The sequence below is a fragment of the Gorilla gorilla genome, chromosome 2 (genome assembly GCF_029281585.2).
Source record: "Gorilla gorilla gorilla isolate KB3781 chromosome 2, NHGRI_mGorGor1-v2.1_pri, whole genome shotgun sequence".
Taxonomy (NCBI): Eukaryota; Metazoa; Chordata; class Mammalia; order Primates; family Hominidae; genus Gorilla; species Gorilla gorilla.
Genome location: NC_086017.1, coordinates 149,207,952 through 149,309,080, shown reverse-complemented (window position 1 = coordinate 149,309,080; position 101,129 = coordinate 149,207,952). Strand labels below are relative to the sequence as shown.

At 43.8% G+C, this 101,129-nt stretch overlaps 2 protein-coding genes and 1 pseudogene across 10 annotated transcripts; all 3 read left to right on the top strand.

Moving 5' to 3' along the window:
* Nucleotides 1–7,771: 7,771 nt before the first annotated feature.
* On the top strand, nucleotides 7,772–16,456 carry A4GNT (alpha-1,4-N-acetylglucosaminyltransferase). The gene is made up of 3 exons (XM_004037719.5): nucleotides 7,772–7,950; nucleotides 8,878–9,311; nucleotides 15,290–16,456. The coding sequence occupies exons 2-3, from the start codon at nucleotides 8,904–8,906 to the stop codon at nucleotides 15,902–15,904; spliced, it is 1,023 nt and encodes a 340-aa protein (XP_004037767.1). The 5' UTR covers nucleotides 7,772–7,950; nucleotides 8,878–8,903; the 3' UTR covers nucleotides 15,905–16,456.
* Nucleotides 16,457–24,311: 7,855 nt separating this feature from the next.
* DZIP1L (DAZ interacting zinc finger protein 1 like) lies at nucleotides 24,312–78,125 on the top strand. Of its 9 annotated transcripts, none has more exons than XM_055381212.2 (17): nucleotides 24,334–24,731; nucleotides 27,632–27,766; nucleotides 36,051–36,632; nucleotides 42,273–42,357; nucleotides 45,136–45,257; nucleotides 47,573–47,734; nucleotides 51,638–51,766; nucleotides 53,122–53,184; nucleotides 55,876–56,016; nucleotides 58,359–58,389; nucleotides 59,483–59,536; nucleotides 62,472–62,605; nucleotides 68,289–68,481; nucleotides 71,754–71,970; nucleotides 72,418–72,587; nucleotides 75,348–75,487; nucleotides 77,136–78,125. In XM_055381212.2, the coding sequence occupies exons 3-17, from the start codon at nucleotides 36,132–36,134 to the stop codon at nucleotides 77,295–77,297; spliced, it is 2,304 nt and encodes a 767-aa protein (XP_055237187.2). In that variant the 5' UTR covers nucleotides 24,334–24,731; nucleotides 27,632–27,766; nucleotides 36,051–36,131; the 3' UTR covers nucleotides 77,298–78,125. The 9 variants fall into 9 exon arrangements, with proteins under 9 accessions (XP_055237184.2, XP_055237187.2, XP_055237188.2 ...); XM_055381213.2 differs by having other exon boundaries at nucleotides 24,348–24,634; XM_019022904.4 differs by lacking the exon at nucleotides 24,334–24,731 and adding an exon at nucleotides 24,842–25,193.
* LOC101144305 (keratin, type II cytoskeletal 8-like) lies at nucleotides 37,179–39,395 on the top strand (annotated as a pseudogene).
* Nucleotides 78,126–101,129: the final 23,004 nt, after the last annotated feature.

Here is a 101,129-nt window from a genome sequence, read left to right as displayed (position 1 = left end):
GGTCTTTTTCAAAAAGATCTCCAAGACACAAGTTATTCAACAAAATAACTCCTGTATTTATTACATCAAAATAAGAATATCTGTTAAATAGAAAGACAAACCAGGCGACATGTTGGGAGAAAATAGCTGCAATATTTAAAACCAACACTAGACTAATATCTATATTTTATAAGGAAGTTGTAGATTTACAATAAAAAGGAAGAGAATCGAACAGAAAGATGAGCAAATTGCATGAAAAGGCAATTTACACAAGAGGAAACCAAAAAGCTAACTTTTTGTGAAGTGATACTTCAACTCATGAATTATCAGAGAAATGCCAATAGAACAACAGTGAGACGTCTCACAGGAACACTGGGGTACTGCTGACAATCTAGCAATTTGTCACCACCCCAAAATTTGCATGATGGGAACATAAATGGAAGGGCTATCATGGCAAAGACAGAGGCCATGTATTGGCCTAACAGCACAGACTCCCACTTTCCAGGACCAAACTAACTACTGCTGTCTCTGAATGCCCAACTTGTCAGCAACAGAGATCAACATTAAGTCTCTGCTATGGCATTATTTACTGAAGGGACCAAGTGGCTACTTGGTGCCAGATTGGTTGACCACATCACACCCCTTCTATTGTGTATTAATCAAGATTCTCCAGAGAAACAGAACCAATGGGATAGATGTGGATATATAAGAGGAGGTTTATTATGGGAATTGGCTTACCCAGTTACGGAGACCAAAAAGTGCCATGATCTGCCATCTGCATGCTGAAGACCAGGAAAGCTTGTGGTGTAATTCAGTCCAAGTCTGAAGGCCTGAGAACTGTGTGTTTATGGGGCTGTTGGGGCAGCATTGGGGAATGGTTAGGGGAGAGCCTGGAGTAAGTCCTAGAGTCTGAAGGCCCAAAACCAGGAGCTCCAATGTCTGAGAGCAGGAGAAGATGGATGTCCCAGTTCACAAACAGAGAGAGAAAGAGAGAGAGAGAAAGGGAAGTCACCCTTCCTTAGCCTTTTTGTTCTGTTTAGGCTCTTAACAGATTGGATGATGCCCACCCACATTGGTGAGGGTGGATCTTCTTTACTCAGTCTACTGATTCAAATGCTAATTTCTTCTGGAATCACTCTCACAGACACACCTGGAAATAATGTTTTACCAGCTATCTGGGCATCCTTTAGCCTAGTCAAGTTGGCACATAAAATTAACCATCACACCTTGAAAGAGCCAATGGTTCATCCCCACAGGAATGAAAATTCCTGATATGAATTTTCCTTTCCTTCCTGTAACACCTCAGCTACAGCACTATCTGAGGGTTATGAAATGCTTGGTACACAGGCATGGAATCTCATATAACATAGAATTTGACCACCATTTTACAGTGAGGAGTGGGCCCATGACCAGGGGATCCACTGGTTGTATCACATATCATACCACCCAGAGGCAACTTTCTGGAATGGCTTTCTAAAAGTGCAACTAAAGTGCTTGCTTGGAGGAAACACTCTGAAAGAGTGGGGTGCCATCCTTCAGGACACAACATATTTATGTCTATCCAGAGATGTGTATTGGGTGCTTTGTTCCCAGTAGGAAGGATACAGGCATTAAGGAGGTGTAAATAGGAGTGGCCCCACTAATCCTCACTCCTAATGATCTACTAGGAGATTTTGTGTTTTTTTGTTCCTGAAACTCTGAGCTCTTCAGTGTTGGAGGTTCTTGTCCCAAATAGAGAAGATTCTTGCCAGGTGATACGGCAAGAGTCCCCCTGTATTACAAACTACTGCAGGGCATCTTGGACTCCTTGTGCTTTGGCACCAGCAAGTAAAAAATAGTTACACTGGTAGAAGTAATTAACCCTGATTGGCAAGAGGAGGTAAGGCTGCTCTCACACAATAGCAGCAGGGAGGAATAGATATGGTACCTATGAGATTCACTTTGGGCCTCCTGGTACTCCCTTGCCCCACTGTAACTGTGAACAGACATGTGCAGCAACCCTGAACTGAGAAAGTTATGACAATCAAGCATTTAGCACCTCAGGGAGGTGAGTTGCACAACCAGCTGAGCCACCAACCTCTGATGAGGAACCTTCTGAGGATGAAGGGAATTTAGAATGAATATTGAGAAGGGACAAGATGAGTTGCTGCTCGAGATCAACTACAGTGACAGGGGCTGTAGTTCACATCAGTAACCTCCTTCTTGTTAGTTCCTCCCAGGAAGAAAGGCTTCTGGAACCTATGTGCAGATGTAAATCTGTGAAGCTCAAGGGGTGCACTGTGGCAGTTGTGAGAATGTGCCTCACAGACCTCCAGCTAGAAAGAGCACAACAGACCAGGGGTCCTAGCTGCTGCTGCTGCATTATAAAATAGATCACTGATTTTATGCTGAGGCCACTCCTTCCACAGGCATCCAGTGACTGGATGTGGCAAGAGTATTAAGGTAGACCCACTTTTGGGTGACGCAGAACTACTCTATGACTGACTGTTTTTTTTTTTTTTTTTTAGATGAAGTCTCACTCTGCCTCCCAGGCTGGAGTACAATGGCGTGGTCTCGGCCCACTGCAACCTCCACCTCCTGGGTTCAAGCCATTCTCCTGCCTCAGCCTCCCGAGTAGCTGGGATTACAAGTGCCCACCACCACTCCTGGCTAATTTTTGTATTTTTAGTAGAGACGGGGTTTCACCATGTTAGCCAGGCTGGTCTTGAACTTCTGATCTCAGGTGATCCATCTGTCTCGGCCTCCCAAAGTGCTGGGATTACAGGTGTGAGCCACCGCGCCCAGCCTATATGACTGACTTTGGCTTGAGAACTCCCCAGTGATTGTGCTGAACCTTCTTTAGACAAGGACAGCCTTAGACAAGCCAGCCTAGAATGCTTCCCTCAACTTTTCTCCGACCTTCATTGTGGCTTCACAACTGTCCCAGCCATACAAGGCTTTCTTCCTCTTTTTCTAAAATATGCATTTCCCCAATAAAACCTTGCACAGTTAATTTCATCATAGTGTCTGCTTCTCAGAGGACCTGAACTTCATAGCTTAGATGTGAGGGGTAAGAAGAAAGAAGAGTTAAGAAACAGCCTCTGGTTTCTGGCTTGGGCAACTGAGTGCATGGTGATTGTCGGTCACTGAGATAAGGAAGACCAGGGATCTCCATTTAAAGAGAAAAGACATAGCAAGAGGACAGAGTAGGGGTGTGTGGAAGGACAAAAGGAAGGAAAGGCAGAGAGGCCTCAGGTTAGGAGGACAGTTCCATTTGCTACAGGTTTCTGTTGCAGATGAAGTTACTTGTTCCCCACTGAAGCCTGGTCCCAGTTCTGTATATCTTAAGAGCAGCTCTAATTTCACTCATGGCTCAAAAACAGATTCTCATAAAAACGTGTAAGGGGATTGGACAGAAGAAACCTACCCTGGGGTTTCTGTCTTAGCATGGGCTGCTATAACAAAATACCACAGTTTGGGTGGCTTAAACAACAGACATTTATTGTAGCCACCTTCTCTCTATGTTGCTCACGTAGCCTTTCCATGGTGTATATGAAGAGAGAGAGAGAGAGAGAGAGAGAGAGAGAGAGAGAGAGATCTATCTTCCCCTTCTTCTCAGGGACCTATTCTAAACCTACTTACCTCCAAAGGCCCTGCCTCCAAACACCATCACATTGTGGGTTAGGGCTTCAACATACAGAGGGGCACAAACATTCAATCCATAACAGTTTCTTTCAGCCATATTGGCAAGTGCTGATTCTCAGACACTCAGGCTTTATAAAGTCCTGTGCCATGTGGACACTTAGCATAGATGACCCTAAGCTGATTTCTGTTCCTTACAGGAAAAAGGAACTAAACTCCGGCTTACAGAACTTAGCAAGGTCTCTTCAAATAGCCCCTCGCTCTCAGAAAGGTGCCACTCTTTTCTATAGGCTTCTTGCAGACCCTGTTCTTCAGTCTTTGAAAGTGGTGTCTGGGGCACAACTGGTTTATAGGGAACATTTATTAACTTTGTTCCCCTTATCTCCCTGACCTTATCCCCCACCTACTCTTTTATCTGCAAGTAAATTTAAAAAAGGGGGGAAACCACATGTGTGAACACAATAATTTCCAGAACAAACCCGGAAATCAATTATTGATAGCTATGTAAAGTGTTGCAAACAGGGGCATGTTTGACTGCTGTGGCTGAGTGGAGAACAAAGAGCATTATCACCAGATACACAAGGCTAGATTCATTTCCTTGGAAATGCAGAACAGTTTAAAATATTGCTAAGGGACAAAGAGATTTTACTCTGGTGCTAACTCATTGATTTTTAGTGAAAAATACTTTTTAACAATTACTTTTTTCAGGATTTAATGTTGATAATGTCAGTCCTTAATGCATGTCAATTATTTTATTATTCCTCTATGGGTTTCCTAGTGTTATGCTATGGATTGTTCTTAGTCTGCAGTGAAATGCCTCTGTCCAGCCATCTCCTCTCCATTCATATAAACCCAGCATTCCAGTCTTTGTTCCAACTTCAGAACAGTGGTGAAGGGAATTGGCATTGTTGATAAGATATCACTTTGTGTATTGGTTTTTCCCTGTTAATAACTGAATGCTTTAACAAGTTTATCAGCCCCGCTTGCTTAACAAATATGTTAAAACCGGAACTGTGGTTCCAAAGGCTCCAAAGTAAAGAGGACAAATATTGCTGGGTTGAAAATTTCCTTCTTGCAATAAATCTGAGTTCAAAGAAGCTATAGAATTAAGCATTGTGCTTTTCATGTGAAACTCAATTCGACAAACATTTATTGTTAAATAAAATTATTTTAACTTCCCCTTCTTAATACAGTGGGTCCTGTAGAAGGAGGAAGTTTAGTGCCAAACATTGAACTATTTTCAACTGAGGTTATCAGAGGTCATCCATAGGGCTGAAGAGTTGGGGAAATGTCTCCTCTTCTCCTCCAGTTCTATGGTTTTTCTCCCTCGTCTGCTCTTTTTTTTTTTTTTTTTTTAAACACTAGTTCCAAACATCCAAGTATAATAGAAAAACGCTGAATTCAGAGGTTTTGTCTTATCCTGTTAATTTATTTGGGGCCACATCAATTCACATTTCCTAAGTTCTCATCAGTCAGCAACAATTGCCCAGGCTCCATAGTCTGTTGGATTGACCAAGTCTGGCTTACATTATAATGGAGGAAGCAAGAACTCTTCACACGACTCAGAAATTCCTAGGAAAGTAGACAACACCTGAATGCATATGTGACTGCCATCGGTGTATTCAGACACATCCATTGCTCAAAGACAAGTAGTTCTTTGTACATCTCTACTCAGATATCTACATTGGGGTTCCTAGGGGTTGCTTGGCTAGTTGGAGAAGGCCTGAGATTGTGTAGTGAAGAAATCCAGAAGAATTTTGAGCAGAGTTAGTGTCAAGGAGGGTCAGGGAGCAGGGACATTTCTTAGGGAAGGTGATATGTAGGAAAAGGTATGGACAAGTGACATCCTGGGTTAAGGTACTGATGTAAAATATGGTGCCAGGGTTCAGGGTCTCCTGAAGCCCATCCTTGGAGCTTCTAGGGATCTGTAAATTCCAGGTTAAGAGCTGCTGCTGTGACACCTGCCTGAACAGACAGAAGTTAGTGTGGTATAGGCCAGGAAAGGCAGAAAGGGGTGCAGAAGGAAGGGAAAGTAGTTCTGTTTCTCAAACCAAAGGGAATGCTGAAGGATGGATGTGGGGGGCCCTGAGAAGTTCCAGGTAGAGTGGCTTAGATGACAGGAGGCCTTCTCAGAAAGACACAGGAAGGACTTTGGGCTATGAACCTACAGAGGCTCCAAGTACCAGTGACCTGGCTTCTGAACGCATCTCATCAACTCTTATACAGGGTTGAAGATTTCCCTCTTAAAAGTTCACTGGGGACCAGGCGCGGTGGCTCATGCCTGTAATCCCAGCACTTTGGGAGGCCAAAGTGGGCAGATCACTTGAGGTCAGGAGTTCGAGACCAGCCTGGCCAATATGGTGAAACCCTGTCTCTACTAAAAATACAAAGATTATCCAGGAATGGTGGCACATGCCTGTAGTCCCAGCTACTTGGGAGGCCAAGGAAGGAGAATCACTTGAACCAGGGAGGCAGAGGTTGCAGTGAGCCAAGATCACACCACAGCACTCCAGCCTGCACAACAGAGGGAGACTCTGTCTCAAAAAAAACAAAAAACAAAAAACAAAAAACAAGGTTAGCATAGGGAATAGATTTCACTCATCTGAACAAAACAAAACAACTTAATGTTTGTTATCAGGGAGTACAAATACCACCCATATTGATATAATTCTATTTTTCTCTTCTATTTTCCTTGGTAGAAAGTGACAATAACTTCTTTGGTTTAAAGAGAACTTTCATTCTCACAGTGAGCCTGAGGTCGGTCATTTTTTGCACTTTTCAAGGGAGTTGAGGCTCTGGGCAGTTTAGGGGCTTGTCTAGTGCCCTCAGCCTGTGGTGGCTGGAGGCATAACTCCAAGCTCAGTGCTACTCCCATCATACTTTCTACTTGGTTCTTGGTCAGATAGGTCCTACTTTTGGGCTTGGGATTTCACTGCATTGCTGATGCTCACATTCATCCTCACCTGACAAAGGCCATTAACTACATCACTGATCTCTGCCTTGACCACTTGTTCAATAGTTTTAGCCACTGGGCTAGCAGTTGGGAGGCACTAAGATATGTGACCCACCTGAGGCCCAGGAACGTGTTATCACTCCCACAGATGGGGTCCTCTAGTTACCCCTGGGCAAGGAGCAGGAGCACTAATCTCCACTCCCCTTCATAGGAAAGAACAACCAATCTGTCCAATTACAGAGAACTTTGGAAAGATGCCAAGGCACTCTGAGCCCAGAATTGATGAGGTCCAGAGAAGAAATTCAGCTCCAAAAGGAAGAGGTTTGTGGAGACCTACAAGCTGTTTCTGGGGTCCTTGGACACATAGAAAACCAGAAGCCATCAATGAGTGGGGCAGCTTTAACTCCCTTCATGTAGGACCTGCTATGTTAGAATCCAAAGTCTGCTCAGGAGCAGGCCTACCTGCTCACACTAGAGAATCCAGGGGGAACTGTGGATACCTGCTCATGGCCAAGACAGGTGACTCTCAGCAGAGGATGGCTCCAAAGAAGATTGCTAAGAGCTCATTTCAGGGGCAGTGGAGAATAGGCCACAGGTGAGTGCTAACACCTTGGGAAATGTGGGGACTGCCACATCAGTGGAGGACAACAAAGCTGGCTTCCTGAGACTGGGAGGAGGCTTATACCCCATAAGGGGGACCTTGGGGAAAAAGGAGCCTTCCTGCAGCCACTGTGACTGACACTGGGGAATCACTTCTCATTCTAGATCACTGGGCCTTTGGACTGCAGGGCTTTGTTCATTGCTTATTTGTGGTGATGGGCTTTCTTTCCTTTTAATCAAACTTTGTGCTTGCAAAGGGGAGTTTATACCACCTTACAGGGTCTCTGTCCATAATTTTGATTCAAGCTAAACTGATCAAGTGCAGGACATGTTGGCTCCAAGGTTATGCCAGGATACAGTTTTCTCCAGGTGAAATAATCCCTTTATAACCCCCATAATAGATCCACAAACAGGCAGGATTAGTGTGTGGGTCACCTTAAAAATCTGGTAAACCCCTCTTGTTCTCAAGTGTCTGTGTTTGGGAGAACTTAGTAAACGGAGGAGCTTCCTGGGAACTTTTTGTGTTTAGTCTCAATCTGCCAATGATTTACTTACCCCTGTGTTGTTGAGTTGGAAGATTGGGTGGTGATTTATCAGAAAGTGTAGCAGGAAGAACTTGTCATTTCTAAGACCTCAAATACTGGTTAACTGCGTTTGCAGCTAGAAGTTAGGCTCTGATTCACTGTTTTGTATTTTCTAAAAGGGTTATATGTAATTTGAAAGATAGACCTGCCAGGACGTGAGATCTGTGTTCTCCTTGGTTAGAGCTAACATTTATGGTGAGGAAAGCACTGCAGGTAACGGTTCAGAGCCTGGACTTTGGTGGCAGGTGGATGCAAGTTACAGTCACAGCTCTGCTACTTGCTAATCGTGTGATCTTGGCAATTTATTTAACTCTTTAGCCTTCAGTTTGCTTCCTTTGTTAATTTTTTTTCTTAGTTCTATTAGTTTTTCAATTATGTTTTCTGAACCTAGAGATACTTTTGCCTCTTTTAATATTCGTAGTAGAAATTCATTTCTCTTGTTTTATTGCATTGGTTACAATGATCAGATTGTAACCAATGATGTCAGTGACAATGACAATGGACATTCATATCATATTCCTGATCTTAATGGGATGTTTCAAATGTTTCATATTAAGTATGATAATTGCTATATGTTCTGGTAGACATTGTTTAAAATCAGCTTAAGAAAGTTTCCTTGTACTTTAAAAAAATTGTGAATGGATCTTAAAGTTAGTCACATTCTTGGCATCTCTTGAGCCAAAATGATCATATGGCTTTTCTTCTTTAGTCTGTTAAGATAATGCATTTTATCAATAGTTTTCCCTATTCATTAATTATTTTTAATGTCAAATCATTTTAAAATCTAAGATAAATCCTGATTGGTTATGATGCATTTTTCTTTCTCACATATTTCTTGTCTTTTTCTTTTTCTTTTTTTTAAAATTTTTGTGATGATTTTCACCATGCTGCCCAAGCTAGTCTTGAACCCTTGGACTCAGGGGATACTCCTGCCTCAGCCTCCTTAGTAGCTGGGACTACAGGCATGTGCCACCATGCCTGGTTGCATTTTTTTTAATATTGCTGGACTTGATTTCATCATATTTTATTGAGGATATTTAAAATTTAAGTTTTTAAATGATATTCATGTATCATTTTCTTGTGTGCTATCTTTATCAGGTTTTGCAGCTGCGATTTTTAATTAATTGTGTTGATTTAAAGGAACAGGCTGGCACAGAGAAGAGGACATGCGGAAGGAGCTCCAGCTCTCCCTGTCAGTCACCTTGCTGCTTGTCTGTGGCTTCCTCTACCAGTTCACCCTGAAGTCCAGCTGCCTCTTCTGCTTGCCTTCTTTCAAGTCCCACCAGGGGCTAGAAGCCCTCCTGAGCCACAGACGTGGCATTGTGTTTCTAGAGACCTCAGAGAGAATGGAGCCACCTCACTTGGTCTCCTGTTCTGTAGAGTCTGCTGCCAAGATTTATCCTGAGTGGCCTGTGGTGTTCTTTATGAAGGGTCTTACTGATTCCACACCGATGCCCTCAAACTCCACATACCCAGCTTTTTCCTTCCTCTCAGCAATAGACAACGTTTTCCTCTTCCCTTTGGACATGAAAAGGCTGCTTGAAGACACACCATTGTTTTCATGGTACAATCAAGTAAGTGTTTAGGGAAACTTAAAATGTCAACGAATTGTATATATGGGTAAACTGAGGGTAAGGACTCAGGTCGGAGATGGGACTAGAACCCACATTTGGGTTGACTCTCATTTGGCCCTCTTTTTACCATGTTGAGAACTGATTCAAATAAAGAGGGAAGACTTATATTAGGTGCATCTTTATTCTGCTGTCTTTTGCTTCTAGCCTTATTTCTTTTAGGATCTTGGTTACTTTGGAGACTATTCTCAACTGAATGAGTTTTTATATCTTTTCTAGGTGTATAGGACACTTATTTTTCACTACAGTTTTAAATCCACTTACGTTAAACTTTTTTTTTTTTGCACATAAAGTGGAAACCAGGCAATATTTAACATGAAAATGATGTAAGCAGAAAATTCATGAAGGATGGGTGAAATGCTGAGATATGAGATTGGGTTGTATTAAGATATGATTGAGAAACTCCTGGAGCTTAGAGGAATTTTGTAATCCCCAAGTTTGTAGTGAACCATAATAAGGGAATAATGTGCCAATCTAATATTTCTCTTATAGAGGAGCTGAAATCAGGTTGCTTAAAGAAATTATAGTACAAAAACTCAATGATTCCATTATGCAGGCTTTAACTATAATTTTTTAAAACCGACATCCTATGAAGACTATAACACAATATGGAATTAAAACCACCTTATGTCATAATGTAATTATATATAATGTAATCATAATAGTTATAATGATTTAAGTTATGCAAAAACCCACACACATCTATTGAAAAAAAAAGACCTGAAAGAACTATACAACACACAATAATAGTAGGTGTTTTCGTATAATTGGATTAAGAGTGAATTTAGTGATGAGAATGTGTTGATTTTACAAATAACATTATTTTAGAAAACAAAAAGTAATTTAAAAATTGACATAAAAATAATACTATTCACATTGGGTGTGCTGGCATGCACCTGTAGTCTCAGCTACTCCAGAGGCCAACGCAGGAGGATCGCTGGAGCCCAGGAGTTCAAAGGCCAGCCTGGGCAACATAGTGAGACTCTGCCTCAAACAAACACACAAGCAAAAATAATACTATTTGCTTGCCACATAAAGTTCTGTCTAAATTCTAATCATAGGCTATAGCAAATATTACCAAACTTTTTTTTCTGTATAGGGCCAGATAGTAAATATTTTCGGCCTTGTGGGCTAAGGTGGTAAAATTGAGGATATTATGAAGGTACTTGTGGTAGTTTCTTCCGTCTGTTGTAACAAATTACCACCAACCTGGTGGCATAAAACAACAGAAATTCGTTCTCTCACAGTTCTGGAGGCCAGAAGTCCCAGATTATTTTCACTGGGCCAATATCAAACTGCTGGCAGGGCTGCATTTCCTCCTGAGTTCCTAGGGAAGGATGATCCCTTGCCTCTGACAAGCTTCTGTGGCTGCTGGCATTCCTTGGCCAATAGCCCCTCACTCCAGTCTCTGTCTCCATCTTCAAATCTCTTTTCCTCTGTTTGTGTAAAATCTCCCTCTGTCTCTCTCTTTAAATGACACTTGTGATTGCATTTAGGGCCCATCCAGGATACTCTCCCCATCTTAAGGTTCCTAATGACACCTGCAAAGATACTTTTCCCATATAAGGTAACATTAACAGGTTCCAGGAATTAGGACCTGAGGTCTTTGGGTAGCCATTATTTAGCCTACTCCCTGCCCCACCTCATTTGCCTGGGAACTGGGTGGACTGTCCTGGGTGGAGAGCATGCTTGTACCTAGTTGCTGTCAGCTGGAGACATTTTTTGGACTAAGTGACAGACATGATGGGGAGGGATCTGGTGGGCCAGAAAGGTAGGGGCTGGGGCTGGGAATGGCTCCTGGGGTCAGTTTATTCTTGGCCCCAGTGACTTCTACATCCCAAAGTGCGTATCTTTCCTTCTGAAGAAACTTGAAGTCCTCCAATTGGGACCCATCAGGAGGAGGTGGGGCAGTTCATGGATTGAGTTTCCACTGTGTTGGCAGCTGCCAACAGCAGAGTTCCCAACAAGCAGGTGGCACTGCCCTGCACAGTGGCAGGGCGGGCAGAGGGGTAGGGAGGCAGTTTCTGGGAGTGGAGGGGACACCCCAGCTTGGTCTTTGTGGCTCTCAGTGCTAACTTGCTAGAGGGTGCTCTGGGACTCTACAAGTTTCCTGATGCCTGGGCTAGACTAACACTACCTGATATAGTTTGAATATATGTCCTCACCAAATCTCATGTAGAATTGTAATTCCACTGTTGGAGGTGGGGCCTGGTAGGAGGTAATTGGGTCATGGGGGTGGATCACTCACGACTTGGTGCTGTCCTCAGGATAGTGAGTGGGTTCTCGTGAGATCTGGTTGTTTAAAAGTGTGTGGCACCTACCCCCCCACCCCCACTCTCTCTCTTGCTCCTGCTCTCGCCATGTGATGCGCCTACTCCTGCTTCACCTTCAGCTGTGAGTAAAAGCTCCCTGAGGCCTCCCCAGAAGCCAAGCAAATGCTGTTGCTTTGCTTGCTGTACAGCCTGCAGAACCGTGAGCCAATCAAACCTCTTTTCTTTATAAATTACCCAGTCTCAGGTATTTCCTTATAGGAATGCAAGAACAGCCTAACACACTGCCTAAATTGTATTTTGCTCCTTGAAAAAAATCTGTAATTAAATTATTTTGGGAGAAGCTGCATACCACATCCTTTTCTTACAGATGAATCATGCACATGAGGATATTAAAGCCTCTTTATCGTTCTGAACTGAAGAAATCTAACTGGATTCAACCCATCACTTCCTAAACTTATTTGAGCATGGAACCCTCTTTCAGTGTGACAAATAATCTCTTGGCACTGATGTTCCATGGAACACAGTTTAGATTGCTCTGAGCTGCACCTTAATTTTACTATGTTGGATTTTAGGAGCAAGATGGGCTCTGAGCTAGAGAGCTCCTAAGTGTTTGCTCCATCTGAGCCTGCAGAATACTACAGTAGGCTGTACATCTATAGGGATCATACCACAATACCCTAGGGATACTGAGCTGTGGCATGTGCTTCCCCAGTTAGGCCACCACAGGATAGCTGGGAACCACCTGTTAGGAAAGACCCAAGGTGCCATCACTTCCTTGTGACCACTGGGTTTTCTGCACTGATCTGGGCTATTGTAGCCCTTGATGATGCCCAGGAATGAGAATTATGGGCATACGGTGGGGATGGGCAACTGTTCTCTGAGCAGCTAGAACCTTAAACCTCTTTCTGCTGGTCATCCTTATTGGAGCGCTTATGTTTTTTTGTTTTTTTTTGTTTTTTTTGTTTTTGAGACAGAGTCTTGCTCTGTTGCGCAGGCTGGAGTGCAGTGGCATGATCTTGGCTCACTACAACCTCCGCTTCCCGGGTTCAAGCGATTCTCCTGCCTCAGCCTCCCAAGTAGCTGGGACTACAAGCACGCACCACCATGCCCAGCTAATTTTTGTATTTTTAGTAGAGATGGGGTTTCACCATGTTGGCCAGGATGGTCTCGATCTTTTGACCTCGTGATCTGCCCACCTCGGTCTCCCAAAGTGCTGGGATTACAGGTGTAAGCCACTGTGCCCCGCCCCGGTCATAATTTTTAACTTAAAAAATAGGAATGATCATAGTACGTATTTGTGAGGACTCGTGTAGATTAAAAAGAGCTTAGAACAATTATTGATAAATGTTAGCTATTATTATTAGGTTTTTGGCAATTGTATACAATGTCACAATTATTGTTTTTTTATTTTGAGATGGAGTCTTGCTCTCTCGCCAGTGGTGCAATCTCAGCTCACTGCATCCTCCGCCTCCCAGGTTCAAGTGATTCTCCTGCCTCAGCCTCCGGAGTAGCTGGGATTACAGGTGCCCACTACCACGCCTGGCTATTTTTTTTGTATTTTTAGTAGAGATAGGGTTTCACTATGTTGGCCAGGCTGGTCTCCAACTCCTGACCTCGTGATCTGCCCACCTTGGCCTCCCAAAGTGCTGGGATTACAGGCATGAGCCACCCACGCCCGGCTTATTTTTATTTTTATTTTTTTTTGAGATGGAGTTTCACTCTTGTGGCCCAGGCTGGAGTGCAATGGCACAATCTTTCCTCGCTGCAACCTCCGCCTCCCAGGTTCAAATGATTCTCCTGTCTCAGCCTCCCTAGTAGCTGGGATTACAGGCGCCTGTCACCACGCCTGGCTAATTTTTGTATTTGTAGTGGAGACGGGGCTTCACCACGTTGGCCAGGCTGGTCTCGAACTCCTGACTTCAGATAATCCACTCACTTCAGCCTCCCGAAGTGCTGGGATTACAGGTGTGAGCCACCATGCCCAGCACAATGTGACAATTTTTAACAACTTGTGAAGATTTCTGCAAGTTTTAGTTGACCTGCTTTCATTTGACTCGATAGCAGAATTTTAAAGACTGTTTATTTTGTCAAAAGCCAGGGGTGGTTGTTTAACCTTTTAACCAATGTATTTAAAATTAAAAAACAAACAAACAAAACATTTTGCTTTCTATTTCTCTTCAAAATCTTAGCATTCCATATGAGAACATTGACATTTATGCTGATTTATTTTTATTCTTTTTAAAGTCATTTTCTGTTTTACCCACATTTTAGCCTTTGCAGTCATCTGTGACTCCTCTCTCTCCCACCCACACCCAGCCCATTAACAAATCCTGACCAGCTTCATCTTCATTATGTGCCCTTCCCTCACCCCCACTGTTAGCACCATCATCTCTTGTCTGGATTATGTCAACCAACTCCTAACTTGCCTTTGCTTCTGCCCTTGTCATCTACCAACCCTACCCCAGACTGATTTCCACACAGCCAGAGTGACCCTTTGAAGAGTAATTGAGATCACTTCCCTCCTTTCTTCTAAACCTTTCAAATAACTTCAGTCTTGGCCCCAGCCTACGTGATCTGGCCTCCCTCCCCACCCCTCTCCAATTCTGATCTCATTGCCTACCGCACTCCCTTCTCAGCTCTGCTTCAGCCCACTGCCTCCTCCTTGTTCCCAGACATGGCACGTGTGCTTTTGCCTCAGGGCTCTTGTATTCACTGGGATACAGACCTGAGCTTCAGTGACTTTTATGCCCTGCATTTGTGGAACTATATGAACCAGGAAGGGAGGTTTGTGGTTAGAGGACGCAACACACTGGTGGACAATCTCTACTGCAAGAGAAGAGAGTTCTAGGAGTTCCCTCCTCCTGGAACTCTCTTTTCTCAGCTATGGGCATGGTTCACCCACCCACTTCATTCCAGTTTCTGGGGGAACTAATGTAATACAGCGCTCCACCCTGGCCCCTTCACAGTCCCTTCACCCAGCTTTTTTTCTTCATAGTTGTTGTCAGCATCCAACACAGAATGTTTATTTATTATCTGTCTCCTCCCAGTAGGGATTTCTGTTTGTTTGTTCACTGCTGTATCCTTAGCAGTTTTAATAGAATTAGGCACATAGTAAATAGGCCCTCAATAAATTAATTCCTTTAATAATAAAGGAATTAATACATGAGCAAAGGTATGCATTTTAAGATTTTTTTATCAATTTTTCAAATAGCAGACATACTCATTTTTTTCATTGTCAGTTGTTAGCATTTTAAGGGCTTTATTTGGTTCCTCCTCTACAGTTACATATTTGTAGTTTATGTACACCCACGTTGAAGAATGACTCATACAGTGCATTGTGAAATCTTTTCTGGATTTCTTCTTTATCTTTCCAATGCTTTAATGTTTTTTTAAAAAACCATTTCATGAAATCTTTAAAAGCTGCTAAAACCTTCCCATTGATACTGATTGCTGCAAACTTTTTACTTAAATGGAAAATTTTAGAGTGAGGTAAGTTTGGTAAACTTGCAAAATCGGGCTGTGGCAAATAGGATTTTGGGAAGCTGGCTTCTTTAACCCCTCCCCAGCCTCTCTGGGCCTGGCCTCCTGCTGTGATACCCCTCCCTCTTCTCCTGGCTACTTGGGGCTGATTTGCACCTGCTCCTGCAGATCAACGCCAGCGCAGAGAGAAACTGGCTCCACATCAGCTCGGATGCATCCCGCCTGGCCATCATCTGGAAATACGGTGGCATCTACATGGACACCGATGTCATCTCCATCAGGCCCATCCCTGAGGAGAACTTTTTGGCTGCGCAGGCTTCTCGGTACTCCAGTAATGGAATATTTGGGTTCCTCCCCCACCACCCCTTTTTGTGGGAATGCATGGAAAACTTTGTTGAACACTATAATTCAGACATTTGGGGCAACCAAGGCCCTGAGTTGATGACAAGGATGTTGAGGGTATGGTGTAAACTTGAAGACTTCCAGGAGGTGAGCGACCTCAGGTGTCTGAACATATCCTTCTTACACCCCCAAAGATTTTACCCCATCTCCTATCAAGAGTGGAGGCGCTACTATGAAGTGTGGGATACAGACCCAAGCTTCAATGACTCTTACGCCCTGCATTTATGGAACCACATGAACCAGGAGGGGCGGGCTGTGATTAGAGGAAGCAACACATTGGTGGAAAATCTCTATCGCAAGCACTGTCCCAGGACTTACAGGGACCTGATTAAAGGCCCAGAGGGGTCAGCGACTGGGGAGCTGGGTGCAGGTAACAAATAGAGCTAACACTCGCTTGCTGCTTCTGCAGTGTGGAAATGGACATTTCCTGGAGTGCCACATTTTCACTTGATCTCCACTGTCTCTTGGGGGGGATGGGCAGAGGGTTGCCTCTCAAATGTCAGTTAGGATTAGCTTTCTCTGTCTATAATAGAACAATCCCAAATAATACTGGCTATAAAACATACACCCATGGTCCATGTGACTGCTTGACCTCCAATCCACCATGTTTGCATTTCAGGCAGTAGGATGAAGAAAAGAGGAAAGGTGCACTTGCTTTATTTTGTGAAGACTTCCTGCAAGTACCGTATAACACTTTCTCTTACATCGCACTGACTGAGATGTAGCTGCAAGAGAGGCTGGGAAGTTTAAGGAGGAAGAAAAAATGGGTACTGGGATAGGCAGCTAACGGTTTTGCTACATGTTCTATTTAATACAGTAAGATTAATTCCAGGACCTGTTAGAGCATTGACTGAGGTAAAAAGAGACTTGATTTCTAGTCCTGATTTTGACATTCATTAATGCATTCAGTCAATAAATATTAACTGAGCCTGGTCTATGTGCCAAACATTGATTTAGATGCTGCAGATACAGCTGGATCAAGCAGATGAGGTCCTCAGCACTTACATCCTAATCCCTGGCCTCATGATCCTGGGACAGTCTCCTCCCCTCCCCAGGGTGTCTGCTGTTCTCTATCCTACCTCTTTCCAATATACACGTTAACCCTGTCATAACTGGCCCATAGAAGCAACTTACCAACTCAGACTATTTAAAACTGCTGCCCTTTTTAGATTCACATAAAAATTTACCTCCTGCATTTCAAAATGTCATGTTCAAAGCACCATAAATATATACAATTTTTATTTGTCAATTATAAATAAATAAATAATTTATTATTTCTTTTCAGGAGGTATGAGGATTAATATTTCTTCAGCGAACACTTATCAGCCAAGATTTTCTAGAACTTTCCTTTTGATAGTTTGCTTTATGGAAAAAAGTTTATATTTGCCCCCAAATGTAAAATTATGATACCCTTTCAAACTATATCCATCTATCCCTCTTTTATTTTAATATTTCCCCCTTTAGGAGTCACTGCTGGCCAGGCACAGTGGTTCACACCTGTAATCCTGGCACTTTAGGAGGCTGAAGCAGGTGGATTGCTTGAGCCCAGGAGTTCAAGACCAGCCTGGGCAAGATGGTGAGACCCTGTCTCTACAGAAAATACAAGAATTAGCTGGGTGTGGTGATGCGTGCCTGTAGTCCAAGCTAGCTGGGAGACTGAGTTAGGAGGATCACCTGAACATGGGAGGTTCAGGGTACAGTGAGCCAAGATCGTGCCACTGCACTCAGTCTGGGTGACAAAGCCAGATCAAAAAAAAAAAAATCACTGCTTTGACAATCTTATTAAAAAATATTTACAAGTCATGTCTTATGCCCCAGCTTTATTTATTCACAGCTACTTGCTTTGGACTTGTAGATGTCTGATACCATCGTCAGGCTCTGAGGCCTGCTGCCATACCCCATGGCTGTCTTTTGGGTTGTGTCCTAGGAACCACTACTGGTTTTCAGCTCTCCTGACTGTCTCTACAGGTGAGGATTTCTAGGGCTAGCTGTCTTAGAGACAAGCAGGGACACATACATTGTCTCTCCCTTCTACATTTGGAGAATGCATGACAAATGGTTCTTCAACTATTCCTGACCAACAGGGTTTTGAGGGGTTTGATTAGAAATATTTTCGATATTTCAAAAATATGTGAATTGGCCACGCACATTGGCTCACGCCTATAACACCAGCACTTTCGGAGGCCATGGTGGGAGAACTGCTTGAGCCCAGGAGTTTGAGATCAGACTGGGCAACACAGCAAGACCCTGTCCCTACAAAAAACAAATAGCTAGGCAAGGTGGCTCACCTGTAGTCCTAGCTACTTGGCAGGCTAAGGAAGGAGGATCACTTGAGCCCATGGGTTCTAGGTTATGGTGAACTATGATCACACCACTGCACTCCAGCCTGGGCAAGACAGTGAGACCCTATCTCAAATACATAAATAAGTAAATAAATGTACACACACACACACGCACGCACACACACATACACAAATTCATTTTGACATTAATGATAATTCGATGTTTATAGGGAGCTTTACCTGGCAGTAAATTATGTTTTTGATTAATAAAAAATGTAGCAAATAAAATAATAATGTATTACTTAATGAATCCAGTTTGCTTAGTGAAAAAGAACATTTCAAAACATGGTGGTGGTGATGATGGCAAGAGCAGTAAGTGGTAAGAAATGTGAGGTTCCTGGGACCCCAGAAAACCCTGGATTCCTTCTGGCCTTTTGTGAATCTATGCCATGAATTTATATCAGGCTACATTTTGCAAATAGGCTCATGCTGGTGTTTTTCCCTGTATTAATTTTTTTTCAAATCCTATTCATTCTTAGAATTTCAAATAGGATTGTGTGGGGCAAAAAGTGAAAGTGCGTGTTGTGTACTACTGTCATGTTTGTAGGTACCTCTCGCTCTTTCTCTGCATATATATTCACGCTTATTGGTAAGAAGTCTCTTCCAAGTACCCTGCACTGCCACGTTGTCTGCCCTTGCTTTTTCCCCAGGACTCCCACCCACAATTCAACAGGGCTGTCTCTTTCCTTCTCTAGGGTAAGAGCCAGCATCAGTGCTGATTGGTTGGTATCTGTGCCAGACTCGTTAAATATTTTGAATACCATTCCTGAGTTTCTCATATAAATAGTTAAAAAAATACAGATGGAATCATAAGATACATGTTATGGCCAGCCGTGGTGGCCTATGCCTGTAATCCCAGCACTTTGGGAGGCTGAGGGGGGCAGATCACTTGAGGTCAGGAGTTCGAGACCACCACCCTGGCCAACACGATGAAACCCTGTCTCTACTAAAAATACAAACATTAGCCAGGAGTGGTGGCGGGTACCTGTAATCCCAGCTACTTGGGAGGCTGAGGCAGGAGAATCGCTTGAACCCGGGAGGTGGAGGTTGCAGTGAGCTGAGACTGTACCACTGCACTCCAGCCTGGACAACAAGAGCCAAATTCTGTCTTTAAAAAAAAAAAAGATACATGTTATTTGTATGTTGTTTTTCACTTTAAAAATGTGTATGTCGTAGGTACCTTTTTTCACTAGCACATCAAGATATAATATACTTTTTTCTTTATAATGGTTGCATAGTGTTTCATTGTAGGATACATGATACATAATCTACTCAATCATTATTCGATTGGTGGATACTTACATTATTCTAATTTTAATAGTACATATAATACTATAGCAAAAAATACTGATTACTGAATTTTTGAGGACTTTAAATTTGATAATTATTTTTCAAGAAGGCTGTTTGAAACTGCCCATTTTTCCACTTTTCACCAATTTAAAACATCTATTTAATTTTGGCCAGTATAATAGTTTAAAACGTGTAATTTTTATGTTCATTTTGGTAAGGTTGTTTACATGTTTAACTGGCAATGTTTTTTATTCTATGAATCATCTCATCTTTTGTCTACTCTTCTTTTGAGTTGTTCTATTTCTTGTTGATTTGTAAGCACTTTTTATAAATTAATGTCACTAATACTGTATCATTACACTGCATTTTTTTTAGTTCTTTGTTTTTTAACCTCATTTAGGATGTTTTCACCATATATGTTTCAAAATTTTTATGTAATCCAATCTGTCTTTTTTTTTGTTTTTTGGGTTTCATGCCATGCTTCCCTACCCTTCTGTCACCCTGCTCCCCTTCAAGAAATAAAGGCAGAGCTGTCTCACTCAAGGGAATTGTCAGGATCCTGAATCTCAGATGTATCTTCTAAACTAAGTTACAAGGTTAATGCACTCTCCTTGGTGGTATTGGGGCAGGGATTCTTAATTTAGGGGGCTGTGAAGAGATTTTGGGGGTCTGGGAACTTACTCTTTATTTTTACTAGCTGTTAATCAAAATGTATCATTCCTTTCAATTATGAATGTAGGCCACAAACCACAGTAGTATTAGTAGAACCTGTGACTTTGTCATTAAATATTAGTTTTTTCCTATCACGTTAAAGTTATTACGGGTGTCTTGAAATAATTGTTTATACTCTTACTACTTTTAGGTCAGATGCTAGATCTTGCCATTTAATGCATTAATAAACAAAAATGCTATGATTTTACACATTTTCTTATGTTTTCATAGCTATATTTTCAATATTTTGATGTCCTCTGTAATTCTATGTTTTGCTTGGTGCATTTAAAACCATTCTTAGGCCGGGCGTGGTGGCTCACACCTGTAATCTCAGCACTTTGGGAGGCTGTGGCGGGCGGATCACAAGGTCAAGAGATCGAGACCATCCTAACCAACAAGGTGAAACCCCGTCTCTACTAAAAATACAAAAATTAGCTGGGCGTGGTGGCAGGCGCCTGTAGTCCCAGCTACTTGGGAGGCTGAGGCAGGAGAATCGCTTGAACCCCGGAGGCGGAGGTTGCAGTGAGCCGAGATCATGCCACTGCACTCCAGCCTGGAGACAGAGCGAGACTCTGTCTCAATAAATAAATAAATAAATAAATAAATAAATAAATAAAAATAAAAATAAAAACCATTCTGAGGAAAGGGTGTGGGCTTCATCAAACTCCCAAAGAGGAATCCCTCCTCCAAAAGGCAAAAGCCCAGGCAGGAGGCAGCTGGGGCAGCTCCTTCTAGATTCCACCCGCCCATCACTGCCAGCCAATGTGGGGCCATATCACAGCCACGCCCTAGGCCAGGCTTATCCAGCTCTGCATTTTCATTTTTGCAGAAGGGACGTTTTCCTGAGAAAGGAGGTCTTTTCGGTAAGTGCTCAGACTTCCTTCAAAGTGATCTTTTCAGGGATTTGGCTAGAATGTACGATCTGCCTAAGAAAGTTTCCTCTCAGATCCTGCCAGTTCTAGACATGTCAGAGTGCAGGCCTTTCTTTTGTTGCTAGATTCTTAGATTTTTCAGAAACCAGCAAACTAGATTTTATGTAAAATCCCCCTCTGACTATATGCCTGCCTATCTATACATCAACACAGAAAACCCAACAATACACTTTTGGCCTAAAATCACCTCAGGGCTCATTAGTGGCCGGCATCCCAGCGCAGGGAGACCTGTCCCATACACCTCAGACACATTTCCCTTCAGGAGAGTGGGATCCAGAGCAGGTTTCTAAGGTGTGATGCCAGCATTTGGCAGCAGAGGGCACTCCTATTATAGGCTGCCTAGGCTGTGTCCTATTTCCTGAGGTGTAGGAGGGAGACCGTCTGTGAAAGGGGCTGAGCCGGGTCAGAGGGCGGGTGCCTAGTACTGGGCTGAGGAGGGAGTGAGGGGCCATTGGGGTATTGAAAATCCATCCTCCTGTCCTCCCACCCAGCAGTTATGGGCCAGCTGCTTGGGGTGACAGGAATGTCTCCTGGACTAGCCAGCTAGGGCCAGTCTCCCTTGGTCTATGCACCTGTCCCCACGGCTGATGCCAGAGCTTGTGTGTGCTACAGTAGAGGTGGGCAGCAGAAATGACAGCTTTCCAGTGCCAAGTGATCTAGTCCTCTAGAGGCTGTTGGTATCCTTGGGACTAAGAAAATAACTTGGCACATGATAGGCATGCAGTAACTCCTCCCTGTGTTGAGTGTTGAACTAAGGCCCAGTAAGGGAAGAGTGTGAGGGTTCCATGCATGAGGTCTTTGTCAGCTCAAGATTCAGGATTTGGTTTTTCGCTAAGGTAGATCTGGGTGCATGTCAAGTCTACTTTCTTACACCAGCCCTGCAAAGGAGGGCACCCTATTTACACATGGGGAAATTGAGGCTGGTGGAAATAACACGCACAAAGGTATCCTCAGAACTACTTTCTGCAAATTTCAGGGATACAGTGGGAAGAGAGCTGAGAAGCAAATGTCCTTGGCGATTTCACAGTGTCAAGTCAGGAGGGCACACCACTGACTTGTAGGCCCAGGGCAGAGCCTACATATAATTTAGCTAATTTGATTCTAACAACTCTTCAAGGTAGAGTTTACTTTTCCCATTTTACAGAGGAGAAAAATGAAAGGTCAGAGAGGCTACGTGACTTTTCCAGGGTTATGTAGCTTGGGAATGTGGAATGTAGATGTGTCTTTGACTCCGAAGGCCTGGACTCTTCTCTTTGCTCTTGTGGGTGGCAGAAAATCCTGGGGTGAAAAAAGTGCCCTGACTAGGAGAAGACGGCAGGAACAAGATCCCCCATCCGAATAGATGGTGCACAGATATCCCAACTTTGTCCTGGTCCCTGCTCCATCCACTATTTTTTTTAATGTTTAAAAAATTGTGATAAACTGTACATAATGTAAAATTTGCCATCGTAACCATTTTCAAGTGTACAATTCAGTGGCATTAAGTACATTCACATTATTGTGCAACCATCACTACCATTTATCTCTGGAACTTTTTCATGATTCCCAAACTGAGAATCTGTACTCATGAATCAATAACTACTCATTCCCCCTCCTCCAGCCACTGGTAACCACTATTCTACTTTCTGTCTCTGTGAATGGACTATTCTAGGTACAAGTGGAATCTTACAATATTTCCAGGTATAAGTGGAATAATACAATATTTGTCCTTTTGTGTCCAGCTTATTTCATTTAGCATAATGCTTTTGCCTTGATCTGAATGTTTGTGTCCCTGCAAAATGGGGTTGAAATCTTGACCCCCAAGGTGACGGTATTGGGAGGTGGGGCCTTTGGGGGGTGGTTAGGTCATGAAGGTAGAGTCCTCATAATTGGGATTAGTGCCCTTATGAAAGAAACCCCAGAGAGCTAGCCAGCCCCCTTCTACTAAGTGAGGGTGCAGTGAGAAGACGACAGCCTATCAACCAGGAAAGAGGCCCTCACCAGGCACCGAATCTGCCAATGTCTCGATTTTGGACTTCCCAGCCTCCAGAACTGTAAGAAAAAAACTTCTATTGTTTATATGCTACCCACTCAATGGTATTTTGTTATAGCAGCCTGAATAGACTAAGACAGTTTTCAAGGTTCATTCATGTGTCAGAATTTCCTTCCCTTTTAAAGTTAATATTACATTGTATGGATATACCACATTTTGCTTATCCATTAATCTGTCGATAGACATTTGAATTGTTTCCACTTTTTGGCTATTGTGAATAATGCTATTATGAACATGAGTATACGAATATCTGTTTGAATCCCTGCTTTCAGTTCTTTGGGGTATATACCCAGAAATGGAATTGTTGGATCTTTTGACAATTCGTGTTTAATTTTTTGAGGAACTACCATTCTGTATCCACAGTAATGGTACCATTTTACATTCCCACCAGCAATGCACAGGAGTTCCAGTTTCCCTGCAACTCTTTGACAACGCTTGTTCCCATACACATTTGCTTTGGCTGCCTCAAAATGTAGAGCTTGGCAGATTGAGATTGTGGTGGGAAGAAAGCCTTTGAAATGGGAAAAAGAGAAAGAGGGAGGGAGGGAGAAGAGTTGCGGAGTGGAGAGAAAGAGAGAGTGTGTGTGAAAAGGAGCTTTTTTCCCACTCTTCCCTGACCCTCATGGGGGCTGCAGCGACTCCTAAAACCTTCAAGCAGCGAGACAGAGGTTCCCTCCACCAGGCGCAGAGCTCTCCTTACACCTGGCCTCCTATTCCCAGCAACTTTAAGGAGATATTTTTAAGTGGCCATGGTTTTATCAAATGCCTATTAAGTTTTTGCCACAAAAGGATTTTATTTAAAATAAAAATAGGGGTAGGTATTTGACTGATGTCCCTTGTGAGTGCTCTAGAGAAGAGGAATGAATACTGACATGTCCTATCTTCCCAGATGCAGAATTGTAAAACAAACATAATTGCTTTTCACATGTAAAAGAAAATTGGCTTAGAACATACTAGCGTTTTCTTTGCCATGAAGGAGTTCACCTTCAGTGACTAAGCCAGAACTACTAGAGTTGCCAGGCCTAGGGACAGGAGACATTGCCAGTGCTTAGCCAGGCTGGCCAGGACTAACCATCTCTGCAAGGAGTCCACAAGAAGCCTCAGGGCAGCCTTTCCCTGCTCCTATCAATTTGAGTTGAGCAACAAACATTTTGACCAAATATCAGCTCCATGGCACAACTCACAGTTATGGTGCCCACAAAACAGAATCTCAGCAAAGCAACTACTACTATGGGAAGAGATCAGGGACTAACATCAGGAGAAAAAATAAGTTTTTCAGTCCTGGGTTTCCAAGTTGGCATCCCCAGGGCAAACCAGCAGGTTGGGAGGGTAGGGGGTGGTGGGTGGGGGCTGCGGAGGGAAGGTGGCTGCCCTCTGTCTGATCAGACCTGGGGCACACCCAAAGAACTCTCCTAGCTTGGTATCCGGTCAGGAAGAAACCAGGACGGTCCCTTTAGGAGGGTGGGCAGGGCTATCTGCCCGGGGGGCTGCGGCCGCCCCTGTACAGCAGGCTATCGATTGTAACGGAGGCAGGGTGTGGGGAAACCGGGGCAAGTCCAGCCTCTCAGCAAGGCCAGGAAGCCATTCACTTGGATCCTGGATTTTACTAACGGATTAAACGTGGCATTCCCGCCTTCCCCCATCCGTTACAGACCTAAAAATAGCTCGTCCCAGAGGGGCCGGGAGAGGCTCCACCTCTTCTTGAGGTGGGGCGGGGCGGCTGTAGTAGGAGCTGGAGGCACCAGAGACCCCAAGCCACCAGCTGACCGACGCACCTATTAGTTCTCTGTCCGCGGTCCCGCAGGTTGGCGGCATTGGAGTGGGCCGGGCAGGCTCTGCCTCCGCTGCAGAGAGCGCCCGGACTGCGGGGGGCTGGGGAAGCATCCCGGGAACGGCGGGCGGTGAGCATTCCGGGAACCATCTCTGGGCTGTCTGGGGCGGTGGAGCAAGTCTGGAGGCGGGACGTGGGGCGAGTAGGGGAGACCCCACGGTGAGCGGGCCGCGCGGGAAAACTATGCCAGGAATTCGTCCCGGGAGCGGGGCGGGTGGGTAGCTTGGCTGCAGTCCGAGGGATCAGCTATTCGGGAGGTTAAACATTAGCGGGGGCGAACTCCCTGCCGGGGTGCAGCGGGGCGCGGGAGGAGCCGGCTGCGTGCGTCCGCGCTGCCCAGGGCGCGCCCTTCTGGCCCGGCGCCGCCCTGCAGCCCGGCCCCCTCGGCCTGCTCCGAACTGCGGCGCCCGGGGAGGGAAGGACCCGCGCGCGGGGGGCGAATGACGGGATGCCCCAAGACTCGGCTTCACTGGGAAGACGGCCTTGGGTTTTTACTTTTTGAAAAAAGAAAAGTGATTTGGGAGTGCCGTAGGTAAAGGAGGATTCTTTTAGTAATGAGGTGATTTAAAAGCAATCGCATTGGCATCTTTCGTTCCCCTTCTTCCTTTCCTGGGCTGGACCTCAGCAGGAGGCAGACGTGGTATTTTCATCCTGAGGTGGCTGCGCATAAAGTCCACCGAAGACCTGCTCAGTGCAGGACAGGGATCAGGAGGCAGGGCAGAGGAGGGGGTCCGAGGCTGCCTGAGCAGGGCCTAGTTCACGGAGCACTTCCTAGGGGCCCAGGGCCTAGGCTGCCCCTGCCTGGTTTCCTGGAATTCGATTTCTAACAGGACTTTGGAGAGAGGCCTGGGAAGTATGGGGTGTTCTGACTTGGCTTCTCACACCCTCATCTGCAGATAGGGTGGGCGATCTCTCCCTTCTCAGTTGCAGCCCCTAGCACCTCTCCTCCCCCTCCCGGATGTGAGGACTGGCCAGTGAGAACAATCCTGCTTAGGGAAGGCTGATCCTCCAGTCTAGTGGCTGATAAGGGGCCTTCTGACTGTCTTGGTCAGACACCTCCCTCATCTGGGAATATTTTTTGATACTATCTAACTTGATAAAATGCCTCATGAAGTTGTATGCTTCAGGTTGGGAACAGAAACCTGAATTCATGTGGGCACCATAACTGTGGGTTGTGCCATGGAGCTGATATTTGGTCATATGTTTTTTGCTCAACTCAAATTGATAGGAGCAGGGAAAGGCTGCCCTGAGGCTTCTTGTGGACTCCTTGCAGAGAAGGTTAGTCCTGGCCAGCCTGGCTAAGCACTGGCAATGTCTCCTGTCCCTAGGCCTGGCAACTCTAGTAGTTCTGGCTTAGTCACTGAAGGTGAACTCCTTCATTGCAAAGAAAACGCTAGTATGTTCTAAGCCAGTTTTCTTTTACATGTGAAAAGCAATTATGTTTGTTTGTTTTACAATTTCTGCATCTGGGAAGATAGGACATGTCAGTATTCATTCCTCTTCTCTAAAACACTCCCAAGAGACATCAGTCAAATACCTACCCCTATTTTTATTTTAAATAAAATCCTTTTGTGGCAAAAACTTAATAGGCTTTTGATAAAACCATGGCCACTTAAAAATATCTCCTTAAAGTTGCTGGGAATAGGAGGCCAGGTGTAAGGAGAGCGCTGTGCCCGGTTGAGGGGACCTCTGTCTCGCTGCTTGAAGGTTCTAGGAGTCGCTGCAGCCCCCATGAGGGTCAGGGAAGAGTGGAAAAGGAGAACACCATGGAATCTGAGAATAAGGCTAAGCTCTGCAGTGGCAGTACTTCAGGAGAGCTCCCAGGTCCCTGTCATCTCTGTTGAGGTCTCTGGAGCTCCCTTGCATACTGTGTGTGCATAGCCTGTTTGCAAACTGTGTGAAGGTTTCCTTGGCAGCCACAACAATTAGCATTAATGACACGCCTGAGCTCCCCCAGTGGGCACTGCTGAAGTTAGCTTGGGAGCCAGGGCAGGTTTGTAAATGATTGCCTGGCAGCCACCTTGGAAACTTGGCTCCCTCAAGTTCTCCTCTTGACTGCATTCTTGAGGAAGCAGAAGAGACAATAAAGTGGTGATGTTGTTGTTGTCGTCTAGCTGTCAGTTTATGTTAAAAAATAAGGTGTTTGGCCAATTTTGAGGAAGTTATTTTTGACAGATTATTGGTGGGCCGGTTTTAGAAGAACCATAAAGTCTCCAGGGATTGTTTCACAGTGGGATGGCTGTCTTGTGAGGTGGTGAACAACTTGTCACTGGGAGTGTGCAAAGCAAGGGTGGTAGATGGGTTTTCTATATTCTAGATGGGTGTGGGATTGTCCCAGGCAGAAACCAACTCTTAACAATGAAGCAAGTTTGAATGTTAGCACAAATATTCTTTTGGGTCCCTTATTCATAATATTGGTCTAGGATTGGGAAGTTTCCCAAAACCCTGTCAATATATCTAAAGGTGATTAAACAGCTTCAGTTTTCCTAATGACAGTGAGTCATTTCTTCTCTCTTTTTTTTTTGAGACGAAGTCTCACTCTGTCGCCCAGGCTGGAGTGCAATGGTGCGATCTCGGCTCACTGCAACCTCTGCCTCCCAGGTTGAAGTGATTCTCCTGCCTCAGCCTCTGGAGTAGCTGGGACTACAGGCATGAGCCACCACGCCCAGCTAATTTTTGTATTTTTAGTAGAGACAGGGTTTCGCCATGTTGGCCAGGCTGATTTTGAACTCCTGACCTCAGGCGATCTGCCCGCCTTGGCCTCCCAAAGTGCTGGGATTACAGGCGAGAGCCACTGCGCCTGGTTGACAGTGAGTCATTTCTTCCTTGTGTTTTTATTCCCAGATGTGGGAAAAGCAGTCTGCTCACAATTCGTCTGAAAAAAGCACGATGTCCTTGCCCCTGGGGTGTATGGTTTCCAGGTAACGTGCAATACTCTCATTTGGCTTTTTGTCCGCCTATCCTAATCAGGACGCAAGCTGTGGAGCTGAGTCGGGTTCAGACAAGCCCTGCTGAAATACAGGGAGAATTTAGAATCCCCAACACTAACCCTGTCGTGATTTGCTGTAAACTGTCAGTGCTTGCACTTTGGTCAAGAAAACTCAGGTATTGTAATTTCCATAATGGAAAATAATTTGTATATCATTATAATTATCATAATTATTAAGAGTTTGGCATAATTCAAAAGCTCTGGAGTCAGATAGAACTTGGTTTGAATCTTGGCTTCATTATTTAGTAGCTGAGTGAGCAGGGCCCTTAGCTTCTCTGAGCCTCAGTTTCTACATCTGTGAGATGAGACGAACCATAGCCATCTACAAGGCTATATGAGTTTAGAATTACTACTTTTAAAGGCTGGCACAGTGCCTGACATATAGATATTTGATAAATATTACCTATTATACTATCATCATATCATCATAATCATCTTCAAGTTCCACAGTTCTGCTCCATCTTTTTTTTTTTTTTTTGAGACAGAATTTCGTTCTTGTTGCCCAGGCTGGAGTGCAGTGGCACAGTCTCTGCTCATGGCTGACTGCAACTTCCACCTCCCGGGTTCAAGCAATTCTCCTGCTTCAGCCTTCCAAGTAGCTGGGATTACAGGCACCCACCACCATGCCCGGCTAATTTTTGTATTTTTAGTAGAGACGGGGTTTCACCATGTTGGCCAGGCTGGTCTTGAACTCCTGACCTCAGGTGATCCGCCTGTCTCAGCCTCCCAAAGTGCTGGGATTAGAGGTGTGAGCCACCATGCCTGGCCCTGCTCCGTCTTATAATGCCAGAGCTCTAGGACATCTAAGAATTGGACCCTTAGGGTTCTAGAAAAAGACATGAGTAATACTTTTGAGGTACATTAAAACCTCATGAACTCAGACCCCTAATTCTGTGTAGCTGGGAGTGGGGCAGCCACCTTCTGTGTTTATGGAGTATGCTCAGAGTGTAAGTATGAAGGTTTCAGGGCTGCTCAGGAAGCAAGCTCCAACACTGAGGCCATATCTTGACAGTCAGTGTGGGCACTGCGACTTCTCATTGATATGCCTGATTCCACCTGCCGGGACTCCTGCATTCTCAGCTCTTATTAGTTGCCCATGGGATTAAACTCTGGATGCAGATGGTCAACAAATAAAGCATTTACTAAGTCTGAATGGCATTTCCCTCCAATGAGTCCAAATGAGGGATTCCTACTCAGCTTTTACTCTTTGTACTAACTCTTGGCAGTCCATAGCCCCATTACTTCAAGACCCTAAGAATAACAGAATTTTTAAGTCAGATATTCTGAGATTTCAACAATTTTGCTCCGTTCAGTAGCAATCTGGGTGCCAGGTAATGGGCTGGGGACTGGGATATAGCAGATACGAATAAGCCATGGTCTCAGCCCCTGTAAAGTTCACAGCCAGGGGAGTGGGGGAGGAAGGAGACAGCAGTGTCCTGGTATGGGCCCCTTCTTGGTGTTCCCAGAGAACCCTTTCCCAGCTCCTGTCTTGGCACTTGCCGCTCTGTGGGTTAATTTCTGTGTATTTTTCTGTCTCTCTGCAGAAAAAAACTTTGGAGCCAGACACTATCACTTACTAGTTGTGTGACTGTGGGAAAGTCATTTCCCCTGTTTGTTTCCTCTCTCTGTTTCCTCTCTTTGTTCACACTCTGTTTCTTCATCTGCATAATAGGTTGTTGTGAGAATTAAGTGGGATAATACATGTAAAGCCTTAGCACTGTGTATGGAAAATAATAGAATTCCAGAAATGTGAACTATTTTTATTAACAACGGCAGCGATAGTTGCCCAGGTCATCGTTGATTCCGAGTGCCAGTCATGATGCCTGGCACTTAGTAGGGCCTCAGGAATCATTTGTTGATGGGATGGAGATATGAATGTTGCAGAGACACCCTAACAGACAAAGTGTATGCTGTGCGCTCTAGAAGCCCAGGGGAGGGGCAGGGAACTTTGATTGTGAGCCTAGCAGGGATTTATGGTGATAATCATTTATTTATTTATTTATTTATTTATTTATTTATTTTATTGTGGGAAGTTTTTTATTATTATTATACTTTAAGTTCTAGGGTACATGTGCACAACTTGCAGGTTTGTTACATTATGTATACATGTGCCATGTGGGTTTACTGTACCCATTAACTCATCATTTACATTAGGTATTTCTCCTAATGCTATCCCTCTCCCAGCCCTCCATCCCCCAACAGGCCCTGGTGTGTGATGTTCCCCTTCCTGTGTCCAAGTGTTCTCATTGTTCAATTCCCACCTATGAGTGAGAACAGGCGGTGTTTGATTTTCTGTCCTTGTGATAGTTTGCTCAGAATGATGGTTTCCAGCAAGGACTTCATGACTAAAACACCAAAAACAATGGTAACAAAAGCTGAAATAGACAAATGGGATCTATTTATTTTATTTTTAATTTAATTTAAGTTCTGGGATACATGTGCAGAACGTGCAGGTTTGTTACATAGGTATACATGCATGGTGTTTTGCTGCACCTATGAACCCGTCATCTAGGTTTTAAGCCCTGAGAGCTGGGATATCAGGAAGCCCGGTGTGTGTTGTTCCCCTCCCTGTGTCTGTGTGTTCTCATTGTTCAACTCCCACTTATGAGTGAGAACATGCTGTGTTTGGTTTTCTGTTCCTGTGTTAATTTGCTGAGAATGATGGTTTCCAGCTTCATCCATGTCTCTGCAAAGTACGTGAACTCATTATTTTTTATGGCTGCAGAGTATTCCATGGTGTATATGTGCCACATTTTCTTTATCCAGTCTATCATTAATGGGCATTTGGGTTGGTTCCAAGTCTTGGCTATTGTTAATAGTGCTGCAATAAATATATGTGTGCATGTATCTTTATAGTAGAATGATTTATAATCCTTTGGGTACCTACACAGTAATGGGATTGCTGGGTCAATTTGTATTTCTGGTTCTAGATCCTTGAGGAATCGCCACACTGTCTTCCATAATGGTTGAACTAATTTACACTCCCTTATGGTGGTAATCATTTATAAGCAGGGCCTTGAAACATGTGTCGACCTTTAGTTGGAACAAAAGGAGGTGGCAAAGGACCATCTATACCAAGAGGCAGCATAGAATAGAGGCTAGCCCAGACTGGAGCCAGGCTGCCTGGGTGTGAATCTTGCCTCTGGATCTTGGGCAAGCTTCTTTATTTCTCTGTGGCTTAGATGATAATAGTACCTCCTCAAGGGCTTGTCCTGAGAAATAGATGAGTGCTTCTTTGTAAAGCATTTAAAAACAGTGTCTATACATAAAATAAACAGCCCAGAAGTATGAAAGTGTGGAAGGCAAGTAATATGGTAAATGGGAGATGCAGCTAGAAAGGTACTTTTGGAAACAGTTCATCAAAGTCTTTGAATATCACTCAGTGTATTTGGAATTAGCCAATAAGGAACACAAAATCTATTCCCCTGTGGCTGGAGCTCAGTAGTGGTTTCCCACTTTAAACAGGGCCTGCACTCTCAGGTTTGCCACAATCCCTAATGTTTCCTAGCCCAGCACTCCACAGATTTAGTGGTTCTAAATCAGTAAGTCTGGGGATCTGCATTTCTAACAAATTCCCAGGTGATGCTGATGCTGCTGGTCCAGAGACCACACTTTGAGAACCACTGCCTTATTGTATCTTGGACACTAAGATGGAGAATGAGTTGCCATTTATCATCACACATGTACTGTGGTTTTTTTCATATCTGCTACATTTTGTGCATTTAATGTTACTTTTCTGGCCCTGGTGGAACTTGGGTTTGCAATTCCTGGCATAATCAGTATGGAATGGTTGGGTATAAGATCACAAGAGACCGAGGGGCTAGAGAGAAAGAGATTTGGGAGTGACTGAGGCTCAGCCTAGAGCAAGCCTATAGTAGCTGAAGCTGTGAGCTCATTCCTAGGGATAGCGTGCAGGGAGAAATGGGTTGCAGGTGGATAGCAGAATATCAAGGGGGCACTGGCACACCCTGTCATAAAAGAAAGGGGAAAGAATAGTCACTGTTTAAGGAAGAGCATTCAACAAGGTAGGAGGAGAGATGAGAGAGAGAGTGGCTGATGGAGAGTTCTTGACTTTATTATTAGAGAGAGGACTGTTGGCAAACATCTGACGCCAAAGCTTAAATAGTTAAACAGTACAGTTCTCAGGTGAGCTCACCTGAGAGCTGGGACATCAGGAAGCAGGTGTCTTATTACCCTTGCCCACAGCATGCCTGGTAACCTGCTGTTGCTCCGAGGCACAGCTTGTTGTGAGTAGTCGTCTCTGAGGCTCTGGTGGCACAGTTGCAGCTTTGGAGCTAAGCATGGTGAGTATCATGTCACCCATCTCTACTCAAAATACAAAAAATTAGCCAGGCGTGGTGGCGGGCACCTGTAGTCCCAGCTACTTGGGAGGCTGAGGCAGGAGAATGGCATGAACCTGGGAGGCAGAGCTTGCAGTGAGCCGAGATCGCGCCACTGCACTCCTTCATAACATGGCAGAAATGTGCTAGTCTTCTCATGGCCATGGTGGGGGTGCTTATGTCAGGCTGGTTTTCTTTTTGGAGTACTTGTTGGGAAAGAGTATCTGAGAAAGGGAAGGATGGATCTGAAACTGAAAAGGTGGGCCAGTGGCATCCTGTAGGCAGTCTCAAGACCAGGCTAAGAGGTTTGCGTTTGGTACAGTGGGAATAGGGAGCCATGCTGAGCTCCAGGGTGGGAAGCAGCTGTGTGGTTAATATGGCTCCATAGCCCAGGACCTGAGCTTGGGCTGGGCCCACATAGGCATACTATAAATGAGGAGTGAGTAAATGGATGAATTGGAGGTTTAAGGGATAAAGGATGATAATCTGATCAAAGCAAAATTTTAGGAGGAATAGCCCCAAGAATCAATGTTGAGTGGTTCAAAGTCCATAAGCTTTGGTGCCAGATGAACCTACAATTACACTTCAAATCTGGTCTCCTGTTTTCATCCATTTTGTACTGCTGCAACAGAATGACGCACACTGGGTAATTTATAAAGAAAAGAAATGTATTTCTCACAGTTCTGGAAGCTTAAGTCCAATATCAAGCTTGAAGTCCAATATTGGGCAAGGGCCTTCCTGCTGCATCATCTCTTGGTGGAGAGTGGAAGGTCAAGAAAGCATAAGAGCAAGAGGGAAGGGGACTGAATTCCTCCTTTCATCAGGAACCTACTCCTGTGATAACTAACCCACTCCTACAATAATGACATTCATCCATTCACGAGGGCAGAGTCTTCGTGACTTAATCACCTCTTAAATGTCCCATCTCTCAACACTGCTGCATTGGGGATTGAGTTTTCAACATATGACATTTGGGGGATGCCACTGAACCACTCCAGAAACCAGTTTCCTTATTTGTAAAATGAGAATAATAATACCTGTTTGTAGGTTTGTATTAGGAGTTTGTATCTAGCACAGAGGGTGGCACTCCCTGCAGAGCTGCCATTGTTATCACTGAGCACCTTCTCCTTGCATCTTCTCCAAGTCTCATAGCACCCTGTGAGGTAGGCAGGGCTGGCCTGTCACTGCCTTTCACAGAAGAAGACAGTGGCTCAGTGGGGTCAGGGGCTGTTCCTGGAGGCCCTTCTCTCTCTCTCTTTCTCTCTCTCTCTTTTTTTTTTTTTTTGGCCAACCTAGTCCTACCACTTTTTTTTGAGACGGAGTCTCGCTCTGTCACCCAGGCTGGAGTGCCGTGGCGCGATCTCGGCTCACTGCAAGCTCCGCCTCCCAGGTTCACACCATTCTCCTGCCTCAGCCTCCCGAGGAGCTGGGACTACAGGTGCACGCCACCACGCCCGGCTAATTTTTCTATTTTTAGTAGAGACGGGGTTTCACCATGTTGGCCAGGATGGTCTCAATCTCTTGACCTCGTGATCCACCCACCTCGGCCTCCCAAAGTGCTGGGATTACAGGCGTGAACCACCACGCCCAGCCTAGTCCTACCATTTTTTAAAGGCCTTCTTCCTTCTGAAGCTGATGACTTCTTTGACTTTCTATTGCACTTTTTAAAGTGCACTTTCTAAAGTCTGAATCATGGGCTGGGTGCGGTGGCTCATGCCTGTAACCCCAGCTCTTTGGGAGGCTGAGGCGGGTGGATCACGAGGTCAGGAGTTTGAGACCAGTCTGGCCAACATAGTGAAACCCTGTCTCTACTAAAAATACAAAAAATTAGCCAGGTGTGGTGGAGTGTGCCTGTAATCCCGGCTACTCTGGAGGCTGAGGCAGGAGAATTGCATGAACCCGGGAGGTGGAGGTTGCAGTAAGCCGAGATCGCGCCATTGTATTTCAGCCTGGGTGACAGTGAGAGACACTGTCTCAAAAAAAAAAAAAAAAAAAAGAAAGAAGACTGAATCATGTAATCTCAAAAGACTTGATTAAATAGGGTAAAGTGTACCTCTTGTTGCCTTAGTCAGATTCTCACTTCTGCAAGAAATGAAATTCTATGTTTTATTTTAAAAAATAATAAAAGTGATAGAAGATGATGATAAGAACTTTGAATAGTACAGAGAGGTAGAAAGTGAAAAATGAAAGTCCTGTAATCTCCATTTTCACTTCCCAGAGGCAGCTATTGCTAATAGCTTCTTGTCTATCTTTCCAGAAGCAGTCTATGCTTATGAAATAATATACATAAGTGAACCATATATATGAATTATAAATGAGCATATTTTATTCATTATAAAACTAATTATAGCAAATATGAGTCTTTCATATGTATGTGTGTATATGGGTGTATATATATGTTGACTCTCCATATCTGTGGATTCTGCATCCGCAGATTCAACAAACTGCGGATCAAAAATATTTGAAGAAAAAGGATAGTTTCTTCTGTACTGAACATGTACAGAGTTTTTTTGTTATTATTCCTAAATAATTAAGTATAACAGCTATTTTTATAGCATTTACATTGTATTAGGTATTATAAATAATCTAGAGATGATTTAAAGTGTGTGGGAGAATGTGTATAGGTTATATGCAAATACTACACCATTTTGTATAAGCAATTTGAGCATCTGTAGATTTTGGTATCTGAGGAGGGTCCTGGAACCAATCCCTCATGGGCACTGACAGACGACTGAATATGTATATATATATATATATAAAATGATCATCATTGGTCTGTGAAGGCCTATTTACCTGTCTATCTGACCATCACCACCCACACACCATCCATCCATTTATTTATCCCCATTCCACACTCCCATTTCCCTCCCTCCTCTCATAGACAACCATTCTAATTTGATATATATCTTTCACTTTGGTGAGTTATTAAATATGATTATATTAATATGTCATTAAAACAGAAATGGAGGTATATATGCCTATTTTGTGTGTGTTTACATATATATATATCGGAGATTATCATTTCATATCAGTACATGTAAGTCTGCTTTATACCAATCAATAGCTGCATAATATTCCATTGCATAGAGATACATTGTACTTTGCTTTCTTCTTTTTCTTTTACTTTGCTTTTATAAAAGATGCTACAATGACAATTTTTTCACAAGTACCTTGTACATATGAGTTTATAGCATAATTATAATTTTTAGTAGTGGAATGTTCAAAATTCCCATTGATATTGTCAAATTACTCTTCAGAGAGAACAGTTCATATGCTCACCAAGAGTTTAGAGAGTAGAATCTGAGTCTTGGCAAAGAAACTGGAGATCTTTTTACTTAACTGTTAAGTTAAAAAAAAGCCCATGATGGATTGAGCACCATGTGGCAGAGACTCCGTGACTCTCTTAAGCCCCTCCTGACAGGGGTGGACATCATTTCACTCACATTCCAGGAGAGAGAACTTAGTCATATGATCACACGTTATTGCTGGAGAAGCTGGGAAAGGTAGTTCACTCGTGTTCCATTAGAATCCTGTAGTTATATGAGAAAGAGAAGACAGGGTAGACATTAGGAACCTTGGTCACCCACAGCAAGTTGTCGGACTTTATCCTGAGATAAAAATAGGGTTGCAGAAGGACCCATTTGTAAATTTGATAGTCACCTGCTGACAAAGGCCTTTGCCAGGCATTCCTGCAGTGGAGGTGGGCTTTGCAGAGGGGGCTCACTGAGGACCTGCTATGTGCCAGGCACTAGGCTGGGTGCTTCACTTGCCTCATTCCTCACCACAGGCCTGCACAGTGGGACCCATGTTCCTCCTTAGACACAGGAGGCTTAAAGATGTGCAGGGACTTGCCCAAGGCAGAGCATTCGAATCCACATCTGTGTGATTGCAAAGCCCATGTTTTCTTTCCACAGCTCTGGCCATGTCAGCACACACCATGAATGCTACAGCTGCTGCACAGACACCTCACTTTGCCCCGCTTAGGCCCTTGCTGGCCAGATATACAGTAGGTGCAGCCACACACACCTCACCTAACTTGGACTCTCTTCTTATTTTCCAGGCCTTCTCTCAGCTCCTTGGCCTACTGCCGTGGCCTTGGTGCCACCCTCCTCTGGTGGTCAGCTCAGGGCTTCCTCTGCCCATGCAGTCCCCAGCTGCCACTGCTGAGGGCCTCAGTGGCCCCCTCTTTGGGGCCTACACGTTCCCCACCTTCAAGTTTCAGCCTCGCCATGATAGCATGGACTGGAGACGCATTAGCACCCTGGATGTAGACCGCGTGGCCCGGGAACTGGATGTGGCCACTCTGCAGGAGAATATTGCTGGTATCACCTTCTGCAACTTGGACCGGGAGGTGTGCAGCCGCTGTGGGCAGCCTGTGGACCCGGCACTGCTCAAGGTGCTGCGCCTGGCGCAGCTCATCATTGAGTACCTGCTGCACTGCCAGGATTGCCTGAGTGCCAGCGTTGCCCAGCTGGAGGCACGGCTGCAGACCAGCCTGGGCCAGCAGCAGCGTGGTCAGCAGGAGCTGGGACGCCAGGCTGACGAGCTCAAGGGTGTGCGGGAGGAGAGCCGCCGGCGTCGCAAGATGATCAGCACCCTGCAGCAGCTGCTAATGCAGACAGGCACCCACAGCTACCACACGGTGAGGAATCTCCACCAGGCAGGGAGAGTGGGAGGGCTGTGTGCCCCAGCCACTGGGGCAACTGTTGCCACTGGGCAGTACTGCTGGGACCACAAGGCTGCTGGGGGGCTGTTCTCACTGGTTAGGAGCAGATTTCAGAGATGCTGCTCATGGCCAGAGAGCCTGGGGGTGTCTCATTAGGTTCTACAGTGTGTGTGTGTGTGTGTGTGTGTATGTGTGTAGATTGTACATGTGTGGGAGGTGTGCGTGTTTATGGAGAGGGTACATGTTTAGTGTATGTATATGCATGAATGTATGGAGAGTGTGTGTGTTTGTAAATGATGTGAACATGTGTGTGTGTTTAATGTGTGTGTGTGTGTGTGTGAATACTTGAAGGGTAACTCTGTGTGTATGTAGGGTGTGTGGTGTGTAATGTGTGCTTGTACTATGTTATAAAGGATACAACTCTGCAGCATGTATAAAAAGGTGTATTAATAGTGTTTGTGACCAAGAAGCAGCTTCTCTGCTCCTTCTGGAATCTCCGCCTGGTTCAGCCCACCTGCCTCCACTCCTGCTTCCACCATGTTCATCAGGGTGACCCAGAAGTCCTACAGGGTGCCCACCTCTGGCCCCCAGGTCTTCAGCAGCTGCTCCTACATGAGTGGGCCCAGTGCCTGCATCAGCTCCTTGAGCTTCTCATGAGTGGGCAGCAGCAGCTTCCAGGGTGACCTGGGCGGAGGCTATGGTGGGGCCAGTGGCATGGGAGGCATCACTGCCATCACTGTCAACCAGAGCCTGCTGAGCCCCCTTAACCTGGAGGTGGACTCCAACATCCAGGCCATGTGCACCCAGGAGAAGGAGCAGATCAAGACCCTCAACAACAAGTTTGCCTCCTTCATAGACAAGGTATGGTTCCTGGAGCAGCAGAACAAGATGCTGGAGACCAACTGGAGCCTCCTGCAGCAGCAGAAGACGGCTCAGAGTTAACATGGACAACATGTTCAGAGCTACATCAACAACCTTAGGCAGCAGCTGGAGACTCTGGGCCAGGAGAAGCTGAAGCTGAAGGCAGAGCTTGGCAATATGCAGGCGCTGGGTGGAGGACTTCGAGAACAAGTATGAGGATGAGATCAATAAGCATACAGAGATGGAGAATAAATTTGCCTTCATCAAGAAAGATGTGGATGAAGCTTACATGAATAAGGTAGAGCTGGAGTCTTGCCTGGAAGGGCTGACTGAGGAGATCAACTTCCTCAGGCAGCTGTATGAAGAGGAGATCTGGGAGCTGCAGTCCCAGATCTCGGACATGCCTGTGGTGCTGTCCATGGACAACAGTCACTCCCTGGACATGGACAGCATCATCGCTGAGGTCAAGGCACAGTACAAGGAGATCACCAACCGCAGCTGCGCTGAGGCTGAGAGCATGTACCAGATCAAGTACGAGGAGCTGCAGATGCTGGCTGGGAAGCACGGAGATGACCTGCAGCATACAAAGACTGAGATCTCTGAGATGAACCAGAACATCAGCCGGCTCCAGGCTGAGATTGAGGGCCTTAAAGGCCAGAGGGCATCGCAGATGCCGAGCAACGTGGGGAGCTGGCCATTAAGGATGCCAACGCCAAGCTGTCCGAGCTGGAGGCCGCCCTGCAGCGGGCCAAGCAGGACATGGAGCGGCAGCTGCGTGAGTATCAGGAGCTGATGAATGTCAAGCTGGCCCTGGACATCAAGATCGCCACCTATAGGAAGCTGCTGGAGGGCAAGGAAAGCCGGCTGGAGTCTGAGATGCAGAACACAAGTATCCATACAAAGACCACCAGCGGCTATGCAGGTGGTCTGAGCTCGGCCTATGGGGGCCTCGCAAGCCCTGGCCTCAGCTACGGCCTGGGCTCCAGCTTTGGCTCTGGCGCAGGCTCCAGCTCCTTCAGCCGCACCAGCTCCACCAGGGCCACTGTGGTTGTGAAGAAGATAGAGACTTGCGATGGGAAGCTGGTGTCCGAGTCCTCTGACGTCCTGCCCAAGTGAACAGCTGTGGCAGCCCCTCCCAGCCTGCCCCTCCTGCGGCTGCCCCAGAGCCCAGCGGGGGATGCTGCTGTGCAGGGTAGCACAGGGAACGGGAGACCCACCTGAGGCTCAGCCCTAGCCCTCAACCCACCTGCGGGGGAGTTTACTGCCTAGGGACCCCCCTTGCCCATGCCTCCAGCTACAAAACAATTCAGTTGCTTTTTTTTGGGTCCAGAATAAAATCTCAGCTATCTCTGCCAAAAAAAAAAAAATAGTTTTTGTGTGTGTGTGAATGAATGAAGGGTATATATGTGTGTAAGAGTGTGTGTTTGTACTTATGGAGAGTGTGTGTAAGGATGAGTATGTAGAAGAAGGATGTATATGTGTCTAAGGGTGTATTTATAGAGGGTGTGAGTGCGTGCATATTTATGTATGATGGAGGATTTGTATGTGTATGTAGAGGAGTGTGTTGTGTAAAGGTGTGTGTGAGGGGTTTGTGTGTGGATGTGTTGAATCTACGTGTGACAAGGGATTGGTGGAGCCAGGCCTATACTGGAATACTGACTCCATTATTCAACCAAGTGACAGTTCACTTCCCAAAGCAACATGGAGCGTTTGAATGTGTCTCCATGGAAGTATGGATTAGGGACATTTGCCCTTTAATAAAAATTGTCGTGGTGGCTAGGCCCTGTGCCAGGCTCTGAGGATGTGGGCACAAATCATGCTGGTTCAGGTTTTTAAGACATTCATAATTTGTGGATGGATGGGTTACCTATTTCTGCTTATAATACTTCTGACACCAAATGTGTGTTTTTCTTCCTCACACCAACCAATTCTCCAATGCCACCTGGGTGCCCTTCAATTCAATTCTGACACTATCTACCTGGAGTTAGCATCAGATCCCATGAGTTAAGGGATCAGTCCCACAAGACTGGCCCCACTTCAGATACCTGGGCCTCCTGTACTTCTGACTAACTGGCTACAAATTGAGGGTTCCCATAACTCCATCTTGAGGTTCAATAATTTGCTAGAATGGCTCACAGAACTCAGGAAGAAGACACTTTATTACTAGTTTATTATAAGGATAGAAGTCAGAACAGTCAAATGGAAGAGATGCACTTGAGGACAAGAGAGGACAAGGTATGGGAGAAGGGACTCGGAACTTCCCTGCCCTTTCTGGGTGTGCCATCTCCTAGCACCTTAGTGTTTACCAATCTGGAAATTCTCTAAATTCCATCATTTAGGGGTTTTATAAGATTCCACCAAGCATGCATAATTGATTAAATCATTGGCCATTGCTTAGTAGTCCAGCCCCTCTTCCCTCCTTGGAGGCTGGAGGGTGGGGCTGAAAGTTCCAACCCTCTACCCATGCCTTGGTCTTTCTGGTGACCAACCCCCATCCTGGGAGGATTACCTGAGCCCGGCATCTTTATCGTAATGAGAGCTGATGAGCCAAAAAAAAAAAAAAAAAGGATGGGGGTTGCTCACCAGAAAGTCATTTGCAGGGTGGGGCAGAAGGTGCCCAGCCACCAGTCCTTTCATTAGCATACAAAAAACACTGTCTTAGTAAGTTTAGTGTTGCAATAAAGGAATACCCGAAGCTGGATAATTTATAAAGAAAAGAGGTTATTTGACTCACAGTTCTGCTGGCTGGAAGGTTCAAGACTGGGCACCTGATGAGGGCCTCTGGCTGCTTTCACTCCTGGTGTAAGGTGAAGGGGAGCTGGCCTGTCCAGAGTTCATGGCAAGAGAGGAAGTAAGGGGAGAGGAACGCCAGGCTCTTTCTAACAACCGGCTCTGTCAAACTAATAAGAATGAGAACTCCCTCACCCCCAAGGGAGGGCATTAATCTGTATATGAGGGATCTGCCCCATGACCCAGATACCTCCCACTGGGCCCCACCTCTCAACACTGCCACACTGGAGATTAAATTTCAACATGAGATTTGGAAGGGACAAACATTCAAACAATAGTAGATGCTCTTATTACTCTGGAGATTCCAAGGATCTCAGAATCTCTAAGACCAAATATTATTACAAAAGGTGCTTTACTGCGCTTATCACTCTGAAGATTGTAAGTTAGGTGTGTCCAATCTTTTGGCTTCCTTGGGCCACATTGGAAGAAGAAGAATTGTCTTGGGCCACACATAAAATACACTAACATTAATGATAGCTGATGAGCTAAAAAAAAAAATTCTTAAAAAAATCTCATAATGTTTTAAGAAAGTTTACAAATTTGTGTTGGACTGCATTCAGAGCTGTTCTGGGCCACATGTGGCCTATTGGCTGCAGGTTGAACCAGCTTGTTGTAAGTGTTTTAGGACCTCCTTGCCAGAAACTAGGAAGGAACAAAGACCAAATATACATTCTTTTTTTTTTTTTGAGACAGGGTCTCACTCTGTCATCCAGGCTGCAGTCTGATCATGGCTCACCACAGCCTTAACCTCCCAGGCTCAGGTGATCCTCCCACCTCAGCCTCCTGAGTAGTTAGGACTACAGTCACCTACCACCATGTTTGTCTAATTTTTTTAGAGACAGGGTTTCTCCAGGTTGCCCAGGCTGGTCTCGAACTCCTGGGCTCAAGTGATCCGCCCACCTCAGCCTCCCAAAGTTCTAGGATTTTAAGTGTGAGCCACTGTGCCCAGCCTACATTCTTATTGTATCACAATATCACAGTGGGACAGAAGGAATTGTTATGATATATTATTAATTGATAACAAATTGATATAATTGATAGGATGTTTATGATTAAAAGGGTCAGAACCCTTTTAGTAGTAAGTCCTGTGGACACACCTGGTTGCTAGGAAGGTTGGGACATAGAGTGTTTATTCTCATTGGCCACAGACTTACTATTACGAAGGAAGAAAGGGAAAATGGGTATTGGGGGACAACTGGCATTTCCTGTCACAATTGTCTGCAAAGATAGCAAATAATCTGCCTATGGATTAACTAACAATGGCAGCCTCCAAAGCTGTGTTGAGAAGAATTCTGAAATTTTACAGTGAGAAGACGATGTGATAGATTGCTTATGTCTAAAATGTCTTAGGAGAGGGATGTGGAATTACAGATGCTGTTTATTTGCTAACCTCTGCCTCTGGTGTTTCTCCACCCTGGGATGGGACCTAGACATTGGCATATTTTAAAAACTTTTTATTATGGAAAATTTCAAACATGTACAATAGTAGAGAGAATAATATAACGAACCTTTATCCACACACTGACAGTATCAACCCATGGGCAGTGTTGTTGCATCTCTTCTGCTGCCCACTTTCCCCCACTTCTGGATTATTTTGAGGCATATTAGTAATATGATTTTATTTGTAGTATTTCAATGTCTCTATTTGTATCTCTAAATGAGAAAGACTCTGACTTTTAAACACAGACAACCACCATCATCACACTCTGAAAAAGCAACAGAAATTCCTTAGTATCATCAAATATCCAGTGTTGACAGTTTCCCGGGACACTGGTAGTATTTTAAAGCTCCGGTGATCCTAGTGGGCAGCATGGGCTGACATCATTGCCTTGCTCAGTAAATTAAATTCTTTATTTCTGAAGCAGCCCAGGGGTCCCAAGGGGATGGGGGCTTTGATATAGGGAAAATCCCAGGCTGACTCAGGTGACCTAATCTTGTACTCCCCATTGCTTCCTCTCTGTATAGTGCCACCTGTGTGACAAGACATTCATGAATGCCACCTTTCTCCGGGGCCACATCCAGCGCAGGCATGCAGGCGTAGCAGAAGGTGGTGAGTCCAGACAGCAGCCCGGGCCCCTTCTGGGACTGTGGAAAGGGCTGGGGCTGGTATTCAGTGGGTGGTGACCACCTATAGCACCCAAAACTGCTCTCAGAACCTCACTGTCCAATTGGGGATGGGATGATCCCACCATCCACCACCGGGGGAGCCCACATGGGTTGGAAGGGTTTCTGACCCCACGTGTAAAGAAGGGCTGGGAGTCAGACAGGTAGATTTCACTCTTAGCTCTGTCGCTATTTATTATGTAACCTCGGTCCATGCTTTCCCCTTTGTGTCTCAGTGGCCTTCACTGTGAATGGGGCAGTCAGATGGAGTGACTTTGAAGGGCTCTTACCTTCCAGCCTTCTGCGAATCTGCAGTTCCCTGATGCCAGCCACGAATAAGCCTAAATGGGGTGAATGGGCAGTCAGACCAGTTCTTTGACTTTTCTACATACTTGAGCTTATCATGATCTAATCACTTTAATTTTACAATTTCAGATTCCAAAATGAGGAGCAAGGCTGTATGTTTTCCCCATAAAGAGATTTGCATATTTTACATTCACTTTTCTTTTCTTTTCTTTTTTTTTTTTGAGACAGCGTCTCACTCTGTCACCCAGGGTGGAGTGCAGTGGCTTGATCTCGGCTCCATTGCAGCCTCCACCTCCCGGGCTCAAGCAATCCCTGTACCTCAGCCTCCTGAGTAGCTGGGACTACAGGCACGCACCACCATACCTGGCTAATTTTAAAAATTTTTCGTAGAGGTGAGGTCTCACTGTGTTGGCCAGTCTGGTCTCAAATTCCTGGGCTCAAGTGATCTGCCTGCTTTGGCCTCCCAAAGTGCTGAGATTACAGGCATGAGCCACTGCACTCAACCTATATTCACTTTTTGAGGTTCAACAAGAAATATTTGTTAAAGCACAAAATATAGATGTAAAAATGCCATTAAGTAAAACTTTTCCTCCTATTTTCCATCATTCAAATTCTCTTTTCATAAAAAAAAAAGTACCACTTACCTAAAACTATGTATTTAGTGTATATCTAATTCTTTTTAGTTCTGCATTGGAGGCTAAGGAAAAATAAATTTTCCATGCCTTAAATTTTTTTTGAATAAAAATATGTCTCTGGTATAGAAAATTTAAATATAGGAAAGTAGAAAAGAGAAAATAAAAACCATGGATGGGTATCACCAGCAGTTAATATTTTGGTGTATTCTCTGTCATTTTTTTTCTGTAGACATATATAATCATATAATGTGCGCTTTGACTATTGCTTATTTTCATTTAAGAATATGTCTTATTTTCCAATGTCATTAAATTATCTTTGAAAATGTGATTTTTTAATGGCTGAATAGTATTTCATTAAGTGGCTGTCATAATTTATTTCACAATTTCCTCCTGTTGAATATATGGCTTACCCCAACATTTATTTATTATAAATCACATGATGATTGATATTCTTGTATGTAGATCTTTGAGCATATGTCTTATTTCCTTAATGTAAAGTGCTGTAAGGAGAGAGAAATGTGTTCTTAAGATCACTTTTGCTATATTAATGGTCATGGCCTCTTTATTCACAGGCAGCTGACTTCCCAGATGCCCAGCTCTCCTATTCCACAGTCGCCTCAAATCATGTTATTAAACCAAATTAATTTCTACTGCAACTAAAAATTGTTTGTAAAATGTCCAACCTGAGAAAAGCCACATCTCTTTTCAAAGAAAAGGCTTAGAATTTTAATAACAGTATGATTTATCTAGTAAGCACTAAATATGCTTTAAAAAGTAACAAATGTTCAAGAATAATTGTATTCTTTTTTGACCCTTAACTCTTGCTTTATCATCAGTATGTGGTTTAGTTAGGATGTTTTTTATAATTCATTCTGAATCTTTTTGTTCACTTAAAAAATTTAAAGTATACACTTAAAGGAGCTTTGGTTCTTTATAATACATGCTGCTTTTTTTTCCATTTGAAATTTATTTATTTATTTATTGAGACAGAGTCTCGCTCTGTCTCCCAGGCTGGAGTGCAGTGGTGCGATCTCGGCTCACTGCAACCTCCGCCTCCTGGGTTCAAGCGATTCTTTTGCCTCAGCCTCCTGAGTAGCTGGGGTTATAGGCACCCGCCACCACACCCAGCTAATTTTTTTTGTATTTTTAGTAGAGACGGGGTTTCACCATATTGGTCAGGTTGGTCTCGAACTCCTGAGCTAGTGATCAGCCTGCCTTGGCCTCCCAAAGTGCTGGGATTACAGGCAGGAGCCACTGCACCCGGCCTGAAATTTATAACTATACACTTATATTATTGAAAAAAGTGAACTTAAAACTACAGTGATTTTTATTACTTTAAAATTCTCTCTGATTACTGTCAGGATACATGGATATGTTCTTTGTATTGATAATTGGTGTACATGCTATTTGATATTCTGCTTCTGTTACTATAGTAATTTTAAATTTCTATTTCCATGTGTCAGTACTGTCAAAATACTTATTTTAAGTGACAGTACAATAATAATTCACATTTTTTGAGCTGTCGTGCCAGACACTATGCTAAGCACTTTGCATTCTCACATTTCATCCTCACAGCAGCCCTCTGAGTTAGGTGCTATTGTTATCTCTATTTTCCAGTTTGGGGAAACAGAGGGACAGGGAGGTTATGTTGTTTGCCCAATGTCAGCGTACTAAGTAGCGAAGTTGGTTTGAGACCGAAGTATGGCTGATTGAGAAGGTGAGAAACTACACTCGCTTGATTTTTGGACTTAAACTGGTCACCTGTCTTTGCATGGACCCCACAGGAAAACAGAAGAAACAGGAACAGCCAGTGGAAGAGGTGTTAGAAGAGCTACAGGCCAAGCTAAAGTGGACCCAAGGGGAGCTGGAAGCCCAGAGGGAGGTGGAGAGGCAGCGGCAGCTCCAGGTGGGCAGGGAGAGAAAACATCAGGGAGACTTGGGTCATGGACTACCCAGGAGACCCTTGATGCACATGAATCCCACAGGGCAAAAATTCCAGCTAGTTTCCCAGAGCTGGGAGTCAGAGCTGGGATAGTGCCTTCTTGGACATGGCAAATGATTTTAGGTAGCCTGAAAAGGAAAATTGAATTGTTTTTGCCAGACTTATGTGGACGAAAGTAGAGCAGAGAGATGCAGTTTCCTGCATTAGTCAGCACCCTCTGAGGACATTTGAACCTGAATTTTAGCTTCGTACACAATGCTGTTAGTTAACTTTTTGAGGACAAAGACTGGGTTTGATTCTGAAAGCTCCAGAACCCAGCCCAGAGAAAATGCTCAGTATATGTTTGCAGAATGAAAATACATGAAGTTGCCCTGCTCATCCCTTCATTATTCATCCCCTCAGCATGCATTTATTGAGCACCAGCTGCATAGTTGGTATTGTGACAAATACAGGCATACTTCTTTTTTTGTGTGTTTTGTGTGCTTCACAGACATTGTATTGTTTGCACATTGAAGGTTTGTGCCAACCCTGTGTTGAGCAAGTTTATCAGCATCATTTTCCAACAGCATGTGCTCACTTCATGTCTATGTATCACATTTTGGTAATTCTCACAATATTTCAAACTTTTTCATTATTATTATATCTGTTATGGTGATCTGTGATCAATGATCTTTGATGTTACTATTGTAATTGTTTTGGGGTGCCACAAACTATCCATACAAGATGGCAAACTTAAACATCTCTCACTTTAAATCAAAAGGTAGAAATGATTAAGTTTAGTGACGAAGGCATGTCGAAAGCTGAGATGGGCTGAGAGGCAGGCCTCTTGTGCCAAACAGCCAAGTTATGAATACAAAGGAAATTTGAAGGAAATTGAAAGCACTACTCCACTGACCACACAAATGATAAGAAAGTGAAACAGCCTTATTACTGAGATGGAGAAAGTTTTAGTGGTCTGGATAGAAGATCAAACCAGCCACAAAATTCCCTTAAGCCAAAGCCTAATCCAAAGCAAGGACCTAACTCTCTTCACTTCTATGAAGGCTAAGAGAAGTGAAGAAGCTGCAGAAGAACAGTTGAAAGCTAAAAGAGATTGGTTCATAGGTTTAAGGAAAGAAGCCATCTCCATAACAATGAAAGTGCAATGTGAAGCAGCAAGTGCTAATGTAGAAGCTGCAGCAAGTTATCTTGAAGATCTAGCTAAGATAATTGATGAAGGTGACTATACTTAACAGATTTTCAGTGTAGAAAAAACAACCTTCTATAGGAATAAGCCATCTAGAACTTTTATAGCCTGGCTTCACAGTTTCAAAGAACAGGATGATTCTCTTTTTAGGGTCTAATACAGCTGGTGGCTTTAAGTTGAAGCCAATGCTCATTTGCCACTGTGAAAATTCTAGGGCCCTTAAGAATTATGCTAGCTCTACTCTACCTGTGCTCTAAAAATGGAACAAGAAAGTCCGGATGACAGCACAGCTATGGTTTACTGAATATTTTAAGCCCACTGTTGAGATCTACTGCTAAAAAAAATATTCTTTTCAAAATAATTACTGCTCATTGACAATGTTCCCCGTCACCTAAAAGCTCTGGTGGAGATGTACAAGGAGATTTGTGTTGTTTTCAAGCCTGTTAACACAATATCCATTCTGCAGCCCATGAATCAAGGAGTAATTTTGACTTCCAAGTTTTATTACTTAAGAAATACATTTTGTAAGGTTATAGCTGTCATAGATAGTGATTCCTCTGATGGATCTGAGCAAAGTAAATTGAAAACCTTTTGGAAAGGATTTGCCATTCTGGATGCCATTAAGAAAATGTGATTCTTTGGAGGAGGTCAAAATATTAACATTAACAGGAGTTTGGATGAAATTGATTCTAGCCATCGTGGATGACTTTGAGGGATTCAAGACTTCAGTGGAGGAAGCCACTGCAGATGTGGTGGAAATAGCAAGAGAACTAGACTTAGAAGTGGAGCCTGAAGATGGGACTGAATTGCTGCAACCTCATGATAAAACTAATGGTTGAGTAGTTGCTTCTTATGGATGAGCAAATAAAGTAGTTTCTTGAGAAGGAATCTTCTACTTCTGAAGATGCTTAGAAGTAGTAGACTTAGTAGGCTTAGACTGGTCCTCCCAAGTCCAAACAATGGGAACTGTGGGATGAATGCTCTTTGGGTCTCCATAGTGACTTGCATAGACAAGGAGGCCTAAGTAGGTTCTTAGTAAATATTTGCTGTAATGTGGAATTAATCATCATATTGTTCTTGCTCTTCTTTTTAGGAAGCAGAGCTCATTCATCAGAGGGAAATAGAAGCTAAGAAAGAATTTGATAAATGGAAAGAACAAGAGTGGACCAAACTTTATGGGGAAATAGATAAACTAAAAAAATTATTTTGGGATGAATTTAAAAATGTCGCCAAGCAGAACTCTACACTAGAAGAGGTACCCAACATAAAAGGCTTTTTAAAGTTTCTTTGTTGGAAATCTCCTTATTCTCAAAATTTATTTCTTAGTTTGTACTGGTTTTATTTCATCTGCTGTTGGAAGCTAAAACACTGTGAGGCCAGTTATCAGAGGCCTGATATTAGAGGCCCAGATTTCAGACGCCTTGGGGTTGAATCACTGCTGTGTCACATTCTGGCTGTGAGACCTTGAATGAGTTAGTTAACCTCGTCATGCCTCAGTTTTATTTCTGTAAGATAGGCTGCTGAGAGGGTTAAATTAGTACATATACAGTATGTAACATTATCCAGCATATAGTAATGTATCAGTAGTGTATCTGGTATATAGTAATATCTCTAGGTATTATTCTTATTTTTGCGAAGGGCTTTCATCACTGGACAAGAAATGGGGCAAAATTTAAATGAATGCATTTTTCTCCCAACAAATATTCCCTGAATACTGGTTACATGCCAGACATTCTGTTGGGGTCTTCAGAGGTCACACATAATACCTAACATTTATGACTGTATTTACTATTTTCCAGCCCCCATGCAGTATACTTTATATATACTAACTTTTATTCTTCATAGCAATCAACCATAACATTCTCAGAATGGGTGCATCACTGGTTTAGTACTTTCTTTTTAAAGTTTTTTTTTAAAAAAGCTATTTTATTTCTTTCTCTCTCTCTTTCTCTCTCCCTCTCCTTCCTTCCTTCCTCCCTCCCTCTCTCCCTCCCTTCCTTTCTTCCTTCCTCCCTCCCTCACTCCCCCCACCTTCCTTTCTTGCTCTCACTCTCTCACTGTGTCGCCCAGGCTGGAGTGCAGTGGCGTGGTGTTGGCTCACCGCAACCTCCGTCTCCTGGGTTCAAGTGATTCTCGTGCCTCAGCCTCCGGAGTAGCTGGGATTACAGGCGTGTGCCACCGTTCCTGGCTAATTTTTGTATTTTTTGTAGAGACGGGGTTTCACCATGTTGATCAGGCTTGTCTCGAACTTCTGACCTCAAGTGATCCACCCACCTCAGCCTCCCAAAGTGCTGGGATTTACAGGCATGAGCCACTGCGCCCGGCCGTCATTCTTTCTTTATAGGTGAAGAAATTGAGGCCATATAACTTACCCAAGGTCACTTAGCTAAGAAGAGATGGAGCTGGGATTTGAACCCAGCTCTTTAATTTCCAAAGGTCCTATTCTTCTACTGGATATACTAACAAGTTTATGCAGGATAACCTTATTAAAGTTATCCCTGGGCTGGGTGCAGTGGCTCACACCTGTAATCCCAGCACTTTGGGAGGCCAAGGTGGGTGGTTCAGCATGACCAACATGGCGAAACCCTGTCTGTACTAAAAATACAAAAATTAGCTGGGTGTGGTGGCAGGTGCCTATAATCCCAGCTGCTTGGGAGGCTGAGGTAGGAGAATCACTTGAACCCAGGAGGTGGAGGTTGCAGTGAACTGAGATCACACCACTGCACCCCAGCCTGGGTGACAGAGTGAGACTCCTTATCAAAAAAAAAAAAGTTATCCCTTGACCATATCTTCCCATATAAACCTGTATGACTAAAACTGTATCAAGGAAAAATATTTTTTAAATGTATTTATCTCTCATTGGTCCTCCTAGATCAAGGAGAATCTTGTTTTTGAAAATGAACTGTCTAATAGCGTTTTTCACAATCGTTCCACGTTTTACCTAAAGAAGCACCTAGGCAAATTTTTTTCAAAAGGAAATTGTCATATGCCTGGAGTCTTGGGTGCTCCATCATCCCTCTCTGAGATGGAAAGCCAAAGGTGGAAGGTGGAGGGGTTGAAACGAGAACTCTGTGTGCACTGGGGTGGGGATGGGGGCTCCCTAAAATGACGCAAGCCCTTCCATCCAAAATGCTTCCCAGCTGGGCCAGGGATGATTGTGGAAGAGAAGAGCTGCTCCACTATTGACCTCATGCTCCTAATATACAGCTCCACACCCATCCTTCCCAAGTGCATGCAAACATCTCCTGACCCCCACACTTCCCAGACACAGTGCTAGCTGACTAGACGTTTGATAAATAGGTATTGATAGGAATTTGAAGTTGTTCAGAAACCGCCTCTTCAAGGGTCAAAGGGTTACTTTTGGTCAGAAAATTATGAGTTTTGGTGAATGAGGACATAATCCTTACCATCCATGATATCCTTTTTAACTTGGATCATGTTCTCCTAAACTGGAACATGCTATCTTTTTTTTAATTTTTAATTTTATTTATTTATTTATTTATTTATTTATTTATTTTTTTTTTTTAAGACAGATTCTCACCCTGTTGCTCAGGCTCGAGTGCAGTGGCACAATCACGGCTCACTGCAGCCTTGACCTCCCAGGCTCAAGTGATCCTCCTTCAGCCTCCTGAGTAGCTGTGACTATAGGCACGTGTCACCACACCCAGCTAATTTTTGTATTTTTTGTAGAGATGGGGTTTCGCCATCTTACCCAGCCTGGCCTCCTGGGCTCAAGTGATCTGTCCACCCCAGCCTCCCAATGTGCTGGGATGACAGGCTTGAGTCACTGCGCTTGGCCCATCTTACTCTTTTTTAAAAACCTTTCCCCTATAGGATTACTTATATTGTGTTTGTATGTTTGTGTGTCTCACCCTGTCTCCTTTCAATATTTTATTGTTTTACTTTTATTAAAGTATAGGAATCAAACTGGATACCAAATTCTCAGTGTAGTTGGGTAGTCATTTTGTTAATTTATTTTTAAAAAATTTTAAGGGTAAAAACCAGCAAGATTCCATTTAGAATGATTGTAAAAAAAACACTGTAAGATGTCCATTTTCAAAATGCAAAAAATGATTCTCCCTGATATTAGGAAAGCCAATGAAAACTATATGTATATTGAAAATATTTTTTCCTCAAAACTTTTTCCCTGATACAGAAGTCTGAGAGCTTACTTTGGCTACATTACCTGACTAAAGAGAGAACTTTAGATTAGACCTGGGGTAAATTGAGATGCCAAAGGAGTGTCTAGCTAAATGGAAATACCACGAAGGTTTGTAATGCCAAGAAAGTCAGCTCTGTGGTGTGTCATAAGCAGCATATGGAAACCAGGAATGACACATTAGAACCCGGGAGTTGTGCATACATCTGATCAAGCATTTGACTCTGAAAATATTCAGGGAGTTTAGAAATTGTTAACCTTTGGAACCAGTATTGTTTAGCAATAGTTGAGAAGTGTTAGCAAGAATGATACCAAGTTAAACTTAGGCACTTGGAGTTACTTCCTTAAAGCCTTAATAGGGCTTATGAGTTTTATACAGTCATACAGATAGAAATATGTTGCTTTTCTTACTACGACAGTCATATATTATAAGAAATAATCAAAGGTGGGTGGAAAGGCATCCTCTCTTTGATCCAATTTTCTGTACCTTTTCCTTCAGGTCACACACACTGCTAGCCCAGGAATCACCAGGTATTGATGACTCTACTTCAAGCTGTGCAAAGCCCTTTCTGGAGACAGCCAGGATGTTTTGTAGGGAGAGAGGCAGGAGTCCTCAGGGAGAGGCCTGGGGTGAGACCCTCCCATAGGCTCTAAGAGTCTCATTCTCATCAGTGTATTCCAGACTGAGAAAGAAATGGGGCAGCAGTCAGGAGAGCTCGGGATTTTGAGTATAGCAGAATTTAAGTGAAATGGAAACTACACTCTTTAATTTGTTCTTCCATGGAATTGCTTTTTCTATGCAAGGGCTGAGCCCCCAGGAGAGCCCTTGTGAAGGGAATGCTGATTTGTGTGAATATCTGTAGGCGAGTAGGTATCTAGTGAGGATGAGTTGGGAGGATGAGTTGGGTAAGGCCTGCCCCTCTGACACTGTTCTGGGTATAAAAGACAACATCATGATGAGATCTTCATCTGAATAAAACTATGCCCTGGCCTTTTCAGAAACTGCGGGCACTGCAGTCCCACAGTGTGGTGGAGTCCAACCTGGGATCACTGCGAGATGAGGAGTCAGAGGAGTGGCTCTGGCAGGCACGGGAGCTTCAGGCCCTGAGAGAGAAGACAGAAATTCAGGTGAGCTGATGCTCCATGCCTTTCTTCCCAGAGGAAGCCAAGAGCCATCTTCTCTTCCAATATATTCTCTCATTTATGAATGTAGAGAAGTTGAAGGACATCAAAGTTCTATATTTTCAGACCTTCTGCCAGTACATGAAAGCATAGAATAGGGTTCTCAGGTGAGGCTGGTGGTATGTGTGCAATGTCAGATTTGCCTAAGATCTTTTAAAAAATACATACAACTCTGTCTCTTATTTGGCACCTTTGCCCTATTCTGATTCTAACCCAGTTGGAAACAACTCTTAGAAACTGTGACAGTCTCTTGGGTTTGAAGATATTTGGGATGCATCCATTGTTGTAATGGTAGTTGTTTAGCAACCAGCTCTCTGGAATTAAAAAAGCTTTAATTTGTAGCATTTGCCAATTTCTGTGGTGTAAATACTCCCAGCATGGCCGATTTCCTGCTATCAATGTGAGGTCGCTGAATGGAGCCAGGAAGACTTGTGCACAGTCTGCTCTCACCAGCTGGTAGAAGGTGGCTCTGGCCACCCCTGGATGAATTTTACTGCAGTCTGGTTATAAAATGGTCTGTATCACTGATAATTCCATGGCAAAGAAGGGTAGTTGGTACAGGTGTTAAATCATGTTGTGCTTATCTTTCTGCTGTCCAAGATTCTTGAGAAAAAATGTAAAGTCTAGCTAACAATCAGCAGTAAGGTGTTTCTGCCGATTGATGTTTGACAGATTTCACATTATAAAGAGGCCATTCTTTTCCTGAGAACTCTTTTCACATTCTTTGCCTACTTTTCTATTATTGATGTTTCCCCTATCAATTTGTGAGTTTGTATAATGTATGGAAATTAACTCAGCCCTTTGTTGTTCTAGTTGTGGTTATTTTCCCCAGTATTCTGTTGGTCCTTCAATTTTGTGTATTATGGTTTGGCCATATAACAAATAATTAATGTTTATGTAGTCAAAATTATCCAATTATTCATATTTTCTTTATGGCCTTCCCCACTCTGAGATTTAAAAAGACAACATTCCTGTGTTTTCTTTTAGTACTTTTTGGCCTTATTTTTTGTGTTAAATCTTTGACCCACCTACAATTTATTTTGCTTTAAGATGTGTAATAAGGATCCAACTTCCTATTTTTTTTCAGGTAGCTAGCCATTTGTTCCAACACCATCAGTCAATAATCCATCTCCCTCCCCTCATACTTAGTTTCTATGTATTTCCATCTTTGTCTGGATTTTCTATTCTATTCCACTACTCTGTCTGCCTACCCATGAGCCAGTACTTTTAACTTCCTGTAGCTTTATAACATGTTTTAATACCTGCAAGGGCCCATTTGATAAGCTTTTAATCTTTTTCAGAAAACGGAGTGGAAAAGAAAAGTGAAGGAACTGCATGAAGAGCACATGGCTGAGAAGAAAGAGGTAGCTTTTGTTGGGTGATCTCGGGGAGCTTGGTTTCCTGTGACCTCCTCTCAGAATTCAGCATTCTCCACGCCCCCTCACCCACCATCTCCCCTATTTCACCTGGAACTGGTTGGCAGATGCTGCAGATATTGCTCCTGGCTACTGTCCCCATCAGTACACAGAAGGGGTGAGCTGTCCAGCCAGCAGCTTCCCTGTCCAGGAGCAGGGGCCTCCAGGCCTTCTCCTCTGAATCGAACACATCCTTTGTTCTGTGGTCTTCTTTGCAGTGACCCCTTTAGGCCCTCCAGGGAGGGTTGCTCGATAAACCTCAGATGAATCGCCTGGTTGTTTCACGTTTGGGCTCTTCTTTGAAATTCCCCCACCCTAAGAGAGAACCAGGCGGCTGTGGGCCTCAGTGATAGTTCAGCAGGAGTCCAAAGGGAAGGACTTAGATACTGAGAACAGTGAACAGGGAGCAACAGGCCTCAGGGCAGAGCAAACGGCTTCTGTAAAATTGTCCTGAGCAGGAGGCAAGTTGAGGAGGAAGCTGGTTCATAAGAGCCCCAGGTTCCACCTGCAAAAAGCTCAGAAGATGAAAAGGCTTAGATCAGTCTGGTCCATGGTAGAGCTCCTCACTCCAGTGTAGGGAAGCACGATCACTCACATGTGATGGTTTTATTTTATCTGAAGCATTTTCTTTTTTTTTTAAATTATTATGATTATACTTTAAGTTTTAGGGTACATGTGCACAATGTGCAGGTTAGTTACATATGTATACATGTGCCATGTTGGTGTGCTGTACCCATTAACTCGTCATTTAGCATTAGGTATATCTCCTAATGCTATCCCTCCCCCCTCCCCCCACCCCACAACAGTCCCCAGAGTGTGATGTTCCCCTTCCTGTGTCCATGTGTTCTCATTGTTCGATTCCCAACTATGAGTGAGAACATGCGGTGTTTGGTTTTTTGTCCTTGCGATAGTTTACTGAGAATGATGATTTCCAATTTCATCCATGTCCCTACAAAGGACATGAACTCATCCTTTTTTATGGCTGCATAGTATTCCATGGTATATATGTGCCACATTTTCTTAATCCAGTCTATCATTGTTGGACATTTGGGTTGGTTCCAAGTCTTTGCTATTGTGAATAGTGCCGCAATAAACATACGTGTGCATGTGTCTTTATAGCAGCATGATTTATAGTCCTTTGGGTATATACCCAGTAATGGGATGGCTGGGTCAAATGGTATTTCTAGTTCTGGATCCCTGAGGAATCGCCACACTGACTTCCACAATGGTTGAACTAGTTTACAGTCCCACCAACAGTGTAAAAGTGTTCCTATTTCTCCACATCCTCTCCAGCACCTGTTGTTTCCTGACTTTTTAATGATCACCATTCTAACTGGTGTGAGATGGTATCTCATTGTGGTTTTGATTTGCATTTCTCTGATGGCCAGTGATGCTGAGCATTTTTTCATGTGTCTTTTGGCTGCATAAATGTCTTCTTTTGAGAAGTGTCTGCTCATATCCTTTGCCTACTTTTTGATGGGGTTGTTTGTTTTTTTCTTGTAAATTTGTTTGAGTTCATTGTAGGTTCTGGATATTAGCCCTTTGTCAGATGAGTAGGTTGCGAAAATTTTTTCCCATTTTGTGGGTTGCCTGTTCACTCTGATGGTAGTTTCTTTTGCTATGCAGAAGATCTTGAGTTTAATTAGATCCCATTTGTCAATTTTGGCTTTTGTTGCCATTGCTTTTGGTGTTTTAGACATGAAGTCCTTGCCCATGCCTATGTCCTGAATGGTAATGCCTAGGTTTTCTTCTAGGGTTTTTATGGTTTTAGGTCTAACATTTAAGTCTTTAATCCATCTTGAATTAATTTTTGTATAAGGTGTAAGGAAGTGGAGGCATCACGCTACCTGACTTCAAACTATACTACAAGGCTACAGTAACCAAAACAGCATGGTACTGGTACCAAAACAGAGATATAGATCAATGGAACAGAACAGAGCCCTCAGAAATAATGCCACATATCTACAACTATCTGATCTTTGACAAACCTGAGAAAAACAAGCAATGGGGAAAGGATTCCCTATTTAATAAATGGTGCTGAAAAACTGGCTAGCCATATGTGGAAAGCTGAAACTGAAGCATTTTCAAATGGGAAATACATTCACATTCACGTTTCCTGTTCCAAAAACAGGAGAAATATATTAAGATACACTGAGTAGAGTCTCACTCCCACCTGTCCCCATCTACCTGTCTCCAACACCTACTGCTCAGGTGACTTTTATGGCTTTCTTTTGTATTCTTTTAAAGTTTCTTTATGCAAATATTAATAAATATTTTCACTTTATTTCTGCTATTACATCAGAAGTAGCATGTTAACTTGTTTTCTTCACCTCTTGTTTTCACCTAAAAACATCCATTTGATGATTTTCAAATGGTTTTAATTTATCTGACTGTTCTTCAATGGGTGGCTACACCTTTCTCTCCTGGTCTTAAAGGCATGCATTCCATTCTTACTTCTTCTCGGGCACAGCACAAAAATGTCCCCAGACTGGAAGGTAGTCTTGTTAGAAAGCCTGTCCAGGTCTCAAAATCCTTTACTGTGCTTGCCTGGCACTTGCCTATAGGTGCTGAGCCTGCAGACACCGGGCACTCAGATGTCCCTGCAGACATTTGACTGACCAGCCATCTTGTGCCCGCCAGCTACAGGAGGAGAACCAGAGGCTCCAGGCCTCCCTGTCTCAGGATCAGAAGAAGGCAGCTGCCCAGTCCCAGTGCCAGATCAGCGCCCTCCGTGCCCAGCTGCAGGAACAAGCTAGGATCATTGCCTCCCAGGAGGAGATGGTAGGTCTGCCCTTCCTTTCAGCCAGGCCTTGGTGTCCCTGGGCCTCTTTCCTGTGAGGATCTCCTTGGATTCTTCTGGGCTCATCAGTGCTAGTCTTACCACTCAGGCTCCTTAAGGAGAGAGAAGAGTCCTCTGGCATGAAGGGCACAAAATGATAAGGCTGTAGCTGCCTCCTTCCAGGCTGAAGATATGCCATCTCCTTAGGGGCTGCTGGCAGATGGGGCCACTCTAACAGGAGAGACCATATAAAATGCTCAGCACCTCACTGATACTTTGCTTATTACCTCATTTAAGCCTCACTACTATCCTTCAAGGTAGGCATCCCCTTCTCCCCATCTTCATTCGACAGATGGTGAAATACGCTGGAGAAGGGAAGTACCTCACTCAAGTCCTCATGGGGCACTCTGTAAGTGATGAGATTCAACTCCGGCCAGGCAGGAAGAACGCAAAGCTTGTGTTTTTTACACAGTATTCTTAGGCAGAATTCCTTAACCAGTACCTTTTTCATAAACGAACAGCCTCTGATGAGGTAAGAGATAAAGCAGTGTGATGAAAAGGCACTTACTTAGCACCTTTCTCCTAAAGCTGGCCCCTGTGACTCTTTACCTGTTGCTGACAATTCTCTGCCCAGTCGAGGCTGAGCTCCCCCTCCAGAGCCCCAGGTCTGTGGAAAATCTGTATCTTCCTCTGCTGCCACCCACCTCATGGACCGGGCTCCACACAGCTTCCCTGGGCTGAGCACCCACTGTTACTGTCTAGTCCTGGCCTCTTGTTCCTGCACCCCTTGCTATTTGTGCTTTCCCACACACCCAGCCACATTTCACCCAGGTGACATAATTATCCCACTGTCTTGCTACTTTTCAGTTTCCCCCCAAAACACTCAGCTCTGCACTAAGCTCTAGTCTGGAGGTTTCCTAAGGAGGAAACCACAGCAGAGTTTCCACAATGTTCCCTGCTGGCTGTAATGTCCTGTATGTTACTCAGAATTTGCAAATGATTCAGTTAGGAACCTACTGGCTAAAGATAACAGAATAGTCTAATAGGGGCTATTATTTTTATTTTCACAGCAAGAGAGGTGACAGTTGCTGGGCTTGGTTAGCAGAAGTAGTATGCCATTGTGAATCCAGACTGTGTTTTTCTTTTTACCGTCTTCAGTGTGATGACTTTTGTTTCCCGCTTCACTTTCATGTTGCAAGCAGACTACTGTAGCCCCAACCATACAACCATATTTGGCAGAAGAAGTTGATGAAAAGGTCCCTTCCCAAGACTTGTGCTTATCTATATTATTGGTCAAAGCTGTGTCACATGGGAAACTACAGCTGCAAAAAAGGCTGGGAAAGTAAACAACTAGTTTTGCGGTTTGGAGTAGAGGTAGGCAAAGGAGACAGCAGTGGGGAATGGACACTGGATGAGTCATATGTCAGCATGTGCCACTGCAGGTAATAAAAAGCAATCGAAGCTTAAGCAGAAGAGGGAGTTTGTCTAAGGGTAGATGGAGCATCTCACAGAGCTCACAGCAGGGAGCAGCTGAGTCTGGGAGTAAACTGAAACCAGAGACATGAATGTGGTCATCAGTTTTCCTTTTCTGTGTGTCTCTGTTCCTTTCTCTATAACTGCTTTATTTTTTCCTTTTACCCTGAAGATCAGCTTCTGCTGCTTATCTGTTTTATGTGGTAAAACAAATATACGAACCAAGAAAAACCACAAACAATTGGCTGCCAGCAGCTTTGACATCATTCATTACCAGTCCAGAGCTCTCTGCCTAAACTTGGATGTTGGGTCCGGCTGTGGTGTGAAGTCTCATTGTTCACCTGTGGCTGTCCTGCCTGCAGCCATGAAGGGGGAAGGAACAGGAACTTCTTGGAGCAGGGGGGTTGAGCAGACAGTTCAGTGAATGTCTACATCTGGCCTCTGGTCCAGGAATGTGTCTGACTCCTTCCTCCCAGGGAGTGCTCTGCTCAGATGCCCGCATTGTGGGAGGGAGCCTCTCCCTTGCCCTGGCTGTTTTCCATGAATTATACCAATAGGAACAACTGTGTGCCTGTCCCACTCTGTTTCTATGGGGCTCCTGCCCTTGAGCCATAATTCTTCTTTGAAGAGGGGACATTCTTGCCTCCCCACCTTGGAAAATGGAGCATGCTGCCATTCCCTTTCACACACGGACCCCAGAGATGTGTCAAGGGGCTGGGGTGGTGCATCTGAGCTCCTTCCAGTTCCCAACGTGAGGCATGGAATCTGTAGCCATCCCTTCCTCACTGTGCTAGGCAGACACACTGCTCAAAGCAGAGTTCTCACAACGTTCTCTGCTGGTTGTAACCCGCTGTATTCCACCTCTTTGCAGATCCAGTCCTTGTCTCTCAGGAAGGTGGAAGGTAAGTGTCTACACAGGGCAGTGTGTAGCAGTCTTGACTATTGTCTCTGGCTTTTCTCCCTCCTTTTCCCTCTCCCCCAGTCAATTCATGGGTGGTGGATTGGTGACAGCAGCCTGTGGACATGTAGTGTCAGGCTTCTGGGCCACACAGGCTGCAGCTCTGTTTGTGCTGAAGGCTTTCCATGCAGCTGGCAGGGCTTCTTGCCTGGCTTGCTCCTGTCTGTAAAGGGATGGAGGCAGTGGGGAGGAGCGTGGTTATGGGTGGAGTGGGGGCTCATGAGAAGGCTTTTCTAATTCACCATGCCTGCAGCGAATGAGGAAAATCAGGATTCAGGGTTGCCAGCAACTTTTACCTTGTTCCCAATGTTCAGCAAGTTCACCCCAACCCCATGTGAATGTGTCCTGTTTGGCATATACAGTCTCCTCCTCTTGGGTACTCTGGTGTGGGGATGTGTGTGTCTGTGTGTAATGGGGTGCAGGTGCTGGCATCTAAAGGTAGATGGCAACCCACAGGGGACTGCTCCTGTTTAGAGGACCTTGGACAGCCCCTTGTGAAGCTTGGCCCTTCATCCGCCACCCCCAGCTCCCCTGTCCTATGGCTTTAGCTACACTTCTGCCTTTTATTGCAAACTCACATTTCTTCCTATCCCTTGCCTTCCACCCATCCCCTTCCCAGCCATGTAGCCAGTTCAGACAGGCCCGACCCCTGTGGCCCTGAACTTCTTGAGGGATGGAGCTAGAGCAGAGCCATTGATAATAGACATGTGCCACACCCTTCCCCAGCCACTTCAGATGCATCATCTCATTACATGGCTCACTATTGAATTATCCTCATTTTCTAGATGGGGAAACCGAGGCTTAGAGGGGTTCAAGGACTTGCCATCTCTTGCACAGATAGCGAGGGGCAGAGCTAGTGTGTGGACTCTGATCTTTCTGCCCCCAGTGTCTGCTCCGTCCTGCCTCTCTCCAGTCAAGATGCACTGACTGGAGGGTTTTCTCTTTCTGGCTCATACTCAGCTGGGGTTCTGTACTTTTCTTCTAGTCAGGGATGGGGTCCAGGGCACTGGTGCCATAACTGTTCCTCCTCTCTTCAGGGATCCACAAGGTGCCAAAGGCTGCGGACACAGAGGAGGACTCTCCGGAGGAAGGTGGGACCTTACTTTCTTTCCTGGGTGTCCGGCGCAGAAACAGATTTGCTGCCCTCCTCCTTGTTTAGTTTGTGTCTACTTAACTGTATCTGGACATCCGAAGCTGGAGTGGAGGGAACTAAGGACATGAAATAATATTTCTTAACACCTTCTGTGTGCCAGGCATTTGACATGCAGGTACTAACATACAATCTGCTGGTTTAGTGATGGGGAAGCCCAGGCCTAGAGAGGGTCATTAGCTTGTCCAGAGTCACAAAGCTAGCAGGTAGCTGAGTGAGGATTTGGAGGGACGTCTGATTCACAGCCTGCCCTACTGACTCTCACCTGCGACTATGCAGAACAGTGGAAGAGAACTCACTGAGTTGACTTAAAATGGCCTTTGCTGTTTTATTCTACATTGTGAGAGTGCTGCAGACAGGTCCCACAGGGCCTGACTAATGCATAGGAATCCACCTCGGCTCCCTTTTCAGAGCATTGGGCACCTGCTGTTTTTATTCACCCTATCCGGTGACTGACTCTGATTCGCAGACCTCTCAACCAGATGTAGCCAAGGGATGCAAAAGAAAAGTGAAAAAAAGAGAGATGCTCCCTGACTGCAAGAAGATCTTAGGGACAGTCAGGGAGAGGAAGCTCCCAGGACAGATGAGTGAGTGCTGACTGGAAAAGCTACTGACCAGGGCCCGTTTGTTTGAGCAAGGCAATGATATGACAATTTCAGAGTTCCCCAATGGACACACCCAGACAAGTTTTAATTGTGCCATCAAAGAGCTCATCATGGGGTATTTTATTTTTTAATGTAATGTTTTTCTTTATTTTTGAGATGGTAATCTATGCACTTTGGAAAAAAAAAAGGAATGGTATAAAAGGGTATGCAGTGAGAAGCAGGCCTCCCTTCTGCCTAGCTATCCAGTTTCCTCTCCAGAAGTTTCACTGTTACTGGTTTCTCATTTATCGTTCCATGCTACATGGGAATATGTGCAAATATAAGCACATGTGTGTACCCATTCTTCTCCCTTTTCCCAAATGGGAACACACTGTACACATTGTTCTGCAGTTAGTTATATTGTTAACAACTTACTTGGGAAATGGTTTCATATCCCTTTAAAGAGAACTGCTTCATTATTTTTTCAGGGCTTTGCAGTCTTCCCTTAGATGGATGAACTAAAATTTATTTAACCAGTTAGTCCTCTACTGCCTCCCCCTACCCTCCCAGTGCATTTAACCTTGGGATACAGTTGTAAAAATTAGAATTGCATATCACTTTTGAGGAAGGTATCTGTTGAGTAACTCAGATAGGATGAATCACATCTTCAAACAGTGGATGCAGGGTTCTAGAGAGGAGGAGGCTGAGACTGATGAGTCAGGGGATCCCGTGGCCATGCCCCTGCTGTTACAGTGGAGGTTTTACTTGCTTACTACACTGTTTGTCTACCTCTTCCTGTCCCAGACCAGCAGGCAAGAGCATCACTTGGGAATTTTTTAGAAATGCAAAGTTGTAATTCTCAGGCCCCATCCCAGACAAACCGAAGCAGAAACTCTGGGGGCAGGACCCAGCAGTCTGTTTTCACACACTCTCCAGGGCATTCTGATTCTTGCTCAAGTTTGAGAACCACTGTGAGACCAGTGGCTGTCTACAACTGGCTAAACATTAAGAATCACCCAGGAAGCTTGAACTGTCTGGAGGACCACGCTACACCCCCATATTACCTAAAGCAGAACATGGAGTGGGTGGGTTCCAGGCATCAGTAGCATTTAAAGCTCCGCAGGTGATTCCAATGTGCAGACGAGGTTGAGGCTCATGTCCTGGTGCAAACTTTATTGAGCAGAATCACGCAGGGTCAGAGGTGAATGGGTGGTAGGGGAGGAGTTATTATAACCCAGATTTTTGGGTCCCACCTGTAGAATTTTTGATTCAGTAGATTTGGAGTGGGAGCTGAGAATCTGCATCTCACAAGTTACCAGGTAATGCTGATGCTTTGGCTCACAGTTAAGGACCATTGTCCTAGAATCATTGTTTCTCAGGCTTCGCTGTTTATTAGAATATCTAGAGAATTTAAAATATAAATATCAAGTGTTGGGGTCCACCTTGAGAGATTCTGATGGAATCAGCCTGGGGTGATTCCAACTCGCAGCCAGCAGTGAAATTCACCACCCTTGATTGTGAGTGAGGTCCTTGGGGGATGAGAGATGGGCTTCTGTGTCCTTAACATCCAGCCCTAGCCTGATTACACTCATGCTACTTGTTCAGTTAATGTCTACTGAGTGAGTCAAAGGGCTTGGTCCTGGTCTTACCACAGAGGCCCCCAGATGGAACCTGAAGAACACTGTAGGAGGCCTTCCCTGACTCACCTTGGACTGCTCCTTTGTAGCACTTACCACATTTAATTGTAATTGCTTATTTTGCTAGCCTCAGGTCAGTATTTCTTAAAGTATGGTCTGTGGCTTACCTCCATCAGAATCATCTCAGTATGTTAAAACATAGATTCTAGGGTCCTCCCCCAGACTTATGGAATCAGACTCTTTGGAGGGTGAGGTGAGGGACTATTAATTTTTAACTCATGCCCAGGTGATTCTGATATATGCTAAAGTTAGAGGGAGAATCTCCGGTCTAGACAGTAAACTTGAGGGAGCAGCGATCTGTCTATCTTGTCCACCAGTTTATCACCTAGACCAGAATTGAGCCTGGCATGGAAACGAGATGAGGGTATCGGGTGGGGCTAGGATTAGGCTGGAACCCACAGCAGTGGGGCCTGGAATCTGAGATCAGAAGGGAGCCCAGAGAACAAGCTGCTTTAAGGGCTCAAGTGCAATCTCCAAGTCCTGAGTTAACCGACCAGGATTCCTGGCAGTGTGAGGGCTCGGCAGGTGCAGCAGGGCTCTGGGAATGGAGAACTCAGGTGCCCAGGCTGATCTGGGTGATTGTCTCATGCTACAGAGATGGAGGACTCCCAGGATGAACAGCACAAGGTGCTGGCAGCTCTGAGGCATAACCCCACTTTGCTGAAGCACTTCAGACCAATCCTGGAGGACACCCTGGAAGAGAAGCTTGAAAGCATGGGGATAAGGAAGGTGAGTTTCAGGGCCATCGTTTTAAGGGCTGATACCTACGATTTAGACACTAAGTGTTCTCAGACAAATGATCGATTGTTCTTTGCATTGTGAGCTCATTCATCTCACTTGTGGCAGCCCGGGCTCCTCTGGCATCTGCACGCCTTTCTCACTTCACAGCGGCAGTGTGATATCTTTTCTCTATTTCTCCAGCAGTTTCTCAAGACTGGCCCTATTTTGCTGGTGATGCTACCCTGAGTCCTGATTGCTCAGTTTTCTCCACTCATTGGTTACTTCCCTCTGTGTCTCTAAATTTTTTGCTAGAGGGAATTTAATTGGCTCAATCTGGCCTGTGGATAGGTCCCCCCTTGGGTAAGTATCCATCTGCAAGCCCATCATCTGTGGTACATGTGGCTGTGTCCACTCAGCAGGTGGCTGTGTGTGGGCATCACTGAAAGCTGTGTCTGACACCAATTATTTTTTTTTAAGAAATAATAACTTATATTTTCCTATAGTTTTTTAGCAGTTACATATATGTATGTATATACATGTATGTATGTATATTTTATTTTCAGATAAAATATCTGAAATTTAATTTTTTTTTATTTCAGTGGGTTTTTGGGGAACAGGTGGTGTTTGGTTACATGAATAAGTTCTTTGGTGGTGATTTCTGAGATTTTGGTGCACCCATCACGTGAACAGTATACACTGTACCCGGTGTGTAGCCTTTTATCCCTTGCCACCCCCATGCCCTTTCCCCCAAATCCCCAAAGTCCAATGTACCATTCTTATGCCTTTGTGTCCTCAGAGCTTAGCTCCCACATAGGAGTGAGAACATATGATGTTTGGTTTTCCATTCCTGAATTCACTTAGAATAATAGTCTCCAATTCCATCCAGGTTGCAGCAAATGCCATCATTTTGTTCCTTTTTAGGGCTGAGTAGTATTCCATGGTATGTATATATATCAGTTTCTTTATCCACTCATTCATTGATGGGCATTTAGGCTGGTTCCACATTTTTGCAATTGTAAATTGTGCTGCTATAAACGTGCATGTGTAAGTATCTTTTTCATGTAATGACTTCTTTTCCTCAGTGTAGATACGCAGTAGTGGGATTGCTGGATCAAACGGTAGATCTCCTTTTAGTTCTTTAAGGAATCTCCACACTTTTCCATAGTGGTTGTACTAGTTTACATTCCCACCAACAGTGTAAAAGTGTTCCCTTTTCACCACATCCATGTCAACATCTGTTAATTTTTGATTTTTTGATTATGGCCATTCTTGTAGGAGTGAGGTGGTATCACATTGTGGTTTTGATTTGCATTTTCCTGGTAATTAGTGATGCTGACCATCCCCACTCTGGGAAGCTCCCTCCTCATTTAAGGACAGTCTGGAGTCCTTAGGACCTCCAGTGCTGCTACCCAAGGCTTCTGGGCCCACTCCTCAGCCACTCGTCCTGATCCGTTGTCTCCTTGGGTTTGGATTATTCTTGTTTCTCCAGTTCCATGAGGTGTGACCTTAGATTATCTATTTGTGCTCTTTCAGCCTTTTTTTTTTTTTTTTTTTTTGAGACGAATCTCACTCTGTCACCAGGCTGGAGTGCAGTGGTGCGATCTCGGCTCACTGCAACCTCCGACTCCCTGGTTCAAGGGATTTTCCTGCCTTAGCTTCCTGAGTAGCTGGGATTACAGGCACATGCCACCCCACCCAGCTAAATTTTTTTGTATTTTTAGTAGAGACGGGGTTTCACTATGTTGGCCAGGATGGTCTCGAATTCCTGATCCACCCACCTCGGCCTCCCAAAGTGCTGAGATTACAGGCGTGAGCCACCATGCTAGGCCGCAGACTTTTTGATGTAAGCATTTAATGCCATGAACTTTCCTCTTAGCACTGCTCTTGCTGTATCCCAGAGGTTTTGATAGGTTGTGTCACTATCATCGTTCAAAGAACTTTTAAGTTTCCATCTTGATTTCGTTGTTGACCCAATGATTATTCAGGAACAGGTTATTTAATTTCCATGTATTTGCATGGTTTTGAGGGTTTCTTTTGGAGTTGATTTCCAATTTTATTCCACTGTGATCTGAGAGAGTGCTTGATATAGTTTTGATTTTCTTAAGTTTACTGAGACTTGTTTTGTGGCCTATCATCTGGTCTATCTTGGAGAATGTTCCATGGGCTGATGAATAGAATATATATTCTGCAGTTGTTGGGTAGAATGTTCTGTAAATATCTGTTAAGTCTATTTGTTCTAGGTTATAGTTTAAGTCTATTGTTTCTTTGTTGACTTTCTGTCTTGATGACCTGTCTAGTGCTGTCAGTGCAGTCTTGAAATCCCCCACTATTATTGTGTTGCTGTCTATCTCATTTCTTAGGTCTAGTAGCAATTGTATTATAAATTTGGAAGCTCCAGTGTTAGGTGCATATATATTTAGAATTGTGGTATTTTCCTGTTAGACTAGTCCTTTTATCATTATATAATGTCCCTGTTTGTCTTTTTTAACTGCTGTTGCTTTAAAGTTTGTTTTGTCTGCTATAAGAATAGCTACTCCTGCTCGCTTTTGGTATCCATCTGCATGGAATGTTTTTTTTCCGCCCCTTTACCTTAAGTTTATGTGAGTCCTAATGTGAGTTTAGGTGAGTCTTCTGAAGACAGCAGAAACTTGGTTGGTGAATTCGTATCCATTCTGCCATTATGTTTCTTTTAAGTGGAATATTTAGGCCATTTACATTCAATGTTAGTATTGAGATGTGAGGTACTATTCTATTGTGCTATTTGTTGCCTGAATACCTTGCCTTTTTTTTTTTCGTGTATTATTGTTGTATAGGTCCTATGAGATTTATGCTTTAAGGAGGTTCTGTTTTGTTGTATTTCATGGATTTGTTTCTGTATACATATGTAACAAACCTGCATGTTGTACACATGTACCCTAAAACTTAAAGTATAATAAAAAAATAAATTAAAAAAAAGATTTAGAGATCCTTTTAGCAGTTCTTGTAGTGCTGGCTTGGTAGTGGCGGATTCTCTCAGCATTTGTTTGTCTGGAAAAGACTGTATCTTTCTTTCATTTATGAAGCTTAGTTTCACTGGATACAAAATTCTTGGCTGATAATTGTTTTGTTTAAGGAAGCTAAAGAATAGGACCCCAATCCCTTCTAGCTTGTAGGGTTTCTGCTGAGAAATCTGCTGTTAATCTGAGAGGTGTTCCTTTATAGGTTACCTGGTGCTTTTGCCTCACAGCTCTTATGATTCTTTCCTTCATCGTGACTTTAGATAACTGGTTGACTATGTGCTTAGGTGATGATCTTTTTGCAATGAATTTCTCAGGTGTTCTTTGAGCTTCTTGTATTTGGATGCCTAGGTCTCTAGCAAGGCTGGGGAAGTTTTCCTCAATTATTCCCTCGAAGATGTTTTCAAGCTTTTAGATTTCTCTTCTTCCTTGGGAATAACAATTATTCTTAGGTTTGGATGTTTAACACGGTCCCAAGCTTCTTGGAGACTTTGTTCATTTTTTTAAAATTCTTTTTTGTCTTCGATGGATTGTGTTAATTTGAAAGCCTTGTCTTTGAGCTCTGAAGTTCTTTCTTCTGCTTGTTTGATTCTATTGCTGAGACTTTTCAGTGTATTTTGTATTTCTCTAAGTGTGTTTTTGATTTCCAGAAGTTGTGATAACTTTTTATTTATGCTATCTATTTCACTAAAAAATTTTCCTTTCATCTCTTGTATCACATTTTTTATTTCTTTAAGGTGGGCTTCACCTTTCTTTGGTCCCTCCTTGATTAGCTTAATAATTGACCTTCTGAATTCTTTTTCTGGCAATTCAGAGATTCGTCTTGGTTTGGATCCATTGCTGGTGAGCTGGTATGATTTTTGGGGGTGTTGAAGAACCTTGTCTTGTCATATTACCAGAATTGTTTTTCTGGCTCCTTCTCATTTGGGTAGACTATGTTAGAGGGAAGATCTGGGATTCAAGAGCTGCTGTTCAGATGCTTCTGTCCCATGGGGTGCTCCCTTGATGTAGTGCTCTCCCCCTTTCCCTAGGAATGGGGCTTCCTGAGAGCTGAACTGTAGTGATTGTTTTTGATCTTCTGGGTCTAGCCACCCAGTAGAGTTACAGGCTGGTACTGGGGAGTGTCTGCAAAGAGTCCTGTGATGTGATCCATCTTCAGGTCTTGCAGCCGTGGATACTATTCCAGCACCTGCTCCAGTGGAGGTAGTAGGGGAGTGAAGTGGACTCTTGAGGGTCCTTGTTTTTTCTTTTTGTTTGTTTAGTGCATTGGTTTTGTGTTTGTTGGCCTCCAGCTAGGAGGTGGTGCTTTCAAACTGTGGTCCTATAGGGAGGATGCATACTTGCCTACTTGCCCTAGGGACACCTGGTTAAGTATTCAGGTTTCTCAGGCAGTGGGCAGGGCCATACAGCTCCTAAGGGATTATGACTTTTGTCTTCAGCTACCAGGGCAGGTGCAGGAAGACCACCAGGTGGGGCCAGGGATAGACATGTCTGAGCTCAGCCTCTCCTTGGGTGGGGCTTGCTGCAGCTACTGTTGGGGATGAGGGTGTGATTCCCAGTCCAGTGGAGTTATATTCCCAGGGGGATTATGGCTGCCTCTGCTGAGTCATACAGGTCGCCAGGGAAGTGGGGGAAATCTGGCAGTCACAGGCCTCAGCCCGTCTCCACGCAGCCTGCCGTCCTAAAATCCGGTCTCACTCGCACTGTGCCCACCAACAGGAGCAAGTCTATTTCCAAGCAGCCAGTGACCAGGGCTGGGAACTTGCCCCAGACCACAAACCTCCCCATTGAGAAAGCAAGCAGACTCAGGTTTTCGGCATCTCAGGGAGTCTGCAGCAGTGATCCAGTTCCTTTACAGGGTCTATGGATTCTCTCTCCAACTAGTATTTGAATGCCATTGTGCTTAACCAGAACACGTATGCTATTATTAGAAGCACCAATGAAATCTATTATTAAATAAAAACACACCTATTATTAAATTAGCCAAGCATTACACTATTGGAATACTGTTTGTGTAGAGTAAGTTAGAAAAAAAAATAGACAACTAGGGTTATTTTAGGAAGAATGGTCACTACTTTGATTGTTTTCAACTACTGACTACTCTAACTTTGGCCCTATATTCAGATTTGATTAAGACATTCCTTTCTAACCTTGCATGAATCCTCATCTTGGATTCAGATGCCTCCCTGGACCCTCCCATGGGCTCTGGGTAGATGTCAAAAGCTCGAGCAACTTCCAATAGGTCTTGAAAGGGTACTTGGATTGTGTTTACAGCAGTTTAGTTTTTTAAACATTGTTAGCCATGGACAGTGTGTTTGGCATAATAATAGTAATTGGGAGTACAAAAATGAGCAAGCCGTGGTCTCTTATCCTAGGATTCAGTCAGATGGTAGAAAAGCATGTTCCAACGAAGTCCCTTATGCTATGATGTGGTCAGAATTGTGACACAGTCCTTTGCATTATCCTGCTGTGCACATTTTGATGGGGCTCCCAAACCCTGAACCACTGCACTTTCAGCAACTTTGAAGCCACTGCTTACCCTTCTCTGATCCTCATTTCATGCCCCCCGGTCCTGCAAGAAAAGCACCAGGCACTGATCACAGACTCCCAGGCCAGCAGCAGCAGGTGTGAGAGGCTTAGGGGAAGGAGAAGAAGGGTAGCCTCTCTCTGTAAAGGTGAACTCCTGTCTCCTCTAGGATGCAAAGGGAATCTCGATTCAGACTCTCAGCCACCTGGAATCCCTGCTGAGAGTCCAGCGGGAGCAGAAGGCCCGGAAGTTTTCTGAATTTCTGAGTCTGAGGGGAAAGCTTGTCAAGGAAGTCACCAGCAGAGCGAAGGAGAGACAGGAGAATGGCGCTGTGGTGTCCCAGCCAGACGGGCAGCCTTCAGGTACACTGGGGAGAGGGCTTGCTCAGGGCTGTGACCTGTAAGGGTCCCATTCTTGCCAAAACTTGTTTGCACATGAGGAGGGTATAGTCTCTGTCCCCCATTAGGGGCACTTCTCTGAAGGGCTGAGCTGGTAGGGTCCTTACAGGGGACTGAGTCCAGAAGTTCTCTGTTGAGGAAATAGGATCTGGGGTGGAGTGGGGGCATTTGTCCAGGGTCACTCGGGGAAGTTGGAGGACAGCCGGAGCTGGAGCCTGTTGTCAGCCTGAACTGTCCCTGTGCAGACATGCTGCCTCCCTTAGCACCTTCATTCTGTTTGGCTTGTTGCGACCACAGTTGAGTGTCTCTTCAACAGAGAGCAGCCTATTCAGTTTCTGGCTCTACACACCAGGCATGCCAGCCTGGGGAGGCAGGCAGAGGCCTGGGAGCATTGAAGCTGCAGGTGGAGGCAAATATCAATCGAATGTAAACTTCTGCAGAGCTCAGATAGCCCCTGCTCTGGCCATGGGAGAGCATGAGAGGCTGGGCCAGTTCTGCACGCAGATGAATTCTCAGAGCTCATAGTTGGTTCCTTGGGCCAGGTCATAGCTGCTACTTTACCATTTGTCCATGCTCTGGGGGTCATGACAAGAGAAGACCCTGTGGTTCTGGTGGAACACGAAATTCTGTGGACCAGGACCCTTGAGTCTGTTCTTACGGAGCAAGTGTATTTGTGTTCCCAGGTTTGAGAGCCCCCTGTTTCTAGAGGGTTCCAAGAGGCCCTGGGCTGCTGTGGTGAGAGGCTCTGGGGAGGGCTTCAGTGGGTCTGGTCTGCTCATGCAGGTGCTGTCCTGCTCCTTTTACTTCGTCTCCTCAGTCAGGGACACAGGCGGCCAGAAGGAGGCCAGTTCTGTATCTCCTGTGTCCAGGAAGAACCGATCTGAGCTCTTCATGCAAAAAAATTTTGCAGAGTATGGCCCATGTATCTCTGAGGATATGAGAGATGATTTTAGTTGCTACATCAACCAATCATTTTATAACTTATTTTTATTTTTCCTCATGTGAATTAGAAGAAAATAACACTAACATAGCAATCCTGTGAGCTCATGGAAATTATTACTTGGACAAGTATCAAGCAGGTATTTTGTGTTTAAAAGCATTGTCATTTTGGCATGAAAATATGGTAAAAAAATGTATTGATGACCTGGGAAACTATAATATTTAGTTTAAACTTCTGGCCTTAAAATCTCTAAGGAAAGGATGGTTTTTATCTTGCACAGAAATCTCAGACAGAAGGGTGTTTGTCCTGGTTGCCAATCTGCCTTTTATGCTCCAATTTAAACGTATATCCTTTTGCTCATTCAGTCAAATGTTCATTCATTCATTTGCCCACTCATTCATTTAGTACAGTACTTGCTGAGGTCGACTCTGTGCCAGGGCCTTCCACCTCACCTGGGAAACCAGCCAGGACCAGGTGATGTGATGGAGCCAAGCATGGGGGTGGTGGGAGCTCAGAGGAGGGAGGGAACAGGGCCTTGGGGAGGATGAATGGAAAAACCCTCGGAATGCTGGCTTCCAAGAGAAAGCAAAGGTATCTTGCTCCTTCTAGGTGCTATGCCCCACCCACTCCCACACACCTTTGTTCCTGTAGTAAAAAAGCCAGGAGGGAGAGCCCCCTTCGCAGCCTTCCCTTTCCCTGGCGCTGGGGTTCTGCCTTCTCTGGAGATGTTATTGAGTTGTGAGATGAGCGCTGTGTTTTTGTGGCATTTTGTAGACCTTTCCTTCCAGCTCTGCACCTTTATTCTTTTCCTGGGTCCCACAAGTGCTGTCTTAATGCTCACCTCCCATTTCTGCTTGGACCCTGCCTCTTCTGTGGCCTGGGCAAGGCTGTGGGAAGTAGCAGTGAGGGCCCAAGATTGGGGCAGATAGACAACCTGGGTTTGTATTCACCACTTTCTTCCGTGGAGCTGAGGGCAAGCCTCTGTAGGGAAAATGACAGCCTCTGAAGATGCTTGGGGGCCAAGTGGTTGTATGTAAAGTGCTTTTCTTAGTATCTGGTACACAGTCATGGGAAGCTATTGTTATTTTCACCCAGCAGGCTTGTCTTTGTCTTCCCCTTCTCTTCAGTTCACTCTTTCCTGGAAGCTCCACTTCTGAGTAGACACATTCACTGAGAGCAGTGCATAGCTGGCCCTTGAACAATGCAGGGGTCAGGGGCGCCAACCCCCCATGCAGTTGAAAATTTGCGTGTAACTTTTGACTGCCCCAAAACTTAACTACTCATAGCCTACTGTTGACCAGAAGTCTTACTGACAACATGGACTATTAACACACATTTTGTATGTTATATGAATTATAAGCTGTATTATTACAATAAAGTAAGCTTGAGAAAAGAACATGTTATTAAGAAAATCACAAGGAAGAGCAAATATGTTTACTATTCATTAAGGGGAAGTGGATCATCATAAAGGACTTCATCCTTGTTATCTTTGTGTTGAGTAGGCTGTAGAGGAGGAGGAAGAGGAGGGGTTGCTCTTGCTGTCTCACGGGTGGCAGAGTCGGAAGAAAGTCCATGTATAAGTGGACCCATGGCTGTTCAACCCCACGTTGTTTCAGGGTCAACTGTATTTCAAACATTTTCTGATCTTGAATTACTGTAAGAAACTCATTTTACATTGTGACCCAATCCACACATGTCTGACTCCCTGTGATGCACTCTCTCCTCTTCCCATAAAAACTTGCTGATCCGGGACCGCTCTTCTCGGCTATAGGTCTTGATGCAATTTGGAAAACAGAGGGGCTGTGTCCAATTGCCTGCCTTGGTACTGCCTTGCCCCAGACTGCATTTGGGAGGAGGTTTGAGTGGATCTTGATGGTTCATGCTGTCCTGCGGCGACCTCTGGTGGCAGAGGGGTCTTCCTGCAGGACTGCCTGCAGCGCAGCGGCTGTAGCGTGGGTCGGGGAGAGGGTAGCCGCCTTGGTGAAGTCCATCTAGGACTACCGAGCCCCTCTTCAGGCCCGCGGACTCCTGCTGGTCTTCTGTAATGACAACACGACCCTGGAGCACCCAGCTGCTCTCCTGGTCTCTGATGAAACTGTGGAACTGTGGTCCTAGCCTCGAATCTGGCCAGCAGAACACCTGATTTGGCAGCAGTCATGAAATCTGCTGTGGTTATTACAGCACGGAGAGGGAATAATTGTTCATTTCCAGGGTGTTGGAGCCGCTTTCTCCCTCCTCTTAGGCTTGAGACCCAGCATGGGTGTACTCCAAAAATCATTCCTTTCTGTGTTTCCAGTCAAAAGCCAGCAGAGCACACTGGTCACCAGAGAGGCCCAGCCAAAGACCAGGACCCTGCAGGTGGCCTTGCCATCCACACCGGCAGAGCCACCCCCACCAACTCGTCAGAGCTATGGCAGCCATGGCTCCAGCCTGACCCAGGTGTCCGCCCCCGCTCCACGCCCCAGACTGCATGGACCCTCCAGCACCCCTCCTTCCTCGGAGCCCGGGATGAGGTGAGCCCCAGACTCTGCCCTCTCACCCCACCTGCAGTGGTGGCTCCTGGATTCAGGCAGTCCTGTTCTGGACTCCCTCCAGGCTTCTGCAGATAGGAGGGGGGCAGACACATGTGAATAGAAGGTGCCTCAGGTGGGGTCCAGTCTGAGCTCTGGACTTGAGAACCTGTGCTCCCAGCCAAGACAAACCCACCCTCCCCTTACTCATCTCCTCCCCCAAGCCCGTTCCCCCTCCAGAGGGGCTGGATCCTCAGATGGGCAGGACTCTGCTAAGGGAGATACTGGTGTGGCTGCTGCACTCCAGGGGTCTCCTGGCTGTCTTCTGGGCCTGAGGGAGGGAGCAGGGCTGGCCCTGAGCAAACCAAATCAGCTTGAAGCATGGTGAAGTTTGGCTTTTGAAGTTTTCTTTCTGGCCCATGCATCCCTCATTTCTTCTCCTTGTGGCAGCACGCCCCCGTTCAGTTCTGAAGAGGACTCAGAGGGAGACCGTGTGCAGCGTGTGTCTCTACAGCCCCCAAAAGTTCCTTCCAGGATGGTGCCCCGGCCCGAGGATGACTGGGACTGGTCTGACACAGAGACCTCGGAGGAGAATGCCCAGCCCCCTGGCCAGGGCTCAGGTGAGCTGGCACCTTCGGGTGAGTGGGCTGGGACCACTGATGTAGCCCTTCTCCAGCCCAGATTTCTCAAGGCTCCAGAAACACCCTTTAGCTTCCTTTAGGCTTTCTTATTTGACATCTCTTTCTCTATTTGGCTTGGAAAGGATGGTCCTCCTTCGCCTCAGATATTTTTTTGTGGGATAGCAGAGATATCAGGAGAAAGCTAGAGTTTGAGCAAGGTTTACTTTTACCCCTTGTTTTGTCATTAAATTGTTAACTGTGGGAGGTTGAAGGGAGACACTCACCCCTTTTCTCCTCCATGTTCTTTCCAGTAGAGAGTAAACACTGTGGCCAGCTACGGGAGATCAAAGCCTCGCTCTAGTAGTGGTGACAGGGCCCAGGAATGCCTGAGGCATAGGCTTCCTGTTAGGGCTGGATTAGAGGAACAACCCGCACTTGAGGCCAAAGTGGGGGCCCCTCCAGCCTCCCCAAATCCAGATCCCAATCTTACTTGTGTGCAGGGCTGGGTTTGCAAAGCAGACTCTGAGTGTGCAGGCCCTTAAACAGGCAGCTGTAGGGTGCACTCCAGCCAGGCTCCAACCCCAGCCACAGGGGCGGGGAGGGTCCGAGAGAAAGAGCTGACACTGTCTTCTGGATCAGCGGCCCTCCTTCAGGTGCGCCGTGGCCCGGGGTGTGTTGCAGGCCCACCCCTCTGCTTGGCTTCTTCTGTGAGAGAGGGTAGTATGTGGGGAAGAAACTGGGAGGGTGTTTCTCCTATCCTTGTCCATCTCGGTGAGTAGAGCAGAAGTTCCTTCTTCTGTGGAAGCTCAAGGTGTGTGAGAGAAGGCTCTCCCTTCTATGTTGGTGTTTCTGGGTGCTCACCGCGTGCTCAGCTCTGTGTGGATCTCTTCGCACAAGTCTCCTCATTTACTCCTCACAGCACTGATGAGGGAAGGCTGAGCCACACACATTGTGACAGAAGTTGAAACTAAGCCTCATAGACATTGACTGGCCCAAGACCACAGAACGATGTCATGGCAAGTTGAGATTCTGTATGATGTTTTTGAAGTTAATGTGTTAGAGTCACTGTTTATTTATTTACTTGTAAACCATTTTTCCCCCAGAAACAGCTGCCTTTAGCTGTGTTCCCAATGTTAAGAATATCCCCATAGTCTTTAATGCTGTTTGAGTTCATTAGCACCAGATCAAGAGTTGGTGGTCATAGAGTTAAATATCACAGTGGTCAAAGTAGCCTCCAAGGTAAACCTCAGTTACAACTTGAAGGGAAAACAGTTTCCTACCATGAACATTTTGACAAATATAGTTTTCAAGAACACATAGAGTGTAACACACATAACTTTTTGCAACAACTCAATTGTGAAAAATGTGGCTTCCCAGCAAAGCTTGAGACAGAGGAGGCAGCCACAGTCAACCTTTATAGCAGGCTGCCTTTGGGCCACGCAGCCTGTTTCATCATACAGAAAGCTCTTTGCCCTTTTCAGCCAAGAGACTTAGAAATTCCACTTGTTGGTGGAAAGGGCATTGTAGAGACCTGAGCTAACTGTCATGGTAACTGGAATGAAAATATTCGTTAAACGTATTATTTTCTGTCTAACAGGTTGCAATGACTAGTTGAGCATCATTCTTTTCAAAACAACTGTCTACTCCCATTCTTTCAAGATTTTCCTATAAAACTGCCAACTGAGGCCTGTAGCTTCTGGCTTCAGTTGTATTTTCTAGCCAAGGCTGTGTTAAAGAATATGGAATTTAGAGTTTTGTCTTTCCAAGGTCAGTAAGTAGAAACCCTGGGATGGCAGGCTAGGCTTGCGGTCTGTAAAGTTCTTGCTCTTAATAGACTCTGCAGTACTTGGCCATGTTTATAGCATAAGCCAAGCCTGCCAGTCCATCAGAATTCGCCAGAAACAGATCTTTGGAGAAGTATCGATGCCCGCCAGGCAAGGGCAATAGGGTGGCAAGGTCTTGGGACTGGGAGTCAGGAATCTTCAGAGAAAGTCCTGGCTCTGCCACTTACTACCTGCTTGTCCTTGTGCGGGTGGTTTCTGATCCTTTGTTATAAAATGAGGTATTTGGACAAGGTGATTAATGAGAGGGCAAGGAAACAGTGCCTGCTACATCGTAGGCCCTTAACAAACATTTCTTGAATGAATCAATGAGCCAAGGGCTGTTGTAGCTCCAAAAGTCTGCTCAGACCTTGATTTCATTTGAATCGTAGAAGGCTGTAGTTAGCTTCCTGCTTCCTGGTCATTCCTGAGGTTCATACATCACCTTGGTGTGCCAGGCATCAGGGATCTATTTGATGATCTCTGTCACTGCTTAGCTCCTGCTTCCTGCATGGACTTCGCAGAAAGTCATTCTTGCCTGTGGTCCTCCTGCACTAATCTTTATGATATTTCTTCTTGTCTCTGTGTAAAGATGTTGAGGAACTAACTGCATGTTAGTGAGACAGTTCATTCCCCACACTGAGCAGAGGTCCTGCCTCAGCCTCTCATTAGAGGGAAGCACAGCTTCCTAAGCCTCTGTCACTAGCCATGTCATTAAGTTTGCACAGTCACATTTTCAGAATATGCCAAGCCTCTGTTCACTGGGTACCCGTTGGCCTGGCCTTCTCTGTCTCCTTTTTTTGTGGTTGCTCAGCCTTCTTCCTCCTGGCCCTTCTGCTCATTCCCTCTATCCACACCGGAGCCTGGACATGAGCCACAAAACTGAGATGTTCATTTTCTAGGCTTCTCTCACTGACACAGCCACTTTTTCACCTTCCAGGAACACTGGTGCAGTCGATGGTCAAAAACCTGGAGAAGCAGCTAGAAGCTCCAGCAAAGAAGCCTGCTGGAGGGGTCAGTCTGTTTTTTATGCCCAATGCTGGGCCACAGAGGGCTGCCACACCAGGAAGGAAGCCTCAGGTAGGATGTAGGATGCTTAGAGTTTACTCTGGAATTCTCTACAGAACGAGCTGTGAGTTTGGGGGGGCCTGGGGTGAAGGTTGGGGAGGGCCCAGCAAGTGTCATCCTTTGCCCTAGTGGGACATTGCGGGTGACCTCCCTCTGCCCCTGTGCACATGGAGAGATGGCCAGTTTGGAATACTTGTATCCAAGTTAACATTAAAAAGCCTTTTGGTTCATTATATAAGCAATGCTCAGTAAGTTTTGATTGTCCCATCTCCTGCCTCTCGGAGAGCCTCGGAGCTGACTCTGTGTCTGGCATCTTGCAGCAGCTGCTCTTCCAGCCCAGTCTCATCCCACAGTGGGCTCCTCCCCAGTCCCTCACTCTGCCATGGACCCTAACACAATATGTGTGTGGAGCGGACTCCCACAAGGGTGGTACTGGAGTGGCCTCGCATAGCACATCAGAGTCGGTAACAGCACAAGATGAGAATATTTAGATACCTCTGTTTTAGAAACCTGAGCCTTGCCTCAGACTGTAGCCACCATCAGATTTTCAGACTTAGAGCTCAGATGTTGGGCTTCCCCGGCATCATCAGACCCTCCTCACTGCCCGTCTCTCCTCCATCAGGGAACAACTTGCGCACTGCTGTTATTTTTCAAGCAGAAAACTTTAGAGCTTCCTTTACTTCACACTCCTTTCTCATCTTTCTGTATCAAAAAGGTGCATCCTGGGATAATCAGTGCTATTGCTTTAAAATTTCAAGTGGTGGGCAACCATTCTTTGGTTTTTGATGGCACTCCCTGCTCTTTACCACAGTGTGTTTGGTTTATCACACAGCTCCTGTATGTTTGTGAGTAATGCATCCAAATGATTGAAAAGAAAAAACTTGTTCCTTTTTCCAAATTGTGAAAGAGCACCAACAGCCCCAAACAGATTGAGGCGCTGCTCAGAGCATGCTTGCTGCCCTGCACCCTGCATGGGTTCTGATTGGTCGGCCTTACATTCCTGGAGAAGATGCATAGGATGGCTTGTATCAAAGCCCAGGTGGCCAGCAGGGGCACTGAGGACTCCAGAGGGGAAAGCCTGGGCTGCTACACAAGTGGCTGTGGTCAGGGGATGGCCTGGTCCCTTGGCCGACTCTGAGCTGCCCTGCTGGCTGCAGCGCAGACCCTTCCAGGCTGAAGGACTCCTGTTGCTCCCAAGCTCCTCTCATGCTCCTTCAGTCAGGATGTTTACCAGACCTGAGGGAACCTGTCTGAGAGGAGGTGGGTCATTAGCCCACAGTGCGTTCAGCTCGCGAACTTGGAACAGTCGAGTTTCTGGGCTTCTGGCTCTGTCAAAGAGGGAGTTAAAAATCTGCACAAAGTTGAAGTGAAAATGAGAGCAGCCTTCTCTGCACATAGGCCTTTCCAAGGCACTTGCCTGGGTTTGGTTAGTAGAATTTCAGGGGTATTTGAAATCACCCTGATCCCAGGTGACTAAAGCAGGTTCTCAAAGGCAGGAAGACTTGAGAAGGCAGGAGGAGTAGCATCTCCCTATTGCTTTCTTCCCAGTCTGCATTTGTCCCCATTTCCATTCTGCATTCCCATCCTGCAATGTGCTTAGCTCTCAGCCACCCTCCTCCCTTATCAAAATGCATTTTCTTCTCCCCTTTACCCCCTGCAGCTTTCTGAAGATGAGAGTGACTTGGAGATCTCCTCCTTGGAAGATCTTCCTCTGGACCTGGACCAGAGAGAGAAACCCAAGCCCTTGTCTCGCTCAAAGCTCCCAGAGAAGTTTGGCACTGGTCCACAGAGCTCCGGCCAACCCAGGGTTCCTGCCTGGTGATTCACCCCAGAAGCTGGCTGGCTAGAGGGTTAGCCTGGCTGGGGCCAGCTCAGGTCCACTCCAACAGAAGAGGCTGCTGGGCCTCTTGTCTTCACAAACAACCAAGAGATCATCCTCTTGGAGAGAAGCAGTGCAGGGAATGGATATGATCTCATCCCTCCTGACCTGTGAGGGGCCCTGTAGAGGGCCACAGGTGCCTGACTAGGAGCCCCTGGGTCCCCAGGCTTGAGAAAGGGTTAAAATAGAACCTCCAGGTAGTTTTCTTCCTCTACCTCCACATCCCCCCAAGACTGAAAAGAGTCAGTAGCTCTCTTTTCCCAAGCCTTTTATAAAACTGCAGGAACACTGTGGAGATGGTTCCTATCTGGGGTCCTTTTGGGGACATATGCCTCAGTCAGTCATTCAGTGATTGATCCAAAATTATTTACTGAGTTCCTACCTACTCTGCGCCAGGCTCTCTAGCCTCTCACTACTGAGTTAGGGTGCAGGCAGAGGCTGGGGCAGAATGTCTACAGCCAGTGCCAGCACAGGGTAGTAATCTAGTAACAGAGAACAGGGTGTTATGGGGAGCATATGAGAGGCCATCCATCCCAGCCTGGGTGATCCTGGAGAGTTTCCCAGGGTTGTGATATGTGGCAGGCCTACTCATGGGTGGGAAGGGAGGAGGGCCACTCGGCTAGACCTTGTATCCCCAAAGGACCACACGTGTAATTTTTGATATTATTTCCAAAATCAGGTTTTATACATAGCCATTGTATATTTTTAGTGTGAAAAACATTAATATATTATATGCAAACATTTAAATATAGTACAATGTTTTTAACTCTGGTATGTATTTCATTATTTTTGGAGCTTTCAGGGGCTTGGGAGGGAAGGAAGCAACTGCATCTTAATTGTGTCAGTTTAGGTCTTTTGGGACACGGTTGCCAAGATGGAGTTACTGAGGAGCTGCACTTGGGAAAGAAAAGGAGGTGGAGGCAGGATCCGGTGGGGAAAGGCCGCAGACTGCAATGCACACCTGACCACTGTGAATAGAAAGAGAGAAGGAAGCCGGAGGAGCCGGGAGAACTCAGGGCATTGATGTGGGGTTGACAAGGTCTCCACTGACCCAGTGGGGACCTGAGCTCCTGAGCAAGAACTGCCCACTTGGGAGTCGCCATTGTGCAGAAATGGCCAGGCTCTCATGCCTGCACTGCACTTGGCCATTGGCTGGGGTGGCCCAGACTGAATGAGACCTTGACTTGAAAGCTGGAGTGAACCTTGGAGTGAAGGTCAGTCAATTTCATTTCTCCTGGTTGAGTGGCCTTTTTTTTTTTTCCTGAAAGGGAGACCTAGCAAAGAACCTCCATCCCTGAGACAGCAAAGATCTATTTTTAACTTTTTGTTATGGAAAGTTTCAAACACATATATGAGTAAAGGGAATAGTGTGATGAACCCATGTGCTCATCACTGGGCTTCAAATATTATCAACTCAACTCAAGGTCAATCTTGTTTCATGTATTACCACCTCCACCTCACCCAGACTTCCTTTGACCTTTGGGTGGTCCTGACATCTGGCGAGGCCTTGAAGTTCTCGTAGGGAGGTGATGGAGGAAACACACTGCAGGGAGCAAAAGGGGTTTGGTGGTGGAGTAGGGCAGCTGGGGGAGGGGGCAGGCTGGGGGTGTTGTGGTACAAAGGAAGCTGCTCAATGAGGAAGCTCAGGAGAGCTGGAGAGCTGGTGCTACCAGATCAGCCCACAGTCTTGATGGGATGGGAGTTGATGAGTAATTGCTCCAGGCTTCCTGTGCTTCTGTGGGGCACCTCTGAGTTTTATTCTGCACGGTTTCTCAGAGTCTCTTGTGGGATTGAGTGCTAGTTCTCACTAGTATGCAGTTACTATTATTAATGCATAGTTCATCGGCCTTCCTCTTTTCTGTTTCATTTTTCTCACTCCCTCACTTCTTTCTCTTATGAGCACCTCTGAGGTAAATTAATCTGCACCCAAGTCCTTGTTTCTAGCTCCACTTTTGGGGGAATGCAAATGCAAACAGTAAATGTGTTTGGACTTGTGTGCACACACTGGTGATGATTATCAATGAGAATGTCTCTGTTCTTGAATGTTCATCATTACGTTCTATGTTTCCAAATGGGTTTTTCTATCTACTTTGGAGGGTTTGACTAACATATTACTTTGGTGTTTCTGTGCTGTGTTCATCCCTTCCCATTTTCAAATATATTTTAAAATTCTTTAGTAAGTTGTATTAGGTCTCAATAGAAGCAGAACTAGTAGGATATATAGATAGATAGATACTTATGGGTATTTATTAGCCAGTTTCCCTAATAAATGACAGGGGATTTATTAAGGGAATTAGCTAATGTGGTCACGGCATAGGCTGTCTGCAAACTGGAGAACGAAGGAAGCTGGTAGAGTGGCTCAGTCTAAATCCAAAAGCCAGAGAACCTGGGACTGTTGGTGCAGGTCCTGGGGCCTGAGAACCTGGAGTTCTGACATCCAAGGACAGAAGCTGGGTGTCCCAACTCCAGAGAGAAAGCCTTTCTATATAGGCCGGCAGCAGATTGGATGGTGTCCCCCACAATGGGAGAGGGCAGATTTTCCTCACTCAGTTTACTGATTCAAATGCTAATCTCTTCTGGAAGCACCTTCTCAGACCTACTCAGAAGTAATGCTTTACAGCTGTCCAGGTATCTCTTGATCTCATTAAATTGAACTAAAATTAACCAGCACAAGATTTGCCAGAACTGTGGAACGTATGTAACAGATCATTTAAAAATTAGACAAATGATAAGGTTGATACAGAAAAATTAGAAAATACAGATAATCAAAAAGAATATAACCCACAAATTCAGTCAATTATTGTTAACATCTAGATGTACATGCACTGGTGAAAAAAAAAACTCCTTCCTAGGGTTCAACTATATTCTTCTCTAGCTTGGTTTTCTCCTGGAAAACAGATTACAAATGTCTTTATATCAGTACACATGTACATGTCAGTACATATAAATATAAGACAGTTATATATAATGGCCACCTCGTATTCCAGGCAAAGATTACAAAAATTTTTTTAACCAGACATTTCTACTTTTTGCTTTTTATAAATCATGAAGTGATTAAAAAAATGTGTATATTGTGCACTTGATTAAGATTTCCTTAAAATAAATTCTTAGAAGTGAGGTTGCTGGGCCAACATAATAATGAAAGCCAGCACCATATGCCAGGCACTGGTCCAAGTTTGGTACGAATATTATGATTTAGCCTCACAGCAGCCCTTGAGATGGATGCCACTATTATAGTACATGCATTTCATGGGCTAGGAATTGAGGTACACAGCAGCTAAGAAACTTGTTTTGGGTCCTGCCACCAGTGAGTGGTGTGACTGCAATCTGACTTTGGCAGCCTGGCCCTGGAACTCAGCTCCTTTCCCCATGTACTTTTGTTACATATTGCCAAATGCTTTCCAGAAAACTGGAGCCAATTTAGTCTACTAGTGTTTGGAGCACACAAGAAAGCTAGTTTTTGCATTCCCTTGCTACCAGGGATATCATTAATCTTTCAATGTTTTGGCCACGTGATACGTGAAAAATGAAACCTCACCTTTTAAGAAACTTGCATTTTTAAGATTTCTTCTAAAGTAAAATTATTTTTTATTTCTTTTTCATATTGGTTGTTGCTATTTCTTCTTTTATGAGTTGCCCGTAGTTCACTTTTCTTGTTGCTGTTTTCTTTATCTCTTTATTATGAAAAATTTCGAGCATATATAAAAATAGAATTGTGTAATGACCTTGGTGTTCCTATTACTCAGTTTTAACAATTATCAACCCATAGAGAATCTTATTTCCTGTATATCTTTCGCCAAATAATATTGTATGTTTTAATATGATACTGCATATTATTCCAAGTAATATACATGTAATATTACATATTATTCCAAATAATATCATTATGTTTACAAACATTTCTGTATGTGTCTCTAAAAGATACTTCCTTTTCAAAAATAACCATTGTACCACCATCACACTACAACAAAAATCAGTACTTTTTTTCTAAATGTCATCAAATATCAATTCTCTGTCTACGATTCCTCTATTTTACTATACATATTTGTCTTTTTTAACCTATAGATTCCTCTTTCATTTTTCCCTCTTTCCTGTCTTCCCTTCTTCCCTCCTTTCCTCTCTTCCTTTCCCTTTTCCTTCCCCATGATTTTTATTATTTTTACTGTTGCTGAATAAATCAGATTGTTTGTCTTGTGGAATTCCCCACAGTCTGGGTTTTGCTGATTGATTACTGTGGTGGTATTTAATGTATTCCTCTTTTTCCTGAACTATCTGTAAATTTGTAGTTAGAGCTAAATACTTGATCAGGTTCAGCTTTGACTACTTTTTTGTGTTTTGGCAGGACTCTTCATTGGTGGTTTTGTGCATCTCCATCAGGAGACACAGAATATCTTTTTCTCCTTTCTTGTGATGTTGGTGATGGCATTGGTGATAGACATTGATGACCATTGCCTAAATCCATCTTTTTTTTTTTTTTTTTTTTGAGACAGAGTCTTGCACTGTCACCTGGGCTGGAGTGCAGTGGTGCGATCTCGGCTCACTGCAACCTCCGCCTCCCGGGTTCAAGTGATTCTTCTGCCTCAGCCTCCCCAGTAGCTGGGATTACAGGCGCCCACCACTATGCCCAGCTAATTTTTTGTATTTTTAGTAGAGACGGGGTTTCACCATATTGGCCAGGCTGGTCTTGAACTCCTGACCTTGTGATTCGCCCTCCTCGGCATCCCAAAGTGCTGGGATTACAGGTGTGAGCCACTGCGCCCAGCCCCATCTATTAATTAGAGATCTCTAAAGTTTAATAGTCTGTTTGTTATTCCTTTGACATTTACTAGCTGGAAAACTTCTGTAAAGAGGAATTCTCCACATCAAACTGTCTGGTTGTTCTGAGGTGCAGTTCATACAGGTAAAGCAGCTAAAAGCTCAAGTCTTTCTTTTTTCAGAATAATGAATGAGCTTCCTAGTATCTTCAATAGGTGCCATACAACCTTATAGATTTAAATATATTTGATTTGTTTAAATCCTTTGTACTATTATCCTTATTAACGCTGAGATTGTCCTGTCTTTGGGTGCCTCTTTAATTTGGTTCTCGAATGATTTTGATATGACCTTAGTAGTCCGATAGCTTCCTTCCAGGCTCATTGCATACCTTTCTTGTCCCAGACCTAAAATTAGTAATTTATCTGGGGGAATCCTGGTTTCTTTTAGAAGCAAATTATATTTATAGACATCTGGGTGCTAGGAGTGCCTATCACTACTGGACTTACTGTTTCTAAGATCTTTCAGTGCACAGAGATAGGAAATACAATAAAAATATTGTGAGTTCATGTTGATATTCCCTATTCAAATTCCTGACTACAGAAGTTTTACTTTATCTCGTTGACCTAACATGTATATCGCTTTTCTTCCACACCAAAAATCCTGGCTGTTAACATCACAATCATAGTCTTAGACATAACAATACCCACCCTATTGCTTATTGTATGAATACTGAAAACAATTTAAAATTCATTATTAACTTTTTTGGAGTTGTTTTTGTCCTTAAGGTAGATCCTACTTGGAATGTCCCGTTAAATTACTGTGTTTTAAAGTCACTTGTAGTTCTTTTCTGTGGTTATGCTACTGAATGCCTTATTTTACTTTTGATTTTTAGACTGCATTTTTATTGTGTAATTTGTGTCTTATTGCTCTTAAGAGTTTTTAATATATTGAAAATATTAGTCCTTTATTATATATGTTACTTTTTCTCCTTTCTAGTCAATCATTTGTCTTTTAATTATGTTCATGGAGTTCTTTGCTATAAAGAGATTTTAAGTTGTAGCTGTCTAATTAATCAGTGTTTTACTTTGTAATTTCTGCTTTTGGTGTCATAATTAGGAAGGTCTTTTCCATTCTAAGACTTCTACATGTTCATCTATATTTTCTTTTACTAGTTTAAAAAGTTTTAAAATTTTGAATATTTAATATATCCGGATTTTTTGAGGGGTGTTAGCAGTAAGTTAGGAATCTATTTTATTTTCACAATTAGCCAGTCGTCTCAGCAGCATTACTTGACAATTCATCCTTTCTTCACTTAAAAAATACCTGCTTCATCAAATGTAAATTATTGTATGTGGTTAGTCTATTCCTGGACTTTCTGTATATTCCATTAATCTGACTATTCTGTTACTATTCTGGTATTGCACAGTTTTGTTTTTAAAAATTCATTTTTAATTGTGGTAAAATAACACATAAAATTTATCATCTTAACCACCTCTAACTGTATTGTTCGGTGGTGTTGAGTATATGAACACTCTTGTGCAACCAATTTCCAGAACTTTTTTGTCTTCCCCAACAGAAACTTTATACCCATTAAACAATTCCCTATCTCCCCCCACCCAGTTGCAGGCAACCACCATTCTACTTTCTATTTCTATGATTTTGACTACTGTAAGTACCATATATGGTAGTATCATACAGTATTTGACTTTTTGTGACTATCTTATTTCACTTAGCATAATGTCATCAAGGTTTATCCATGTTGCAGTGTGTGTCACAATTTCCTTTTTAAGATTAAATAATATTCCATTGTATGAATATATATCATTAAAAGAATCCATTTGTCTGTTGACACTTGGGTTGCTCCCACATCTTGACTATTGTGAATAGTGCTGCTATAAACACAGCTGTGCAAATATTTCTCCAGGATCCTATTTTTAACTTTTTTGGATATATACCCAGAGTGGAATTACTGGATCATATAGTAATCATATAGTCTATTTTTTATTTTTCAGGAACCTGTATACTGTTTTCCATTTTATTTTCCCACTGACAATGCACAAATGTTCCTATTTCTCCCCATCTTTGCTGACACTTGTTATTTTCTGTTTTTTAAAAAAATCAGCCATCCTAATGGATATGAAATAATATCTCATTGCAGTTTTGATTTGCATTTCCCTAATGATTTGTGATGTTGAGCATCTTTTTATATGCTTGTTGGCCATTTGTATATCTTCTTTGACGAGATGTTTATCCAAGTCCTTTGCTTATTTTAAAATTGGGTTATTTGGGTTTTTTGTTGTTGAGTTATAGGAGCTTTATATATTGTGGGGTTAGATATGATTTGCAAATGGTTTTCTCTCATTTTATAGGTTGCCTTTTACTCTGTTCATTGTGTGTTTTGATGCAGAATTTTCAATTTTTATGTAGTCACGTTTATCTATTTTTACTTTTATTGCCTGTGTTTTGGTGTCATCTCCAAGAAATCCTTGCCAAATCCAATGTTGTGAATATTTCCCCCTATCTTTTCTTCCAAGAGTTTTATAGCTTTAGGTCTTATATTTAGGTCTTTGATCCAGTTTGAGTTAAATTTTGTATATGTTATAAGGTGGGGAAGGGGGGAGGTCAAATTTCGCTATTCCGGACATGGATATCAAGTGTTCCTAACACCATGTGTTGAAGAGACTGTCCTTTTCCCACTGAATGGTCTTAACACCCTTGTTGAAAATCATGTGACCATATATGCAATTTTTATTTCTGGGGTCTCTATTTTACTCCATGGGTCTACATGTCTGTCTTTATACTAGTACTACACTATTTTGATTATTATAGCTTTGTCATAAATTTTGAAATCAGGAAGCATGAGACCTTCAGTTTTGTTTTTCTTTTTCAAGATTGTTTTGGCTATTCAGGGTCTCTTGAGATTCCATATGAATTTTAGGATAGATTTTGCTATTCCTGCAAAAAATGTTGGGATTTTGATAGAGATTGCATCACATTTGTAGATTATTTTGGGTAGTATTTACATCTTAACAATACTAAGTCTTTCAATCCATGATCACATGATGTGTTTCCATTTATTGGTGTCTTGTTTAATTTTTTCCAGCAATGTTTTGAAGTTTTTAGTGTGCAAATCTTTTGTTTGCTTGGTTTGGTGTATTATTATCTTATTCTTTTTGATGTTATTATAAGTGGGATTGTTTTCTTAAGTTCTTTTTCAGATTGTTCATTATTAATGTATAGAAATGCAACTGATTTTTGAGTGTTGATTTTGTATCCTTTAACTTTGCTGAATCCATTTATTGGTTCTAACAGTGAGCTATTCTTAGTCATGGAAATTTTATCATATGTTTTACCATCTTGCAAGACACAGATACTCTGATTATTTTTCTCTTTTAGAATTTTATATTGGCTATTTTTCAAATTTGAAATTACATCACATTCTTGTGAGGCCATCCCAATCTCCACATATGGATGAATGCATGGAATGCTCTGATGGGTAGGTGCCTTCATGAAGTCTAATTAGAAATCTTTTTTGAAGTTGAGTCTTGAACCTTAGTTGTGGGCATCTTCTGAATACTTCTAAGCAGAAAGTCTCATTTCTCGCAATTCTTCCTGTTCTGGATTCTCATTAGGCTAGTTCTCTGTAATGCAGGAGTATAGTCCCTGGTAGTGTGAGGTAGCATTGTGCTATAGGCTGTTAACAAAAAGTTTTGCAGTTGACCCAAGGTTGCTAACTTTTATTTTGCCAAGTCGGCACATAAAATAAAGTATGCAACAATCACCATCATTTTATAAAGGACACTTTAATACCAGAAGAGTAAGAAGATAAGACTCTCCAAGAATGGACAATTGGCCCCATACTTTGTCTTAGACAAATGAAAATTTAGCAATGGACCAGCTCTGGCCCACAGCCTAGCACTTGGGAGCTGCTGCACTGGTTTGTGTCTTTGGACCATACCAGCTCTTCCCTTCCATGACTGCATGGTTCAATATAAAAAGGGAAAATTTGATTAGCTATATTTTCTGAGGTAAACTGAAGAATGTCCTGAACTTATACATATAGGGATGACATTGATTGGAAATGTATAATAGGTTTATAGTGACAACCTGAAAAAGGTTTTTATCACCTGAAAACCTGAGCCCATAATTTAGGAAGTAGAAGATGCTTTGGTCTTGTGGCTGGAACCTAGTAGTGGTGTGTAACTGAGATAAAGATGAAGACCATTTTCAGCTTTAGAAAATCCAAAGTGAATTACATATTTATAATAAGCTGACTCACATGCTATAACCAAATTCTAGGCTTTTAGGGAATCTAAGTAACCTCTAAAATCAACAGAGCATCAAGTGTGATTCTGCACTTTTCTTCTCTTCCCCATGTCTCTCATTGCCAGTTTCTTCTTTCTTTCTTTCTTTCTTTTTTTTTTTTTTTTTTTGAGATGGAGTCTCACTCTGTTGCACAGGCTGGAGTGCAGTGGCCTGATCTCGGCTGACTGCAACTTCTGCCTCCTGTGTCCAAGTGATTCTCCTGCCTCAGCCTCCTGAGTAGCTAGGATTACAGGCATGCGCCACCATGCCCAGTTAATTTTTGTATTTTTAGTAGAAATGGGGTTTTACCATGCTGGCCAGGCTGGTCTCGAACTCCTGACTTCAGGTGATCCACCTGCCTTGGCCTCCCAAAGTGCTGGGATTACAGGTGTGAGCCACTGTGCTTGGCCTCACTGCCAGTTTCTGAGGGGAGCTGCGAAGGTCCGCTAAGTCCTCTCCAGGCTTAGGTGGAAAGGATGTGGAAGGAATTGTCCTGCACCTGTGTGGCCTTCTCTACATCTGTGTTCATGCTTGTGTCTGTTACAAAAGGTTGCAAGCGTGTCTCCCTGCTGGATGTAAAGATGCAGGCTCAACGTTTAGCATAGTCGACAGAAAACAGAGCTGCCAGTGGAGACACTAACATGTGTTAAGTTCTTTGGGAAGGAGGTGTCTCTGATGCTTATATCACTTGCATCTGCCCATAGGAGACACTCATCATCTGATAAGCTGAACTGGGCCAATTCCAAGGCAGTAATTGTGCCAGGAGTGTCTTCATGTATTATTCCACCTAATGACAAGACAAGCGAGAAGAGCTAACCTAAGCAGGGAGCCAGAAAGAAAAATGTTTCAAAGGGATAGAGAGGACTTTAAGTAAAGCTTGGGGGTGGAGGGGGAATATAAGGACCTGATCCAGAAAAGATGCGATGAGCTGAATTATTCTTCCATTGGCAATAGCTGACCATTGTTAGGCTTTTGTGGAAGAGGAAGCTGCATTTTGTACTCAATAAACTATCAGTGCAATGGATCAAATAATTGGTATGAAAGAATAGAGAAGTGCCCATTGATTCTGCGATTCTGACCTCAATCAGGGATCTTAGAGAGGAGATCAGTGAGAACTTAGACCACATAGCTGATCACTAAGGGTTCATTGAACCCACAGATCCAACGGCCTTTTCTTTGGTAAATTGAGCATAATAGTCATATGGAGGGAGTGCTTTGGGTTCCCTGAGTGAAGGTGATGGGTTGGTTAAAAGCTGCCACTGCTTCGGTTTTATTTTGTGCACGTCCAGCCAACAGGTGCCTTCCACACGGTGGCACTGTGGGCCACAAAGTGAATGGCTACACAGGCACTTTTTAATGACAGGCTAACTTCACTGTAAGAAATAAGTGGGGCTCCTCCAGCCTGCACCACCACTCATTGTTTGGCAGGACTTGATGAATTGTCTTATTCATCCAGGCAACTCTCCCGTCATTAAAAAACAAAACACAAAACCCCCAACATTTAAAGATAGAAAATGGAGCAGGACAGGGTGTGACCTCTCTTGCTTTCCTGCATACCCTTGTGTTGCCAAGGCCCAGCTGAGGTCCTTGCACAGAAAAGGCAATCAACAAATATTGATGGGTTTCACAACCTGTACCTGCACTCAAGGAGCCTCACTATTGGGAGCTTTCTGCAGCCTGGAAATATCCAGCATGCATGGCAATCCCACACTGAAAGATCCTTATGACCCTGTTGCTTCCTCAGCTGCTGTACCATTTCTGTCATTTTGTTTATGGATACATCTAATTGATTTGTCTATACCGGCTGAATCCTTTTCCTCATTCCGCCAGTTTCTTATATATATTCACTCTTAACTGAATCTGAGCTTTGGCTGACATGCCCTTGAACTGCCCGTGAACTATTCCTCACTCCTCAACCTCCCAGCACATATGCATACCACCACTATTTATTTTCTTTCTTTTCTTTTCTTTCCTTTTTTTTTTTTGAAACAGTGTCTTGCTCTGTTACCCAGGCTAGGGTGCGGTAGTGCAATCACAGCTCACTGCAGCCTCAACCTCCCAGGCTCAAGAGATCCTCCTCCTGCCCCAGCCTCCTGAGTAGCAGGGACCACAGATCCAGATAATTTTTTATTTTTTATAGAGATGGGGGCTCCCTATGTTGCTCAGGCTGGTCTTGAACTCCTGGGGTCAAGTAATCCTCCCATCTGAGCTTCCCAAGGTGCTAGGATTATAGGTGTGCACCACTGTGCCTGGCCCCACCACAATTTTCATTATCTCTGCCATCATCGCTACCACCTCCACCTCCACCACCATCATCACCACCACTACCTCCTCTACCTCCACATCCACCACCATCACTACCATCACTCCACTACCACCATCACCACCTCTACCACCACCTCTACCACCACCACCACCACCACCACCACAACCACTTCCACCTCCACATCTACCACCATCACTAACTACCATCACTCCACTACCACCATCACTACCTCTACCACCACCACAACCACCACCATCACCTCCACTACCACCTCCACCTCCACCATCACTACCATCATTTCACTACCACCACCACCACCACAACCACCACCTCCACCACTACCACTAACACCTCCACATCTACCACCATCACTACCATCACTCCATTACCACCATCACTACCTCTACCACCACCACAACCACCACCTCCACAACCATTAACACCTCCACATCTACCACCATCACTACCATCACTCCATTACCACCATCACTACCTCTACCACAACCTCCACCACAACCACTTCCACCTCCACCACCATAGCTATTACCACCACCTCTACTACCCCTATTACCATTATTACCACCCTCTTACCACCACCACCATCACTACCACCACCTCCACAAACACCATCTCCATATATTTATGCAAGTAATCTGAACATTGTTGCCTATTTGTGAAAGTAGCTTCCATTGTAGAATGGGTGAAAGAAACTGAAGATGGAGGACAGGAGCTCCAATTAAAATTCTAGCAGCCACAAACTTGTTTTATGACCTTGGGAAAGTCATGGAACCTTTTGTTTTCTCATCTGTGAAGTGAGGAGGCTGGCAGAGTCAGTCCCCTAGACTTACAGCATATATAATTCCGTGAATGCTGCAGGCTTTAGAAATTCACTTTTACCTTTAAAAAGGTTAGTCAATTTACTAATTATAACCTGAAAGTCTTTTTGATATTTAGAAAATCCTCTTGCTTTTTCTTTTTTCTTTGAAAATTTAGAGCTGCCTCATTTCATAATGCCTGAAGCCTATATTTATAATCAGCATCTATTTCATGGTTCCGAGCCGTTTTTCACATAATTGTCTTTTTTTTTTTTTTTTTTGCTTTAGAATTAGTTCTTTTGTGGCTAATGTATAGCAGAAACAAAATGACTTTTGAAAAAGCCCTTCAGGAATTATGGGGTTCACTGCTATATCATTAGGGGCCCACACAGCTCTGTGACAGAACTGGGTCTTAGAAGGGGAAGGCAGCCCTGTTCTGGGAGACGGAGGCAGGGGGTGTGTGCAGATCTGCAGTGGGCATAGATGGTGGTTTGAGGGTGGCCTGGAAGAAGCCAGAAAATGGTAGTCTGGACTTCAGAGAGGAGAGGGATGAGGTGTGTCCAGGGAGGTCTGCAGGGGGCAGTAGATCACAGAGCACAGGGAGGATGAGCGCGGAGGGTGCAGGTGACAGCTCTGTTGCTATGTGGGCACTCTGGGACCTTCGGCAGGGAACGTCACCTTACCTAGGACCCCCAGATTAGTAGATCTAGGTGCATTTGGGCTTCACATGTCATGCTGGTGACATCATTGCTTACTTGCGATGCTGAGTCACATGTCAGCCTCCTGTGGATGTTGGCTTCCAGCAACTGCCTCTAATCTTGTTGCTGTGCTTTGTTGTTGAGACCAAATACAAATCCTACCCAGAGTATGCAGAGAATCTGAATGATAATGTTCTGGTCTTGTTAAATTTGCCATTTGAAATTTCATAATGTAAATGTAGCATGACACATCTACCAATCATGTCTTCTCTTTGACTTTTTAGGCCTTAACCCCCACATTCCTAGAATGTGATTTCTTTCAATGTTGACATACCCCTGCTTTCCACACACAGCCATCTGCAGGCCAGCTAGGCAAAAGGCCTGTGGATGGAGTGAGAAGAGCAAGATATGTCCATTGTATAAGGCATGCCCAAACATTTTCCACCATGGCTTAAAACTGAAGCTGGAGAGCATGATGTCACCATGTCAGCTGGAGGCAAGAAAGGACATTGGTTGGAAGGGACCACTGGTGTTGCAGAGCAACAGTCTCGAAGGCTCTCGGAGGCTATGGCTGAGACCACCCCCAGAGACCTGCTTCATATGTGGCATGAAGCCCTTGAGGTGTGGGGAGACTGCCCTGGGAGTCAGAGTTGGGCACGCACAAGGTGAACGATGCCTGCTGCCATCGGATGTCATAGACCTGAGGCAGCACTGTGAACAGAACATGGAAGGGCGAGAGTGGATGCATGGGTCCACACATGTGACAATGGGCTTTTGATAGCCCAGAGTTCTGAACTTATTCTGCGAAAAATGTGAGTGAGAGTCACCCTAAGTCAGAACTTCAGCACCATTTTAGGCACCCATACCCTAGGATGCACATCCTGGGATTCGTACTCTGGGATCCACACCTTGGGATCTCACCCTGGTAAGCCCACCTCCCCTTTGTGTTTCTCAAGCCACAAGTGAGTGGTGCTGCCACAGGGTTCTCCATCTAAGGCACGTCCACCTGGGGTATCAATTTTATTTGAATATCTGAGGGGATAAAAGTTAAGCATTTTAACTGGGAAATAACTTTATCTTTAAACAATTACAACAGATATAGATATATTTTGAAGCAGAATGCAACATGCACAATACTTCATACTTGGAGCTGTCCACTTGAGTCCTGGTCCTGCTGGCCTTGCAAGGACATAGGCTATTTCCTCTATGTATTTTTAAAAAATTTATTATCATTATTAACATATAATTCATATAACATAACTTCAGCACGTTAAGGTATACAATTCAGTAGTTTTCAGTATATTCATAATGTGCAACTATCCCCACCGTTCCCCTGTGTTTAAGGGGCCCTTTCATGGAAAGGTTCAGGAAGTGCTGCCTGCCGATGCCACTCTGCCTCCAGAGTAGAATTTGCAGCATCAGTGACAGGAGATGGGGAAAAACCTTTATTAGAGGAGGACTGGGTGTCATGGGCCTGCATTTTCAGCTCCTATCAAGTCCTTCCACTTAGGCAACGCTCCTTCTTTCTATTTGGGAGGCAGAGCATTGCTTCGTGTGAGAGCTTGAGTATTCATGCTGTGCTGTGTGGATTATCACCCGAAGAAACAAGGATGGAGTTTTCCTGCCATCAACATCACTGACTCACAAAGGACAGCTTAGAAACTGTGAAGACTCCTGAGAGACTAGAAGGGGCTGGACTTGCTTTTAATCAGGTTTCAATGCAGAGACGGGTGTCCTGTCAGTTCCCTTATTCAGAGACACGTTTGTTGTGGCATTAATAAACAAAGTCAGCATTCCCTGGAGACCAACAAAAGCCTGATCCAATGTGAGTTTGTGCCTTTCTGTAAAGATTTGTGGTGGGATTCCAGGCCGTATAAATAATAGTCTTCTACTCACTGCAGATACCTTGACTATTCCTGGGGGCCAGATCCTTGGTTATGTTTTTGTTTTAAATCACATTTTATGCAAATTCACAGGCAGGCTCAAACAATGGTGAGTCCTCTTGTCATTCCTGGCCATTAGCTCAGCTGAATGAAGATTCAGGAGTAGGAAAGCAAGTCTCTGAACTTGCCTCTGCTTTGAGATTTTCTTATCTTGCAGACTCTCCTGAGATTTTTGCGACAACCATATACTTTCTCAAAGCCGTATAGCAAAGTCTTGCTAGCTTAGATCCTAAATTTCATAATACACACCCGTTGCAAGTTCCAAGAATTCACTGTATCAGAAAATAGCTCCTGCCTCTTTGAGAAATGGTAATTTTTTACGTAGCTCTGAATAACATAGCTATTCTTCATAGACCACATACTGTGTGCTGGATGCTTTACGCATTATCTTTAATTCTCACAACAACTTTGCAAAATAGGTATTGGCCTCTGTTGACTGGGCTGCTGAGGCTAAGACAGGTTAGTAACTGGCCTGCTTTCACACACTGGGCTAGGAAGTGCTCCGCCTCAAAATTTCCCAAGACACCCTCCTCAGCTTGTGAACCATACTTCTCAATTGCTCTCATGTCAGGAGAATTGAAACATGGGCTTTGAGTCAGACAGACATGATTCAGATCCTAGCACCAGTAACTACTAGATGAATGACTGGGCAAGTCATGTAACCTCCCCAAGCCTCAGTTTCCTCAGCTGTAACTGTGATAAAGATGCTTTGGGAGGTAGTTATGGGAATGGAATGAGATGAATGCTTCCAAGTCCCCAGAATGGCATGAGCACATTGCATAGCAGACCAGAATCTCGACAAATGATCCTTCTCTTTTCTTCCTTATTCATCTTCATACATGTTGTGGCACCTGGCACAAAATAGGTACTCAAAGAAATATTTGTGGAAGTAAATTCAAAGGATTCTCCATGACCTTGTTTCATACGGACATCATGAAGTGGGACCCTCTCCAAAAGCTCCCTGGAAGAACAAAAGAAGTTTTGAAGCATGTCAAAGCTACTCATGGTTACAATCTTTAGGATGAGGCAGACAGACAAAAATAATGCTAAAAATAACAATAGTACTAACATTCTGAAGTAAAATTTACTAGGTGGAGTGCTGTTGCTCTTCAAGGAACAGCAGTAGTTGAGGATTGTCAAGTACCCTGAAGCACAAGGGACAATAAATGTGACAAGAACAGCTCCTGGGTTTGGGGGATTATTCAACAACGATTAGATTGGTTAGAGACAGTGCACTTTTGTATGTATATCCTTGCTTAAGAGTAGAGAAAATAAAATGTAAGATTTTTGAATATGTAACATGGGATGTTAGAGTGAATGCATCTTCACTGATGCAGGGAGTGTTTGGCCGGGGTCCATCTCAGAAAGGAATTCAAGAGGGCAAACATGTGGCATGTGTACTGCTGGTTCCCAGTCAGTCCTGTGACAGGCATTGCCAATTGATCATGATAATCTACCATTCCTGAGTCCTTCTCAGCATAGTCAGTTGGGATTGGCCTGAGTTGGCATTTAAGATCAAACAATTTGTTGTCCCTGGCTCCAAAAAGGAACACTTTTGTGTGCATTTGGTACCTGATATTCAAAAACTCCCTCCTCAGGAAGCTTCCTTTGGTCTCCTGACATGGCCAGGTCATGGCACCAAAGCTACTAGCACCTTTCACTACGCCACAGAGATTTTAGTGAAATAGCCATATATATATATAAATTTTTTAAACTACTTTTTGCAATGTGTATGCCCTGGAACTCAGACATGAATCTATGCACACTAGCTTAGAGGACAATAGAAGTATCCCTCATCCCTACTCAAACTTGTTCTTTTTCACTTTTCTTCTCACAAGATGGGACTTCCCAGGATGTTGCTCATTCCTTATGTTTTCCAAGTCCACAAAACCCACATGACACAGTGTGGATATTTCTGTGGGAGCTGGACCTACACATGATCTTTAATAGAGGCCTGGCCTGGGTGTCTATGTTTTGATTCAGATGCATTGGCTTTAAGTAATAGTAAATCCCAACTGAAATTGACTTAAGCAGTAAAGAAACTTACCACACATAAGGCTGGGCGCAGTGGCTCACGCCTGTAATCCCAGCACTTTGGGAGGCCGAGGTGAGTGGATCACCTGAGGTCAGGAGTTTGAGAGCAGCCTGGACAACATGGTGAAACCCTGTCTTTACTAAAAATACAAAAATTAGCTGGGTGTGGTGGCATGTGCCTGTATTCCCAGCTGCTTGGGAAGCTGAGGCAGAAGAATGGCTTGAACCTGGAAGGTGGAGGTTGCAGTGAGCCGAGATCATGCCACTGCGCTCTGGCCTGGGTGGCAGAGTGAGACTCTGACTCAAAAAAAAAAAAAAAAAAAAAAAAGAAACTTACCACACATTATGAAAAGTTCAGAGGCGGGGTGTTGTCAGGTGAGGAACATAAAGTAGAGCTCTGGCTCTATTTCCCCAGGCTTCTTTTGTTTTGCCTTCATCCGTGTTGGTTCATCTTTGGGCTGCAGTATTCCAGTGTATCACATGTAGTCATGAGAATGCTTAGATGGAGGAAGAAGGTGTGCACATGTGTGTATGTATGTTTCCAAGGATGGAGCTGCCTCTTTTGTTGTCTCTTCATTAAGAGTGAAGAAGTTTTCCCTTCAATGAAGAAATGCTGGAATCTTTCCTTTTTGAACCACTAGTCAAAACTGGGTCATGTGCTCTTACAAAACTCACCATAATCTTGCCATATGATGTAGCCATCATGCTCCTTGGTATTTACACAAAGGAACTGAAAACTTACCTCCACACAAAATCCCACACACAGATGTTTATAGCAGATTTGTTCTTAGCTGCCAAAACTTGGAAGCAACCAAGATGTCCTTCAGTAGGTGAATGGATAAATAATTGTAGTACATCCAGACAATGGAATGCTATTCAGTACTAAAGAGAAATGAGTTATCAAGCCAAGAAAAGACATGAAGAAATTGTAAATGCATATTACGAACTGGAAGTAGCTAGTCTGAAGAGGCTACATACGGTATGATCCCACCTTGATGACATTCTGGAAAAGGCAAAACTACAGAGACAGTAAAAAGATCAGTGGTTGCCAGGGGTTGGGGGAAAGGTAGAGCATAGAAGATTTTTATGGCAATGAAGCCGCTCTGTATGATACTACAATGGTGGATACGTGTCATCACACATTTGTTGAAACCCATAGAATGTACAGCAACAAGAGCGAATCCTGTCAACTCTGGGTGATAATGATGTGTCAATGTAGGTTCATCAGTTGTAACAAAGGTACCACTCTGTGGGGGATGTTGAAAATGGGGGAGTCTATGCACCTGTGTGTATGTGAGGACTCTCTGTACCTTCCTTTCAATTTTGCTGTAAGCTTAAACTGCTTTAAAAAAATAAAGACTTAAAAAACGAAAAGAAACTGGGTCATGTGCTCCATCCCCTAAACCACTCACTTGTAAGGGGAATGGGACACCATGACTTAGGCAAATCAGAATATACCCCTTGAGCCAAGGATAGTGCCATAGGAGGGAGGGGTTGATTTACAATATTAATAAGAAAAAAGTGATAGTGATGGTGGAATGGATGTTGAGTAGGCAAGCCAACAGTTCTTGCTCCACAGGGAAAGAGCTGATTGGATCAGAGGTGGACTCTTGAGAGAGGGGATCTCTCTTCAGAGAGGGGTGGCAGACATTTCGTTGGCTAGTGGTCAATCAGATTTTCTCTCTTGAGAGAATTTAAACTAAGAGAAACATAGACTCTGCTTAGGCAGTAGTAGAAGCTTGAATTAGAAGTTCACACAGAACTGTGGAACTGGGTGGGGCAACCATTGTTAGTTGATGAGTAAGCATTTGGCAGGGACAGCCAGAATCTTGGAGTGGGTTTTCTGTTCCTTGCATATGAAAATACTTGACCAGGGTATTCATAGATGTATGCATCTTAGGGTAGCACAGCTTACATTTAATCTGGGCCCTCTTCCCACCCAGTGTATGTATCTTTGCAGTTCTCAAACTAATGAAGCCATTTCAGATGGGTAAATAACACTAAAACTAAGATGATGAGTGCTATTCAAGGCCCACCTGCTCTTGAGTGTCTGGATAGAATCCTCAGTGACATTTGTATGGGATTCCCCACCTAATAAGGTCAACAGGATCTCCAGTTCCTTAGGTCTGACCCGTTTTTGCTAGGAGAATCCTGAGTGGCTTACACATTTGGAGCATGATGACAGCTGGAATTTCCAGTATCTTCTATGCTGGTCCCATGAAGGCTTTGATCACAGTTGCTGTTGCTACTCTTCATCTTGCCCTTACTTTGGAATGATGATTTAGCTGGGTGTAAAATTCTAGCTTGACAATTGTCTTCCTTCTGATCTTCGAAGAAATGATTACAAAGTCTTCTGTCATTTTTTTGGTACTGATGTCAGTCTCATTGCCATGGATATGTAATACATATTTTTTTCTTATTTTAAGATGTTCTTTTTATTGTTGATATTCTCCATTTTCACTAGAGTGTAGCTAAGCATGGTTTAATACTTCTCAGGAGACAGAGTGTTTTCAATACTAGAACGTATGTCTTCAAGTCTAGAGACATTTCCTCTCCTTATTCTGACTATTCTCCTTTCTTGGAACCTGAATTAAATGCATGTTGTAAAGTTCCCCATCCTGTGTGTCGTGTCTCCAAAGCCTTTTCAGTCATCGTATCTCTTTCCTTCTCGTATTGGGTCTTTGACTTGCTCTCCTCAGTCACTATTGCTGTGTCTAGTCCACTGTTTAACTTATCTGTGTTTCTTGTATGAGTGACTGTATTTTAGTTTCCAGCATTTTTATTTTGTTTATTTTAAAATCCCACATGTTCCTGCATCCTCCCACCACACCATTCTTTATTTTTTTGGACATTTTACATACGCTTATTTTACAGTCTCTTTTTAGATTTTTCTATTAGCTATAGATATTGAGATGGGATTTCTCTTGGTTATTACATTGGGTGGCTTTCTCATCATGGTTTTTTCCCACATGCTCTCTAATTCTTGATAGTGAGCTTATCTTTAGTGAGAGGTGTTTTTGTATGGGGAGCTCGTGCATGTCCTGGGGTGTGGATGCATCCATAAGGAGTGCCTACTATGGGACTCAACAGTTTCACCTACTGCAGGCTAGTTTTTTTCCTTTATTTCTTTAATTTTTAAAAAATTTGCTACATGGTTCATAGATGTCATATTTTAATAGCAAAGTTTCTTCATATTTTTGTAAAATAGATATTTAATACATATCTGTTGACTAAGTGAATACAACTGAATCTTGAAAATATATTAAATGTATGAAACCCAATTTGGAGAACAATAACTGAAGTGCCAGTTCTACTGTCACAGAAAGAAGAGCTAGCTTCTATGAAGAAAAAAAGAATGTTAAGGGGTTGCACGTAAGTGGAGGTGACTCATGTTCAGCCTGTTTTTGGAGCTTCCATTCCATTGAAACATGAATCAGGGCAGAGCAGAAGAACTGAAGGGCAGTCAGCTACAGGATCTCACAACAGTGTCTTTACACTCATTGTCTATCCCATCCTACTCTGCAAACCGTACCCTCACTAGCTGCTCTGGGATTAAATTGTCCACTGCAGGGGCCATAATAATTTCCTTGGGAGAATCTGGCCTAAAGACAGCTGCTTTGGAAAAGATTTTTTCTTTCACATCCTGGAGGAAAATATGTCTGAAGGGAGACTAGAGTTGAACTATTTGCCATCAATGATGATGACTAATTGATAACTCTGTAATCCTTTTAAAAAAATAGGTTTTAGGTGATTAAATGCAAACAGAGTAGTCTTAGTTTCATTTCTTTTAAAATCTTATCTCTACAACTTTCATATATACACACAGTTTCCCTGTTACCATCCTAGTGTGAAAAAGTTATTTTAGCAGATATTTAAGTCAATCAACTTGATGTACTGGGCATAAAATTACATTTTTTGCTGTTATTCTTCCAGGAGTCTAGAAGTTTCTCACTTTTTAGCTCATTCTGATTGAGAACCAAGGATTATGAAATTTCCTTTATTCTTACCAATATTCAATTCATCCATAAACACACAGCAAAGAGACACACATATCACACAAAATATTCAATGTTACCACACATCAAAAGATCAAAACATAAAAACAAATGTCTAACGAACTGATAGGTTGGTGAGAAATATGAAGTGAAAGTCATCTTTTTTTTTTTTAGATGATACTACCTCCTAGTATGAGGCAAGACATTCAGAGAATGACCATTGATGAATTCTTTGTCATTGGTACTGGCTTTGCTTATTATCTGGAGACCCGCTGAGAGATGCCTTTGAGATCTGGCGCTTGTGAGGGAATTCTCATCCTGAAACTTTTCACCTCTACGTTAAATATGTTACAAAGTAACATTTTCAAAAGTATTTTTTCAATTCAGTTTACAAAGTTAAGATTTTCCTGCTTTAGTATTGGGTTTAGAGACTGCCAAGACTTACCTACTGCTGTTACCTACTTAATTCTACTGTCTTTCCTCTTTGTACATACGGCAATATGTGCTTCTACAGGTGGATTCATACTCCCAGTTATGTGAGGCAGTAGGAACGCTGACAGCTGCCCAGAACCGCTGTGATGGTGGAAGGTGAGGTGCAGTGCCTGACTGCCTCAAATTCTCAGGCTTTGAGTCTTGCATTACATCTAGTGATATCCAGTGTCCTATTCAACAAGGTCTATTTCTGATGCTCTTTATGTCTTCCTGCAGATCCTAGTTTTCATCTAGTATCATTTTCCCTCAGATTGAAGAACTCTTTTAGCATTTTTTTTATAGTGAAGATTTTCTGGCAATGAATCTTCATGGTTTCCTTTTATCTGCAAACTGTATTTTGCCTTCATTCTTGAAGTGTATTTGTACATTTTTTTTTCGGTCAGCCCCTAAAAAATACCACTGTCTTCTGGCCTCAATTATTTCTCTTTTGATATTATCCTGCAAGTACCTGAGGTTCTGTTTTTGCTAAAACTTTTTTTCTCTATTTTTGGATAAATTCTAATGATCTATCTTCAAGTTAACTGATGATTTCCTCTGTAATCTCCACTTAGCTAAGTTCATACATTTTTAAATTTCAGATTTTGTATTTTTAGTTTCAGAAGTTCTGTTTTCAAGAATAGTTTCTATTTCTCTGTGAGATTTCTTGTCTTTTTAGTCATTATTAGCATATTTTCTTTTATGTATTTGAGCATAGTTACAATAGTTGCTTTACAAATCCTCATCTGCTAATTCCAATATCTGGGTTATCTTGGGGTCAGGTCTCCATTGATCACCTTTTCTCTTAAAAATAGGTCATGTCATGCACATGTCAGATAGTTTTGGATTGCATCCTGGATATTGTGAATATTATGTTTCAGAGACTCTAGATGCTATTATAGTCTTCCAAAGAGTATCGATTTTTTTTTGTTTGCTGGAGAAGACAATTAATTTGCTTCTACTCATACAGCAAACTTTGTGTCTTGGGGACATCTCAAGTCTCCATTCAGCTTTGGATCCTAAGTCAGCTGTTTGTAGTCAGCCCTATACTTGCATGGCTTAGGATTTAACTAGAGACCCAGGGAGGGGTTTTTATAGAAAACTTGGATCTTCTCCCTCTGAGTCTCTTTTTTCTGAGACTCTTTGCTCACCTTATAGTGGCTATAGTTGCCCTGAACTCTGTCTTATGGTTCTTCAGGCCAGAAAAACTGCAGATTTTCTAACAGATTTTAGGTACTTCATGCCACCTGACTTTGGCTTGTCCTTGGGCCAGAAGCCTCAAAAACGGAAATTTGCTTTATACCTTTCCTCTCTTTTAAATGTCAACTACCCTTCAGAATATGTCTGTCTTTGTTCACCCTCTAGTGGCTTCAAGTAGTTACTTTTTGTATTTTGTACAGAGTTTATATTTGTTATCTGCAGGAGGGTTAGCCTGGTGGGAGCTTACTAAGCCATACTGGAAGCTGAGTTCCTCCTGCCTAGTTTTTGTGTTAATTTCTGTGGAGTTTTGGTGTGTTACCAAAGAGGCCATGAAGGTGATTTGATGCCAACCCTCCAATGAATTCCTTATTGGGTTCTCTCTGCTCCATTGGCTGTACCTTTCTGCAGATGGATGGGGTGTGGCCTGTCTGCACAAAAGCTACTGGTGGGTGGGCTCTGCCAGCTGTCATAGGAAGACATAGTCACACTCATTCACTGCTGACTTTTAAAATAACTCTATCTACATTCTGACTCCTCCACCCCTCAACATTTTTTTTTTTTTTTTTGCAGCTGGACATTTTTGTTTTTCTTACTCTCTCTTAATTATGACTTAATTCTTAAGACTTGGGCAAACACTTCCAGTATCATAAGGGGCTTGCTGCCTGGCGGGGCAGCCTGTGCCCCACTGTGATACTTTATTCACCCTTCAGCCAGACTTCATCCTCCTTACCAGAGGCATTGCCATGGCAACCTCCCTCCTCTGGGCAATAAGTATGGGTGGCAAAGTCCTCCATGCTTAATATGTTTGATATTTTACCTTTTAAAACATTCTTTGGGGAAATTCAAGTTGGCCTGTCGAACAAAATAAATAAGCTTTTTATTGTCAACAAGGGCTAAGGGCGGCAGCTTTGATAACAGGGAAAGCTTGGACTGGTCAAAAACTCGAAACCAGAGTGAGAAGGTCACATCTAGTTCCACTTGAGATGAGAAAGGAATGGGAAACCTCTCAGTGCTGATGGAAACTGACTCAGATCCCAGATGCTGCTGGGGAAGCTCTAGCCTAAGGTGGCTGCTGGGATGAAGTGAGCCCTGGTCCAAACCCAACCTTGTAATGTTTGTGTAGCTGCCACCACTGGAGGGAACAGGTATTTCTCCTACAGACAGTCCACCTTGGGAGTGCTGGGGCTTTCCTTTCCCTTCTGGGTGGCATCACACCAGAGTCTCTTTAGCCTGGAAGCCCTTAAGAGTGCACATACATCACAGAACACACTGAGAGCTTTGCGGAGGCTGAGGGAC

What these genes read in the sequence shown, in the direction of transcription:
- A4GNT (XM_004037719.5), top strand. Translation starts at nt 8,904, where the DNA reads ATGCGGAAGGAGCTCCAGCTCTCCCTGTCAGTCACCTTGCTGCTTGTC. An exon ending in TGTTTTCATGGTACAATCAA is followed by an intron (nt 9,312 to 15,289) that starts GTAAGTGTTTAG and finishes CTGCTCCTGCAG; the next exon opens with ATCAACGCCAGCGCAGAGAG.
- DZIP1L (XM_055381209.2), top strand. Translation starts at nt 36,132, where the DNA reads ATGCAGTCCCCAGCTGCCACTGCTGAGGGCCTCAGTGGCCCCCTCTTT. An exon ending in AGAGGCAGCGGCAGCTCCAG is followed by an intron (nt 45,258 to 47,572) that starts GTGGGCAGGGAG and finishes TCTTCTTTTTAG; the next exon opens with GAAGCAGAGCTCATTCATCA. An exon ending in TTGCCTCCCAGGAGGAGATG is followed by an intron (nt 56,017 to 58,358) that starts GTAGGTCTGCCC and finishes ACCTCTTTGCAG; the next exon opens with ATCCAGTCCTTGTCTCTCAG.